The sequence below is a fragment of the Magnolia sinica genome, chromosome 7 (genome assembly GCF_029962835.1).
Source record: "Magnolia sinica isolate HGM2019 chromosome 7, MsV1, whole genome shotgun sequence".
Lineage (NCBI taxonomy): Eukaryota > Viridiplantae > Streptophyta > Magnoliopsida > Magnoliales > Magnoliaceae > Magnolia > Magnolia sinica.
The window spans coordinates 96,284,555-96,428,733 of NC_080579.1; the positions used below are offsets into that span (position 1 = coordinate 96,284,555).

The window sequence follows — 144,179 nt, forward strand, 5'->3', positions numbered from 1 at the left end:
TGGCTAGTGACCCGGACACCAAAAAGCTTGATGGTGTCAAAGCTCTGTGGGCATCACCAAGATGTACAGGATGTCCATCCATTTAGAGGAGGATCAAAAGCAAAAGTAGACCCCAACACATGAAATCGTTGGGATTGAAGGCCTACCGTTGTAAACATCTGGAGGGCTACTTGCATTGAGCTGATATTTGTGTTTTCCTTCCGTCAAAGTTTATTTGACTTTATGAACAGGTTGGGTGGCAAATAAACACTACGGTGGGCCATAAGAAGTTTTCAACGGCAAGCATTTAAACCCCGCTGTTTCCTGTGGTGTGATCCACTTGAGCTTTGGATCTACCTCATTTTTTTGGCTCATGTCCTAAAATGAGCTACCAAAATGGATGGACGGCATGGACAAAACACAAACATCATGGTGGGGCCACAGAGCTTTAGACATCAGCTAGGTGGCTGGTGTTGGGTCACCAGACGAACCGCGTCCATGGTCCCATCGGTTGGACTAGAGACTCCTCGTTCGAGCTCCTGTGCCCTTTTGTTGAGAGAGCTTTTTGTTCTTCCGTGCCCTTTTCTTGTGTGTGTGAGAGAGTGAGAGAGATGGGCGCGGTTTCGACGCTTTCTTCTGTCCTGTTATTTTCTCAAGCATCCGGGGATCATTGCAGAGCGTTGTCTTCCTCCTCAATCTACTTCTTCACTAATAACAGAGAGAGCAAGAGAAGATGGGCGACATTCGGCACCCTCCGCCTTTCTTATTCTTCTAGGGTGGGCGGTCTTGGCGGGAGAAGGGCTGTCGTCAGCAACTTGAGATCAGAGGGCTCTGGCGTTGACAGCATCGAAGGTGGTGATGGGGGTTTTGGCGGAGACGACGGCAGCAGCAACAACAACAACAACGATAATGATAGCGGAGATGGAGACGGGGAATCATCTAAGTCCGGGGGTATGTCAATGTCCCAGAAGCTGACCTTGGCTTATGCTGCCTTGGTTGGAGGTATGCATGTTTCTTGGGTCTCTCTCTCTCTCTCTCTCTCAGTGTGTGTGTTGAAACCAATTTTGCTAATGAAACAATTTTTCCGGATTCCTAAACGAATCACAGAAAGGCCATACAAGCTTCCATACGTGCAAATGGATGCTGAGTTGAATTGAATTGCAATAACTCAATCCAATGAAGAGTAAGTTGTAAATGAATTGCAGGTAAATGATTTGCAGGTGTAAATTGTTTACATCCTGTCATGTTTGGCTTTGAGCTGAAATCTTTTTACGGGTAAATAATTGTCAGAGTTTGGCTAACCTTTAAATTGTTTATAGCCTGTAATTGGGTATTCACTCCTGACAGACCTTGGAGAGGTCAATCCTCATAAAATCTTCAAAAAACATATAAGCTATGTTTGGATGCCTGTAAGTTTTTTAAATTACAAGTAAGTTACATTTAACTTACTTACAGGTGTAAGTTATAGATAATCAATTTTTGGATGTAAGCTGTAGCTTACTTACAAGTAACTTAGTTTATGTATTTGTGTAACATGTAACTTAGTTTTAAGTAGGAAGTTGTATATTCACACTAACTAGAGCTTTGAGTAGGGAATCATTTAAAAATCAAATTGACACATAAAAATGATTAAATAAAAACATGACATCTTATTGAGCCCATCTAAATGAATAGTTGGGTCAATTTTTAGACTAAACTAATCATCATTTGTGCCATAAGAGTGGGCCCACTTATGCAAAATACCTACATAAAAGTGGGCCATGTATTCATCAGCTAGAAATTGTGTTTTCCCTTCATTGAGGTCTATGTGACCAAATCAATAGGTTGGATGGGAAATAAACATGACAATGACCCCCAGAAAGTTTTTGTTAGTAAGCATTATATCACCGCTGTTTCTTGTTGTGTAGTCGACTTGAGAGTTGGATCCTTCTCATTTTTTGGGATGATACCCCAAAATAATAATCTTAAATAGATGGACAACATGGATAAAACACAAATCATGATGGGGCCCATAGAGAACGATCAAGTCGCAGTCGTGGTTTGGCTTTTGATGTTGTGGGTAGCTAGGTGCTACCGTCGGTGCTTCACGGGCCCCCCATTATGTATGTGTTTCATCCACGCTGTCCGTCCATTTTTTAAGATCATTTTATGGCATGGGCCCAAAAATAAGGTAGATCTAAATCTCAAGTGGACCACATCACATGAAATAGTGTTGGTCGAATGCCCACCATTGAAAACTTATTGGGGGCCACTAAAGTTTTGGATCAAGCTGATTTGTTTTCCCCCCTCATCTAGGTCCTTATGGCCTAATCAACAGGTTGGATGTGAAACAAACACTACAGTGGGCCTAGGAGATTTTTAATGTGGACATTCAATTACTATTGTTTTCCTGTGGTGTGGTCCACCTGAAGTTTAGATCTGCCTCATTTTTGGGATTAAGCACTAAATTGATATGAAAAAAATGGATGGACGGCGTGGATAAAACACATACAAGATGGTGAGCTGCACAGAGCACCAACCAGTAGGCACGTGGTTATAGCAGTGTCATAGCCAAACTAAAAAAATGATGAAGAGGAAAAGAAATCAAAAGAGACTTTTAAGGCACACCTATTTTGGAGCTGGATGAGAGAGAGAGAGAGAGAGAGAGAGAGAGAGAGAGAGAGAGAGAGAGAGAGAGCCACCAACCAGCTTCAATGCAGCTAAACCTATTGGCCGCCTCATCCTTTAAGAGCCTTCAATGGCCGCAGTGCACCTGCGATTCTCCTAAGAAATTTAAATTTCAAACCGTTGCCTGCAACTTGAAAAACAACCTTTCCCCTTGTGAGAATTTCAGATCCTTTTCTTGTAAGAAAGTTATAGGTTGAGAGAAAGTTACCTGTAACTTTTCTCCCCCAAACACCATTTGTAACTTACTTGTAACTTTGTTACATTTTACAGAAGTTACAAGCATCCAAACGGCCTCATAAGAGCTTCATTTAAGATGGATCATTCGGTTGAACGCATCTCAATAATGCTTAGGGTTGATCCTTATGTTAAACCAAACATTAGGTGAGCCACAGAAGTAGGCCCACTAATTCAAATGCCATTTTATTAGTGAAACTAATTGATTTGTTCACATTCAATCCTAACCTTTGGCTGTTCTATTTTAGTTGCGCCCAACTTTCTCAATGGGGTGACCTTGGTATAGGTTGGATGCCATACACATTGTGATGGCCTCATGCATAACCCTTATAAAAGTCCCTATAATTAATTTTGTTTTACAAGCTAAGATTAGGCCCCAATCAATTATCTGAACTGGGGCCCATTTGGTAAGATAATATATAATATGAACTGTCCATTTTCTTAATTATACCATAACCATTTTCTCATAATCAAACTTCAATTATAAACCTCTCAAAAAATGAGGTATTTTGAATATTTGTAACTGTTAATCAGTGATTCTAATCGTTTTTTGAGCCCATCTTGGATAAAACCCATATATCACGGTGGGCCCCACAAAGCTCTTGCCTGGACTGAGTTTGTCCAGGCAGGGGCCCGACGCAATCCGCACGTCCATAGTTGCCCCTATCGAAGAAAAACAAACGAGAGAGAGAGAGAGAGAGAGAGAGAGAGAGAGAGAGAGAGAGAGAGAGAGTTGCAAAGCTCCCATTGTAGCCGAATTTGAAATTCTAGCCATCAGGTTTAATTTAGTTTGCAGGTAAATGAAATCAAAGCTTTTTAGGGCTCATTTGTTCTACCAATTACATTAGGAAAGGAAATGAGTAATGATTATAAATTGCTTTACTTGCCTAGTGACATCAGTTGCATTTGGTTGCAATGGTGGCATTGCTTACGCTGTTTGTTTTATCCAAGTCAAATTGTAAATATGACAATTATACAATGTAAAATTTGAACGATTGTAGATTCCTTGTTTTCTATTATATTTGCATTTGACCATCAATTTATGTGCCATAATTCTTGCTTAAACAAACATTGTAAAATAATAATGAAGCTTATTTACTTTACCATGGAAATCGACAAAACAAACAGGCCCTCAGTGGGTTTTCATTTGCAGCTAACAGCTGTGAATGATTTACAAGCATTTTTCGGCATCCGAACACTGCCTGCAAATCATTTACCTGCAAGTCATTTACCACCTGCCCAATTTACAGGCATCTAAACGGCTCTTAAACAAACTCCTTTTGTTTTGATGGACTAGCCCTCCATTACTGCGGTCATTGCCATTTCCGGTTCACCTGAGAATCATTTTCTTCATCTGGACCAATTACTCAGTTCAGTCAGCACCAAAAACCACTACTTCAGAGGTTCTCAGGCCCGAGTCTCCCCCACTAGAAGGTTGCATGCACTACCATGTCAACTAATGGTCTGGATGCATCCTAATTGAATCTTGAAGTACAGCAACTCAAAATTAGGTGTCTGGTTGTCGTTAGGAATTAAGAAGGTTCTCTACCTTGGTCATTTTCTCTAATTATGGACTGAGTAAATTGTAGTACAGTGCAATTAAGTATCCAAACACCCCCTATATGTTAGGAACTTGGGAGAAAAGTGAAGGAACATAAGAGTTGCTTTTAATCTTGAAAATCGCAGATTTGATCATTCACAACTTTCATCCAATAAGATTTATTTGATGAGTTGAAGCTCTGTCGCATGTGTAAATCCAATTTATTAGAACTTTTACGTTGTAGGGGCGTGGAGAAAAGTGGAGGAGAGGATAACCTGTTGTCTTCTTCTATGTTAAGCCTTGAATCCTGAAGGAAAAGAACCCTCTTGATCTGGAATACTGATAAGAATTAATTGTATTCTCTATATGCAATTGGTATGGCTTATGTAAGCCTTGGACTCCTAATTCGACCTTACTTACCTGAAATGGTAAACATACTACAGATTGTAAACATGTCTGAAAAATAGCAAAGATGTCTAAACCTGAAATAGTAAATTTCCTATGGCAATGAGGATCGACAATCATAATTTTATTATTTTTTATTTTTTTATGAAATGGAGTCATGCATGCAAACCTCAAGATGAAGGAGGCACCGGCTGAAGGTCCTTGGAAATGACAAATGAAGCCCTTCTCGGTAAATGGCTATGGTGGTTCGGATTGGAGGTCTATTCTTTATGGAAAATATCATTGGGGGAAAATATGGGCTTCAAGTAGGGGGATGGTGGACTCCGGCTTCATCGCTTTATAAAGCTTCATACCTATGGAAATCTGTGGCTCGGCTAAAAAGCAAATTATTGGCGGGGACAGCTTTCTCATTGGTAAACGGCGAAAGTATTTGTTTTTGGGAGGACATCTGGTTGGGTGATAAACTGTTGCTGGAAGTTTTTCCAAGGTTGGTGCGAATCTCCTGTTCAGAAGAGATTCTTGTTGCACGAGGCTTCTCGATAGTAGGAGATGAGACAATATGGGCCCTTCCATGTCATAGGAACCTCTTGGATGAAGAAACTATAGATCTTGTAAATCACTTCAGGTTACTTTGTCAGGCAAAGCTTGCGGTTGAGGTCAATGATGCCATGATTTGGTTTAAGGAGATGTCCGGTTGATGCTCTGAGCAGTGTTTTAAATAGCTACGATATGTAGCATGTAGCTTATGCTACGTAGCGTCGCTTGGCCTTAACGCTACATAGTTCACGAAAATAGCTTAAGTCGCATGTAACCTACGCTACATGATAATTTGCATACGTTACATGCTATGTAGCTCTCATCACGAGTTATTTTTCACTACATTAAAATCAATTAATGTTTTTAATGATTGTTGTATTTTTCTATTTTCAATAAAAAATTAGTTAATCTTTTCATTGCTTTTAGTAAAAATGATATAAGTAACAATATTAAATCAGTTACGTTGCTCTTTTTTTTAACCTTTATACTTAATGATTACCTTTTCCAATTACTTTAGGTTGTGTTTAGTTGCACCAAATATTATGAAATTTTGTTAAACTTCATTATTAAGTAGTCTAATTTGGCAAATATCATGAAATTAGTGCAATCTTGATTAAAAATCTAGAAGTAGCATGTAGCTTACGCTATACGCTATGTAGCTTACGCCGCACACTTTAGAGGGGTGAACGCTACGCTACACGCTATTCGCTATTTAAAACACTGGCTCTGAGAAATCCTTATTCAAATTATTCAGTGGCCTCTCCTTGGAAAGCTCACTCCATCACACATCCCACATTTGGCACTATGGGGCTCCTCCCAAGTTTGCGTTGTTGGCTTGTGATGCAGGACAATTAACCACTTGCTCTAAAAGCTCGAATTGTTAGAGTATGGCGACTTAATCCCTTTGTCTCATAGCCCAGGCCTCACATCTAATAGGTTAGGACCTCGGCCGAACCTCCCTCGTGGGACCTCAAATCATATGGGTACCGCCTCACACGAGCTGCCCACTCCGAGTATGTCCCTGCATCCCACAGGCTACCCCACTCAAGCCTGGTGTGAAATGCGCATTAATCACCCCCGGTGAGGAATCTCGAACATGAGATCTCTCCCGTGGGCCTCGCCCACCCCGAGTGTGCCCCTGCATCTCACAAGCGACCCCACTCGAGCCCGGTGTGAAAATGCTCCTGCATTAATTACCCTCGATGAGGAGTCTTGAGTACAAAACCTCCCGCTCTGATACCAATTTGATGCAGGACAATTAACCACTTGCTTTAAAAGCTCGAACTATTAGAGTATGCCAAATTATTCCCTTTATCTCATAGCCCAGGCCCCACATCTCATGGGTTAGGACCTCGGCCGAACTCCCCTCGTGGGCCCCAAATCACATGGGTACCGCCTAACACGAGCCGCCCACCCCGAGTGTGTCCCTGCATCCCACAGGCTAACCCACTTGAGCCCGGTGTGAAATGTACATTAATCACCCCCGGTGAGGAGTATCGAACATGAGACCTCCCCTGTGGGCCCCGCCCACCCTGAGTGTGCCCCTGCATCCCACAGGCAACCCCACTCGAGCCCGGTGTGAAAATGCCCCTGCATTAGCTTGGTTAGTCGGTAGTAGCAAAATGCGAAGCGTCAATAATCTTCGACAAAGGAACTTGCCACTTACAAATGTGTGCATCATGCACATGAAAGCCTAGGAAACAGTGGACCATCTCTTTCTTCTCTGCTCATTTGTAAAAGAGTTGTGGGGCGGCTTCTTCTCCCTTTTCAGTATATCATGGGTGGTTCCTAGGTCAATGGAGCATTTTCCCCTGGCTTGGCAAAAAAGGTAAAGCTATTTGGAGGTTAGTTTTACTGGCGGGAATCTGGTCACTTTGGGAGGGAAGAAACAACCACTGTTTCAGAAATCGAAGTGGTCAGTTTTGGATTGTTTTATTAAGGCTAAGCAGTTAGTTCAGTGGTGGACTATCTGTAAATGTTGTAGATCTTAGCTTTTCCTTTCCAGATCTCGGTCAGCATTGTAAATTTCTATATATAGTTTTGTCATATTAATAAATGATTGCCTTTCCCAGTGTTTCCCAAAATCAGCGAAACATTACATGATACATCCGATATTTCCCATGCGATACACGATACATCCCAGTGTTTCTGTATCCAAAGGATGTGATTCATCCATTGATATTGATACGAAAAACATTGGTTACAAAGTATTCGACTTTTATACTTATTATTTCATCATTGTTCTTTAGATTTTCCATTGCATGATGAGGTGCATGTGGTGCTCTTTTTGAGAGGTGCCAAACAGTCTTAAGCATGAGCAATGCGTTAGCAATTACTATCTGTTATTACTGAAGCATTTGGTGTCAGGTTAAGTTTGATGTATGGCAGAAGCGTGCTGTAAGATTGGGTAGGGGAGTGCTGAGTGTGGTCATCTATAGATGCATTTAAGAAGGAAAAATCCACTCTGACACAGACTGAAAGGTTTTTGTTTATGATATATTAGTTATTTTGGATTGATGAAAAATGGGTTATATTGGTCTTGTGAAGTAGGCAGATACTCAAAGCTGGGGAGCACTTATGTGTCTGACATGGAAAACAAGAGAATTGGGAGTCTGGATTGTGAAATAGGATATACAATATTGTGTACAATATTTATTGTTTCTTGGGCTATCTGCCATTTATATATGGTTTTGATTGATGCCTATACAGTTGGAGGAGTAATGGGCTATGCAAAAAGTGGTAGCCAGAAGTCATTAGCTTCTGGGGGGTTATCAGCCTTGCTTCTGTTCTATGTGTTTAGTGAACTTCCCTCAAGACCAGCGTTTGCTTCATCACTGGGGCTTGGTAAGAGATTGCTTACATTATCATGTGTACCTTGAAAATTTCTTGTAATTCTATCTTAATTCAGTCTCTCTTTTTCTTTTTTTCTTTTTTTATCGGCATTGAAGGCCTATCTGCTGCACTTCTTGCTGTCATGGGTTCTCGCTTCATGAAGTCGAGGAAACTATTTCCAGCAGGCCTCGTATCTTTTACGTCTTTGATCATGGCTGCTGGCTACCTCCATGGAATTTTGCGCAGTCTGGGAGCATGATTTTGAGATTCAAGAGATAATGTGTTAAGTTCTGAAAACTTGTGCTTGCTGAATCTTTGAAGATGGAAATATCCAGTATTAATTGTCCTTTGCTTGACCTATGGTTGTGTTTTCTTTTCACCTCTTTTTATTTTATGTTGCAAGCTATAAAAGATTCTAGTTGGGTAGTGAAGGATTAACAATTGTGAAGCCATCCTCTAATTATCCAGCTCTTTTCTTCCCACAGGGTTGTACAACTTCCTTACAGAATGCTGCTTTAATCTCTTTCCTAATACCTGGCTGGCCTTATTATCCTTGGTTCACAGCTAAAACTGATGGCCCCCACATGCGACGGGGTTTGTTAACTCCCTTCAAATGGTTTGGTGGAACAGCTAGAATACCAGCTTAATCATTCATTGTCATGCTTGTTGATTGATGACTTCTTTAACTTTACAAGGCAATGTTTAGTGCTATTCCTTCTGGTATTGATTGTCATTTGCGTTTTGGTCGCATGTAATCATGATTCATCTTGACTTGTTTGGGCCCAAGATGAGTCATTACCAAACGAGTTGGGCACAACTCGGGGTGAGTGGATAATGTATATTCCGACACTCAGATCAGACAATGATCCTTGTCAAAGTTTGTACCAAAATTTCAGCCATTGTTATAGACAAGGATCTTTCTCCTTTGCTTCTCGCATTAGTGCCTTTTTCCCTACCCATAGCCTCTCAAGTCCAAACACTGCAACCTTTAAAATGTCTGCAACTTGCCTATTCTTCTTATCACATAATGATGCAAGGAGCATGGCCCAATCATGCACTTCACAGTGGCATGGATGCCTCCTTTTCCTGCCTTGACCCTCTCTGTCACTTTCTTGGCCACCTCCAAGACCCATTCTGCAAAATCTTCTGCTCTTGGTTTACTGTGCTCTCTACGACTTTCCACAAATCCCACATACTTTTTTCATTCAAGGCAATGATTCTGCAATCAGGGAAACTAGACCCAGTTTCTCATCATCAATGACTGCATCTACCAGACAATTCCATTGCCTCCAAAGGGTTCAAGTAATAGTCATGGTCATCACAAGCATGAAATAAAGGGGGATCAGTTCGGCCAACCCAGTCGGGCAATGACTTGCTGGGCTGTACCTGAGTCACCCCCAATATTTGAGACTCATTGTCCCATCTAACTCTGCCATTGCCACCATTATGAGATCAGTAGGCTGCTTCATTTTGCTTGGAGTTGTATACACAGTTTGTTTCCTTTTCTTTTCATTTTATAAACTGTATGAGGGCCATGGTTTGCCTTTTGGGTTTGCAGGCTGTGAGCCCCTGTGGCACATGAACTTGGTGGGTTGCAATGGTAGGGTTTGCATTGCATTAGCTGGAAAGATATGTGGCTCTTCCAGGAATTCAGTTGCCATTTACCTGATGGGATTTTGTTGGACTCTGTTGATCCTAGTGATCATTGTGGGCATTGATATGCCCAAGCCCAAGGATCTGATTACATGGTTATTCGAGAACATAGATGTACCCTGTCTGATTAATTGTGAATTTTGTTTATGGACTGTGTTGATCCTTGTGATCATTGTGGGCATTGATATACCCCAGCCCCATGATCCCATTACATGATAAGCATGGTTATTGGAGAACATACCTGTAGTCCACTATTGATCGTGGCTGTCGAAGCTTAAATACTTGGCGAAGACAATGAAGGAGCTCGTTGATATTGTATCTTCTTACTCGTGCTCTTACAGTCATAAAGAAATTGCAAGAGCTGAGCTAGGGAACGAGATATAGATAGGTGCTTGTTGATCTTGTGTCCTAATGAAATTGCAAGAGCCGAGCTAGGGAACAAGAGATATAGATCTTGCAAGAGTGGAAAAAACAAAGAAAAAAAAAGTGATCTATCTAGTAAATGTTTTAAGATATGGTTGGAATCAAATGTGACTCACCCGTATGCCAGGTGAGCCCCATCGTGATGTATGTAAAAATCTGCTCTGACCATCAGATATGTCAGCCCATGTTAGGGCCTAGGCAAAAAAATCACCCAATCGATTCAGGTGGATCATATGAGTGGAAACAGTGTGCATAGGGTGGACCCGCCAAACTCTTTAATTCTTTCCCTTGGCGTGGCCCACATAAATCACAAATGAGCCTAACCATGGCGGTGGCTCTAGGCCCACATAAATCACAAATGAGCCTAACGATGGTAGTGGCTCTAGGCAGCTGTTTTGTTGGAGTGAATTTTATATAATCATCATGGTGAGCCTGGCAGATGTCCATCTCCCAACTGTTTCCCTTAGTATGGCCCACAAAGATGGACAACTCAACTGATGGACAGAGTGGATTGTACATACACATCACAGTGGTCCCTATAAAAAATTCAGTAACAAGATCCAACTCTCAACTGTTTTCCTTGATGTGGCCCACCTGAATCACAAATCTGCCTCGCCTTTAAGCTTGCCTTAGGTCCGAACACACGTTAGATCGTCGGAGTGGATTTTGGAGCCAGGCAGACACCCCCTTTTCAACGGTAGGTGCTCAATCCAGGAAACGGATTGGCTACTCCCCCTGCCACCAAGCCCGTGGCTGATGGTCGGTGCTCTGTGGGCCCCACCATGATGTATGTGTTTCATCCATTCCCTTCATCCATTTTTACAGATAATTTTAGGTCTTTCTGCCAAAAATGATAGGAATATAAATCTTAGGTGGACCACACCACAGGAAAACAATAGTTATTGGATATCCACCATTTAAATCCTCCTAAGGCCCACTATACTGTTTATTTGACATCCAATCTATAGATGAAGGGAAAAAACAAAGATCAGATTGATCCAAAACTTTTATGGCCCCCAAAAGGTTTTTAATGGTCGACGCTCATTCAACACTGTTTCCTGTAATGTGGTCCACTTGAGATTGGGATATATCTCAATTTTGGTCTCATAAGTGATTTGGGAAAATAGATGGAGGGCATGGATGAAACACATACATCATAGTGGGGCCCACAGCACTGACCACCAGCCATTGGCTGGTGGCAGGGGGAATAGCCAATCCGTTTCCCTCAATCCATACTTTCTTGTGATGTGGCCCACTTGATCTTTGGATATGCTTCAATTTTGGGCTCATAGACCAAATGATTTAGCAAAACGAATGGATGGCATGCATAAAACACATACATCATAGTGGGCTCTACAGGATCCTGTCATCACCACCGTTGGTGGTGGCAGGGTCATCATGGCCTTCAATATCAGTACTATTCATCAATGAGGTTAACCAGAACTGGCATTAGGCAGTCATTTAACAAGGTTGTTTGAATTTAACCAACATTTGACAGACCCTATAGTTAAGTTTTTCAAACAATGTCCCAAAAAGACAAACATCAGAGTTACATAGCAGCAGATTTACCTGCCAAACTGGACCATTCATCAGACGGGATTTGTGTGAAGGCAGATTTAAGGAAAGATCTTCGACACAGGTGAGAGATTTGGACCATTAATCAGGCAGGGCCTTTGAAAGAGCATGCCCAAGCACAAAACCAAGCTGGCACCTAGAATCAACAGAGAAGCATTGCCCAACCTATATATTTGGACCAAAGCATTTTCAAAGCAATGGCCCAGGTCTCATTAGCATGTCTAAACTCTTCTCCTCCATCTGATCTAGATGTGTTAGCATTTCTTTTTGTTTCTTCACCTAAATATGGGTCCGAAGAGTGCATTGTCCAATGTGCATGCCTTTTTACTAGGTACAAAAGAATACATTTATTATATGCCCATAGTAATAGGGTATTCAAATGCCCCATGGAATAGAGGGCCATGCAGGCATGTGCACACGTATCTCAGATGTGATTTCCCTGTCTGTGCCTTCTATGATCTCTTTCCACACGATCAACCCGTCCTTCTTCCGCAATTTGGTGACTGCGGTGGTGGTAAGTTGCCACTGGAGGATGAGGATGCTGCTGGAAGTCATGTTGTTTGATTGGGCTTGCTGCTGCTCTGCGCTTGCGACTACTGGACTTTGGAGAATGGAGTTCCCGAGGAGGATCGAAGGACAACTCCCCTTCTTCTGCATTCTCCAGACCATCCGGCTCACTTCCATGGACCATTTCTTCCGATTCAACAGATGCTGACCTCACCCTACCGCCACCATCACTCCCTGATGACTGCTGTTTGATCGGAAGGAAATTTTTGTCTCCTCCACCAACATCACCGTGCACCTTCCCAAGATTAGGGGCAGCCTTCTCAGGTTCCAGCCTGTACAAAGGCTGTTGCTTATTATTAGACCAGCTCTGCCTCCTCTCCTGCCTTACTTTCTCATCCTCGGCTGCCAATTCCACACCACTTTCCAGCTCCCTCTCGATGATATCATACTCATCCATAAAGTCTGCCTTCCTGGTCACATCAGCTCGGAATTTCCTTCGCTTCTCTAGTGCTGCCTTAAACTTCTCCTTGTCAATCTTTCTGATGGCATCTGGTGGACAGTAACCTTTCAGCCCTTCACCGTATGAAGAACTCTGACCACCCATATTGCCAGAGGACTTGTGCGACAACCCTTCATCCTTCCATTCCCTCGTTTCCACAGTAGCCTCGTTTCTTTCTGAATCTGAACTAGTAACATTCTTGGATCTGTTTGAGGCTTCAGCAATGTTTTCCTGGCTGCTGCTACAGGGAAATTGATCTGGTTCATGATGTCGGCGGTCCCTACTTCCACCACTGCCATCTAACACCTTGTAGTCACTCCTGGTCTCTGTGCTTCCGTAATCATTACTTTGGTTTTGAATACTTCTTTGAGGCACACTTTGATGATTGTCTGTAGATGATTGGTCCGGCCCTGTTCGAACTGATGATACAATTGGGCCTCCTTGCTTGAGAGTGGCTGCTCCAACAGCCGGAGAATAGCTGTTTATTGAGACAGGGTCAACACCGGCTGGAGTCTTCACCATTGCTCCTCGATGATGATTAAACCCTTCACCTGAACTCCCGTTAGAAGGCGGTGGTGCTGTACGGTTTTGCTCATACAGTTCCAACATTTGATTGCTAACCTCTGCAGGGAATAATCCATGTCAGAACATGAACAGTAAAATCATCTAATCCAGCCCCCATTTGATTAAACGGGGAAAAATAACGACTGGAATATGAACCTTCCAACTGCCGTGGGGTAACATCAAATTCTTGCCACCAGACCTTCTCGCCATCAGATGGAAGCTTCACTTTCAGAAACTTAGCAGCAAGGAAGATGGCACCAGCTGCAATATGATGGGGCTTAAATTGCAGGCAGAGTGATGTCCGCAGCCTGCATTAGCCTCTCCAGTGTGTAAAAAATAGATTGAGAGAGAGAGAGAGAGAGAGAGAGAGAGAGAGAGAGAGAGAGAGCATACCCATCATTGACAAAATTCCATGCAACTTGAGCAAGGGCATTCTGCGCAACCTTGAATTTCTTTATTGCTTCAACAAGGGGTTTATAGGGGTGGTGCACATTAAGGTCGAAACCAAGAGTAGAAAGCACAACCCTCTCCCCAAGTAAAATAAGCTCCTTTTGTTGTTCGTATACTTCCTGCATATGATCATGCAGGGTAAGGCCATCACTGGCATATGAAATTATAAAATGAAAATTTTGAGCCATTAATAATCACAAATGAACAAAAAAGAAAAGAAAAAAAGAAACAGAATTTTGTAAGAATGGAAGAAATATAGAAAGCTGGAGCTTACAGTTATAATGACAGCAAATCTAGAAGAGAGAAATAAGTTCAAGAAAACAAAGAAGAGAACTATTAGGTTAACGTAAACATTAACTATGACACTGCTGGAATGGGCAAAAATAAAAGTATAAAGAACAGACAGCAGCACAGTACCTTCTGTTTGATTCTCTGGACAGCAGCAGGGTCCTTTTTATTGATCATCTCATAGGAAACGAGAATGACATCCTTCAGTGGCCTAGGAGTTTCTTCAACCTTCCCAGCAAGGAACATGCACACTGTCGCAATAATCTGCATGGTATATTGTTGAGTTTCTTAGCAGGATGATAGACAAAGCAGTAGGGGGGATTGCTCAGCAGATTCAAGAATGGTCAGGACAAGCATGTGGCTCATCTTCAGTATGCAGATGATAAAATATTGTTTTGTGAGGAAAACTAATCTTGTGGCTAATTTCAAGGTGTTAAGATGTTTTGGAGTTGAGTTGAGTTAGAAAATAAATATGTTTAAAAGTGTGATGATTGATTGCAGTTCGGCTAGGAGAGGAATCTTGGTCTTCCTATATGAACGGGCTGTTGGTATTGTGTGCCCTAAAAAGCCAATGATGGTGGTTATGGTCATGTACATAAATGACCCCATGTGTTTCCTTTTACCTAATGTGCCATAATTATGCATGGGAAACTTCGACCATCTATGATTTTAAGGGTTGAAGGAAAGCCTTGAATTGTAATAGGAGAATATGAGTCTGGACACAATGCCCAAGGCCAATGGAAAGTTATGTTTCATGGATCTCAGTACCCTAAATTCCATGACTATAATAGCAGGATTGGACAATCCGTGAAAGGTATATTGTTCATCCAGTGTGAGGAAATCAAGGACGAGCTGGGATGGAAGGCCTCCAGGCCCTCCACCATCAGGCTCAATGATGAGTTGGTGCCTATGCCCTACCCTACATAGAACTGTGAGGGTTCACGGATGTGGCTTCTCATGTCTTAGGACAAATTGAGCACTTACATTAAAGGATCAAATCAAGTCAAGGGTCTTGGAGGCCCATGATACCCGAATCGGATCAGCTGGATCATAGTCCTTATACAACATTGATGAGTTGGTGCCTATGCCCTACCCTACATAGAAGTGTGAGGGTTCACGGATGTGGATTCTCGTGTCTTAGGCCCAATTGAGCACTTACATTGAAGGATCAAATCAAGTCTTAGGGTCTTGGAGGCCCATGATGCCTGAACTGGATTAACTTGATCATGGTCCTTATACCACATGCTGAGATGAAAAAGACGGAATGGTGAAAAGAGTGACTATATATATATATATATATATATATATATATATATATATAGAGAGAGAGAGAGAGAGAGAGAGAGAGAGAGAGAGAGGGGCGGGGAGGGGGGGGGGGGCAATTGACCATTTAGTAGCTATAGGGATATAGGGTGAGGACAGGAAGGTGGCATCAGCAAAAGAGAAGATGAGGGAAGATGGGGCCGAGGGTGGATGGACTGTAGTTCGCAGCAAGAAAGACAAAGCCATGAAGAAAGGGGTGAGGGCATTGAAGGAGCTATCAGAATACCCGACTTTATTTGTGGTAGATTTCCTGGAATGATGGCTCCCGGTCAATTTCTCGAATCTTTGGAAGAGCTGGCAAGGTCATGGAAGTCGTCATCCCTCGGGCTCACAAATATTCCGCCTATCACGGCTTCGCCTTCATCTCGATGAGGCTGGAGTACGCGGACAGGGCTCTTGAAATCCTGCACGAAGAAACCTTTGGGGGTAAGAACTTGAGTTCAAAGAACTCAGTTTGGCCCAATCATCAATAAGATCTTGGCAAAAACTTTGGCATCTAGATTTCAAGCGGCTCTGAGAGAAGTGATATCAAGCCTTAAGGGGCTTTGTGGAAGGTAGGCAGATCATGGATAGCACGCTAGTAGCTCATGAATGCATTGATTTGTGTGGAATTTCAAGGAAAGAGAGGCGTTATTTCTAAACTTGATACTGAAATGACATAAGATTATGTGGATTGGGATTTTCTCAACTACATATTGAGGCATTTGAGATGTGGGGATCAGTGTTCACAATATCAATACTATCGGCCGATATTATCGGTATCGTCGTCCAACGATAAGAAACCTTCGGAAGAGACTAGAAAATTAAAAAGAAAAAGAAAAAGAAGTGATATCGACAATATTGTCATCCCGGGAGACTAGGGATAGCGTAAATATCCGAAAAAAAATAAAAATAAAAATAAAATAAAAAGAGAAAAACGTTCAACAAGATAGATTCGGTCCCTGTAGAAGAGGAAGCTTCATTTGGTGGGCCATTCAATCGAAGCGTTGCGTATGTGAGTGCAAACGGAATCTTCGAGTTCGTCTCGAGAAAACCCAATTGAAATGCAAGTGATGAAGGTATCACGCTTTGAAAAAATCCAGAGAAATTCGAAGAAATCTCGAGATTTGGGAGGGATTTTGGGGTTTTAGGGTTCCGGAAGTCTGGAACCCTCTATGGCTTTTGAAATCACTTTCCTAGCCCTTTTTACGGGCACAAATCGAGTTAGCTCGAGATGGTCAGTCCTGTCAAGGGCTCTGTAGGGCTCACCATGATGTATGTGTTTTATCCACACCGTCCATCCATTTTTATAAGTCATTTTTGTGCATGAGCCCAAAAATTAGGCAGATATAAGGCTCAAGTGGACCACACCACAGGAAGGCATGGTGGCAATGATGTACACCATTGAAGCTTTCCTTGGGCCCACCATGGTGTGGATTTGCCATCCAATCTGTTCATAAGGCCTGACTAACCTGGATGAAGGGTAAACATAAACATTAGCTTGATCCAAAAGTTCTGTAGTCCCCTCAAAATTTTAAATGGTGGTCATTTAATGACCATTGTTTCATGTGGTGTGGTCCACCTCAGATTTGGATTTGCCTCATTTTTCGGACAATTCCCTAAAATGATTTGTCAAAATGAATTGACAATGTAGATACATAGTATTACAACGAGGTGGCATCACGGTCATAGTCCCACCCAATTCACTGGTTGACCACATTTAGGAACGCGGATTGTGTACATGAGTAAACTCTTTGGGGGCCACCTCAATGTATTTACTGCATGTCCATGCCGTCTATCTGTTTGAACTAATTATTTTATAGCATGGTCCCAAAAATGAAGTAGATACAAGTTTCAAGTGGACCACACTAAAAGAAATAGTGGTCATTGATCTGTCAAAATGAATTGACAGTGTAGATACATCGTATTACAATGAGGTAGCATCACGGTCACAGTCCCACCCAATTCACTAGTTGACCACATTTAGGAACGCGGATTGTGTACATAAGTAAACTCCTTGGGGGCCACCTCGATGTATTTACTGCATGTCCATGCCGCTATCTGTTTGAACTAATTATTTTATAGCATGCTCCCAAAAATGAAGTAGATACAAGTTTCAAGTGGACCACACTAAAAGAAATAGTGGTCATTGATCTGTCAAAATGAATTGATAGTGTCGATACATCATATTACAATGAGGTGGCATCACGATCACAGTCCCACCCAATTCGTTGGTTGACCACATTTATGAACGCGGATTGTGTACATGAGTAAACTCTTTGGGGGCCACCTCGATGTATTTTCTACATGTCCATGCTGTCTATCTGTCTGAACTAATTATTTTATAGCATGGTCCCAAAAATAAAGTAGATACAAGTTTCTAGTGGACCACACTAAAAGAAATAGTGGTCATTGATCTGTCACACAAACTTCCTAGGGTTCACAGTAATGGTTATCGACCATCCAACCTGTTGATAAGTTCACACAAACTTGGATGAAAGGAAAAAACAAATATCACCTTGCTCCAAAAAAATTGTGGCCTAGAAAGGGGTTTTAATGGTCAATAACCACTGTTTCGTGTGGAGTGGTCCACGACCACTTGAAATTTGCATCTGCATCATTTTTTGGACAAACACCTAAAATCATATGGCAAAACAGATAAATGGTGTGGATATACTGTGCATGCATCTAGGTGGGCCCTACTGTCAGGGTCCCACCCACACGCTGGTTCAACGTCGCATGAGACCCGGACGTGGATTTCCTACCAAAGCTTTTCACAGGAAGTTCCTGTGCTGGGATGCTTGGTGGGGCCCACTGTAATGTTTGTGAGAAATCCACTCCGTCCATCCATTTTTCTAGATCATTTAAGACATGAGACCAAAAATAAGGTTGATGCAACCAAATGGCCACACGTGCCGATGGATCAAGATTCGAAGAAAAGGCCCACATCTCATGAGAGCACACTCCGCACGTGTGTACAAGAAAAGGACCACCTTCCTTTTTTAGCCATCATTACTTTTCATTTTTTCAAATTTCTAGATTAGGAAATCTGCTTTTTCTTTCATATCTTTATTTTTAGGCAGGGAATAATCTTAAATAATTTCTTATCTAATAATCTTCTTATTTTAGAAAGCTTTGTTACTTAGGTGCTTTCCTATTTCATAGATTCTTATTTTAAATATTTTCTTAAATATAGAAAGCTTTGTTACTTAGGTGTTACTTAGGTGTTTTCCTATTCCATAGATTTTTAGATTTCATATCTTTTATTACAGATTGTAAGGTTGATTATAAATAGGACTTCTGTCCAATGGAATAATACAACTTGATCAATATTCTCTTTATGAAATTTTCTTCATTTCTCAATGGTGGCTGTTGAAGGGAGGGAAAGTGATCTCTAGTTTTAGACTAGAGGACTGTTGAGCTTGCTCACAGTCTTGCATTGTGATCTCTAGCATCCGGCTAGAGGATTGTTGGATCTTTTCTACAATCTCTTTATTTTCTTATTGATTTATTTGCTTACCCTTTCGGGTTTGCATTAATTGGTATCAGAGCAAGTTCTACTCTTGGGAAACTGGGGAAAAAAAATGTCATGGATAGGAAGATGTTCTCACGTGTCGTGCAATTATCCCTATTCAGACTCCAATGCCTTTCCATATCCATCGTGCTATTCTTATCCGAGTTACTTCGATGATTAAGATCGCCATTCATATAATCTTGAGTCATACCCATTTTCATATGTGCCTTATGGTGATTTCTTTCAACACCCCTCCCCACGTGCTGGTTATCCAAAAGCATCCCATTGCACGAAAATGTCAGTGATGCCTACGAATATTCAAAAGATGTGGAAGGAGAACTTGCAGGAGGTCAAGAAGGAGCTTAAAGCATCCAAGGAAGATATTGCAAATGAATTCAAATAACTCAAGGAGTTCATGAGAGCTTGCTTTGAGCCCTTGATTGAACAGGAAAGGCTTTATGGGCTTCAATATGTTTTATCTGGCAGTCTAAGGAATGACGTGGTTATAGATGACGTGGCAACTCAAAAGGAATCCTCCTTTGGATTGGTTGATGGATCAATGCTTATATCGGAGGAAATTCAAGTAAAACCAAAAGATCAGCTGACGAATGATTCAATTGAAGAGACAAAAGATTTAATAGATATAGACGATCTGATGGTCAAAGAGATGGATAATGCTACACACATAGTAGCAAACTCCATAAAGGTCAACACAATAGTAGCATCTCAATATCAACTAAGGTATGCAAATCGAAAGACAATTGTGACCACGGGGTCACAATCAACACCTAGAATAAGGAAGACCAACAAGAAGCAAAAGAAAAGATGGTTTGTGTTTCAACACCATATCATGCACCAACTACCCGTTAGGTGTGTAGGTCTCCACCATCAACTACCAGTGAAGCCAAAGAAGACGTGCCACAAACGAGGATCTTGGCAGGAGATTATGACTACCAATTTAAACTCAAGGACGAGTTGTTTTCGAAGCCAGATGGAATTGATGTAACCAAATGGCCACACGTGCCGATGGATCAAGATTCGAAGAAAAGGCCCACATCTCATGAGAGTACACTCCGCATGTGTGTACAAGAAAAGGACCACCTTCCTTTTTTAGCCATCATCACTTTCCATTTTTTTCAAATTTCTAGATTAGGAAATCTGCTCTTTCTTTCATATCTTTATTTTTAGGCAGGAAATAATCTTAAATATTTTCTTATCTAAGCATCTTCTTATTTTAGAAAGCTTTGTTACTTAGGTGCTTTCCTATTTCATAGATTCTTATTTTAGATATTTTCTTAAATATAGAAAGCTTTGTTACCTAGGTGCTTTCCTATTTCATAGATTTTTAGATTTCATATCTTTTATTACAGATTGTAAGGTTGATTATAAGTAGGACTTTTGTCCTATGGAATAATACAACTTGATCAATATTCTCTTTATGAAATTTGCTTCTTTTCTCTATGGTGCCTGTTGAAGGGAGGGAAAGTCATCTCTAGTTCTAGACTAGAGGACTGTTGAGCTTGCTCACAGTCTTGCATTGTGTTCTCTAGCATCCGGCTAGAGGATTGTTGGATCTTTTCCACAATCTCTTTATTTTCTTATTGATTTATTTGCTATCCCTTTCGGGTTTGCATTAATAAGAATCTATGAAATAGGAAAGCACCCAAGTAACAAAGCTTTCTAAAATAAGAAGATGCTAAGATAAGAAAATATTTAAGATTATTATTTTTTTTTTTTTGTACACATGCATACACACCCCACACACTCACGCCTAAAAATAAAAATACGAAAGAAAGAACAGATTTCCTAATCTAGAAATTTGAAAAAATGGAAAGTGATGATGGCTAAAAAAGGAAGGTGGTCCTTTTCTTGTACACACGTGCGAAGCGTGCTCTCATGAGATGTGGGCCTTTTCATCGAATCTTGATCCATCGGAACGTGGCCATTTGGTTGCATCAAAGGTAGATCTAAAACTCAAGGCATCCATACGAATGGAAAAACTGGGGAAAGATTTGCTTACTATCGAAACCTTCATGGGCTCCACCTTGATGTCTATATGCCATCCAAACCACTTATAAGGTCATTCCAACTGGGATGAAGTGAAAACACAAAAAACTCAACCTGATACGAAACTTTTGTGGCCATACAAATGTTTCAATGGTGGTCACTTAATCCCCACCATTTCCTCTCGTATGGCCGCCTTGAGTTTTGGATCCACCTGATTTTTGGTCTCATGTCCTAAAATTATCAAGAAAAACGGATGAACGGAGTGGATTTCTCACAAACATAACGATGTGCCCCACCTAGCATCCCAGCGCTAGGATTTCTAGTGAATGACTTCCGTGGAGCCCACCTTGATGTGTGTCTTATGAATCCACGTTGTCCATCCATTTTTCTAGATCATTATTCCAAAAATGAAGCAGCTTCAATTATTAGGTGGACCATAAGAATAATTTGTGATTGACCGTTAATGGGCTACGCAAATTTTAGATCAAGCTGAAATTTGTTTTTCCCCTTCATCCAGGATCATGTGACCATATCAACAGATTGGATGATAAATAAACAATAAGGAAACATTAAGGTGCGCCCAAAGATGAACAAAAGAGCTTTCCTTAGGACAACCACCTTTTAGTTTCAAGGGAGCCACTATGATGTGTATTTGAGATCCACTCCGACCACAGATGTTTAATCCTAATTTAAGACCATGACCAAAAAATTAGGATGACTTGTGATTCAGATGGGCCACACCAAGGAAAAAAATTGGGAAAGAGACGTCCACAGGGTCCACAATGATGATTATATAAAATCCACTCCAACAATTAGATACCACATCAAAACTTAAAACTGTGGCCCACATATCAGGCCAATCCATTATTCAGGTGGGCCATACAAAGGGAAGAAGTTCGGAGGCTAAGTGTTGCCCTGTACAATCTCTAATTGTGTGGTCCGTCAGAAACACGGATGCGTCTGTTTTTCGGGGTCTTGGGCGTAAAATGGGGTGGCACACCTTTTGGTCAAGGAAGATTTCACATAAACACCATGGTGGGGCCCACTCGAGCTAGCAACCCCTTTTCATTAAAATAACTTTTGCCTCTCGCGAAACAAATAGGATGAAACTGTTTCAATTTTGAAATGTTGTTTCAAAGTCAAGTAGGTCGGGGCGGGCCGACGGGATTATGAACTTCATAGTCCAAGTTCACCTGATTTGGAAACAGGCTTAAAATTTTAGCCCGAGCCCAACCCTCGGGCCTGATATTCCAGCCCATGCCTGGCCCGACGCGGGCCAGGCCTAGAAGCCCGACAAACCAACCTAGACCATTGACACCCCTAACATCAAATCAACCCCAAATTCATGCAGTTTATGACATCCCATTAATACATATTTATTTGATATCATTCTCCCTAAGATATTTTATGAAAGAAATTAGAATTAAATTTAACCGATTAGAGGGGCCACTCGAGTGTCCCCAATTGGCTTGAAAGTCGTGCAATCTATGGCACTCTATCTCACTAATAAAATGGACTCCAAATTATATTTATTTCACTATTTGACTATCAGATTGGTGGACATTTATTGGACAGTGAAGAATTAAAAAACTGGCGGTCCTATTTCAAATCAACGGTTATGATTTTTTAAACAATCGGATTTTGGAATCGTGACTTAGCAACAGCGGGCCTCACATTTTAATGGTTTAGTTTGATTTAATAAATGGCACATGTATAAATTTCTACATGTACGAGTATCAAGCTCCAAATTATGTTTATTCATTTGAGTATCAAATTGGTGGACATTTATCAGATAGCGAAGAATTTTAAAAATCCGATGGTCCTATTTCAAATCAAAGGTTATGATCTTTCAAACAATCTGATTTTGGAATTGTGAAGCCTCACATTTTAATGAGTTTAGTTTGATTTAATACACACAAAATGTACAAATTTCTAAGTGTACATGTATCAAGTTTCATGCACCACTAGAGTATCTTTTAAGTTAAAAAGAGCTCTCAAATCAAACTGGTTGGACTAGAAGCCAATTGGTTAAGTGCGTGTGAAATCCAACCTTTCCAATCGATTGGCCACAAAATGTGAGCCACCTAGTGCAAAAATAATTCATAACTACTCATTAGTTGGGCCATACCATAAACAAAAATTTCTAGCCATTAATAAAAAAAGTCAAAAAAATAAAATAAAATTGTGGTCCACTTGATAAGTAGATATACTTGAATTTTGCAAAAGGTGACTCTCGTGATGGGGCACACCTATTGGATGGAGTGGATTTCTCTCACACACAAAAGGTTGTTGTTGGACCGTAACTTATAGTCCAACCATTTGGATTGATTTTTACTTTTTAAACACGGAAACAAAAAGCAGCCATTTGGATCCTTACTCTTGCTCGGGTGGTAGACACTCGGGAGTTTCAACACCCGGTCAGGGGTTCAAATATCCATAGGTGGTGAAATTCCACAACAGGCATGAGTGTGTGTGCGTGTTAAAAAAAAAAAAGAAAGCAGCCACATGTTCACTTGAGTTGAGATAGAGAGAAAAAAAGATGAGAGAGAGATGCACTTGCAGGGTTACAGCCGAGAGGAGAGAGAGAAAGGAGAAGAGGTAAGTATTTTTTTAATGGCACCATTACAACCTTTATGGGTTTGTAACGGACCATTACAGTGCTTTTTCAGGGCTAACCGATTTGACCCTGTATCAGGTAACTGGGTTGACCGATACCGTTACGTAATGGCCAATACAACCATTTTGGCATACTTCCTCTCTTTTCATATTCCTCACATGACTGCATAAGAGATCATCTTCCGAATAACCACAAATCCCCCAAAAAAAAAAAAAAGAAGGGTCACAAGCAACTTACAAATGGACTGCTTGGCAACCCTTAGAAAAGGTGAAATAATGATTCCGTGCTTCACTTGCTACTCTGCACTCGGCAGTGAAGGAAAAGATGAGCAACTAACTCTTCTTGAGTGATTAGGGCATTAAGGATCACATTTGAGGCTTAGGCTTGAACTGGAAAGCCTAGATGAATAATTTAACATGCCAAAGGTTCTTGAGAACCCATGGAATGACGAATTATTCCATTGCTAAATCTCAAATACCAACAAAACTAGCAGAGTCAGTTTTTAAGTCCTAGGGATAGAACGTGAGATTCAATGGTTCACAAGTTGTAAAACATTTCCTGAATTTCAAAGTATTGCCAAGTTATTGGGAAAGAGGAGGTTTTGCCTCTAGCACACCAGATAGGGAAGGGACATTCCTCGCACAATACCTAACATGTACAGGGTAGAGCTGTGAATACAAAGTACAAACACTCCATCTAGGGGACCATCACAGCCTAGGTTAAAAACACAAAAAAATTTACACTGTCATATTCATAAGAAACTATTGGCCATACGTTTGTGTGTGTGTGTGTGTTTCTAAATTGTGTGATTGGCCAGATGTGTTGAACAATGGTCAAATAGATAAAAAGGGGTTAGAAATGAAGTCGATGAAGGCCAAGGAGAGAGAAGACAATTGCACAATTGAGACAAATCTAGGTTCAAAAGGGAGTACCACTGCCATGATGTATGCACATACCCAATTTCCAAGAGGCGTAAGTAAAATTGTGCTCAAATATTCATTTGGTTTACCTATAGCTCTTTCTAAAGATCGTTCATGATGATATTTTTTTTTTTTTTTGAGAGTGAGATTATGACGACTTTATGAAGATGCTCGCCAGGAGCGAATGAAAAACAACAATGTGGAACAGACAAAATCAACAAGAACGGACGGCCGAAGTGGCCTCTACATAAATAACCCAACTCTCTAAAAGGATTAAGACATTTCGGATAACCTCCTCTGTCCCCACCCGGATGTTCCTAAAACAACACCCATTCCTAGCCCCCCCAAAACAAGATGATGATTATTTATACGGAGTTTTGCAAGATTTGATTGTTTTGCACATCGAAATCCACCCCAAAAACTAGTGCAAGTTTTAGAAGTTCACATTTGTATGCTTAAGTTTATGCATAATGAAATGGTTAATAACTTTTTTTAAGGTAAAGAACTTTTATTAAGAAACACCAAAAGGTGAAAACTAAAAAAACAGCCCAGCCATCATAGACCAATCAAAAAGGCCGGAGGCTTCAATACAATTGACCCAAGACACTTCGTCTAAGTGAGCCCTCCCTAATACAGCCACTTCTGAGCCACTCTCATCTCAGAAGGACCGATTGTTCCTTTTCCTCAAAACTCCCAAAAAACCGCCAAGAAAACTAACCTCCAAATATCTTTCCTTTACTCCCGACTCCTTCCCCATGCCATGTGAGGAAGAGCTCTTCGTTGGACTCCAACACCACCCAAGAGGTGTTAAAGAGGAGAAGAAACCTATCCCACACCTTACGGGTGAACGACGTAATGGATAAACAAGTGGTTCAGTGTTTCTGAGTACCTCATGCACGTGAGACAGCAGTTGGGAATAGCCATCGACATCTTTTGCAAATTGTCTATAGCAAGCACCCTTTTCCTCCCGCTAACCACGCAAAGGCCACAGCATCTTTGGGGGGGTTAGGACGAAACTTGAGATGTGAACTCACACCTCACTTCCGAAGAGTTGTCAAAGAGCGACCTAACGTTTGGGATAGGTTCTAGGTTTTTAACTAAGATTAAAATTTTGGTTTTGCTCCAAGGAGAAAGATGCTTTTCTTTCTTTCTTTCTTTCTTTTTTCCTGCTTGCCTCTCTAGTCTCCACTATGCACGTTCGTTAAAACATGTGTTTTTTCCTTTTGTCGAATCATCTCTCTGTTGTATCATGCATGAAAGCCATTTCAATTAGTTATTCAGTTAAGTAGGAGAAACTCCACCAGTGAGAAGTGGAAGGATTCTCCAAAAAAGTGAAAGAATGGTGGACTTCATTTTCAGTTCAGGGAGGGGCTGGTTTTAGCTTTATTTCAGAAATTAGAGCTGCTCAAGGGTAAGATAAACGTATGGAAAAAAGAAGTGTATGGGGCTCAAGAAGAGGAGTTATCAAAAATTCAGTTACAAATTCACTCTTGCAATAAAAGAAGAGGGAGGGGATCTTTTGGATGAAGAAAAGGCATGGAGAGAATTACACAGGGCTAAGTATAACGCGAGCATGGTGTGCCGTAAAGGCCGTTATGGGGCTGTAAAGGTAACGGTGGCAACCGTTACACGTTACGGGGTCGTAACAGCCGTAACAACCGTTATGAAAAAAAAATGACTCGTAATTACCGTTAATGGCACGTTACATCCCATATAAAGGCCATAATAGTCCCTTAATTGTCTATTACAGGACATATATAGGTTTTTCATACTTCTTAATCAACATTACAGGGCAGATACAAGTTTTTCGGGGATTTTTTCAATAAATAAAAAATAAAAAGAGAGACCGTAATGGCCGTTATGGGGCTGTAACAGCCGTTATGCCCTGTATCGTAAAGGTAACAGGGGTGGCCGTTACGGCCATTGTTGCCGTTACGGAACACCTTGAACGTGAGGCTTAGTGAAGAAGAAATAAGATGGAGGCAACAATCTAGGGCTCTTTGACTAAAGGTGGAGGATAAGAAACTGAAGTCTTTCATGCCATGGCTAGTGCTCATGCATGTGCAAACAAGATTAAGAGAGTGATGGTGGAGGGGAAAAGGGTAGAAGGTAAAGCGAAGGTCTGTGTGATGCAAGACAATTAACCATTTGCTCTAAAAGCTCGAACTGTTAGAGTATGACGAATTAATCCTTTTTATCTCATTGCCCAGGCCCCACATTGCATGAGTTAGGACCTTGGCCGAACCCTCCTCGTGGGCCCCAAATCATATGAGTACCGCCTCACATGGGCCACCCCGAGTGTGTCCCTGCATCCCACAAGCTATCCCACTCGAGCCCGGTGTGAAATGCGCATTAATCACCCCCTGCGAAGAGTCTCGAACACAAGACCTCCCCCATGGGCCCCGCCCACCCTAAGTGTGCCCCTGCATCCCACAGGCGACTCCACTCGAGCACAGTGTGAAAATGCCCCTGCATTAATGTACATCGATAGTTCTAAGAATGAACACAATGACCATCACTTGACAACCTGGCTTTCGATACTATTCCTAGAGAGGCCACAGATTCTCTAGAGGTACCTTTTTTGAAATCAGAAATAGTAAAAGCAATTTATCGATTTGGGTAGAGATAAAGCCCCAGGGCCGGATGGTTATCCAATAGCATTCTATCAAAAGTTTTGGGATCTTATAAAGTTAGACATAATTAGCTTTGCAAATGAGTTCTATGAGAAAGGTTATCTAGCGGCAGAGTTAGGAGCTACTTTTGTTGCTCTAATTTTGAAAAGAGAAAGATAGAAAGTTTGAAGGACTTACAAGCCAATTAGTCTCTTGGGGGGCCTTACAAAATAGTGGCAAAGTTACTAGCATCCAAATTTCAAGCAATATTGGAAGATGTGATTTCCAAGACGCAAGGGCTTTTGTAGATGGGAGGCAAATTGTGGATAGTGCATGAATGTATTGACTCCTATAATAGGAGAGGCTTGAAGGGGATTGTATGTAAACTAGATATTGAAAAAGCCTTCGATCATGTAGATTGGAGACTCCTCGACTATATGCTACATCGTATAGGTTGCGGGAAGAAATGGAGGTCATCAATTCGCACTTGTGTTAAATCAGCAAAATACTCAATCCTAGTCAAATTCAATGGATCTTCGAACAACTATTTCCAAGCAACTAGAGGGCTTCAACTAGGGGACCAACTTTCCCCATATTTGTTTATGGTGGTTATTGAGGCATTGAGCAAAATGTTGGCAAGAGGAGTCGAGAATCGAGATGGATCTACTGAAAGTCTTTAGAGTTGGCAATTCTCAATTCCAAATCTCACACTTACAATTTGCGGATGATACACTTCTTTTATATGAAGCCAACGAAGCAAAGGTAGACAATCTCTGGATATTACTAGTCTCTTTTGAGGTGGTCTTGAGGTTGAAAATAAATATGACTCAAGTGAATTACTTGGAGTTGACCTATCAAAGGAAGAGATAGGAATGTTTGCTACGATTGTCGTGCTTGAATGTAAGGAAGGCTCTTTCCCCTCCACATGCCTTGGGCAACCACTATGTATACAGAAGCTGGCTAAACACATCTGGGACAAAGTGATAGAGATGTTTGAAAGAAAGTTATCTAGTTGGAAAAGAAGATGCTTGTCTTTACATGGAAGGCTTACTCTAATCAAGGCAACTATGTCTAATCTTCTAGTTTACTTTATGTCATTATTCAAGTGTTCGAAAGCTATTTTAGATAAGCTAGAGAAAATCAGACAGGATTGGATGGAAGATAAATAGAAATTCCACTTACCGAAATGGGAGGAAGTGTGCAAGCCAATCGAGTTAATTTTGGGGGGGGCGGGTAGTTTACATTGGGTAACGGCGAAGGGATTAGATTTTGGGATGATAGTTGGATAGGGGATCAAAGGTTGAGTGAATCCTTCCCTGCCTAGCGGGGATCTTGGCAGTAGCTAATTTGAAGGTGGCTAGGTGTTTCTCTCCAAAAAGATAAAATCATTTGGGCCCCTCCTTGTAGGAGAAATCTTAATGAATCGGAGTCTAAGGACCTATTGATTTTGTTGGAATCGTTGAGAAAGGTTTGTCCTTTAATCTCGGAAAGGGACTCCTTGAGGTGGCTTAAAGATAAATCCCATACGTTTTCTGTTAAATCATTATATTGCTCCATTAGTGTCACGCAACTCATGTTTGGAAATATGGCGCTCCACCAAAGGTAGTTTGCTCTCATTTGGTTAGCGGGTAGGAACAAAGTGCTCAAGGTAGACAATTTGCATAAAAGGAATATGATTTTACCAAATGTGTGCCTACTATGTTATGAAGATGAGGAATCAGTAAAGCATCTCTTTATACATTGTGTATATACAAGAAAGATTTGCAAATGTGTCTTTCTCTTTTTTGGCATTCAGTGGGTCTTGCCAAGCAACATTGAATCTCTCCTATTGGCTTGGCACGGTGGGGGCAAAGGGAAGATGGGGAAGAAGATATTGTGCTTATGCTTGTTAGCAGGTGTTTGGTCACTATGGTCGGAAAGAAATCTTCTTTGCTTCAGAAATCAGAAAAGAGATACCATATTAGTCTGTAATCATGCCAAAGATCTTGTCAAGGATTGCACTGCAGTTATGCTTCCAGCCCCACTTCCTGATTCCTAGGGAGAGTTTTAATTATTTCCCTTTTCTTTTCTTTTTGTTTTGTTTTCTTTCTGTATTTCTTCGACTTTAGCCTTTCCGCAATAAAATCATCATTGCTTCAAAAAAATAGAAAATCCACCAGTGAGAGTTTTGCACTCTCGTTGCCAATACCAGGCACGGATGGAGGGTTGCATCAGGTTGGCAGCGGGTATCAAACTTCCACCACTACTTCTATCATGAATACTCTGTTTAAGACAACCCCAATTAGTAGGCTTCAAAGATGATGATGATTCAGTAAGGGATATTTAAAACTTTTCCCTTCAATTATGTTATTCTCACAGGAAACACCATTAGAGGGAGACATAATTTTCTTTGCTGATGAATGGATTTTACTACTAACAAAGTGCAATTTTTTAAAAAAGTGAAAATTATTGCTCATAGGTTTTAAGTTTCTCAATCCAAAAGTGACTGTGTCCAACTTCCAATCCTTTTCTTTCTTGTTTCCATCATTTGCATGGTTGCTACTGTCTAATGTAGAGTTTGGTGGTTTTAAGATTCTAGCCTTCTCCTATTTATTTTCTAGCAAGTTGTCTCCTTAAAAGTATATGCTTTTCGCCAGGATGGTTTATTTAAAACCAAATATGTTAATGAACGGTTCTAATTTTCATATAAGATAACAGTAAACATAAGTAATGATTTCGTAACATATTGTTAACATCAATTCCATATTAGAAAGATCTATGAAACCAAGTGCTCGTCAAACTAAAAAAACAGATTCTTCCAAAAAAAAAAAAAAGAGAGAGAGAGAGAGAAAAAAAGAAACAATGAATACTCACCCTCCTATCATTTTTGGCATGAGATTGGCGAAGGAAAAAACGATGACAAAATATTATTGCCGTAGCTATTGTTACCTGAGGCCTGCATTTCAAACCATTTGTTGTCACTTTCATGTGCACACAATTCTTTTAGGCAGAATTATGGATTATCATCATAAATGAGGACTTTTAAAGCTCAAGGAAATAGTTTCAACAGTGGAAAACTAAAAGAAAAACAATTTATTGGTGATAAATAATCATTAAAAAATAAAGTATGAGCTTCTATATTGAAATGGATAGCAACTACAAAACAAGACACACAAATATGAAGCAAGGTAACATACTAGCACAAAACAAGACCTGTGAATATGAAGGCAATATGCTTATCAACTGATTGAGTTGTGGGGCCACATCCAATCAAGTATCATCTTACAGTTTTTTATACAAACTGTAACCCTTAATTGATGTATTTGTACAACCGCACAGCTTGTAAAAGCTACACGGTTGGACAGGGCTGATTATTTAAGTTGTTATGGAATTTTGAAGTCATATTTAGTTGGATTCTAAGTTTGATAGTTCCAGTTAGTTAGTTTCCCTTTTATTAAAGCTTGCTGCAAGTGAAGTTAAATTAGCAAAACTTGAGAAAATTATATTTAAGTTGTTTGTTTGTTTTTAGCTGGAAATCTATGTGTGTGTGGACTGATCAGATTTTAAGCTTAAAAAGAGAATATAATCTCCATCAAGTGTCCAGATTTAATCTCCATCACTTATGTATGTATGCATGTGAATGTAAGAGGACACTTCTCCTATTTGTTAATAAAAATGTTGAGTTTCTTACCTATACATTCTGTTTCTGTACATGCTGTGGTTTGTCAGAATTCTCTCATTACAATAACATCTTTTTGTTTGGAATGGTTGACAGTGGTTTCCCTTATATCTATTTTCTTCATATTGACATAGAAATGGGGAAATTAGACTCGTCAAGAAGCTTCAAAACAAAATTCAACCAAAAAAACAAAAAATAAAAATAAAAATCAATAGTCTTTTAATTGACTGCTACAATAAGTTGTGGTTTGCTCTTTGTGAAACACACCTTCAACTCCCTAATAATAATTAATTGGTAAACAAACCAAACATTCAAAGCCAATTCAATAAGATCCAACTTTCTACTGAGTTTGTGGGAGTAGTTGATACCAATCAATGACAATTTTTAAAGAGCAAACTGATTGCATGTAAGGGAACAAATGAACATCTCAGAAATCAAATGGAAAAATCCCTACAAAATGAATGCGTAGTTGAACAAAAAAGTACTACAAGAGGGAACTCACACTTTAAGCCGCATGCCCAAATCCTGGAGAAAGGTGCAGTATGATTTACGAAAATATGTCTCTTTCTTCAAATCAATGCCATCTTTTCTAGATGGGGAGTTTTCTTCAATATCCTTCCGAGATAAATACCAATTAGAACTAGAATGATCAAGTTCCTCCAGCTTATCGTGAGAAAAATTGTATGGTCCACTTTCCACCATCCCATGATGTGAAGGGTCTCCTGGCAATAATCCAGCCATATCAATCTTGTACTTCAAAGTAGAATAATGCCAAAAGATGCCTCGTCTAGGTACATCATATCTTTATAATTGAAGAATCAGTTAAAATACATGAGTAACTTCCTGTCCACGAAACACACAGAAAGAAAAAGTAAGATGCCACACAAGCATAGGTGTTAATAAAAGTATTGATGTAGGACAATTAGCCACTTTCTCTAAAAGCTCGAACTGATAGAGCATGACGAACTAATCCCTTTATCTCATGAACCAGGCCCCACATTGCATGGGTTAGGACCTCGGCCGAACCCCGCTCGTGAGCCCCACTTCACATGGGTTCCGCTTCACACAGATGGGGCCCACCTCACATGGGTTGCCCACCCTGAGTGTGCCCCTGCATCCCACAGGCAACCCCACTTGAGCCTAATGTGAAAATGCCGCTGCATTAAGTATCACATGAAAAACACAGGTCTGCTAAGCCCACATGTGTATGGTTACAAGCCACCACATGTGAAATCGGCCCAGCATGGAAAATGGGTGAGAGATCCAAGCCGTCAATCAGGTGGATCCTAACATGTAGATCATCTTGCCCTTTTTTCTGAAAGATTTATCTGGCGGAAAAATAAAGCTAACTGACTTATCAAGTGAACCACTTATGTCCCATAGAGCTAGGGTGTTTTACGCTGCAGTGCACGCACATAAAACAGGCCAGATTGGTATGGAAGCCTGGGCATAAAGTGTGTTTGTGCACAAGGGAAAAGAAGGTCAAGGCCAAACTAGAGGCAAAGAGGATCAAATAAAGAACCCTTAACATGGACTTTGGATGATCATTTCCATAAAGAAGTTCTTATCAAAAGATGATGTAATGGGCATAGACATGACTCAAGTGGATAATTTCTAAGGTATGTCACAAATGTTTGATGAATGCAATGTATTTCAGTCAGATGAAGTTGTAGAGGATCCACTGTTAAATGGATGCTGTAGACCACTTATGCTAAAACGGCTAATGATTTGGACATTGACATCCAATTAACATTTTTTCTCCTGGAAGGCAAGCGAAATCTAAACAACATTACAAGGAAAATAGGTAAACAAATATCATCATCCAAAACTATGTTTTCGGGTAAAACAAGTTTTAAGGTGTTCCAATACATGACGCTCGTATCTTATCATTTTTCGGCCAGGCCAATATACCCCTAATATCAATATAAAAAACATGACTTGCGAACAAGTGACCACAAACGATTCAGGAAATATAAAACAAATCCATTAATCTCCTAGCCCTACGGGTATTTTTGTGTTTCAACAACATAGAATGGTGCCTACTAGTGGGTATGGCACGTGCAATGCTCATGACGAGAGAGAAGGAGAGAGGAGAGGGAAGGAGGAAGGGAGGGAGAAGTGTGCGACTATGCGCGGAGAGTGAGGGTGCTAGCTGCACACACACACACACATATGAAATGCTCATCTATGCACTAGTTCTCACGAGAATTCGTGAGAACTTTTTGAGAACTCATCTCACATGATATGAGCCCAAAATTTGAACGGTCCACGTGATGCAGCACCCCATGAAACCCCCAAGGCCCAACTTTTACCCTAATTGAAAATTTTGGTGGGCCATGGCAAAAGGAAACAATTTCCTCCCCTGATTTGCCTCTCTCTTTGCTACGTCCCCCCAAAGTTAGGCCTTAGGGGCTTCATGGAGTGCCACATCACATGGACCATTCAGATTTTGGGCCCATGATGCGTGTGCAAAGGTGAGCATATATATACATATATATATATAGAGAGAGAGAGAGAGAGGACATGGGGTATATATATGGTGTGTCGTAAAGGCCGTTATGGGGTCGTAACGGTCGTAACAGCCGTTAACTGCACGTTACGTCCCCTATAAAGGCCATAACAATCCCGTAATTGTCTGTTATGGGATAGTTCCATACTTTTTAATCAACATTACGGGGCAAATACAGGTTTTCAAGATATTTGTTTTTCAATAAAAAAAGAGATCGTAACAGCTGTTACGGGGGCCGTAATAGCCGTTACAACCCGTATCGTAAAGGTAACGGTGGTGGCCGTTACAGCCATCGTTACCATTACAAAACACCTTGGGTATATAGAGGGGGAGGAGATAAATCATACAAGCTACATTCATACGTGTTGCTCATATCTAAAATTTAAAATTGTATAAATGCCCCTAAGTGGGTAAAATGGGTACCACTCATTTGGAGGAGCAGGTGAAATCAATAGATATAAAAATGAAAAGATGTTCATAAATCAAGCTATACGCATCACCTAAATTCATAACAAAGTAATGGCATTTGCCAATTTAACCCTATCAATGTGACCTAATCTATGCTACGATCCTCAAAGTTGTAATAAGAGAATTTCATACTTCAACAATAAAAAATATTTTTCTTCGACTATAAGAAATATTACAAAGAGGAATGTTAAGAGATTTAGTAAAAGTACCTATTGAAATTGGACTTGTATTGTAGATTACAAAATTCATGTTAGACAAATCTCCCATTGCCCTATATAAAGTGCACAGAAACCATAAGATCGTGTGGAATAAAAAAAAGTATAAAAAAAAATCTAATATTAAGTATAAAAGCAAAAAAAATAAAAATCAAATGTTTATCGGAACAAAGGATTTACTTTGTACGTGCAACTTTTGTAAGAATTTAAAAAGAAATCAAGCAGACTCGACCATGTAGAATAAAATGGAATAGATTCCATCAAATTCTATTTGGTTGCTAGCCCATACTCAAAAAATCAAACTTCATTGGTCCAAATTTAAAAAGAAATTTCAAGAAAAAAAAAAAAAAAGAAGCTCAACAAACTTGTTGAGGATCCGAACCATTTGATGAAAGATGCATTTCGGGTTTAGGTTCAGCTCGCAATTCTAATGGAGTTCACGTCTCTAAAACAAAAGAGAAGACTCACTGAATATCTTTTATCTACATCCATTTTTAACAAAGTGGACCATCCATAATGTGCCCAACAAATGAGTTGTTCCGCTCATTGAAGGTGGACCAAACACTTTTGAGGGCAAGGTATTCTGTAACGGTGGCCATAACGGCCACCACCATTACCTTTACGATACGGGGTGAAATGGCTGTGACGAGGGCCGTAACAGCCATTACAGTCTCTCTATTTTTTAAAAAAAATTATTTAAAAAATAATAATCTGAAAAACATGTATCATCCCTGTAATGGACCGTTACGGGGCCTTTAAGGGGGGAAATAATGGGCCGTTACGGGGGTTGTAACGGCCTTTACGGGTCATTTTTTCTATAACAGCCGTTACAACCATTATGATCCTGTAACGTGTAACGGTTGCCACCATTACCTTTACGTAACGGCCTTTACAGCACACCATGTTTGAGGGTCATAAACGGTCAAAGAAATGGGGCAAAAAAAAAAAAGGAAAAAAAATAAAAACTACCACAACAATCTCAGTGACCTAGAAGTTTGATATGACATCCACGAAAATAAAAGAAAAAATACCAACCACATGTGGGCACACGTGCCAATATGGCAATGGTTGCAAGTGATAAAAAAGGAAAAAAAATTCAAATGAACCTGTCTGATGACTCTGATTAGTGGCCATAAAATGGATGCTTAATATGAAATGAGGCAATGGCCCAAATTCAACCAAAAAAATGACTCTTAATGAGAGATGTGGATCGTTAGGTTCTTCCATGCAATCTTATATTGGGGCTATTCTCCATCTACAGGGAAGCCCGTGATCTGGATAGTTTGGATGGAAGCACGCACAAGCCATGTGCACGATCGCTGTGTATATGAGTATGGATGGCTAGACTTTGCCAGAGTACCAATGGTTCTCTCTAACAAAAACATCTCTATATGCTCCCATAATTTCTTATGAAAGAGGCCATTGGCCATGTCAAGTGGATATGAATTATTGTCGAATCCATGCATAAGGGCTCGTTTGGGAGCTTGTAAATGGAGGTAAACGAATTGAGAGTAAATGACTTAATTGTGTTTGGATGGGAGTAAATGAAATGCATTTGAAATCCAAATACTGTTTGGATTGAGTAAATGGGAGGAATTGGAATGCATTGGAATTTTTTAATATATTCACAGGAACATATGTGCTTATTCCAAATCAGCTTTAATATCCCAAATTAGTGTACATATATGATATTTAACAGAATGATTGTAATAAGCCCATTGAAATGTATACTTTTGCAAAAAATTACAAACAAGCAACCTGTTGGGTGGGCCACAAATGTAACAATTACAAACAAGCAACTTGCCAAAGTTGTTTAGCCATCCATTTATATGACCAACCTTTGGAGGGTTTGGATCATTCTATTGGTGTGATTTTAGTGATGTAGCCAATAATTGGATTGTTTTTGTGAATTATCAACATACCACGAGTATGGCAGACATGTGCATAGCGGCACCTTTGTTTGCTTGTGCGACTCTCCAATGGAGCTCAAAAAGGCATTCCACCCCATTTACTTCCAAATCCTCTTTACATGCCCATTTACCTCCATTTCATTTCATTTCCATGCATTCACTCCCATCCAAATGGCTTAACAGAAAAGGAAAATACCATATGAGTGCCTCCTTGTATGGTGGACTACTCAAATGCAACGGAAATAGCTGAGATTGTATATGTGGGCCCCACTTGAAGGGCCAATTAAGGAGGGAGGTCGATCATTCAGCTAGAATATATTCTAAATATTGAAGATCTACCATCCTTGACTATGGCCAAACCTGATCTGTTATAAATGCATCATTGAATGCATTTGGAACACTGCCATATCTTCAACTGTCCGTTTAGAAACTCTTGATCGCATGGTTTAGATCACCTGATCAAGGAATGTTTAGACAATGCCCAATCCAATGAGAGGCCCAGCCGAAACTTCTTCTTTATTATGAATTCCAGTAAAATGTAAATGATTATTCCACACCGGAAATGGGGTAATTGACACCCCCAAGGGTTGCAAATATCAAATTTTGGAGGTGAAAGGACACAAAATCAATCCTCTGGAAGAGTGAGAAATCAACAGAAAAGTAGGGTCAACTGCTAGCAGATCCAGACCATTGATGGAACGTTTACCGAAATCAAAACCAAAAAAAAAATAAAAATACTTACCGTTTCTTCTTCTTCTTCTTCTCCTCCTCCTCCGAGAGCCCAAACAGCGGGTTCGATCGGGAGAGAGTCTGAGCGAGAGAGATGGAAAAGATACGAGAAACGGAGAGGTGGGAGAGAGAAGTTAGGGTTCAGGGGTCGCGTGGGTGCGGGCTGAACAGAGAGAGAGATATAGCGGGTAAAAATCTCAATGAAGCCTACTATAAGGGGAGAACGTGAATGAGATCTACCCCGTCCATCAGTTGCGTTGCCTCGTGTTCACCCGGAAACCCAAAATCAGGACGGTTAAAAGCGATAGTGGGCCACACCGTCTGAAATAATTGGGATGGGACACCCGCAAGTAGATAAATGGTAAGCAGATTCTGTATTAGCGTACTGAGTAAACTGTGGGGCCCACGTGACATACATGTCTCATAGTCCATCCCTTTACAGTGACGTATGGGTTCCTATCCATGCCGTCCATCCATTTTACCAGCTAATTTTAGGGCATCAGCCTAAAATTTAACCATATTCAAAGCTCAAGTGGGCCACACCACATGGGAATTGAACACTTACCGTTAAAAAGTTGTTGAAGGCTACAGAAGTTTTAGCTTAAGTTGATATCTGTGTTGACCCTTCGGCCATGTCTATTTCATGTCTATTTAACCTCATGAGTAAGTTAGAATGACGAATAAACGTCACTGCAGGCCTTAAAAAGGTTTCAGCGGTCGACGTCATTACCCAACTGTTCATGTGATATGGTCCACGTGAGCTTGGGATATGCTTCAATTTTAGGTCATGCCCTGAAATAACATGGACAGATAAAAGGAAATGATAAAACACATACATCCACCTTTACCCACATAATATACTCAGCGACTTTTCCGCCGATACCATTGTTGGATTGCTAGGCCAAGTGGATTTTAGGCATGATTTTACATTTTCCTCTGCTAAGTCCTATTGGAACTTGAGAATTCATAAGTGGTTTCATGTCCCTTAAAAAATATCAAGTCCATTCAAGGGAGATCGTACAGCGCCAGCAAAATTCATGATGGATGATGTAGACCGAACTTTTAGAAGGTGGATAGTCTCTAAATCCAATGACTCTAGTTTGAATTGAAAGATCATCTTTTCAATCAATCAAAAGTTATCCTTATTTAGTGTGCAAAAAGGAAGTTATGAACATTTTTATTAGATCGTGCAATGTTGAAAAATTAATGACCAACTTTATGAATTCACGATCAATGACTTTAATATTACTTTTAAAAGATCAAATGCTCTATGAATGAGATAATTCATTGTCTTGTTTAAAAGCTAGTTAAAGTATCTTTAAATGACCCTAAGATTGCCTTAATTTGACATATGAGGAGAGAGTTTTAGGCAATTTAGTGGGACCATGCGATGCCAATAAACTTCACGAGCAACTATAACCAAACTTTTAAAAGGTCAAATGGTCTCTAAATCGATGATTCTATTTTGAATTTAAGCATTTTCATTAGATCACATGATGTCGAAAAATTAACAATTGGCCTCTAAAATTCACGACTGATGACTTCAACCCACTTTTAAAAGGTCATTGTCTTCAAATCAGATAATTCATGTTCCATTGGAAGCTTGTCATATTATCTTTCCATGAGTTATAAATCGTTCTAATTTAACTATTGATGGATGAGTTATGAGCATTTTTGTTAGACTACATAGTGCTGAAAACTTTCAAGATCGGCGACTTTAACCCAACTTTTTAAAAGTCAAACAATCTTTAAATGCAACAATTCTAATATAGATTGAAAATTCATTAAATTATCTTTTCAACGAGCTTAAAATCGCCTTGATCCAACATGTAATGAGTGAATTAAAAGTGTTTTCATTAGATCACGTGATTCTGAAAATTAATAAACGACGACTTTCAACCCACCTTTAAAAGATCAAACGGTATCAAAATCACATGATTCTTCTCTTACTTGAAAGTCACATAAATTATATTTTTGATGAGTCAAAAATCACCCAATCTAACCTCTAATGAGGGAGTTTTGATTGTTTATGTGAGATGGTGAACTATAGTAAAATTTCAAGTTTAATGAATTTGACTCAATTTTGAAAGATCAAAGGATCTCTAAATGCAATGATTCTATTTGGAATTGAAAGATCATTGAATTATTTTTTTAATGCACCATAATCTCCTTAATATGAAATGTAATGACGGAATTATGAGCATTTTCATTGAATTACGCAATGTTGAAAAATTAACAATTAACCTTTAAAAATTATTGTCGATGACTTTTCAACCCACTTTTGAAGGCTAAACAATCTCCAAACTAGATGATTCTTGTCACATTTGAAAGTTAGTTAAATTATATTCTCAATGAGATAAAATTCGTTTTAATTCGACCTCTAGTGAGGGAGTTATGGGTGTTTTCGTGAGACCACATGGGGTTTTAAAAATTTAGGATTAACAATTTAAACCCAACTTTTGAAAGGCCGGGCTATCTTTAAATGTGACAGTTCTATCCTGGATTGAAATATTATTAAATTATTTTTTTGAAGAGCCCAAAATCGCCCTGATCCAAGATGTAACGAGGGAGTCATGAGTGTTTTCGTTGAATCAAGCGATGCCAAAAATTTAACGATTGACCTTTAAAATTCATGATCGACGAATTTCAACCCAATTTTAGGTCAAACGGTCTCTAAATTCAATTATTATTATCCCATTTGAAAGCTAGTAAAATTGTCCTTCTAATGAGCAAAAAATTGACACAATTTGACATCCTACAAGGTAGTTATGATCATTTTTATTGGACCACATGATGCTAGAAAAATTCAAGATTGACAAACTTCACCCAACTTTTAAAAGGTCAACAATCTCTAAATGTAATGATTCTAATCTGAATTGAAAGATAAATAAATTATCTTTTCCAATGAGCCTAAAATCAAGCCAGTCTAATATTAACAAGAGAGTTATGAGAGCTCTTATTGAATCACGCGGTGCCAACAAATTAATGATTGGCTTCGAAAATTCACAATCAGCAACTATCACCCACTTTTGAAAAGGTCAGATAATTTTTAAATCAAATAATTCCTGTCTTGTCTATAAGCTAGTCAAATTATCTTCCAATGAGTAAAAAATATCATAATCTGACTTTTAGTGAAGAAGTTCTGAGCTTTTTTTTTTTTGGTGTGAATTGCGCCATGCTGCAAAAATTCAGGCTTGGTGAATTTGACCCAACTTTTGAAAGATTAAACAATCACTAAATGTGATGACTCTAGCATAAAGTGAAGCTCATTAAATTATCTTTCCAACAAGCCCAATATTGCTCCAATCCTACATGTAACAAGAGAGTAATCGATGTTTTCATTGGATTACGTGATGTTGAAAAAGTAACAATCGACCTCCAAAATTCATGATCGACAACTTCCAACCCACTTTTGAAATGTCAAATGGTCTCCAAATAACATAACTCCTATTACATTTAAAATCTAGTCAAATTATCTTTCCAATGAGAAAAAAGCGTCCCAATCTGACCTCTTACAATAGAGTCATGAGCATTTTTATTAGACCATGTGATGTTAGAAAAATTCAAGATCAATAACTTTGACCCAACTTTTGAAAGGTCGAACGGTCTTTTAATGCGATAATTCTAGTTTAGATTGAAAGATAATCAAATTATCTTCCAAATGAGCGCATAACCGCCCCGATCTAGCATACAATGAGAAAGTTATGAACGTTTTCATTGGATCACGTAATTTTTATTTTATTTTTAAAAAAAAAACCTGAAAAATTCACGATTAACGACTTTCAATACACATTTGAAAGGTCAAATGGTTTCCAAATAAGATTATTCTTATATCATTTAAAAGCTAATTAAACTATCTTTCCAATAGGCTAAAAATAATCTCAATCTAAGCTCTGACAAGGAAGTGATAAGCGTTTTCATGGGACTTTGCGATACTGGAGAATTTCAAGGTTGTCCTCTAAATTTCATGCTCAATGATTTCAACCCACTATTAAAAGGATAAAACGGTTTCCAAATCAGATGGTTTTTATCCCATTTAGAGTATAATCATTTTTTTGAATAAGTTAAAAATTATCCCAGTCTGAACCTTGACAAGGTAGTTATGAGCATTTTTTTGGGATCGCATGATGTTGAAAAAAATCAAAATCAACGGCTTTGACCCAACTTTTGAAATGTCAAACAATCTCTAAATGCCATGATTTTAACCCAGATTGAAACATCATTGAATTATCTTTTCAATGAACCTAAATTCACCCCATTTTAATATGTAATGAGGAGTTTATAACATTTTTATTGGATTATACAATGTCGAAAAATTCATGATCGGCCTTGAAATTTCACGATCGACGACATTCAACCTACCTTTAAAAGGTTAAACGATTTTAAAATCAGATTATTCCTGTCCCAATTGAAAGCTAATCAAATTATCTTTCCAATGAGCCAAAACAATTCCCATCCAACCTCTAATGAGGAAGTTTTGATTGCTTTTGTGGGGACCGTGTAATGGGAAAAAGTTCAGGATCGAAGATTTTAACCCAAAATTTGAAATATCAAATGGTATCTAAATGTGACGATTCTAGTTCGGATTGAAAGATTATTAATTATCTTTATAATAAGCCTAAAATTTCTTGAATCTGACATTTTTGCATTTGTACACTTACACAACCAATATATTTTCATTGTAAGTGAAAGTAAACTATTCAAAAATAATATTACAAAAACCCAAAAGATATAAAAAGCAAAAACAAACAAAAAGAGATTAAGTTGTCTACTGACATCATTGGGCCTAAAAGCAGTTTGTGTTACTAGATGCCCTTAAAAGTCCATATCAATCACCCCTTGTAGTCACATTCTCAAATGATCACAGGCGGCCATGACTTTTCAAGAGCATGTGCTCTCACCCACATCGGCCCCTTAGCCCCGAACACATATACATGATGAAGACTCAGTTACCCCATCTATGGTCGACATGGCCCAAAGATCAAGAGATTAGAGGACTAATTTCTCCAGTGCGAGGCCACATCCCTTATTCAAAATGTGCACATGTAATCAATGTGCACTCCATCAACTAACCAATCTAGTACCTGCTCTCAGTCAATCTCCTAACCTCCCCTAACTGAGAGCCATCTCTAGCACCCCCCCCCCGATTAGGAGCCATATGGGTCTCGATGAATTAAACCATTATAAAGAAGAAGCATCCAAATCGCACCATAAGGGGAAGAAAACCATTATCCAGTCTCTTGGAGATTAAACAGCTCCAAGAACATTTAGGATAATAACTTTATGCAATGGAAAATAAGTTGCAAAAGCAACAAGAGACGGATCTCCCATCGATGAAATTTAAGGATTTTTGTCCCTTCTAAAACTTTCCAGTACTTATGATGGTAGCAATTATACCATGGGCTACCTTAAGGCCTTTTAGGTTGAACTTGATGATGTAGCAATACCAAAAAAACTTTGAGGTGCTCAAATTCAAGAGATATGATAATAATAATTGTCCTACGAGTCATCTTAATGCCTTCTGTGATGAGTTTGACGCGATCATTGACAATGGAGAGCCTACTAGATAGTAAGCAATGATGACAATTTGACTGAATTTGCTGGTAGAAATATAATTTTTGTTAACATGTGTTAATTAAATTCTCCCTTGATATTCAAAATAAGCCCCCCTCCTCCTCCCCCTCCACAAGGGGTAGAATGGTCAAATTTAAGGAACATGAGGAAAAGATGGAGAGCCAATGGGCTTTTGCGCATAAAATTTTGGGTGTTTCAGCTTTTAAAAAAAATCAATACACATGTGTAATAATAACCGGTTGTGACCTATTAAACTCCTAAAAGAATGCCACTGATTTGTCATTCAATAAACTCTAGCCTCAATAAATGGTTGCAATCATAAATATTCAAGCTTTTTTGGTACACCAATAGATCGGAAATTATTAGGCGATGTTTTTATAAATAAATATGGGTTGAATAAAACACCTCTTGAAAATTCCAGCTGTGATCTCAATGAGATCTTTTTATTTTATTTTTTATTTTTTAATAAATGTTGGTAAAAAAATTTAAAAAGTTAAAAGTAGTTAAAAGGAACTCCGAGGATGATTGGCCAATCACCATCCCAGATGGAGCCACTTTGAATAAAGTACTTTTTCAAGAAATTGTTTCAGAAAAATCCCTAGTGATTTAGTTTTAGAAATGAATTAGTATTCTAAGAATTTCCAGTGAACTTTGTGGAGCTTCCAAGCAATGAAGTATTTCCATAAAAGGAAAAAAATTTGTTTCCAAACTAATAGTGTACGATGTTTAAGGTATTAGAAAGTATTTTATATGAGCACCGACAGAACAATAAACTTGGATTTGGTTATCTTGAACTATTTGATTTTACCGGATTAGTATGTAATGAAAAAGTAGTCAGCTTGAATTTTTGAATGTTCGTTCGACCGAATTATTGTAAATGAAGTAATTAAAGCAGTACTCGATTTGCATTTTGGTCAAGTTAACTACATGTCGTTAGTGAAAAGGTCAATTGCAACTTAAGTGTTCAAATCAGAAGTTTGTGCATGTCATGCTCCAAATTCCAACACATGGATTGGCTAGACAATGCTCCCACATTGAGGAGCATGACTCGAATATAATACAAACTATGCTCTCATATTGAGGAGAGTGACTCGAATATAATACAAACATAAACCTAACTATAAACCATTTCATAAAACATATACTTTCTTAAGATTAATAAAATATCCAATCACTGCTATCTAAAATCTTAATCACTTTATCATTATAAATCTTTTTATAATGAATTCAACTTTAAAAAGAAAATTAAAACTAGATAAATATAAATAAAGGTTAGAACTTTACTCCACTTGCTTCCTAAGTAGACATTGTTCCTAAAATTTAATATCTACAATATAAAAAAAGTTTGATAACCCAATAAATATAATCTCAATACAAGTTTGAAAACATAATAGGTCCGAATAAAATATCTTTATCAAAATACAATAAATTTTAATACAAAGCTTTGAAATTCAATTACTAAAATAAACGAAGATTTTAATACAAATAGAACATATTCGACAAAACTTTATAAAATCTTGTTAAAAAATCAATGGTTGAAATATACAAAGTTTTCAATATTAATTTATATGTAACGCCCTGAAAATCGGGGGTGGAGCAGACGCTCAACTCCCAAGTTCCAACGCATCACTTATGCAATATAGATAATGATGATTAAATGTTGTCCCTATTAGTGCATTAAACATGAATGAGATTATACCAAAACAGCATATCATACTCAGATTACGCAAGCGAAAGATTGTGATAAGTATATAAAGCATATAAGTGATTGTAAGTCCCCAAAGTATGAATGTCACCAGGTTAAATAATTACATGTATAGTTCCAAAATGTACAAAAATGATAAAGTGTAATGTCTTCTAATCCATATCCCTGTAGCCCTTGTGACGCAACTCCAGGTCTACATAGACCCGCTAGAGAGTTGCAGGTAGGAGAACTCTTCCTCCTCCTCGTACAAGTCAAGCTCCGCCTCGTAAGCCTCAACATCACCTGAAACTACAACAGAGTCTGGTTGGTGTTTTAAAATACCGTCCCAGAGTGAGAGTGAGTGATCAACTCAATGGAGCTATAAGACAAAGGTTAACATGTTATCAATTCAGTCAAATAGTAATGATAAAGCAATACAACAAGCATTCTTAAATACTCTGGTTAATGCAAGGATGATATGTATTAATGATGTATGCCCTCGCATGCACTCCTTTACGACATCATCTCACGATCGTGGCATGCAACACTCCCGTTATGCTTCACTCAAATGCCAAAGGCACATGCAATGCGGTGCATGTATGTGATTAGCCAAGTTTTTAATTAAACCTATTCATACGGCAGGTTTGGAAAGCTAAAGCACCTCCCTTCATATCATTGACCCAAACGATGATCTATTTAAGGTTATCAATCCTAGTCAATCACATACGATGGTAGTTACAGGTCGCTACGGAGAAGCTCATCACCTCAGCGCAGGCCTAGTTTATACTCGAAGTCACTACGGAAAGGCTCGTCACCTTAGCATAGTCCTAGTGTATACTCAAGGTCACTACGAGAGGCTCGTTACCTGGTCGTAGGCCGATAGCTCTAATACAGTGTCCCATACCACCATATTCGGCTCACGAGTTTGATTTACTCACTGGTCACTACGGGGAGGCTCGCCATCCCAGCGTAGGCCGACAGCTCGACCACGGTGTCCCATACCCCCATACCCGGCTCATGAGTTTTAACAGATCGTGGTACCAAGGTTAAACGGGCTTTTCACTAGTAGGTTGGTACCTTAGATTTAAGTAGTAGCGTCTATACATGATGAACATACATTAGGTCAATCGAGTTACTTGACAAGCTCGACTGGTACGAGCGCACGTTGACTTAATCAACATGGAGCGCGTAAGCACTCTGTGTGGCCTAACCACTATCGATAAACAGCGTACGACTCGAATTCATCGAACGTGTCTTGTGTCGCAGAGCGACCTCGGCCACTGATTCAGGAATTATTACCAATTGCCTGGACTACATCGTAGCCGTAATCACATTCCAAAATAATAGCATTCACATGTGATAGTCCAAGACAACTTGCGATAACCAATTTAAATATAAATCTCATTTGAGCATTTCAACAAACATATAGTGCACATGTTATTATACATAAGCATTTCATCCATAAGACACATAGTAGTAAGATAGGTTATATGAAGGAAATTGTAACTATAGATAAGGGGATTGAGAATCATATCTCAACACCCTAATTAAATACATTTCAGCAAGCATTTTCTCATTCAAGCATTTCATCAAACACTTATACTAGACATATCAACATGCATGTAATAAAGTAGTTATAACAGGTATTATAGCAAATCCTTTCACAAAAGATTCGCCACACGTACAACAATCATGTATTTTCAATCGAACATCATGACAAGCACAAACCCTAATTCCATATTCATTCAAACATTTCAACAAATATATGGAATGCATTAAAATCCACATAGTTTACATATATGTGTAATATATGGAAACATCGTATCTAAGCACATGTGATAGCAATCAAGTCAATCATAAATCATTAACTGACATTGAAAGCCTTGAAAACCATAACCTAAATATTTATAGTCCGCACCTTCCGTCGGTAAACTTGTATTGAACTCAGTTCAAGCACTATGCCTTCGTCTACGGCACAACGGCTACCTGAATCACGAAATAGGTTAGCTATTTTGCCGATTCATCTACTTATACACCTAAAACAGATTAGGGTTTGGATTTCTTACCTAAAAATGGAATTGAAATCGCCGGTATAGCGATGCAGGTAGGATGATTCGGCATGTGGAGTGGTGGGATCGAATCTCGGCAGCAAACCCCAACTCTCTCTCACTTCTCCTTCTCTTTTTTCTCTTCTCTCTCTTAGGGTTTTGAAATTCGTTTAGAATGAGAGAGGGGTGGGTTAAGGCCCTTATATAGGCCCACAACTGATGCCAATGGCCTCAGGGCCATGGTATACTTAGGATATAGCCAAAGGGTGGCTGTTTCAGTCCAACGGAGTTCATCTGGAGGTCCATTTCCTGCATACAGTCCGGGAAAAGTTCCCTGACAATGGATTTAAGCCAAGTTAAGTTTTCGGTCCAATCGGGTTTGTAGATCGACCGCGGAGGACCAGTTTCAGTTCAACGGTCATAGTCTCTCGATCAGGGCCACAAGTACACTGACATGCGTAGGAAAATTTTTCCGATCCAAGGGTGTAGTTGGGTCAGAATCTGACGATCTGAAACCTTAAATTTGACTTGCAAGCGAACGGCCCAATTTACTTAAATTTGAGTCTGTTTTCTAAAGATATTCATATGTCTCACACACTTCGGTCCGGGCTCAAGTTGTGCGTTTCTGGATACTATTTGGACTTGATTCCCGAAATGGTTGTCAAGCCCAGTAAGGCGGTCATAATCGTATAGTTTCGCGGTAATCGGACTTTCGACGCGCGGTCCAGGTCCGATATGGAGTTTCGAGATGCTCCCGAGAGCAACTGAGTTTTGAGATTGATCCCAGGTTTTTAGGTAATGTAGAGTTAGCAATTTTGTTGGTTTTAGGTTTTGTAGTTCATATAGAAAGCAATTCAAGCTAATCTACTAATTAATTTAGTTTAGTACTTAATTAATTTTTGTCTAATTTCTAAAGGATTTGGTCCTTAGTGATTTCTGCCTGAGATGGTACTTGGGTCTTTGTACGGATTTTTTCCAAGACGTTACATTATATGAGGTAAAAAATGAATGAAAAGTTGCAAGTTATGTCTAAAGTAATACACAATAAGTACTATAGTTCGAGCTATAAAATTAATTGTACTAATTATCCATATATACCTTCCACATACGTGCACCTACCTATACAACTCTTCGCAAGTACATGACCCCGCACAAGTAAACTATCCCACATATATACCTACTTTAGCACATGTGCACTGCATGTGCACATACTCTCATACATATATAAATCCCTACACTTTGACCTTGACCATCGATTCATTGACATTAACTTTCAATGACCCCCACATGCCACATCTCGAATGAAAACAGTCATAGTTCGTCAAATCCGGGCTCGATCTTATGTAGGGCATGATGTAATTGTGCATTATACGAGCCTGGATCGAAGAAATTCATTAATGAAAGGGAAAATTTGTCGTTCAAAATGTAAACCATAAATCGATCATAATGCATGATTTGGGTATCGTTACGAAATGCAATACACATAAAATTTGATTGGAATTGGCCATTCGAGGTCAACCAACTTGCAAAAGTAGGTCATGTCATTTTATTTCATGAGAAAACGCTTCATTTCAATTCAGAATTGTAGTTTTAAGAAAAACCTACTATTTATAGTAAATTTTAGTTTCGACGTATCTAATTCATTTTTAGAGTTTTAGTATATGCGGTCTTCTTAGGATTTACTTTTAATTATGACAGAAATCATAAGACATCATTAAATTAAGACTTTCTATTTTTAGTGAATTTTACTATTTTAGGTAAATTTTTGTTTAATCGAATTAAGACTCTGTATTAGGGTTTTTCTTTTATTTTTTTATTTTTTTATTTTTTATTTTTTATATAAGTGATGTAATTGGGAAGTCTGAGCATTATTGATTAATAAATTTTCAAATTTCATTTTTTCCCCTGTGGATTAAAGAATAACCTTGTGAATTCAAGGTTTTGCACGTTTGAGGTAGACGGTGATATTCCTCATCACACCCTTCGTCACACCCCTACACTACTTTACATCCCACGGTCTTTGCTAACTTTTACTTGGTTCAAAATTTCAAATCAACAAAGAGGAAATCTCTACTAGGCCTGTCAATGAATCAGATTGACTCGACGATCTGATCAAATCTAATTTGATCAATTTATAACGAGTCTAGACCACTATATAGGTTCGATGGGGTGGGTATGAATCTTAAGATGTCGATTTGTTTATAATTGAATTGATTCTAGATCTACCTTGATCGGATCCGATTATTCCAATGAATGTTTTAATATCATTTGTTCTCTAAAAAATTTAAGCAAAAAATCCTAAGCTATTCCCTTCCCTCCCTCATTTCTCTCTCTCCATAGTCGGTAGCTCACTAAAAAAAAAAAACTATATTTCAATAAATGTTTCAATCTTTATCTATTATATCAATCTTCGTCTATTATATAAAAAACTCAAAAGTAACAAACCCTAAGTTATTCCCTTCTCTCCCTCATTTCTCTATTTCCACGCCCACACCCACCTCTTCTAATATCTAATATTAAAAATGTTTTCTTTCTCTTCTCACTTCTTCGTCCTCTCTTAACCTTTCGTTCTTTTCTTTTTGTTTTATTTCTCAATTTTCTTATTATTTATGCTGGATTTTCTTTAACAGATTGAGGATATCTTTCTTTTCAATTACATATATTTATCTAAAATTTTTGTTTCCTATAAAATCTATAATATACAACCCAAAAAGCATTGCATTATCTTTTATGAGTGCATGCTTTTCTCGATTTTAATGTTTTTTTTTTTTAATTACTGTGTTGCTTTGTATTAGCTTCTTTTATTTTACCATATCAGATTTTGATTTTTTCGTTTCATGATTTTTTATAGAAAGAATGTTGTTTTTTATGCCTGAAATTGTTATTGATTTTTTTTTTTTTTATTTGTTGTGCTTAACCTAAAAAATATAATGCATATTTTTCATTTACTTATTTTTTGTATTATTTCATTGATGTTGCATTAGGACTGCAAGTAATTTGTTAGATCGCTATATATGAACTCAGTCAACCTATTGATACGAATATTGTTGAGGTATCAAGCCAATATAGTTCTCCTAGATGATGAAAATTGACATTTAAAGTATGTAATTACTTCGATAAACATCGACCCCCAAGTGGTGTGGAAGTGGCTATTTGCAGGTATTGTAAAGGGGAGGTTTGTGAGGGTAGTAATAGTGGAACTAACCATTTGAATAAGCACTTGACAAGATGTCCAAGGAAGAAGTATATTGATATTTCTCAACAATCAATATCATTGAACAAGAATGTAGGCGAAACAACATTGTTTGAAGAACTTTAAATGATCAAGGACGAAGTCGTTTAGATCTTTGTTGTATGATAATTAAGCATGAGCACCCATTTAATGCGGTTGGACACAAGTATTTTGAAATATTTATGAACAATTTTTAAGCCATGTTTAAATTGGTTTCCGACAACACAATTAGGGTTGATGTGATGCATGTTTACAAGCAAAAGAAAATAAAAACTTTATAAGTACTTTGATAAGCTCTTTTTCTGAATTGGCCTTACTATTGACTTATGGAAATCAAACCAACAAAATATTGTATATTGTTATATAATTTCACATTTCATTGATGATGTATAAGAATTACAAAAGAGAATTTTTGCTTTTACAACAGTAAAAACTCCTCATGATGCAGAGACTCTATATAGAATTGTCTTGAATAGAGTCATAGAGTGGAATATTGATAACAAATTATTCACCATCACTGTATACAATGCTTCTACTAACGATGTCATAGTTAAAAGTACGAAGACTTGTCTTTTTTATCGAGGATTACTCGCATTATCTGGGGAGTTGTTTCGTGTCCGTTGTTTTGCTCGTATACTTAATTTAATTGTGCAAGATGGCTTACGGAAAATAGCATATGTATTCAAAAAAATATAAGAAAGTGTAAAACATATCAATTCATCACCATCAAGGAAGCAAAAGTTTCAATTTGCAGTGGCTCAAGTAAAATTTATAGGGAAAAAGAATGTACTTGTGGATGTTCTAAAAAGGTGGAACTCCACATATCTCATGCTTGAGGCTGCTTTGAATTCTAAAGAAGCATTTTCTTGATTGGAGCAATGTGATCATGACTTCAAGGTAAATCCATCTAATGAAGAATGAGAGATAGGAGAAGTTATTAGTAAAGTGTTTGAAGGTTTTTTATAAAGCTACCTATAACTTTTCAGGTTCCAAATATCCAACTATTAATATGTACTTTCCTGATGTTTGTGAAATTCATCTCAAATTAGTTGAATAGGGAAAAAGTGATTACGATTATATTATATCAATGAAAAATATAATGAAATCAAAGTTTAATAAGTGTTAGCATGAATGCAGTATAGTTGTGGCAGTTGCATTACTTCTTAATCCTCAGTTTAAAATAAAGGCGATGGAGCATTACTACTATAAAATCTATGATAGTGGTATTTATTTATACTTTAGTAAAATTCGGCATGCAATGGTTGATTTTTTCTCAGAGTATAAAGTTGTTAATTCGGATAAATCAATGACAACTTTTTCAACTATTCGTGAAAGCAATGGTAATAAAAGTTTATCATTGTCTAATGGTGTTTCTAATAATACTGAAGATAAATTTAAAGGGTTTGATAAGTGGTATTCTCATGCACATATTGACAGTCAAGCTTTCTTGCAAAAATCAGAACTATCTCAGTATTTAAAAGATCCACTATTTCCTAATAACTAAGAGTTTAACATATTAAGTTGGTGACAAATCAACAATCCAAAGTTCCCAACACTTTCAAGATGGCCCGTGACATTTTGATGATTCCAGCCTCTACTGTTGCATCGAAGTTAACATTTAGTACTGATGGTTGACTGCTTGATAAGATTCGTAGTCGCTTACTTTCAGAAGTTGTGGAGGCTTTAATATGTGAACATGATCAACTGTAACATCCAAAAAAGAGTAAGTGGATTTTAAATTTATTTAGTTTTAATTATTATTATGTATTTATACAAAATTTTCTAATTACCATTTTTATGTATATGTTAGGTGTTTCTTCTCATATCATATGTATGAATACGAGCACAAGTTAGAATTGCCATGATTAGTCTCTTCAATTTAGTAAGGAAAAGCATGAATGATATTTTCTTTGAGTCGATAGAGTTTTATAACTTTGTTTTCTTTTTAGTATTAGTTTACTTTTAGACTATTAGTTTGACTTGATGAAATTGATACTTGATAGATTTTCTTGGTATTCGAGATTAGTCCCGAGCTCGACACGAGTAAATGTCGATTCAACTCTAATCCATTAACATATCTGACGGGGCGAGTCTGGATCCACTATATAGGTCCGACGGGCAAGTCTGGATCTTAAGATGTTGATCCGTTTATAATTAGATCGGTTTTGGATCCACTCTAATCCAATCCGACTTTGACTTGTTGATAGGCCTAATCTCCCCATACACACACCCCCATGCTGCCCCTCTCACTCATATCTCCCATATCCTATTCCTCTCTCCTATGCTAACCCTCTCGCTCTTCCATACCCCTCACCACTCCCTTCTCTCATGTTGTATTTTGTTTCAAAATTTATATTAAAAATTAAAATTTCAAATATTTCGGTTTCCCTTCACATTTGAAATTTATGTTAATTTCGAGTTGTGGGTTTAGTTGATTTTTTTCTTGGGGCTTGACTCCCATTCAAGGGGCATGTGAATTTGGTTTTGTGGGGGGCTATGCCAATTGTTCTAATATTTGCTATTAACCACATACACGTGCCAAGCTTAGTCCGTGTCTACGTGCGCGACGTGATGGGACGGGCTGGGGCGGGCCGTGGGTGCAAGTATATTCACACTTGCGCCTTTTTGTTTTAAATTAGAGAGATGTGACCTGTCGGTTGGTCGCATCTATTGGGTTTAAACCCAACGGTTCAAACCCTTTTGAAAGGGTGCTTAATGCACCATTACATAGTCTATATAAGGACTTCCGTTCCATTTTCAAAACAACGAAAATCATTTTTATTCTTGTGAAAACTCTCTATTTTCTGGTTTATGAGTTTTGCTTGTTGAACTCATCACTGAGTTAACTCAATACTTTTGGGTTAAACTGCAAGTGGTTCGAGCCCGCGTACAATAAGTGCACCGCTGGGACTGGGTTATAGTCATTGTATCTTGGAAGTTGATTGCTCTGGAAACTTGTTACACTTTGGACATTGTCCAAGAGGAGAAAATTCGATTTCAAGCCGAGTGACTCACGTCACGCCTTGTCTCAACTCTATGAGTCTTCTATCTCAAATTTTATTTTCTTTTGGTTCTTGATTTGTAAATAGTCTATTTAATTCAACCAAATATTCCAACATTTCCTCCACCAAATCAATCTAGTTCTCTCCTCCTCTCTCCCTTTCATACTTCCATTCCTTAGTAAAAGAAAGAGAGAAAAGAAAAGAAATGAGAGAAGAGAGAAAGAAAGAAAAGAAAAGAGGAGAGGGAAGAAAAGAAAGAAAGAGAGAAGGGAGGACGAGTGGTGCCTTCCATTCCTTACCTAAGGTACGTCGTCTCGCACTGTTACTCGCCTTGCCAAGTTTTGATCAAGTTAAGGCCCACCATTGATGCCGATCCAAAGCTTTAATAGACCACTCCATGGGATTAGTAGTGATTGAATCCTCACCATTGAGGACCCCATGTGGAGCCCTCGTGGTGCATTTATGTTATATTCAGGCTGTCCATCCAGTGGGTGGAACCCACTGTGATGTATACGCCTTGCATGCACTGTCCATCTAGTGGGTGGATCCCACTGTCATGTTGGTGCCTTACACCCATGCTGTGCATCCAGTGGCGGGACCCAAAATACGCACGCACACACAAACGTTCCAACCCACTCTAACGTTTGTATCGTATCCATTGCGCAGGCCCACTGTGGTGCATGGGTTATATACACGTCGTTCACCCCAATTTTACAGGCTATTTCTGGGGTTGGCCCAGAAATCGGAGAGATCCAAGGGTTGCGTACTTGCGTCGAAGCCCACCTTGGTGTATGTATCTTATACACACCGTTCAGCATTTCTGCCAGCTCAGCCCAATGCACGAGCCCTGTAGTGGGCAGATCTGAAATTTAAGTGGACCCCATCACAGGAGTCAGCGGTGATTTAACCCTCACCGTTGCAGCCTCCCTGTGGTGATGGTTATCTGTCATCCCTCCTGTCCAGGGGAGCCGCGTGGACCCCGGATGTGGGCCAGACCCAAATGGGGGCGGATGTAAGGTTTGAGTGGGGTCACCACAGAAACAGCAGTGACGGAATGCCCACCGTTGAAGCTCTCATTGGGGCTACCATTGAGATGTTTTATTTGCATCCAACCTGCGGATTAAGGCCACGTGGGCCAGGGGCAATGTCCTCTCAAATATCAGCGTGATCCAACATTATGGTGGGCGCCACCGTTGATCGAATGATTATCGTTGAAACCTTCCCGGGACCTCTGTTGATTTATGTATTTTCTACACCATGGTCCAAAGCTGTTTGGAGTCCACGGTGAGGTATGAGTTTCATCGCAGCCGTCCATCCTTTGACAAATCATTTTGGAAGTGGGTTCACCAGGAGGCAAAATCCATCGCTCAAGGTGACAATGACACCCATGGCTGAACCATGCTGGGACCACCCTGATGTTTATTTGCCATTATTTAACCAGCTGGTGAGCCACACGACAGTGGCCTACTGGGAGTGGTGCCCACCATCTGGTGATTTTGTCATCTCACCTTTTCATATGGTCGCATAGACCTGGACAGAAGGGAAATCACAAATACCTCGTTGATCTAAAAGCTCAAGTGGGCCAACTGCCAGAAACAGAGGGGGTGAACTCCCTCTGTTGAAACCATCCGTATTACCCATTGGGATGTTTATCTGCCATCTGAGCCGCCCATAAGGTCAGGTAGACTCTGGGCGTGGGCCATACCAAAAGATGGGGCAGATTCGAATCTTAAGTGTATCCCACCATCCAAATAGTAACGATTCAATGCCTACCATTGAAATCTTCCATGGGGCCCGCTGTAATGCATGTCTTATCCATGCAGTCCATGGGCCCACTGCGATGTATGTGTCCTATTCGTGCTGCCCACTACAGGCCCACGAGATGTATGTGCTTTATTCATGCAGCATGTGCTCTGAGGGCCGCAATGCCACAAGGCCCACCAAATGTTTATGTGTGCCATGAGGCCCACCAGGCCGAGGAACCCCTGCTTTGTTTATTTGAGCCGTGAGGCCCACCGGGCAGAGGAGCCTACCTTGTTGTGCATGCATGTATTGTGGAACCCATCAAATCTTGCAACAAACTATAACGTTTATTTGCTATCCAACCAATTGTCAAGTTACACAGCCCTGATGATGATAAGAAAAACAAAAGTATTAGATTCATCAAAAGTTTTGTGGGGTCCATTATAGGCCCATCGATGAATGTGTTTAGTACATGCTACCCATTCGTGCAACCCACTTGAGGTATTTGTAATGTAATATTCTGAAAATTTTTGCGCGAATATTTATTTTCATATATATTATAATTTCAACATATACATTTCAGAGAATGACACTTGAGCTTGTGCTCACACACACACACACACACACACACACTTAAACCCCTGTGCAATTCATATCTGTCGGGCCTAACAATGGTGCTTAGTTAAGTCTTCTAAGGCCACAAAAGTGTAGGACAACCATCCATTTCGATGATCAGCCTCATACACGATCCTAAGATGACTAAATACGATGGGACATCACTTTCCTCAATCCAAGTGTATTAGTCAGATTCCCTTAAGGCCGCAAAACATAGAAGAATGTCACCAAAAATTCAAAATTATAGGCATTTCCAAAACAAATACAAGTCACAATGGGAAGGTAATATGATTAAATCCTGTAAAGCTGTGAAGCACTTAAGTTACCTTTTGTGGATGCCGGACTGACCATAATGGCAGGGTCCCTCCTAACCTTTACTAAAGAGGGAGAGCAATGCATCAATAGAAGCCCTAGCTAAAAACAAGGGTAACCAACCGCACCAGATTAGATCATGAAACCGTTAAACTTGAAACTCAAAAATCTAAAACCCAAGGCCCTAGCATCCATATAACCCGAAACCTGAAAAGCTTGGGATGGGAACTCGAAAACTGAAACTCCTAAAGTGTCCACCCCGAATTCCCTGAACCCAAGATCCCTCCTACACTTCTTGGACCCCAATATAAGGGTTGAAATGAAGGCAGTCGGAATCTAGTTTCCGCTACCCATGTTAATCCCTAGAAGGTTTATTTACACACCACACCTTACTGTTAGTCACAACCCACTTGCGAATCGATGCCAAGACCTTAGTGTTGAAATAAAATTACATTCACTCGGTCTACCACTTGAGCTATGGATTCATGTGTGAATCCTATAAGTCAATCCAAGTCATGTTTATGAAACCTAGGCTGAAATAGCTCGGATTACAATCACTAACAAAAAAAAGGAGGAAATTGGATTTTTCTAATGGTTGGCCAGCTATTTGTTCTTGGATTTCCGCTAAGTTACAAAATTTATCCTCCCAGCTGAAAACGAAAGTGTGTTACATGTCTCAAGGAGACCTATCAACCAATTATATTCCGCCACATTGAATTTTTCCCTCCAAACTGTGATTATTTACCAAAATATCATTGGGCCACATCTTTAATACCCCACTTCCTCTCATTTCTGTGGGGAGAGAGAGAGAGAGAGAGAGAGAGAGAGAGAGAGAGAGAGAGAGAGAGCTTGCATCCATCCCAAGCCATCCATCTCATCCATCTAAAGCCATCCAAGTCATTTAAGAGGTCCCTCTAAACCAAGCAAATCCAGCCCATCCAAAAGACACATGATGAATACAAGTCATCAAAGCAGTCTATATCTTATATCTTATGGAGTTGGGTCTCTTCTTCCGGTTTTCACATCTCACCCTTTGCAACTCTTTCCTATTACTTATTTTACTTTCTACTATGCCGCATATCTTCCTTCTCATACATGCCTTATTATGTGTTTGTATATTTCTTTCTTACTAATTCCATTTGATGTTTGCTTTGCCTTGCAGATCAATCAGATTATGAGACATTAGAAATCAATAATCGATTTGTCTTTTAGTTTTTAGAAAGAACCATCTCCCAAGGGACAAGCGTTGCCAGCCAACTGAAGGCAAAAAACACTTTGATTTTATGAACAAGGGCGAGAAGGAAGAGAAGAAGGATTAGTAGTTGCCCAGCCGAGGATTCGATTTCAGTCCTGGAGTTTGATGCCGCCACCTAAAACTAGTCTCGGTCATAGAGAGGCATTGATTTCTCCATGAAACAAACCTCATCTCTAGTTCCCTCCCACCTCAACAGCAGAGCTCGGTGCAGATACAGATCTAGATGCGAGATGATCCCGAACCGATTTCATAACCACACAAACTCATGGGAAGAGAAGGGTTCTAATCCCTTTATTACTGTGGCCCTCACTTGGAATTTCAGTTCTAATCCAATTGCAAGAGCTATTCAAATCAGGGACCCGTAGCTCATTGAGATTCTAAAGTGTCTAGCTAGTCGTAGATTCCAAGATATTTTGCTAGTAGCGACTCCAAGTCAAATCACATCATCTATAGGCCCATATCATCACCCTACAAGAATAAGCGACCCACTAATGCACGAAAGCCATGATTTTTCCGAAAATGGATTCCTATTTGAAGAGTGCATAACCTTATGGATAAGCTCATACCAGCCCATCAATTTGGGATCAAATTCGGGATTTTATTTTCCTTAAGAGGTATCAAAAAGGAATCAAAATATAATAATATCGATCTATACGGAAGAAAATGTTCTCTATTGATTCAAACATTATACCAATAGGATAGGGATAGAGGAAGAGCCAAAAAAGAAAAAAAAAAAAAAATCAAAGAATTCGCATAATACTTTTGATTGAAAAATCAATATGATTTATTTGAGTGGAGAATACCCCCTTCGCGTGCATATCTAGAGGAACCAATGATGAGTTAGGATGAAAAGCTTCCACCTTCAAGATAAATGTGCAATGGCCATGCACCATATAATAGTGTAAGCATTCATGAAATACAAGTTCTTATGTTTAGGCCTGACTTAACAATTGCACTGGAGCATTGCATCATCTCTAGTACGGAACATCCAACATCCTCATATCAAATCAAATTGATCATGCATTAGCTTTGACTAATGTTAGACCTAAGGTTGTATGGGGAGTACAAGCTCCTGGTGCTGTGGTTCACTGTGCAAAGTTACATTAGTGGTTGAGACAGGTGTTTTTGAGCATATGTATTAAAGATACACTCGTGGTCCATGTACTCTAGTATGGTTTCCCACTGGTTACCTCGAGAAACTTATTAGTGGCTTAGATCTTAGTGATCAGACTATCCATCAAGTAGCTTTCTAGCTAGGCCCTATATTTAAAAGATGTTAAATGTTTAGTCAAAGATTTTTAACTGTTAATATTTTATTTTAACTATCCCACTCTTAGACCGACATGTGATTTTGCTCACAATGGATACAAGTGGATAGTGGAAGGATTGTGTTACTTTGAGAATATGGAAAAGCAACTTTATAGACTTTTGATGGTGTAGGGCATACCAAAGCGTACAGAGGTGTGAAAGACGATAACAATGCACACTCTAAAACCTTGACTTCTTATAAATAGATTCTAACCCAAGGGGATAAAGCAAAAGAGAGCTCTTGGACATCCTCACCAGAGAGGCCAGCTGAACCAGCAGGAGCTGCTGGTGGAGAGATTGGTCTGGTTGGTATCGCTGGTGGTGCCAACTAGTCTGGCTAGTGCTACCAATGCTGCTGACCGGTGATAACTGGTGTTGCTAGAGGTGCCGGCTGGTCTGGTTGATGTTGCATTGCTGCCGGCGGGGAGGAAAGAGGAAGAAAAAGGGAAGAGAAGGGTAATAGAAAGTAATGTAAGAGCATTTTCACACCAGGCTCAAGTGGGGTTGCCTATGGGAGGGGCACACTCGGGGTGGGCGGCCCGTGTGAGGCGGTACCCATGTGATGTGGGGCCCATGAGGGGGGTTCGGCTGAGGTCCTAACCCATGGGATGTAGGGCCTGGGCTATGAGATAAAGGAATTGATTTGCTTCAGTTCGAGCTTTTAGAGCAAGTGACTAATTATTCTTCAGAAGGGAGGGAAAGAAAAAAAGGGAAGTCATGTCTTTTGGATTTGTTGATCGCCAAACCTATCTGATACCCTGTCGCCTTTCACATGATGGAGAAGAAAACTGTTGGTGAACAAGGGTTGTAGAGGGTGATTTCTTACACCCTAAAAGCCTTTTATTAAAACCCAACCAAATACAAAAGAATAATGATGCATGAGAGGAGCACAAAAGATAATGCACAATCACACAATACAAATCCCCTACATGCATAAATATAATCCAAGAAAATACACACACGCACACAATATAAATCAATCCCCTACATGCATAAATATAATCCAAGATAATACACACACACAATATAAATCCCCTACATGCATAAATATAATCCAAGACATACACATGCACATGCCAGCCCGCACACACACTACGTAAATATAGATGGATGGATAGATAAACATGCTCCAATGCTCTAAAAGCAATGTAAGTTGTGGTGCTCCTTGTTGCATCGGTTAACTTGGATAGTCCAACAGATTGATCTAAACTGTACAATAAGTCTAGAACACATTTTGTTAACCAGCCCAGCAGATAGATCTGAACTGTACAATAAGTCTAGAACGCATGTCAAGGGTTACAATGTAAAAACAAGAAATTGGATGATCAAATCCACACAGATTCTGCCTAACCTTTTGTAGCTGTCCTTTTTTCCAACTCATGGATGGGATAGTTACGATTGCCAAACAAAAGAGATTCTTCAGAATCATAAGCAATCCATGATGGGAGTTATCAAATAGATGAATCGGTTGGGCCTATTTCTATACATATAATCTTGACTGCCCATATTAGAGGTCGTTGATTAGATGGCTGAGATCAGCAGATTGGTGTGGTATTAGCATGGTAGTCCATGAAATTTGTGTTGGACCTAATGGATAGTCCAGATCAATCGATTGGGCCGTTTACAAAAAAAGAGAGATTCCCATTTTGCAGCCAGAATTCAGACTCCAGCATCAAAAGATGTTCTATGTATTCCAAGTCATTGTTGTCAATTTATATAGTTCAGGGAATAGAAGTAATAGTACAGTACTGTTTTGTATGCTTATTCACATGTGTTTTTTTGCTTGACCTATGGTACAATTTTCTTCACCGAGTAAGAGAACCTTTAGGTACAATGTATCTTCTGGGCAGCCACTCAATAATTTAAAGCATGAAAAGCTCAACGACAATGTCCCCCAGTGGAACCACCAAAAATAACATAAAGAATATAATGTAATGAAGCAATTCATTTGATAGAGGATGTGGCAGGCATAATAAATCTCATCTCTTTGAATGGGGGGGGGTGCGCTGCTCAACTGCACACATCTCTCTCCTTCAGTCCGACTTCTTCCTTATGAGACTCAAGAGAACTCCACAACTTATACTAGTGGCAACAAAACCCAGAGAAGCCTCAGTTGATACATGGTAGCCTGCAGGAACATGTGAGATATTCTAAATATTCTTTCTTACATGTGGAGGAGCTAAATATCACAACCAAGTGGACCCTTAGGATCCTCTGGCAAGAGCAATAATGATCCTAGAGAATCATTCAAAGGCAGAAGGAAAAAAAAAGTAGAAGGAAAGAGTGGCAGTAATCATGGATCAATATTTGTAGAGGTGGGAAGAAGATACCCACCAAAGAAATCCAATATCATCTTACACCCAATGAAACCCAGAACAACACCAATGGAAGGCTGCACAAGGAGAAAAAGTCTTAGCATACGTCCAAACCATGCACGCAGTTGCTACAAGAATAGAATTACCAGGAAAAGGTTCACAAACTTTACAGTGAGTTCTTAGCATCCATCACATTACGTTTCGAAAGCTATCTCAGTTCAATGCTTCACACACACGCACACACACATCTGAACTCCAAAACATGTCCACTAAATTAGCAACAACAATAAAACATCAAAATTGAACTAGATCTATCAGTGAATATATGTGTATGTGTGTGCGTGTGCTGTTGGTTAGCAATCTTCTAAAGAGACATTTTTATTTTTGATGGCAGTGAAAATGTTTCAAAAGGAATTACAAAAAGGGTAAAGGGGAAGAGGGATGATGAGGAGCCAACCCACTTCACCTGCAATGAAAGAAATACAGTGGTCCGCCAAATGCCCAATGTATCTTCCCATTTAAAATCTTTAAATAAACTGTGAATTTCCTAATGCCCAAAGGATCACCCACTCTTAGCCCTCTAACAGACCGCTTTGACACTCTGATTTGTTGTTGAAGATTCTATTGTTCCACTCTCTCCAGAGGGACAACCAACCGGAAAGCATATATAAGTGCCATAAGATTTTCTCTTTTTAACTTGAAATCCCCAATTTCCACCTAGTGAAATGGCCACAACTGAACAGGGAATGACTATGTTAAAAGGATCATAAAGCGCCTTCAAAGATAGGAGGCAACTTTGCAATAAATAAAATAGGTGGTTCATTGATTCCACATCCTTGAGGCACAGAGAACAAATGTTTTTAAGGATCATGTTCCTTCTCCTGAGATGAATTGATTTGGCACTTTTGTCTTTTTTTGTAACCAACCAACCAACCAAATGCAACCACTATCAGTGGGAAATGGAAGCAAAATAAATAAGTTGAGAGGGCAAATGAGTATCCTCCCTGCCAGATGTAAGTAATCAGTAACAGGATTTCACTGTTGGCTGAGCTAGAATCCATCTGTCTTTGGAGCCACATATGATTGACCATTAGCCAATGCATAGCTATCATATGAGACTAAAGGAGCCACTATGTGTGTCGAACAATCTGCAGTGGCCTTTGACTGATAGACAGTGCTGTGTCGATAGCCGAATCTTCAATAGTAACTTTAGGAGAAGCAGAAATGGGGAGACCTTATTGAAAAACTTGGATAATCCCTTGGATAGCACAAAAAATGTATTTGGAAGGTTTGACAATCGAATAAACTGCTGTTTAAAATTCTTCTCAGTTCCATATTCAGAAATCTCTGCAACCAAATTAACAACATTTTCTTACTCACTGCAACCTCAAGCGTCCATGAGTTAAAATATGTGAAGGACGCTTATGACTCTGCAGAAATAAAAAGACCAGCAAAGTATACTTGGAGAACAACTTATTTCACAAAGTCAAAAGCAGGCTCTTTCCTGTCTTCAACATAACTTCAGTTGGAAAAGAGTGGAATATGGCTGTATCACCATCAAATTCGCTGATTCACATAACTGCATGCCAATGTATAGGAGACTCGCAGAAAAAAAAAAACAAAAAACTTATGATCTTCTACTGTTACTGACCATGAAATGGCACTTCCCACTGGCAATAAAAAAGCAATATAGCAATATCAACATTTTCTTCTGATCCTACTCTTGTTGACATCAGCTTAGTTTCCACATCGGTATGGATCTGGATAAATCTTTTGCAAAACCAATGTTTTCTCCTGATTTTTACTCTTGTTACTGTCAGCTTAAATTCTATCAGTATGCATTTAGATATATCTTTTGCTGAATCCGTGCTCCAATAGGCAGAGGAACAGCTAGGGCTGGAGGTTATCTGTGACTAATACCATGGGTAGTGGCACATGTGTTGGGGTTGAGGAATGGCCCTAAATTATAATAATTGCTTATGCATACATCTGGTGTATTAGTAGTCAATACCATCGGGCAGGCAGCACTATGGAAAACAATGAAAAATGGACCAGAAACCTACAAATTCGGATGATGGGCCCCATCAGACCATTGGATTGGGCTGGTATTGGTGGGATGCACTTGATGCACGGGTTAATTGTTATACATACACAGACCATGGTGGGCCCTACACCAATGAGAAAACGATGAAAAATGCTGATGCATACATACACTCAAGAGGGTGGAGCCCACCTCGAGATCAGATTGGGCTGCTTTTTTTTTTTTTCCTAAAGCATCATGGCGGGGTGGACTTGATACATGGGTTGGATAGCATACACACACTTGGTCGGCCCTGCAGAAGCTGGTGATTTTTCCGTTGTGGCCATCCCCTTGCATTGTTCCCCATAGTGTCGCCGGCCTAATGATTGGATCAGCTTGATTTCTAGGGCCCTGCGCAAGCATACAGTAATTGGACGCACATGATGGACGGGTTGGACATCATGCACACACAGTTTCTATACTAGCAATCATGCCTACAGTCTTTACTCATAATGAGGTTAAGATATATTCATTAGAAAAAAAATCCAAAATTTACATGCATACATGTGGTTAACAGAAAAGATAACAACTCTAAATTGAAATAAATCAAAAGCAATCGTGGGTCGAAAGAATTTGCCTGTATGTACTCCAAATCCGACATGCTTTCACTAATTAGTGTGTATAGCGACCTTAAACCTGCATTGGATAGCCAACGCTCGATAAAGTTAGCCAACTACCTGTCCAAATGGAAGAGATCAATATGCTTGAGTTGCAATGCAGGGTGGCATTGTTAAAAATCTACTTTCGATCATTCTGTCAGCGTTCAACGAAGGATAGGTAAAATTCTAAGGTTGCAGAATGCCAGGCCAGTCCAATTCAAAGAACTGTGATAACTAAAACAAATCCCAATTCACTCTAAACCTAAAGAAATGTCACATTTCTAGTGTCCAAGTAGAAAAAAGAAAAAAAGAAAAAAAAAAATTAACTTGCCTTTAGATGAAAGAGAAACTAAAGATCAATACTAAAATGGAAAATTTATAAAAATGACAACGGAAAATCAAACTGAATGCCTCCTTTCTTTGTTTTTGTGGTTTGTTGTAAATATTTTGTTGTTTGTTTTCAAATAAATTCATCACTGTTGAAAAAAAAGAATTAACAAAATGCCCAAGTACAACATAACAAAGAAAAAGGAGAAAAAATATGTTATAGTTGAAATGGGTTGAGGTGATTTTACATTTTTCCAATGCCATTTTAGACCCAAGTTCTGCATTTTAAGCCAATTTAGAAGATCATTGAGAACTGTGTTATGATCCCTCACTGACATATCATCATCATCTAAGCCTTAGCCCAACCATCTCCGCTTCTAGCACTCAAATTGGTTATATCTTAATTTGGACTATGCTGCATGATTCCAAGGAAAAATAGGGGACATGTGAAGAGTGAATCCCACTGGCAGAAGAATGAGAAATTCTAGTGGAGAGAATTTGAATATTTCATTCATATTTCTCAATGAGAAGAGAACATCTGAAATAAGACAGATTGCTTAGCCTAAACAAGAGAAGAACAAGTATAGTGAGATATTGCACATTTGCACTGCTTATTTTTAACTTTTACAAGATAAGAACAAATATAGTGAGATATACAACAAGAAAATACATAGGCATGGTCCACAAATATGTAAATGAGTACAAAAACATGCTCCAGAGGAGTATGCACGAGGTGAACTACTTTAACACTCTCCCTCAAGCTGGAGCAAACATATTGATCATGCCCAGCTTGGTTGTAATTGTGGTAAGTTGAGACTTGGCAAGAGATTTGGTTAACACATCACTATTCCTTGGATTGAACATATGGAATGACGATCTCTTGTGCTGCAATCTTCTCATGAATGAAGTAACAATCAGTTTTAATGTGTTTCGTTTGCTCATGGAGGGCTAGATTCGTACAGATGTGGATAGCAGCTTGAATATGACATCTCCAAAAGGTCTTGAACTGAAAACCCCAAGTCAGCAACTTTTTTAGCTAGAGTAACACAAGCCGTGTGGGCCATACCTCAATATTAAGCCTCAACACTGGACCTAACCACCAGGGTTTCTGTTTTTTCTTTTCCAGGTGATTACGTTCCCTCAGCAAATGTACAGTATCCAAAAGTTGATCTTCTATCATCAGGACTTTCTGCCCAATCTGCATCCGAGTAACCTAATATTATTCTTATGTGTCCATGCTGTGAGTATAGAATGCCTCCTAGGTCCACTGTTGAGGGTCAAATATTGCATATTGGACCCCATTTATTACTTGGTTTCATGCACATGATAATGCTTAATGTTCTATTTTTATCATGTTTGTGTTGCAAGATGAATTCAAGAAGCTTGGTTTGAAAAGGATGCTAAAAGCATGGGTTTAACGCTCAAGAATCATCAAAGCCAGTAGACGGATCGACCGTTGATAGCTTGGGGCCACCTGATCTCTGGATATGCCTCAATTTTGGATTCGACCCCTTAAATTAGATAAATGAATGAATGGACGGTGTAGATCTTTCATACAAAGATCATAGTGGACCCCACACAAGAGCTGCGTGTACACCACCATGGTGCTACCGCAATGCACCTAACCAGAGAAGTCGGTCAGCGTGCGTTGACCCGACTCCTACACGAATTCAAATTCTTGCTGCTGCGAAAACGGAAACAGGGAGTTGCGTTCCTTCTCTGTGGGCCATCATCATCATCCAAGTCGATGATCCAAATCGTTCGTTGAAATCAGGAGGTCAAACCGACCGTACCTTGATCTACTGCTCAATTGCCTCAAAAATTACATATACATGGAGATTTAAGCGCAAGATAGATGATGCCAAGAGAAATTTTGTGGGCCACACCGAATCTGAACGGAACCACACCATCTCCAACCGAAATTTTGAGGCGAAACTAATGGACGGGGTGGATTTCTCAGACATTGGAGTATGTGGACCCCACTGATACCACCGACTCTAACAACGTAAGACGTGCTAATCAATTTCGGCAGCGCACATAGCAACGGTTCCGACGGGAATTGTTGTGGCCCACCTCGACGATCTGGACGGATGATCCAGATTGTCTATCCTGTCTGGAAGATGAATTCGACCCCAACCCAGTTGAATTCGCACGTAAACAATGGCCAACACAAACGACACTTTTGCGTTTGGTTCCATTGTGAATTACGATGCGAAAACAAGGTTGATTCCCAGACTCCAGCCAACCTACGGACAACACTCTTATAAAAAGGAGAGAGAGAGAGAGAGAGAGAGAGAGAGAGAGAGAGAGAGGATCGTCGGCCGTTCCTAGTCGGACACACGAAGACAGCATGGAGAAGCCATCAGCGGGAGTTTTTCTCCCCTTTTCTTAGTTAGTTTTGTTGTTCTTAAGAGATTCTGGTTCAATCATGTCTATGGTTGGCTAAACTTTTTAGCTAGGGCTAAGAGGTGAAGCTTATAGCGTGATGGGATGTTTCCTATTGCTTTGATTCATGTTCATATTGAACTCTCTTTGATTCTAGTTTGATTATAAGGAATACTTTAAGTTTTTAATGATTTGTTGTGACTTAAATTACAATAGATCTGCGATAGCTTTGAGTATGTTCTTTTCATTATTGAGATTGTGAATTTAGGAAATCCTGTTGTTCACCATCGTCCCCTGGGCATGGTTGGATGATGGAATTCTCCCTAACTCTCACAATTCTCTCAGACTGGTTATGGATTGGTAAATTCTGTTGTTTGCTTTGTCTCATGGGCATAGTTTTGTGATGGAATCAATTCTAGTTCTCATACCTCTCATCCATTGAGAACTAGATCAAAGGAAGTTCAGATTTGATTTTTAATGAGATATTTTCCAATTGGATGAAGATAGAACTCTAATTCCAGTTGTGTTCATGAATCAAGCATAGATCACCCTGATCTCTACAAGTGGATCCTTGGAAACCCTAGCTTCTCACTTTTGAATTTCACAAGTTTTTTTTTTTTAATTATTTAGTTTATCACAATTATTCTCTAACATATTCTAGATTAGGTTTTTATCTTCTTCTAGTTCTAGTTGCTTCTAGAAAACACACGAGATTAGTCCCTGTGGTCTTACCGAGATTATTACTACATCGCAACCCTACACTTGGGGTTGTGAACATGCACCCATTGTTTGTACTCTAGAAATATGTTCTTGTGTATGTTTTTGTGTATGTGAAGTACTTTTTTGGGACACCTTATTTATAAGGTGTGTTGGTCAATCTGACTAAGTAATTCAGCCATAATGCATCCCCCTTTTCTTCTCCTCCTTTGCTTTCTTTTCTACTGTGTATTAGAGCTCTTCTTCTACATTGATTGGAGGTTATGGAAGTGGGAGCACTGCTGCTGTTATCAGTCCATATCGGTACTGTCAGCAGCGGATGGACAGACGGCTCCATGAAGGAACATTTTACAGTACCAAGTAGAGAATGATTTCAGAAGTTTTTATTTTTATGACTTCTCCATGCTCTCTCTCTTCATTTTTCAGTTTCTGATTGTGTGGTTTTTCTGGGAGTTTTTTGAGGTGATTCTCTTCATGGGTTGGCTGACAAATTGCAAGAACTGAAAGTGTGGTGATCGCTTTTTCGTGAAATAGAGTTGTCGTGCAACCCTGTTTTTTGTTTTGTTTTGTTTTGTTTATTTTCCTGATAATTCCGATCGATTCCTAGACCTGAAGGAGTGAACCTGTGGGGAATGTGTATATCCTCATCTGCAAACATGTTCTGGTGTAGCTTGGTGCTTGTTAGTGTTATTGGTGATTTCTCTCTTGTGAAACGTGGGTATGATCTCCATTAACGATATTTGCAGCAGCAACAACCCGTTAGATGTTTCTAGTGTGGATGCACTATTATGTACAATGGTTGAACTAGTCCAACCTATTGAGTATGATAATTTCGTGGTACACTCTGTGCGCGTGCGTGTGCGTGTGTACGCGTACATGCATGCATGTGTGTGATAGCTCGATGGGCAGAACGGTTGACATTGGTGAGAGAAATTATTGCTGACAACAAGGCATCCTTAAAGGCAGTGGGAAAGATGGCAATAGTGAAGACGCATCATCTATTTTGGACGACTTGTCCAACCTACTGCATCGAGCTCATTCTTGAGGACATAGGAAGAAAGAATGTAGGTTGGTTGAGCAACCTAAGTTGATCATGACATATTTATAATCATAATGGGAAAATTGCCCAAAAAAAAGTTCACCAATCAGCGAGAGTTATCGAAACTAGGGGGGACAGATTAGTTACAAATTATAGAGCCATTGAGAGTTTAAATACTAACAGACGGGCAATTAGAGAGAATTGCATTGAGGCAGTGGGAGAGCCATTGAGAGAAATTATTGCCGACAACAAGGCATCCTTAAAGGCAGTGGGAAAGATGGCAATAGTGAAGACGCATCATCTATTTTGGACAACTTGTCCAACCTACTGCATCGAGCTCATTCTTGAGGACCTTGGAAGAAAGAATGAAGGTTGGTTGAGCAACTTAAGTTGATCGTGACATTTTTATAATCACAATGGGAAAATTGCCCAAAAAAAGTTCACCAATCAGCGAGAGTTATCGAAACTAGGGGTGACAGATTAGTTACAAATTATAGAGCCATTGAGAGTTTATATACTAACAGATGGGCAATTAGCGAGAATTGCATTGAGGCAGTGGAAAGACTCTAGGTATGGAAAGATGATGAGTGGCACGCCCATAGAAATGTGCGTAGTTATAAGAGACAAAGATGTATTAAAAGAAAGATCTCAAATTTATTAAAGCGATGTAACCTTTGATTTATGTTCTTCAGCTTGTAGAAATTGACAAGAGGTGGTGATGTAATTTCTTTATGAAGCAATAGATACTAAAAAAAAATTATTCAATGCGAATGTAAAAACTATGAGGATTACTCGAAGTTGATAGACAGGTGTTGGAACAATCAGCTTCACCACAAACTCCATGCAGCAGGTTAAAAAAAAAGATATAGCTTTTTAGTTACTTAGCAATCTTGCTTACTATTATAAGTTATTTATGGGTCTCTATATAGCTTTCTGATAAATCATATCTTCAATGATGGTAGGCTACTTCGAAAACCATCTATTCCACGCACCAATATTTTAAGGATCATGAAATCCGTATGGAGCTAAATAATGTTAAAAAGAGATTAGAGCTAGTGATTTGAAGGAGTTTGAGTTTTTATGGAGATTGATCCTTATTTGGGCCTGATCAATTGAGTTTCAATGGTTTTTTTTTTTTTTTGGAGATATAAACCATGCGATCTGTATATTTCCCTGCATTAGAACTATCTGATCTCCTTTAGTCCTAATTGATGCACTGTTGAGTACAATTGCATCATTTTTCTACTATATTGATTGTATGTTGGGTTAGGGTTCACATATTTGGTGTTGTGGGGCTCTTTTGAAGTGGAAGGACATACATCGTAACTGTGGTGTATGAGCATACCATGAGTAGTCTGCTTTGGGCTCCTACAGTGTTCTTGTGGACTGATTTTTTATTCCAGCAGTGTTTTGCATGATTGGCCTTTAAGTCTGGGTGCTAATATGGAAGACAAATTCTCTTCAGGAGCTATTATGGGGTCTTCTGATTCACATACAATTTTATTTATTTAGTTATTTTTTATATCATAACTATGAAATTGAATGGCAACAATTACTTGCAAGGCTCAATAGTCAAGTTGTCTTTGGAAGGTAGAGGAAGGCTCACCTGCACTTTGGATGAAGCTCATGGCCAGTGAATGAGAAGTTCAAGATTTGGACTAGCGAGAATTATCAAGTTACGACCTAGTTGCTCAACAATAAGGAGCCTTCTGCGAGCAACTCGGTCATGTTTCTAACATCAACCAAGAAGATACGGGATGCTATTCGTGACATGTATTCAAAGGCTCATAACATAACCCCTGTATAAGTTGATTTCAGATATTTATAGATTCTAACAAGATTCTAGAAGCCTAAAGGAATATTTCACTGCACTACAGGGTATGTAGGATGAGTTAGACCTTTATCAACCTTTTCCATCTTATTACACCAAGGCTTATGATTTCATCTGGTAGCAGCAGCAAGAAACTCAGATTATGCATTTTCTCTCCAATCTTAATTTTGAGTATCAGTGTGTTTGTGATCAGATTATTGTTGTGGAGCTCTTCTTATCTCTTGTTGTTGTCTATGCTCTTGATCAAAAGGTTGCTACTTCATCTTATGCTTCTCCTATAGCTTTGGATAGATTTACTCACATGGCTGGGGATCAACCTCATTATAGTTTTGGCACTACAAACCCGCAATTGGGGGACTCATGGTAGTGGCCATGATTCTGGTCATGGTGGTCGAGGTAGGGGCTGTGATACTGATAGAGGCAGTTGTGGCAATGATTTCCGTGGTGGACGTGGCTGTGATAGTTCTATGTGTGTCTGTACTCATTGTGGTGACACGAATCATATTGTTGACTAGTGTTGGGATATTATTGGGCGCTCTTCATGGGCAGGAGCCTATCAGATTAGTGCTACTCATAACTTTGAGACTTCTCGTCCAACTCAGGCCATTTCTGCAGTGCCCTAGGTGTTACCTATTGTCAGAAAGTCTTCACCGCCTACGACCGGTCGTAAGGGTCGTCTCGAGCGGTCGTAGCCCACTCGACTCAAAGTCCAGGGAGCTCTCTTCTTTGGTGTCCGGGATTCACGACCGGTCGTAGGGATTGCTCAACCGGTCGTAGGGGTCCTACGACCAGTCGTAGCCTCGGCTCGACTAGTCGTAGTTACGTAGATTCGTTTCCGAATCTGATGCGGAATGCAGAAATTTGAGTCGGTCTTTCGCAAGGTGCGAAAGAAAGTTACCTAAATTATAAATAGGGGTCCCTAGGGTTTTTCCTAGAGGGGATGAGAAATTATTCTAAAGCTTTCTAAAGGGGTTTTAGGGTTATCAAAGGGTGTAGCAAGGGTAAGATTCAAGGTTGTTTGAATCAGGTAAGTCATCTCTCTTGTAACTTTCTTTTCATAGTGGATTTCTGTCGCTTTGTGCCATGGTTTTTTCCCGCAAGGGTTTTCCACGTTAAAACTTTGTGTTCTTCTATGATTGCTTGTTACTATTGAATTGCTATCCTAGATCTAGATCTGTGTGATTCCGCAGAGCAAATCCCCAACAAGTGGAATCAGAGCAATCGTTGGGGCACAGATCTGAATCTGCAGGATTAGTAATAATGGGAAACGGCAAGTTTGATATTGAGAAGTACTCGGGCAAAAATAATTTTGAGTTATGGAAGGTTAAGATGATTAGCCTGTTGACCAAGCAAGGCGAGATTAAGGCTCTTGAGGAGCAGAAATTTATCATGAAAGATGATGAATGGGAAAACCTTGATAGTAATGCTTTAGCCTCTATCCGTTTATGTCTCATGGATGAGGTTCTCTATAATGTTTTGAGGGAGAAAACTGCGGCTGGTTTGTGGGCGAAGTTAGAGAACATCTATGCAAAGAAGTCCTCTGAAAATCACCTACACTTGAAGCTACAGTGTTATTCCTTCAAGATGGCAGAGGGTGGGGATCTAGAAACCCATATCAGCAACTTTAATAAATTGATCTGCTGCATATGGAGGAAGTGGTCAAAGACGAGGAACATGCATGTATATTGTTGAATTCTCTTCCTGCATCATATGAGTCTTTCAGAGACACGATGTGCACAACAAATAAAACCCTAAGTGTTGACACCGTTATCTCAGCCCTTCAAGGGAAGGCTATGAGAAAGTTAAACGATGACATGGGGGCATCTTCCGATGCACTGATTACGAGGGGTAGAGATTCTGAGTGAGGTACAGGGTCCTCAAGACCTAGATCCAAATCTAAGGGCAAGGGCAAAGGAAAATTAAAGTGTTGGAATTGTGGGTTGTTTGGACACATGAAGAAGGATTGTAGAAATCCTAAAACGAAGAAAGAAAATTCAACGGCTTCTTCCAAGGAGGCCAATGTGGTCACATCTGATGAAGAATCAAGTGGTGGTGATGTTCTGTCTGTTTTCATGATTGGTCACTTACATGACAATCATAAAGACGAGTGGATACTTGACACAGGAGCATCTTATCACATGACTCCTCATCGGAGTTGGTTCGCCAGTTACAAGGAATGCGATGGTGGACAGGTTTTTATAGGCAATGACAATGCCTGTAATGTTGTGGCTATTGGCACAGTGAGTATCAAGATGTTTGATGGGATGGAGCGTACCTTGACTGACGTCAGACACGTTCCTGATATGAAGAAAAGTCTGATTTCTCTCGGTGCACTCGAGGCTATAGGGTGCAAGTTCACTGGTATTGATGGTGTCCTTAAAGTTTCAAAAGGGGCACTCGTGGTTATGAGAGCGCAGAGGCATGGAAACCTTTACAGGTTGATTGGGAGCACTTCGGCAGGTGGAGCGGCAGCAGCTATTGCAGACTCCACGTCTCTACGTATGTGGCATGCTCGTCTAGGCCACATGAGCGAGCAAGGCATGAAGGTACTTTCTGATCGATGTTTGATTCCAGCTTTTAAAAATTCTGATTTAGATATATGCGAGCATTGTATATATGGTAAACAATCTAGACTATCTTTTAAATCTAAAAAACATAGTTGTAAGGGAGTCTTGATTATGTGCACTTTGACGTATGGGGGCCATCGCCAGAAGTTTCCATTGGGGGGTCGTCATGGTTTGTTTCATTCATTGACGACTACTCCAAGAAAGTTTGGGTTTACTTCATGAAACGTAAATCCGAAGTTTTCACCATATTCAAGCAATGGAAGGCAATGGTGGAAAAACAGTCAGGGCGAAAAATAAAGGTTTTAAGGACTGACAATGGTGGAGAATTTACTTCCACTGAGTTTAATGATTATTGCAAGGATGAAGGGATCATCGGGCACAACACGGTGCGCCACACGCCCGAGCAAAACGGTGTGACTAAGCGAATGAATCGAACTCTCCTGGAGAGGGCTAGATGCATGTTAAGTAAGGCTGCGTTGGACAAGGACCTATGGACTGAGGCCGTTAACACAGCTTGCTATTTGGTGAACCGGTTTGCTTCAACGGCAATTGAATGTAAAATCCCAAAGGAAGTATGGAGTAGTCAGAAAATCGACTACTCAGGTCTACGCATATTTGGTTGTGAGGCTTACTCTCATATACCGTTAGTTGAGAGAGATAAGCTAGACCATATAGCTAAAAAGTATATCTTTGTTGGTTATGGCATTGGTGTGAAAGGTTACAGGTTATTCGATAAGTTCACACGCAAGGTCATCACTAGCCGTGACGTCAGATTCGATGAAAGCTCTCTATTTTGCAAGAATGATCAAAAGGAGCAAGAGGAACCAGAAAGGGTGATCGTAGACGTCCAGATTGATACAGATGATACACAGGCAGAGACAAATGCGAAGACAGAGGTACAGGGTCAGGTGGAGTAGCCACCTGTGAGAAGGAACCCACCGCGTGATCGCAGGTTACCGGCAAGATACATGGACGACTCTAATATTGTATATGCCCTCATTACAGATGAGGGGACCCGTCTACTATACATGGACGACTCTAATATTGTATATGCCCTCATTACAGATGAGGGGGACCCGTCTACTATTCAGGAGGCTCTTGATGAGCCTGATGCAGAAAAGTGGAAGGCGGCGATGGATGATGAGATGGACTCGTTGCACAAAAATCACACATGGGAGCTGGTGGAGCTTCCTGTGGGCCGAAAAGCGATCGGATGCAAGTGGTTATTCAAAAGAAAACATGATAGATACAAAGCAAGGTTGGTAGCGAAAGGTTATGCTCAGAGAGGACTCGACTTCACAGAGATATTCGCGCTGGTAGTTAAGCAGGTATCTATCAGATTCGTGTTGGCGCTGGTTGCCCAATACGATCTCGAGCTAGAACAGATGGATGTGAAGACTGCATTCCTGCATGGGGAATTGGAAGAGCAGATCTACATGAAGCAACCAGAGGGCTACGAAGTTAAAGGGGCAGAGAAAAAGGTTTGCAGGTTAATGAGGTCGTTGTACGGCCTGAAACAGTCGCCTAGGTAGTGGTATAAAAAATTTGATTCTTTCATGGTGAGTCAAAAATTTACTCGGAGTGAATACGATCACTGTGTCTATTACAAGACACTAAGTGATGGAAAATTCATCATCCTAGTACTATATGTTGATGATATGTTGATCGCCTATCATGATATGTCTGAAATCAACATACTGAAGACTCAGTTATCAAGGACATTCGAGATGAAAGATCTGGGGGCTGCAAAGAGGGTTCTCGGCATAGATATTCATAGAGACAGGAAGAGGAGCAGGCTTTGGTTATCACAGGCAGAATACCTTGAAAAGGTATTGATCAAGTATGGGATGGATCAGGCAAAGTCGGTAAGCGTTCCCCACGCGGCTCACTTCAAGCTTTCCTCAGAACAATGTCCTAAATCCAATGAGGAAAAGCAGGTTATGTCTCATGTGCCTTATTCGAATGCGGTTGACAGTTTAATGTATGTCATGGTCTGTACGAGACCGGATATTTCACAGGCAGTCGGTGTTGTGAGCAGATACATGTCAAACCCCGCAAGCAACATTGGGAAGCGGTGAAATGGCTACTTCGATATATTCAAGGTACGAAAGACTACGTCTTAACTTTTGAGAAAACAGGGACAAAGTTGGTAGGGTATGTGGATTCTGACTACGCAGGCAGTATAGATTCCAGGAAGTCTACTTCAGGATACTCGTTTGTATTATCGGGTGGAGCAATTAGTTGGATGTCGAAACTTCAGTCCGTGGTGGCTCTTTCCACGACCGAAGCAGAATATATGGCAGTGACGGAAGCTTTTAAAGAAGGTGTTTGGCTCAGAGGCATGATAAATCAGTTGGGACTTCAGCAGGAGGCCGTGCCGGTTAACTGTGATAGTGAGAGCGCTATCAATTTGGCTAAAAATTCTGTTTATCACTCACGTACTAAACACATTGATGTTCGTCACCACTTTATCCGACAGGTGCTTGAGGAAGGAGGCGTCACATTGAAAAAGATTCACACCAGCGTGAATCCAACAGACATGCTCACCAAGGTCGTTCCTACAGAGAAGTTCAAGTTCTGTGCAACTTCTCTGGGCTTGGCGATGGCGTAAAAGAAGGACGGAGTGTGCACGAGAAGCGTTGATTGAAGCTATGATGCGATGAAGAGATAAGAGGAGAGGTCAAGGTGCTACACGGTTGAAGGTTGAAGACTTGGTGGAGATTGTTGTCAGAAAGTCTTCACTGCCTACTAGGGGTCGTCTCGACCGGTCGTAGCCCGCTCGACTCAAAGTCCAGGGAGCTCTCTTCTTTGGTGTCCGGGATTCACGACCGGTCGTAAGGATTTCTCGACTGGTCATAGGGGTCCTACGACCAGTCGTAGCCTCGGCTCGACTAGTCGTAGTTACGCAGATTCGTTTCCGAATCTGATGCAGACTGCGGAAATTTGAGTTAGTCTTTCACAAGGTGCGAAAGGAAGTTGCCTAAACTATAAATAGGGGTCCCCAGGGTTTTTTCTAGAGGGGATGAGAAATTATTCTAAAGCTTTCTAAAGGGGTTCTAGGGTTATCAAAGGGTGTAGCAAGGGTAAGATTCAAGGTTGTTTGAATCGGGTAAGTCATCTCTCTTGTAACTTTCTTTTCATAGTGGATTTCTGTCGCTTTGTGTCGTGGTTTTTTCCCGCAAGGGTTTTCCACGTTAAAACTTTGTGTTCTTCTGTGATTGCTTGTTACTATTGAATTGCTATCCTAGATCTAGATCTGTGTGATTCCGCAGAGCAAATCCCCAACATTACCTACCTCATGTGATTCCATTACTATATTCCAAGAAACATATGCTGCCTTGATGCAACTTCATGTTCGAGATGCAATTTCTACTTCATGAGTCCTCTTGTCCGTCCTCCTGGGTCATTAACTCCGGAGCCACTTCTCATATGACTGGTAAGTTTCATCTTTTCAATTCTTATCAGTTTTCCTCCCAATCGCGTTTTGTTATTGTAGGTGATGGTAACCAATCTCTCAATTCTGGAACTGGTTTCATCACCCTTTCATCCACTATGCACACATCTTCTGTACTACATTCACCTAACTTTCCACTTAATCCATTGTTTTTTAGCGCTCTTACAAAGTCCCTAAATTGTTTTATAACATTTCCCCCTTCTCACTATGTATTTCAAGACCTCTAGATGAAGTGGACGATTGGTGGGGGGGAATGAGCTTTGTGGGATTTACTTTCTAGATGGTGCCATTATAGGGGCTATCCATGTTGTCTTTAAATAGGGAGTTTGTGTCCATATGGCATTGTCGTTTAAGACATCCATCATTGTCTAGGTTAAAGAATTATAATTCATTCTACTTTGCTACTAAGCTGTTACATTGTGATACTAGTGAGTTTTCTAGAGGAAATTCAAGCCTTTTAAGTTAGTTCACATTGATGTTTGGGATCTTACACTTGTGAATTCTATTCTAGCTATGAACATTTTGTTTCTTTTATTAATGATCATTCTAGGATGACATAGATGTATCTTATGAAATTTAAGAATGAGGTTTTTGATATGTTCAAGGCTTTTCATAATGAAGTCACCACTTAATTCCAATGTTCCATTAAAGTTCTCCGTCCCGATAATGGTGGTGAATATATGTTGAAAGCCTTCTTGCTCTTTTTGCAGGACAATGGTATTTTGTCTTAGATTACATGTAATGCAGGGGCATTTTCACACCAGGCTCGAGTGGGGTTGCCCGTGGAAACACTTGGAGTGGGCAGCCTGTGTGAGGTGGTACCCATGTGATGTGGGGCCCATGAAGGGGGTTCGGCCGAGGTCCTAACCCACGAGATGTGGGGCTTGGGCTATGAGATAAATGGATTAATTCGCCATGCTCTATCAATTCGAGCTTTTAGAGCAACTGGTTAATTGTCCTGCATCAAAGTGGTATCATAGCGGGAGGTCTCGTGTTTGAAACTCCTCACCGAGGGTAATTAATGCAAGGGCATTTTCACACCTGGCTCGAGTGAGGTTGCTTGTGGAATGTAGGGGCACACTAGGGGTGGGCGGCCCGTGTGAGACGGGTGGCTCGTGTGAGGTGATACCCATATGATGTGGGGCCCGCAAGGGGGGTTCGGCCGAGGTCCTAACACACGGGATGTGTGGCCTGGGCTATGAGATAAAGGGATTAATTCACCATGCTCTATCTGTTCGAGCTTTTACAGCAAATGGTTAATTGTCCTGCATTAACATGTCCAAGGAACCCCTAACAATGGTGTTGTTGAAAGGAAAAATTGTCATCTCCGTGAGGTCAGTCGCACTCCTCTTCTTGGTATAACTGTTCCCTGATGTTTTTGGGGTGATGCAATGTTAACTACTATCATTCTCATTAATGTAATACCATATAGAATATTACTGAATAAGTCCTCATTTGAAATCTTACATCCTTATGACAAAGCTTTTTCCTCACCTCCTAAGGTCTTTGGGTGTACATGTTTTGTTCATATTCTTGATGGTAATAGTGATAAGTTGAGTCCAAGGTCAATATGTATTCGTTGATGTCACCTTCTTTGGGATATCTCTTATTTCTCTCTAGAAGAGCACTCACTGTATGACCATCTTACTAGTTAGGGGGAACTTCCACTATGTGACTCTATACCCCTCCCAATTCATTTCTTTGATGAGACTCCCACTCTTGAGTCTACCAAGCCACTTCGTGTGTGCCAATGTTGGAAGAAATCCTCCATTGATTAGCCTTCCATCCTTCCATATGCTTCCACCAATGGTTTCGGTAAAACCTCTCTTAATGATTTTCATATTGTTTTGCGTAAGCCCACACGTTCCGATACTTAGCATCCTACAACTAATTTTGTTTCCTTTTAGCATCTTCTCCATATTTCAAGTCCCTTGCAACCTCCATATCCTCATTTATCCCTCATCGTGTGAAAGAGGCTTTGAGTAATTCGATCTAAAAACAGGTTATGATGGAAGAGATGCAAGCTCTTAAGAAAAATAATATCCGGGAGTTAGCTCTTTTACCTAAGGGAAACCAAACTATTGGATATTGTTGGATAAGGATTGCACCATCAAAATCAACTAGATGGTTCTATTGATTGATATAACGCTCAGTTAATAGCCAAGGGCTACACACAAACATACGATGTGGATTAATTTGAGACTTTTTCCCACTGACCAAGCTTAATTCTATTTGTGCGGTCACTTCCTTGACTGCAAATTTGTCTTGGCCATGATTTTAGTTGGATGTGAAGAATGCATTTTTACATGGCAATCTTGCAGAGGTATATATGGATTAATCATTAGGGTTTCCTTTGACTAGTAGCTCACATCTTGTGTGTAGCTTGAAAAGTCCATCTATGGTCTTAACCGGTCTCTTCGGGCCTAGTTTGACAAGTTTAGCTGAGCTTTTCTAGATTTTAGATTTGTTCGTAGTCATAACAATCATTCTATTTTTTCACTATCATCACTCCACTAGTGTCATGATTTTGATTGTCCTCTCTCAGTGAAAATATGCTCTTAACCTATTATTAGATACTAGGATGCTTGGGTGTAGACCTGTGTTGATACACCTATGGATGCTAATTAGAAGATCGGTATTAATGATGACGATCTTCCTTTTTATTTTTATTTTTATTTTTAATCCTAGTATGTATTGCAATTGGGTTGGCCATCTTATCTATTTGACTATAACGCGGCCTAATATATTATATGCTATGGGAATCATTAGCCAATTTATGCATGCTCCTCATGTTGCCCATCTTATTGCAATTTATTGAATTCTTTGCTATATGAAATTGGTTCCTAGTAGAGGTTTTCTTTATTTATTTTAGAGGCATGGTCACCTTCACATTTTCAGTTAATCTAATGCTGATGGTGTTGGTAGCCTTCTTGATCACCGGTGTACGTCTAGTTATTGTACGTTTGAGGTGTCAATCTTGTGATTAAGAAAAGTGGTCATTTGTTGCTCGGTCCATTACAGAGGATGAGTATCAGATGATGGCTCTTGCGACTTGTGAGCTCATTTGGCTTCGGACACTACTACAAGAACTTGGCTATCCTTCTTCTAGTCTCATTCCATTACATTGTGACAATCAAGCTACCATAAACATTTGCTAGTAATCCTAGTTTTCATGAGCGCACTAAGAATATTGGGGTTGATTGTCATTTTATATGGAAAAAGGTAGCTAATAAGGAGATTGAGACATCTTTGTTGGCTCAGGGGTGTAGTTGGTTGATTGATGTCTTCACTAAATCTCTTGGTCGTGACTTTCCTCATCATATTATTGACAAGTTGGGAATGATAGAATATCTATGCTCCAGCTTGAGGGGGAGTATAAAAAGATTTCTTTACTTATATTGTATGGGGGGTGTTTTAGTCTTCTTACCCCCCGTGGCATTATTGTAATTTCCTTCTTCTTATTAATATAAATATATTAGTCTGTCGCAATGATAGACTAATCCAATCTCTCCCCACGTTTCCTCTCTTCTCCTCTCACTTCTCCTTCTCTTTTTAATCTTTCCTTATTTTCTCCTATTTTTTGTTTCTTGAATACCAATTGTGATAATAGTGGAGATGATCATGGTGGTTGTGGTGGTGAGAAAATAGTGCCTAGCACCTATCCTGTATCTGCATGATGACACCAGCGCACCGCACCCACACCATGCCAATTAATATCACAGAAAGAGCCTAGTTGTGGTGATCGACCATGGAGATGATGGTAATGATGATGATGAGGTGCCTTGGACTGGTGTATAATTTATATATTTTAGTTTTGTAAACCTTAGTAATAGTAGATGGTAGCATTCATTCCTATAATCTATGCCTAATTATGTACTCTTTAGATTTTACCTTATGCATCATGAATTGACGAAGATGACAGTTAAATAGTTGATATACAAGCATAATATCTTATATGAGATAACTTCATAATAGACAAGCTCAAGGACTCAACATCAGAGCTCCATTAGACAACATTCTTACCAAAGAATGGTATGATACACTAACTTATGTTCAAAACACTAAGAAAAAAAAAAAAAAAAAACATAAATACTTAGGTATCTTGTCTCTACCCTTTCTAGATATTTTCTATAATTTTTTGAATTAATTTTTTTAAAACTTAATATGGTGTAATACAAGCCTATATAGGGCTGATACTGAAATGTGATGCCCATATCATATGATTTTTCACCCATGCCTACATGGCTACCAATATCAATATTCAAACCAACAGGTGCACCCTTTATGAATTGAATGATTCATTTAGTAGCCTTGTAAGGGAGATTGATTTCCTACAAAACAATTCTTTGAAACACATGACACTCAGGAAGAAGACCGCCATCTTCTAAATGAATTCTACAATTGGGGATAAGAGAGGTATTAATAGGTTTATAGCGTAGATTTCTTGTCTTGGAACAAGTTGAGAGCACACTTCTGCTAGAAAGAACAATCCCTTTCTTTATTGAGACACTTTGGTACAAAGAAAATACTTCAAAGGACCAAGGACTTTGACGTCAAAACATTGTTGTAGGTGTTATTTTAATGCATTGATGGCGGCTTTGTCATTGCCTAAAAGAACAATATTGTTGATATAGACGATCAATAAGTTGTGTAATCACATTTTGCTTGGCAAACATTAAATGATCAGCACTATATAAAGAAAAACAAAAGTTGGTATGTGTGGTGCTGAATTTATCAAATGGGGCCTGCAGTGATTGGTTCAAGTCTTCGATAGCCTCTTTAAGGCAACAAAGGAGGTGGGTCTCCCCCTTGTGAGTAAAGCTTGGTGGAGGAATCATGTAGACCTCTTCAATGAAATTAGGGTTGTACATGAGCCAAGCTAGCTCAAAAAGCTCGCTCGATCTAGCTCGACTTGACTCGACTCGAACAATGACTCGAGGCGAGCCAAGCTTCATATGATCCGGCTTGTTTTGAAAACAAGCCAAGTTCAAACATAGTAGAGCTTGACTCGACTTGACTCGAACCCGGCACGGTTCAAAGCTCGAGCTCGCCTTGACTCGAATATATTTCATATTATATATATATTATTATTATATTTAAAAATTAAAAAATAAAACATAAACCATACCATACCCGTCCGTCCCTGTCTCACCATTTCCCTTCCTTACCTAACTCGCTGCACTTGAGTCCTCTCTCTCTCTCTCTCTCTCTCTCTCTCTCTCGCTTGACTCAGCGTTTTCCTGACTTATCTCAGCCATACGGCCTGCACTTGAAATCATCTTAGATACATGCATTCTTGACATCAAGCTGGTATAGAGGGTAATTTAAATTTGCAACAAGAGAGATGAGAACTTGGATGGATTTGACATTGGCAACTAAAGCATACATTCCCAAGTAGTCAATGTCATAAGTCCCGGTGTATCCTTCGACCACCAGCCTTGCTTCGTAGCAAGCGATGTAGTCTTTGGTACACCAACAAGTACCATATCACACTTGGCTTTGAAGATACCAATGGTCACTTTGGGCCCCTTCCCATTCAATGCTCCTCCCTCTCCCACCCACTTCATTTAATCTCCCTCCCTCTCTTTATAAATACAGTTTTGAAAGTGAGTCCCCTTTTACTTGTGAGATCTCTTGATCATTGAAAGTGAGTGAGTCCTCTTGTATTTGGGTGAGTGAATCCTCAGGCCATATATAGTGCATTGCCATCTTCATTTCCAATCAAAGCAATCAATCTTACTTTTTCTCTCCATTTCTTTCCTATATACATTTTTTTCCTTTTTGTGTGTTGGATCGGCATCAATTGGTATCAAAGCAAGTTCGGTTCTTGAATCAGGTTTGATTTCTTATGACAAGAGGAAAAGGAAATTGGGCAAAACGGACGGCTTCAATTCAAGATGCCCACCCTCATGAAGAACTTGAAGAATTGAGGCATGCCAACAACAATCTACAACGCATGATGGAGGAGGTTTTGCAAAGATTTTCGACACAAGCCTCCACTAGTATTCTGATTTATGATGAAGAAGTCCATGAAGTGTTTGATTAAACGATCGGACCAAATGAAGGTAACGAAGACCACATAGAATTTGATGATGATAAGCTGATATATGACAAATATAGTATTCTGATTTATGATGAAGACGTCCATGAAGTGTTTGATAAAAGGATCGGACCAAATGAAGGTAATGAAGACCACATAGAATTTGATGATGATGAGTTGCTTTATGACGAAGATACATAGAATTTGATGATGATGAGCCGATTTACGACAAAGATACCTATGAAGTGTTTGATGAAATGTTCGGACAAAATGAAGGTTAAGTAAATAAAAACCATATATGGAATTTGATGATGACGAGCCAATTTATGACGAAGATGCCGGTAAAGTGTTTGATGAAATGAACAAAGACCACATGGAGTTTAATGATGACAAGCCGACTTATGACAAAGATACTCATGACATACTTGATGAAATGATTGAACCGAATGAAGGTGGAAGTCTTGTTATTTGTAAAGTTTTGGCTGCTCATCGAGCACCCGAAGACCATTGGCTATGTATTCTGCATGAAGAGAAGGTATATGTTAATCTCAAGAAATACTCATTCACTGTTGACAATATAGTCTTTTTGGGCTTTGTCGTCTCATCCCAAGGTATGAAAGTAGATGAAAAGAAGATCAAAGCAAGCGTGGAGTGGCCAACCCCAAAATTGATTAACGAAATATGATGCTTTCATGGCCTAATAACATTCTACTAACGGTCCAAAGTAAAAGGCAAGGTACTTGCACTAAATATCTTGTTCGGTGGAAGAACAAGCCTTGATACGAAGAGACGTGGATCAAAGATGAGGAATTACGAGATCTCAACAAAAGATGTGGGAAAGAATTACAAAAAATTAATCATCAAATCAACCATATTTTGGTAGATTTGCGATCGATTTAGTGATATTTTTTAATAATTTATTTTTTATTTTTAAAAAATTGTTGTTTTTCACTTAAAAATACCCAACAATCGCAAATTTTTTTATGTTGACTGTGGATGGTTCCAATTGATGTAGGATGAGTAGATGTACTTATCCATGTTTCGATTTTGAATTATTAATACTATTTTCTTTCTTTTAATTTTCTTATTTTTAGATGTATAGTGACTTTTTAAGAAAAATGAGTAAAAATAAATAAAATTTTAATTGATGTTGGTCGTAAGTAATGTAGGATGAGTAGATGAACAAATGCATATGTTGATTTTGGATTATTGATAGCATTTGCTATTCTTTTATTTTTCTTATTTTTCAATGAATAATGACTTTTTTTCTTAAAAAGGTCAATATATATATATATATATATATATATATATATATATATATATATATATATATATTCTATTTAATGTTTGTGTGTGTGTGTTATATTGAAGATTGAGGATAATTATGTGTGTGCGTGTGTGTGTTGATTTTGGAGTATTGAAAGCATTTGCTATTTTCTTTTCAGACGAAGAGTGACTTTTTCTGAAAAATAGTGAAAAAATATATGTTAATTCATGTTGAGTGTGGATGGTTTCATGAGATGTAGTATGAGTGTATGTACATATCCATGTGTTTATCTTGTATTATTAGCAACAATTTACTATTTTTTTATTTTTCTTCATTTCGAATGAATAGTGACTTTTTGTTTAAAAAATGGTAAAAATATTTTATACGAATATGTTATAATTGATATTGAGTGTGGATGGTTTCATTTGATGTAGTATGAGTCTATGTACATATCCATGTTTGTTCCTTGGATCATTAATAGCATTTGCTTTTTCTTTTTTTTTTTCGGATGAATATTGAATTTTTCTAAAAAATGGTAAAAAATAAAAAATAAAAATTTAATTGATGTTAAGCGTAGATGGTTTCAAGTGTAGTACATGTATATATCCATGTGTTTATCATGGATGATCAATAGCATTTGCTATTTAATTTCATATGATAGTGATTTTTAATTAAAAATCATTAAAAAAAATATTTTTTTAATTAATGTTGAGAATGGATAGTTCCACTTCATGTAGGATAAGTAGATGTACATATCTGTGCTTGTTTTGGATTATGAATAGCATTTGCTTTTTTTTTTTCTTTTTTTTCTTTTTTTGTTTAATTACAAATGAATTTTGGATGAATCGTGATTGTATGTTTATATTTTGGGTAGGCAAGGAGCTTGATTCGTTCTCGTTTAGGGTTTACCTAAGAATTTAGTTGAGCAGTATACACTTTCATTTAAACTTTACTTTGACTTTTGTTTAGACTTTATTTTAGACTTTAGTAGTAAGAATATGGCTACCCAACCTCTAGTGAAAATATTGGATGGCAACATTGTGAGAGGGTGGGTGGCACTAGGCACGTAATGAAATACAACTATTAGGGTATCATGATAACTAGTAGAATCACGCGACTCAAACAATATACGGCACATTAAAAAGGCCAAATTGTGGGGCACAACATCGTGGTAAGAGAGAATGAACATGACGCAACAAATTTGGGAGAGTTAAAGGGGAAAAAGTCATCATGCCAAAAAAAAAAAAAAAAAGGCAGAAGAAGAAGAGGCAAGATGCTCTTAAAGTGGCCCAACGGGAGGTGTTGATCCTGATTATGTGGGCGTTGGTGATGAGGAGAATATTTACTTTGATTAAGATTCAGATCAGGAGGTGACAATGGCTAAGACAGAGAGCGCAATATTCGTGCAAAAAAAGACTGTTGATGCATGTTTGGGGGGAGGGGATCCATATGTGATGTAGGCGGAGCGGTGAATGTGAGAGTGGGAGTGCGATTGTAAGTGGGGTAGATTTAGTGGATTACAATGTCTTCAATGGCCGATGGGAGACTTCTTCATGTGTTCCCCCCATGGCTAATGATGTGGATGTGGTGGAGCCCGAGAGACCTTCATGTGATCACATTCCGTTTAGAAAGGAGATGACAAAACAAAATATTGATCAAACAAATGCGGACTAGAACTATGATTGAGAAGCTTGGTAGGGCAGTAGCCAAGTTATTCATATATGACAACGTACCCCCCAAAATATTGCCAATCCCCTATATTGGCAAGTGGTAATTAATGCTGCGATAGAAATAGGCGAAGGAGTTAAGGCACCCACGACTGAGGATATTAGGGGGAAATTGATAGAAATGGAGTATTAAGATGTGAAGGCATACGTGGCTACCTTTAGACCCTGATGCACGATTATGTGAGATGGTTGGACTAGCCAAACCTGACATAGCATGATCAACTTTATGGTATACAGCCACTTGGAAACAATGTTCCACAAATCAATTGATGCATTGGATGCAACGAAAAAATGCAGACTATGTTTTTGCCCTAATAGATAAGATGATGCATGAGGTTGGAGAGAAGAATGTGGTGCAGACTGTGACTGACAACAAAACAACATGTAAGTTTGCGAGAAGAATGATGAAGGAAAAGAGACCACATATATTCTGGTCATGTGTGATGCACAAGTAGAAAAAGATTTGATGAGGATAATGTGAAGAAGAGATGAGAATATTGAGAGAGAAGGAGGAGGAGAGTTTGGGAGAGATGATATGTGTTAGGCTTGCATGCCCTAACACATAATATTTTATTATGAAAAAGCATATAGTACACTGCAGGGGAATAGGGAAGTGTGCACATGCACTTACACTAAAAGGACACACTATAAATATAATACACTAGCATTCTCTATACTCCCCCTCAAGTTGGAGCATAGATGTTGATCATGCCCAACTTGTCACGAACACGATGAAGAGCATCTCGACTCAAGGATTTTGTAAGAACATCAGCAAGTTGATCCCCAGATCGAACAAAAGGAGTGACAATTTCCTTAGAAGCAACTTTCTCCCGAATAAAGTGACAGTCAACCTCAATATGCTTGGTTCGCTCGTGGAAAACTGGGTTACGAGCAATATGGATAGCCGCTTGATTGTCACAGTGAAGAGGAATAGGACCCGAAGGAGGATAGCCAAGTTCTTCAAGAAGATTGCGAAGCCACACAAGTTCACATGTCGCATAAGCCATAGCACGATAGTCAGCTTCGGCTGAGGATCGGGCAACAACTGGCTGCTTTTTGCTCTTCCAGGTTATAAGATTGCTACCTAGGAAGGTACAGAAGCCGGATGTAGAGCGGCGATCAAAAGTACTACCTGCACAATCAGCATCGGAATAGCCAGAAAGATGAAGATGACCATGCAACTGAAAGTTGAGGCCAAGACCCGGGGCTGATTTTAAATACCGAAGTATGCGGTAGACAGCCGTGAGATGAGAAGTACAGGGAGCTTGCATGAATTGGCTAACAACCCCCACTGCAAATGAGAGATCTGGGCATGTAATAGTCAGGTAAATAAGCCGGCCTACAAGTCGTCGATACATCTCGGGATCAGTAAGGAGAGGACCATCATCTGGTCGAAGCTTCTGTGAAGTATCCATGGGAGTGGTAGCAGGCTTGTACCCTAACATGCCGGTCTCCATGAGAAGATCGAGCGCATATTTTCGTTGTGACAAGACCAATTTGGATGATGAGCGAGCAACTTCAATTCCAAGGAAGTAACGAAGAGGACCAAGATCCTTGATTTCAAACTTGGTCTTCAAAAAACCTTTGACCTCCCTCATTCCAGCAGAATCACAACCGGACAAAACAATATCATCCACATAGACAATGAGAACCATGATGCCCGTCGATCGACGACATATAAAGAGAGAATGATCAGCATGACTACGAACAAAGCCAAACTCCAAGAGAGCCTGACTAAGTTTTTCGAACCATGCACTTGGAGATTGTTTGAATCCATAAAGAGCCTTCTTCAACAGACATACAAGTGCAGGGTTGTGAGAAGCAACAAAGCCAGGAGGTTGATGCATGTAAACTTCCTCTGTAAGATCCCCATGGAGAAATGCATTCTTAACATCAAGCTGAAACAAGGGCCATGATAAATTAACGGCCAAGGAGAGCACAACGCGAATTGAATTAAGCTTAGCCACCGGAGAGAATGTCTCGAAGTAATCCACACCATGAGTCTGTGTGTAACCTTTAGCAACAAGACGGGCTTTATAGCGATCAATTGAGCCATCTGGAAGAAACTTGATTGTATAAACCCATCGACAGCCAACAGGCTTATGGCCTACAGGAAGTGGCACAAGATCCCAAGTATGATTCTTCTCAAGAGCAGACATTTCTTCCATCATCGCCTTTGTCCAATCAGGACTCTGAAGAGCATGTGAGAGAGATCTAGGAATAGTCTGTGATGAAAGGGAAGCTGCAAACGACTGAAAAGACGGTGAAAGATGATCATATGAAACGAAATTACTAATGGGGTGTTGAGTACAAGATCGTGACCCTTTGCGCAAGGCAATAGGAAGATCTAAACTCGAGTTAGGAGAGTCACCTGAACCAACATCCAAAGAAAGCGGAAGGGTAGATGACTGAGCTTGTGAAGATTTATCTCGACGCTGATACACCCGCAGAGGCTTAGGCTCAACCATATCACCAACAGGATGCTGAATAGAGGGGAGAGGAGTTTTCCCATGATCATTAGTGGAAAGAGGATAACAGTTATACTCCCCCTGACGCGCAAGAGGATCACAGAGGGATCTGCCTGGAGAGGAGAAAAAAGAAAGATCCTCAAAGAAGGTGACATCGGCAGAGATATATTTCTTGCGAGTCAATGGGTCAAAGCATTTATAACCTTTCTGACTCCGAGTATACCCTATAAAGACACATTTAATCGCCCTGGGACTAAGTTTATCATTACTCCCATCCAAAATTTGAACAAAACATGTACAACCAAAAACTTTAGGTGGTAGAGGAAATGGGTTATCATGAGGATACAAAATAGTAAATGAAGATTTATAAAACAGAATACGTGAGGGTATACGATTAATAAGAAAAGCAGCAGTTAAAAGAGCATCACCCCAAAAATGTTTGGGTAGATGCATACCAAGTAGAAGGGTGCGAGCAACGTCAAGAAGATGACGATTCTTTCGTTCTGTAATACCATTTTGTTGAGGAGTGCGAGCACATGACGTCCTAGATAAAATACCACGTTCCTGCAAGAAGGACAGAAAGGCAGTAGACATGTATTCTCCCCTATTATCAGAATGGAGGGATTTGATGGAACAATGAAATTGAGTGCACACTTCATGATAAAACACTTTAAACGCATCAAATACTTCACTTTTAGATTTCAAAAGATAAATCCAAGTCATGCGGGAATAATCATCAATAAAGGTAACAAAATATCTAAATCCAAAAGTCGAGGTAACCGAAGCTGGTCCCCAAACATCCGAGTGAACCAGAAGAAAAGGTTAAGATTTCCTCCCAGAAGAGCTAGGAGGAAACATAGCACGATGATGTTTAGACAATTCATAAATATCACAGCATAATGGTTTAGTGACAGGTAAGGAGGGAAATAAAAGTCTCAATCTAGCAATGGATGGGTGGCCTAAGCGGCAATGCCACCGAGTCATGGACTCTTGATCTAGAGAAAGGGTACTAGAAGCGGCAACAGGTGTATCATCGAGAAGATAAACGCCTCCTCGCTCATGCCCCCCACCAATCACTCTCTTCGTCTGTAGGTCCTGAAACAAACAATAAGAAGGAAAGAAGGTGATGGAACAATTGAGTGATTTAGTAAGAGAGCTAACAGACAATAAGTTTAATGGAAAATGAGGCACATGCAATACGGAGGACAAAGATAAGGAAGAAGAGAGAGGGATGGAACCAATCCCAGAGATGGGAGATTGGGTTCCATCTGCGACTGTGACATACTGAGTGGGAGAAGAAGAAGAAGAATAAGAAGAAAAGAATTGCAACTTACCAGTCATATGGGAGGAAGCTCCAGAGTCAATGACCCAGGAGGTAGGAGAGGATGACGCAAGAAGGGCGGTACCTGACTGGGCCGAAGCTGCGTGAGAAGGCTCAGGAATATCCCGAATGTGAAGCCGCATAAGGGCATCATATGCCGCCCGAGAAATAATAAGAGACTCCCCTGAAGTAGACTGCTCAGCTGTCGGGGTGGAAGACTGTGTCTCAGAAGCAACAGAAGCAGCGGCATACGTAGGACGACCATGTAGCTGCCAGCAATAATCAATAGTGTGATTAGTTCCACCGCAATGTGAACAAATGCGGGAACCATCACGTCCTCGTCCACGTCCACCACGACCACGAAGACTACGGCCGCCGCGACTGCGATCTAGATCACAGCCTCTACCACGACCACCAAAACTATAAATGCGCCCTGAGCTCAAGGATGGTACCCTATGACCAAGGGAGTACTGATCGCCAACAAGATGTGCCGAACGCTCGGGTGGCACAAATGAATGAGAAGGAAGAGTAGAGATCATAGCACGCTGACACATGGCATAGACTGTCGTCAATGGGGAAAGAGGATCCTGCATAACAACCTGATCGCGAACATGAAGATAATCAAAACTCAACCCAGCGAGGAACTGCATGATACGAGTATCATCCCGTTGCTTATGAGCATGTTCATGATCCTCTTTACATTTGGAAGGAAGAGGCTGATACATATCCAACTCATCCCACATACCCCGAAGCATCGAATAGTAGTCTTTTAAGGATCTGGAGTTTTGTTGAAACCGACCAATTTCTTGAATAAGCTGGAATACCCGTAAAAAATTCTGAGATTCCGAGAACATATCATGAAGCGTATCCCAAATGCCTTTAGCCGAGGATAAAAACATCACTGAGTGGCTAATCGAGGAATCCATGCTATTCAACAACCATGCAATAACTTGATAATTCTCCTTTGTCCAAGACTTGTAGGTAACATCTGTAGAGCTTGGGGAATCATCCAAAATATACGACAACTTGTCACGGGCTCCTAAAAATACTTTTACAGATTGTGCCCATTGAAGATAGTTGTCACCATTCAACTTAATGGAGGTAATCTGCAAGGGGTTAGATTCAAGAGACCCTATGCCAAGAGATGAGGGCCCTTTGTCAGCCATAGTAGAGTCCAAGAGAAATAAACCTATGCCAAGAGACCCCCTATGCCAAGAAAGATTGATTCAAACAACTCTATCTCACTCAATCCTTCAACATAACAAGAGATAAACCTCAAACAAATATCAATCATCCAAAATACCATGAAACGCAGTCAAATAGGGCCTGACCGAGTGAAAAACGGCCCAGCCGCACGCCCATTTGAGGTTAAAAACCTCTCAAACATTGATCTTAAGTAAAAAATCTACCATGGATAGCTTGGGAGGAAGATTTCGGTCCATCTTGAGCAAAGAAACCAAAGAAAAGCTTACCGATTTGAGGTAGATCGAAGAAAAACGGAATCTGGAACCGATTTTCGAATTTCTCTATTTCGCCCAAAATACCATGAAATGAGGTCCAATAAATTCTGAAAAAATCATGACAAATCTTCTAAAATCAAGATCTGTCAAACCCCTAAACTTTTAGCTCAAACAGAGCCCATGCGTCCGTACAACACTGACGTCAGCCGTACGGCTGCTGACGTCAGCAAGGTGACGTGTCGCCTCTCAACCCGTTGGATGCGGAATGCCTTGAACTTGCTCTGATACCAAGTAGAAAAAGATTTGATGAGGATAATGTGAAGAAGAGATGAGAATATTGAGAGAGGAGGAGGAGAGTTTGGGAGAGATGATATGTGTTAGGCTTGCATGCCCTAACACATAATATTTTATTATGAAAAAGCATATAGTACACTGCAGGGGAATAGGGAAGTGTGCACATGCACTTACACTAAAAGGACACACTATAAATATAATACACTAGCATTCTCTATAGCACATTGCATTGATCTCATATTAGAACATATTAAAAAGAAGAATAGTGCCGCAACATTAATTGAAAGAGGAAAACAAGTGACAACATTCATTTACAACCATAATCAACTAGTCATTACAATGAGGAGGTTCACAAAGGGGAGCAAGATACTTAGGCCTCTAGTGACTAGATTTGTGATAAACTTTATAACTCTTGAGAGTTTTTACTAGCATCAGGAAGAATTGAGTGAGATATTTACTTCCTGGGAGTGGCTTCAAACAAAACCTAGGTAAAAGATATTGGGGACAGTGGTTGAGGTTAACAAGTTATAACAACTATCCGGGACAACAAATATTTTTTTAAAAAACTAAAAGGTAGCAAATATCCTCAAGGTGATGGAACTATTAATGAGGGTATTCCGTTTTATTGGATCTGATGAGACACTTGCCATGGGCTACTTCTACAATGTCATGGATAAAGTGAAGCTAGCCATTTGTCGAGATTGTAAACATTACGTAGATTACTGGAAAATGATTGACAAGCACTGGACAAAACAACTTCACCACGATCTTCATGTGGCAAGCAAAACTCTCTGTTAATATGCATTTGTTATCCTTAGTTTGGTTATTATTGTAATGTTGGTTACTATCTAAATCTGAGATTCAAATATGCCAAATCATTTGTTGAGAATGATAAGATTCGTGTCGAACTAAAGAACGGGATAAAGAGCTTAAAGCCCGATTGAGATTAAGCAGATAAAGGCATTGAACGAAGTACATGTCTTAAATTAGTTCTCTAATTTTCTTATTTCAGTGTTTAAAACAATATTAACGTTTTGATGTATTGTCTAAAGTTGAAAATATATGCACTTTGTCAAGGCAACTTCGGAGATGCTCTTACGCAATAGGTACTAACTCAAATGCCTCCTGGTAAGAAACTGATATTTTATTACTATTATCATAGAATTATTTTATCAGTAATGTCATATTAAGTTATCAACATAAGCCTTTTTCCTATGCAGTTCATTACTGGATGCATTTTGGAGAGTGTAAGGGTCGCAAAACAATTTTGATCAAAGTTTCAAGCCAGACAACTGCATCTAGCTGAGGAAGGAATTGCAACTGTTTTGCACTTAACCATTTGAAGAATAAGAATAGATTGCGAACTAGGATGTTGGATCCGCTCATCTATATGCACTACAATGTGAAGCTAAGATTATGGAATGCAAGTACATGGTGAATCTGCTCGACAAAGATGACTTCTGTCCAATAAACTTGAACAACATTTGCAATGAGGACCCACTTCAGCCTTTGTTGGAACAAAGGGAGATATGGGTAAAAGAGGACAGAAAAAAAGTCAAGTTGGATGATCCAGTCATACACGCAACGCAACAAGAGGTCATACAGCTGTCTTGGACACATGGGGTAGATTTGACTCAACAGAATAGTGCGAGCAGCAGCAGCAAAACCAAGATAGTGATCACGGCGGTAATGATGATGATGCACTTGCTGGTCCCAATTCTGGTGTTTCTTATTACATTGTGCATCGTTCATAAATAGCAAGTTAAGAGCATCAACAAGGTACATGAGGAGAGACTTATGTATCGGTGGATTGGAGGAGATGGAGGATTAGGAGCAAGGTATTCAAAATCGGTTACGTAACTGTAACGGTCATAATCGTTACACATTACGGGGTTGAAACGGCCGTTACAGAAAAAATAGGTCGTAAAAGCCCTGTAACGGCATTATAACGGACCGTAACGGTCCTGTAACAGTTTTTTCAAAAAATAAAAAATGGTTGTAATGGCTATATCATAACGGTAACGATGGTGACTATTACAACCACCATTACCGTTTTGAAACACCTTGGTTAGGAGGTCTGCAAGTACATCAAACAGCTTACGTAGAACATGGATATGATTATATGAATATGGATACAACACTGGGCTGATAAGGAACCTCTTGGGCCATTGATGCAGGACACATGATTTAATGCTAGCATGCAACGTGGAGATTATGAAAGATTTCATAAAGTAATTCAATTACCAAAAGATGCTAACCTACCAAGCAATTAAGAGTAAATAATAGGAAATAAAATCTTATTTAACCTAAATCACATGCCCGCATGCTAAGAAATCACATATATCAATTAAAACTAGGACTGATGGAGGGATAGAACTTCCAATTTAGTATAGGCACGTTCCACACTAAATGGACATATTTGTAGGTTTTATGATTAGGGTTAGGAAGGGGAAAATCTGAAATATGGAGAATTAGGGTTTATGGGAAATGAGGATTTTGGAATTAGGGTTTTTAGAAATTGGGGAAAATAGAAAATTGAAGATCTAGGGTTTAAAAGGTTGTAATGGAAGGGAAAAGAGGAAGATATTAGAAAAAGAGAATACCTTTCGAAGAAGAAGAAGAGGAAGGATGTACTTTGGAATCCACCACCAAACAAGCTTTTACCCTTCCACAATTTAATTAGGAGGGGTTTTTTAAAATTTTTTTTTTTTTTTAAACCCTAGAAAATAAGGAGGAAAATTCCTTCACACAAGAGAGCTCTGCTCTTCTTTTTTCCTTCTCAATAACACTACTAGGGTTGGAACTCCACCCCTCCTGTGCTTTTATAATAAAAAAATTCCGAATTAAAATCCAGCATAATTACAACTATGTCACTCACTTAAGTAAAGTGACCCATTATCCAAAATAAGAAAACTAAAACATATATTATCAATCTCAACCATCAAATAACTCCTAAAAATAACAAAAACATAAAGAAAGCAAAATCAGAGTCAAGGGGCCCAAATCTAAAAGATCTGGTGACCTGGTTGCTTGATCGGCAAGATCCAACGGTCAAATCGACACGAAATAGAAATACTATGACTAAAATGATCTCCTAAGCAGCCCACATGCATCATCCCAAGGTGGGGTCTTCTTGATGCACGTCCAATGCATGTGGGGTCTTCAAAATGGCCTAACGGGCCCCATCTGGAGCCCATCACCTATCCACAAAGAAAGTTGTGCTGATATAAGTGGTTGTCTCCGTTTCTAGTACATCCGAGTAAGTCCTCTGATGTCCTCATCAATTCCCCTCGGCTGAAGAGATTTCGCCTTTGGCGAAATAAAGCTGCAGTGATGCTCGAGGATATTCGGGTCTCGTCGCTGAAGCTTTGCCTCTATGATCCACGTACTGTTTGATTTTGGTTTGCCCTTCCACTCAACAAGGTACTCCTGATAACTGCCATGTCATGTGGAAACCACTTCTTCATCTAAGATATCCTTCATCTCCTCTCTTCTCATAGGTATGGATGGTACGGATGGTAAAGGTTGAGAAGAGGGGTCAGGTAATGGTTATGGATTTTGGAACAGGTCAGGGGCATCATCATCAAAGTTCATGTGAGGGTTAGGGGAATGCCCATGAAACGATACAAGATCTTCTACATTAAATGTGGAACTGATACCCATGTTAGGTGGAAGATCTGTCAAGTAAGCATTCAAACCCAGTCTTTTCAAGATTTTATATGGTCTAGTGCTACGGGCTTGTAATTTTTTTATGGTTCTTTGTGGAAACCTTTTTGGACATATTTTAATCATGACTTCATCACTCATAACAAACTCTTTAAACCTATGGTGTGAGTCAGCAATCATTTTGTATGTTTCATTACTTATATTGATTTTTCCTAATCTCCACATGCAAGTCATGCGCATGTTGTGTAGATGCATATGCAAACTTTGAAGGCGTGGCATCTCCATAATAATCTTAGGTGTGACCTCACTTGTCACGTGTGCATACAACGCCAAATCAGTTTTATTCTCTCTTTCAGACTCTTTGGCATTAACTATAGGAAGAGACTCAAGCTGGAGTTTCGTCATATATTCAGGACCACATGTCTTGACGTCCTCCATTTTAGGGATGCTTTTGGGTGGGAGAGACTTTAAGACAAGCCTTTTGCCTCCATAAAGAAACAAACACGTATTCGAGCGACCGAATAGTGTTGCGTCCATGTCATACAACCAAGGCTTGACCAAAATGATGTTGCCTATATCCATAAGCAAAACATCACACCACAACGTGTTCGTATAGGAACAAACCTGGATGGGAATAGGACAACGCTGAGAAACTAAAATTGAAGATGCATCAAAATCGGGCTGAGGGTGAGGAACGACTAGCATACCTAAGCGTTCCACAATGCGACCAGATACCACATTAATGCAACTACCCCTATCAATGATCACCTTGTAGTGTTTGCCACCACACTAGGCATAAGTGTGGAAAATTGAATCTCTGCGCCAATCATCACTTCTACAATTTGGCTTAAGGCACGACTAATAATTTGATGCAGGACAATTAACCACTTCCTCTAAAAGCTCGAACTATTAGAGTATGGCGAATTAATCCCTTTAACTCATAGCCCAAGCCCCACATCACATGGGTTAAGACCTCGGCCGAACCTCCTTGGTAGGCCCCAAATCACATGGGCCGCTCACCTCGAGTGTCCCCACATCCCACGGGCTACCCCACTTGAGCCCGGTGTGAAATGCGCATTAATCACCCCGATGAGGAGTCTCGAACACGAGACCTCCCTCGTGAGCCCCAAATCACATGGGTCACCCACTTCGAATGTGTCCCTACATCCCACAGGCAATCCCACTCGAGCTCGGTGTGAAAATGCCCTTGCATTAATCACCCCCGGTGAGGAGTCTCGAACACGAGACCTCCCGCTCTGATACCAATTTGATGCAGGACAATTAACAACTTGCTCTAAAAGCTCGAACTGTTAGAGTATGGTGAATTAATCCATTTATCTCATAGCCCAAGCCCCACATCGCATGGGTTAGAACCTCGGCCAAACCCCTTCGTGGGCCCCAAATCATATGGGTCGCCCACCGCGAGTGTCCCTACATCCCACAGGCGACCCTACTCGAGCCTGGTGTGAAAATGCCCTTGCATTATAATTGCAAGTGGCATAGTCTCAACTTGATCCTTGACTTGTGATTGGACATCTTCCCGAGTGTCGGGGTTTGCCTTAAGGGAGGCTTCAAGCCAATTAACAAGCGCATTGATCATCATCAATTGAGTTGTGGTGGTCCTATTGTGCGCTTCAATAGCCGTCAAACGGTTGTTGATAGCGTTAAGGGCCTCGTCAATTTGCTCTAGATTCATAGTGGGATGTAGACCAAAGCCACATCCTAAATGAGTGGGCATACACGAGGATACTCTAAAGGAAACCCTAGGTCCTAGGACAATGTGATGACAATGAAAGTACTAACCTAGAGATCATTCTAGACACACTAACCAGAAAATTCAGCAAGTCGCTATCCTCAAAACTTATGTTGAAAATTCTGCAAGATAGTAATCCGAGGGTACCAAACTGAAAATTCAGCATGGGTGTAATATGAAAATTACAAGCTGAAAATTCGCAATGTGACAATCTGAAATTATTATGCTGAAATTTCAGCAATGGTATAAGTGGGGCCGCGAACTGAAAATTCAGCAATAAGATAACTCCAACAAAAATTCAGGAATATGATCCTATATGCAATTCATACTCTACTAACCCTAGATGTGACTCTAACCTAGATGCAACACAAAAATCCTATGCTAAACCTATGCTTTGATACCAAATTTGATGCAGGACATGTGATTTAATGCTAGCATGCAATGTGGAGATTATGAAAGAGTCCATAAAGTAATTCAATTAACAAAATATGCTAACCTACCAAGTAATTAAGAGTAAATAATAGGAAATAAAATCTTATTTAACCTAAATCACATGCCCGCATGTTAAGAAATCACATATATCAATTAAAACTAAGACCAATGAAAGGATAAAAGTTCCAATTTAGCATAAGCACGTTTCACACCAAATGGACAGATTTGTAGGTTTTATGATTGGGGTTAGGAAGGGAAAAATCTGAAATATGGAGAATTAGGATTTATGGGAATTGAGGATTTTGGAATTAGGGTTTTTAGAAATTGGGGAAAATAAAAAATTGAAGATCTAGGGTTTAGAAGGTTGTAATGGAAGGGAAAAGAGGAAGATATTAGATGGAGAGAATAGCTTTCAAAGAAGAAGAAGAGGAAGGATGTACCTTGGAATCTACCACCAAACAAGCTTCTACCATTCCACAATTTAATTGGAAGGCAGGATTTTTTTTTTTAATAAAAAAAACCCTAGAAAATAAGGAGGAAAATTCCTTCACACAAGAGAGCTCCACTTTTCTTTTTTTCTTCTTAATAACACCACTAGGGTTAGAACTCCACCCCCCTGTGCTTTTATAATAAAAAATTCAGAATTAAAATCCAACATAATTACAACTATGCCACTCACTTAAGTAAAGTGGCCCATTATCCAAAATAAGAAAACTAAAACATATATTATCAATCTCAACTATCAAATAACTCCTAAAAATAACAAAAAACATAAAGAAAGCAAGATCAGAGTCCAAGGGGCCCACATCTAAAAGATCTGGTGGCTCGATAGCCTGATCGGCAAGATCCAACGGTCGGATCAACATGAAATAGAAATCATATGACTAAAATGATTTCCTAAGTAGCCCACATGCATCATCCCAAGGTAGGGTCTTCCTGATGCATGTCCAATGCATGTGAGGTCTTCAAAATGGCCCGGTGGGCCTCATCTGGAGCTTGTCACCTATCCACAACGAAAGCTACGCTGATGTAAGTGGTCGTCTGTCTCTGATACATCCGAGTAGGTCCTCCGATGTCCCCATCAGCCATTTTCATGTTGGCCTAGCCCTAGTCAAAATATTCCATATGGATACACATCCATATCCAAATACGAGTTATTTGTCATCGTAGTCTCATTCTCAGCAATATGGGGAGTGACGATGCAACAATACAAATAGGGTGGGCTTGGTAGCTATGACCACAACCATGGGTCTTCATCTAGTGTTGGTGGATACTTACTTAAGGTTGGGGTTGACCCAATAGATGGCCAGTGAGGATCAATCATCCTCAAGTTTTGTTAACCTTGGCTTTCCCTTCGGCTCTTGTTATTATTGATTTGCAACACCTGTTCCACAGCCGAAGCCAAATGATGGCGAGGACGTGAAGGTCGAGTAACCACGAGTAGTAAGATTTTCATTATAGTAGTGATTGATTGGTGGGTGACTAGGGAGTTTTTACTAAGGTAAGTATTTCTACACGCATTCATATATTCACACAAGTCAACTCTTCTTCACCCACAAATACTGCTCACCAACCACACACTACAAAACTTGAGCATAATATAACTCCCCTAACTAACCATCAAGGTAGGTATAATCAAGTTGCGGGGGAGTTAATTAAATAATATTATTTCTTTCTTTTCTTGAGGATGACAGGAGTCACAGCACATGATGAAAGTCTAAACTAATTTAACTTGATGTATGCGAGATAGGTAATACCATAAATAATAATACACTACAAATGTGAGATATTTTGGAATTACATTCATGCTAATTATGATATTAGATAGTTAGAAAATTAAATATAGGAATTTTGCAATCACTCCAAGGTCATTAGGTTCATAAATTCATCAAACTGGCCGAGACAACATTCTCACCAAAGAGTGGATCGTTCCACCATCATAAACATCGTCAAAACAAAAAACAAAAGAATCCATATTTGGAATTCTCTTAATATCTGGGTTTTATCCCATCTTTTTCTAAATTTTTTTACTAGGAGCAATGGCCGTGACAGGTAATAGTTACGGCGACCTCCTTGATATTAAGCATCATTGCATATACAAATGAATGGTACTTCGAAGTTTAAATAGTGTATCCTAGTCTTTAAACAGATATGGATAGAGAATTACCTAAGATAGCAAAGAGATTTGAGGAGAAAACTACGAAAGGATCTCGTGTGACTCCAAAAACTGCTGGTATCGAGTCAACCTATCAAAACAAATGATTAACCTGAATTCTCATCTTGACTTACAACCAAAAATTGCAACAACTGAACAAAGTCACCATTTAATTTTAAAAAATGAAAAAAAAAGAAAAGAAAGAAAGATTAAAAAAAGGGAAGTGATGAGAAACTACTGCAAATGCAATATCACTGAGTTCAATGACAGCCACGGTGAGGAGTAATGGCGTGGCCTGCAAAAAAAGGTATAAATTATGTTGAAATTCATGAATTAACATAACTAGAGTAAAATTACATTCGCACATCTGTAACTTGAACACATGGGTACTGCATATATGAGTTCATGCCACCTTAAATCCTGCAAACAGCCAGCTACAGTAGATAATTGACTTTTGATAACACTACGAGAAAGAAGAAAAAGACTACAACTGAAAGAGGGATTCACCAAAACTTACTTGCCATGCTCCATCCTGAATTTTAAAGAACCGATCACCATCATAATTGGCTGTCACATGACGAAAGGACATAATGAGAAGAATTAGTAATTCAAATTATGGATCATAAAGATCAAGTAAATATGAAGCAAAGTATCCAAAAGGTTTCAACAAACACCTCTCAGCAAAAATTTAGAGAGGATTTTCAGAGCTAAATTCCTCAAGAATTTAAATTTTACCAAACAATGTGTTGACTTATTGGGAGCATCAGAGCATGTTTTTTGGTGAGTAGAACTGACTAAAATGTCCTCGTCTACTTTTTTTTTTCCCTAAAGAAGTGGTAGAGTTGAGCATTGGGATGGTGTCTTTATGACATCCAATCCGTCCGACAACTGCATCCAACCAAGATGACGATATGAACCAAAAACCAGGCTAATCCAATCATCAGGCAGTCCACGTGAATTTGGAGGCATCAGGCACTCCACATATGAATTTGGAGGATTTTCAGTGGCATACATTGTATTTTATGGTGTGGCCCCGCTGATTATTTGATCCGCCTGATTTTGGATTGTATAACCATCTCAGAGGGATGCACCAGTTCCACAAGTTTGATATCATAAAGACGCATGTAACTGTCTTACCTTCCCCGCCCCTCGTTCAACTTCCCTTCTCTTACTCTTCTACCATCAAAAATAAAAACATGTGCATGTGTACCTCTCACGCACACGCACACGCACAAGCACACGTGTCGTGTGTATGCACGCACATGCATGCATGCATGCATATATATATCTGTGCGTATGTATATATGTATGTGTTTTGTGTGTGTGTGCGCGCGCGCGTGCGTGCATGCACATGCATGTATTGGAACCATCAGGACCATGCTAAAGCTGTGTTGTTGCCAAAAGGCCCCTCAAAAAAACACACTAAATCCAATTTGTTGCCAACAAGTCTGACCCTCACCTCAATGAAATTATTACTATCGTATGTATTTCCTTAGAAAAAGAAAAAAAGATCCCTTAAAATGTACAATCAAGCATCCATGAACATAGAGACATCATTGAAAAACATATATGCAAAGTCCACATATCGACACTTTTCCTGACCACTTGGAAGAAATAAGGGTCTTCTTTATGTTGGCCTTCAACAACTTCCAATCCCACACCATCCATAGGTGTGGCTATTTCCAAACATGTTTCTTAAAGGAGATGTAGCACAAACAGTATGTATGCATCCTCCTGGTTTTTGGTGACCAAGAAAAGATGGACTGCATGCAAAAACAATGTCATTGCGCATGGTTTGGCAAATTCAGTGGACCCATGTTGGAATTTATCTTTGGTCATAGTAATGTTGATCCCTCCTTATTTGTTAAATGAATAACAAAGGTGCAATATATAGTAGAATCTAGCACTAGATTTTGGCCATGAAGACTTTCTTAAAACATAGATTTGAGACTACGTATCATAGGGACCTCCGATTGTTTCTTCGGATCTCAAGTAGCACACTCCAGAGCTAGGTTGTTCTCTATTAATTGAAACATGTTACTAACATATTGAAGGAAACTAGGGTGCCAGGTTGTAAGCCATTTGATTATGTTACGGATCCCAATTAGAAATTGAGCATTAATGATGGAGATTATCTGGAATACCTGAAGCCTATAGAAGACTGGTGGGAAAGCCTATTGATGAGGACATCCGCACATCACCCGTCCAAGTGTACACGAGGAGGGCAACAGTATCTCTTTGGCTAGACGACCCGTACATGGGGCCCACCGGGCCCGGATCATCATGAACTACGTTTTGAGGAGTATTGGATCGTTGATCTTCATTGACACATCGTTTCAACCGTTGGACACGATCAAGGACCATTATCACCATTGGATTGAGATCTTGACCACCGGCCGGCCCGATGGATGACATATAGGCCATTTGATGGCATAGATTTGTTTTAAGGTATATTTGTTAGTTTATTTCACATTTTTGGCCTTTTTATGAGCTTTATGTCACTTTTTTAAAGGGGTGATTTGGTAAAATGACAATAACTAAGGGCATAATTGTAACTGTATTTTTTATTATTTGAGAATATAAAGGGGGCGCTTGAAGATTGCTTCCCGGTAATTTGGATAGTAGGTTTGGTGTGAAGTCATTCATTCCTCTTCGACGGAGGTGCGAGGCTTCCTTTTACTTTCCATCTTTTTTCTCTGTCCAAAGAGGTATTCTTCACAAACTTTCATCTCTTTCATCTTCCCTTTTGATCTATACCCACCCGAATCACTTCCTTCTTCTTTTCATCATCCACATTAACCCAAATCTATGAAATCACCAAACGCTAGCCAAAACAGTCCACATGTCTGACCGTACGGCCACACGTGTGAGCCATCATAGCTAGCCGTATGGCCAGTCCTACATCTCCCTTGATTCCTCTTTGCTTGCCCATAAAAAACCCTTGAACCCCATACCTTAACCCTATCCTAAATCCCAAATTCCCCAAACCATCTAAACCCTAGATTTCTATTTACCCTAATTGGCTCTAATTTCCAAACACCCAACCCTCGAATTCTACAATTCCCATCAATTAGGACTTGAAAATCCCAAATCCTTTAACTAATCAAGCAACTTAAGCCCTAATTTCAGTTTTCCCCTAAATCCCATGAACCCTAGGTTAACCTAAACCCTAATTGAGCAAACCCTAATTAGTATTAGCTTCCCTTTGAAATTAAATTAGTTTCTGTGCTAATTGGATGTTTCTACATACATAAGATCCTATTAGTTAGTGTTTTAATGGTCATGCAATGCGTAGTTATTACACATGGCCTGGAATTCTCATAGTCAAGTGCTCGATTCTCGATATGTATGAAGCTTTAGCATAGTTTGTAAATTTAAATTATTTAGATTAAGTCATTGATTAATCTCACTTGATTATTTAGCCACATGCATGCGTCCTGCATCACCTATGTTAGGCATGCTTAACATCTACACAACAACTTGAGAAGGGGGAGGGACAGTTTTATTTTTTTCCGTTTAACCTTGGTTTCCTTTGTTTTTAGGTTAGCAAGGGCAGTGTGCTCATTTTCTCAGCCCAATTATAATAAAAAGGATTAGTAGATCACAGAGGCTGCCTCCCTCCCTCTCAGCAATTAGTTGATCAAAGGATGCCAATTTCACATTAGTTAGGAAGTTTAACAACCCTTACCCATGTGGACTTCTTCTTTTTTTTTTGGGGGTGGGTTGGGGGGGGGTTACTCTCTTTTTAGTAGGCATCAACTAGCCATTTGACCAGATACATTACTCTCTTTTTAGTAGGCATCAACTAGCCATTTGACCTCTCCATAAGTAAAATGCATCTCAGATGTCTGAGTCCCCCAAAGCATGATTGTAACTCCAAGTGAACAGTGAATGCAGACCGCTAGTCATGATTTATCCAACCATCCATTTTAATTAAACATGCCCACCAAATGAGTAGACAAGTCTTAAGTTTCAGACCAGATCATATTCGCTACAGCCCCCAACATAATGAGAGGCCAGATCACCCTGATACTTCTCTATCATTTTATGAGTATTTTGCAGCTCAAAACCCACAATCAATTATAATATAACTTAGAGAACCGTTTTTCTATATAAAGAGTAATTAACAAAGGAGAAGTAAACATGCATGCCGACAACAAAAATAAACTGATTAATTGCTACATTATATAAATCATTATCTCAAACATGTAATTGTATAGGACCTGAATGGTCCATGTATTTCAACAACTACATCTATTGTGTTTCGATCCTTACAAAACCAAACATAATAAAGGTGATGACCAGCCCAGTCAAACTACAATCACTTCTCTCATATGAGCAGCAACCAAATAGAAAAGGGAAAAAAACAAACAAGATTCTCGAAATGCTAATCGACACTTCAGGCAGGTAGTAAGTAATGTTAAATGAGAGATATCTTTAACCAAAAAGCTCACCAATGATATGGTAAATCACCACATACATACATACAATATAAAATATAAAGAAAGGATTGGTATAGCAACACAACCATAGTACAAGAAAGTCTTGGATTATTCAAGTGAACCTTTTAGTACTGACTGACGGGAGTGGATTGGGTACTACCCCACCAGGACCTAGCTGTAGACAGATGGTCCTGACAGGGACTCTGTGGGGCCCACTGTGATGTATGTGTTTTATCCACGCCATCCGTCCATTTTGACAAATCATTTTAGGGCAAAGTCCCAAAAAGGAGGCAGATTGAAGGTTCAAGTGGACCACACGACAGAAAGCAATGACTTTTGTGGCCCCCAAGAAGTTATCAATGGTAGGCATTCAATCCCCACTGCTTCCTGTGGTGTGGTCCACTTGAGCCTTCGATCTGCCTCCTTTTTGGGATCTTGCCCTAAAACGATTTGTCAAAATGGATGGATGGCGTGGATAAAACACATACATCACGATGGGCCCTACAGAGCCCCTATCAGGACCGTCCATGTCCAGCTAGATCCTGCTAGGGATGGTACCCAATCTGTGTCCCTGACTGACTAGGTAGTAATGCATAATCTCAACTCATTAAAACTATATATGTACATAATAGAAACTACAATTCATGCATAACAAACAATATCGTCCAAAAATTCCTATCAAAAGTGTGCACATTTCAAAGTGTTCAGTTGCACTTCATATGTTCACATTGATGCAGAGCATATAAACAAGCTAGATGCGAAGTCCAGGAAGTACACGTTTATATGCTACGGACAGCATGATTTTAGCTACCGTTTTTGGGATATAGAGAACAGAAAAATCATCAGAAGCAAAGACGTAGTCTTCAATGAAAAAGTGATGCGTAAGGATAGTGTGCAGCAAAATAAGGCCGATGAGTAAGAATTCATAGAGTTGGAAGAGTTACCGGATACGGGTGTTATAGTGCCACAGGATGAGCATGCACAGGAGCATAATGAGGCAGAACCGCAGACATCGACTGTGAGGAGATCTACTTGGGAGAGGAGACCCAAGGTCCGATATTCACCCTCCTTACATTATCTACTGCTGACAGATAGTGGTGAACCAGAGTGTTTTGAAGAGGCATTACAGTTAGATACATAGGTTAAGTGGGAGCAGGCCATGGATGATAAGATGGACTCTCTTGAGTCCAATCGCACGTGGGAGCTAGTCACTCTACCAAAGGGTAAGAAAGCTCTTCATAACAAGTGGGTTTACAGACTAAAGGGGGAGCATGATGGTTCGAAACGGTACAAGGTCAGATTGGTTGTGAAAGGGTTCCAACAAAAGGCAAGTATCAACTTCACTGAAATATTTTCACCAATGGTGAAAATGTCTATGATTCGCATAATCTTAAGTATAGTGGCTACATAGGACTTACATCTAGAGCAGCTAGATATTAAGACAGCCTTTCTTCATGGAGACCTTGAAGAAAAGATATACATGCATCAACCGACAGGATACGTGGCACCAGGAAAGGAGAACAAGGTGTGTAGACTGAAGAAGAGTCTATATGGCCTGAAGCAAGCCCCGAGGCAGTGGTACAAAAAGTTCGACAGTTTCATGTAGGGAAACAGTTTTAGGAGATGTCATGCAGACCACTGTTGCTATTTGAAGAAGTTTGATACGTTGTACATCATCCTTCTTCTGTATGTTGATGATATACTTGTGGCCGGATCAAGCATGAAAGACATCTCAGATCTCAAAAGACAACTGTCTAGAGAATTTGCCATGAAGGATTTAGGAGCTGCAAAATAAATTCTAGGCATGAGGATAAAGTATGACAGGGAAAACAAGAAACTAGTTTTGTCACAGGCAGAGTAAAAAACCAAGGTACTTGATCGATTCAGTATGGGAGGTGCTAAGCCGGTTAGCACTTCATTAGCTAACCACTTCAAGCTTTCTAAGGAGCAAGGTGCGAAGATGCAGGAGGAACGTGACTACATGGCTAAAGTCCCATACGCGTCAGCTATTGGGAGTCTCATGTATACTATGATGAGCACGAGGCCAGATCTTGCTCCAGTAGTGAGAGTTGTTAGCATGTTCATGAACAACCCCAAGAAGAAACATTGGGAAGCTGTGAAGTGGATCCTTAGATACCTGGTAGGTACTGTGGATGTAGGGCTGTGTTATGGAGGATCAGAAATCAAGCTATAAGGCTACGTAGATTTAGATTTGGTAGGAGATATGGATAGCAGAAGAAGCACTATAGGGTATGTCTTTACTCTGTTAGTGCTGCAGTCAGTTGGGTCTCTCAATTACAGAAGATAGTATCTATCAATACAACGGAAGCAAAATATGTTGCAGCTACAGAAGCGTGCAAGTATTCTAACCAAAAAGTCAATGGAAATAGTAAGAACTAAGAAACGACAAAAGAGCAAGAAATAGGAAGGTACAAGTGACAGGAATAAATTTCTGGCATGTTTTCACAATGAAGTTGTTCGACAGGTCAGTCTCTTCTTCTTCTCCAGCAAACATCTGTTAAAATTAAAATATGAAAGGGATCACTAATTCAGGATCAATGCTTTAACTTTCTTTCACTACAACTTTTTCCACCCACGTAAAGCCAGCATTTGCTTTTTTATGCAAAACACAAAAAATATATCGAGTGATAAGCTGCAGAAACCTAATAAAATATATTGTGAGGTTAAGAAGAATGAATCAATGATAGCTGCAGCAAACATGGATCTATGACTTTAGAACATGAAGAAAATTAATTATGGTCAAAATCATAGGAGCTTCTAATAAGGAAACAAACTACAATACAGTTATTAAGAAACAGAGTCCCATCTAGGTCTATTTCAAATAGAGAACTGATTAACTACGACTAATTGTACACTGCCAACTTTCTTTTCCCCTCAGAATTTCTGTTTTCACTTTGGACCATTAAACTGCAGTTATTATGAAGGGAAAGATGCTTGTGAAAATGAATCATATGTTAAGTTCACCTATTCCAGACACACGTGATCCATTAATATACCCCATGCTGATGTTCTATTTTTATTAAGACACACATTGCTTAGAGTTTTCTATTTTTCCATTTGAGCACCTCTGGACAATCATTTCCATTGTCATTCACTTTCCTATTGCTTGAATATCCTCTTCAATACATGACCATGCATCATCCAACATTATTTTAGGAGGCACATCTTATTTTTGAGGATTGGTAATGATTTTCCCACTACCATTGCAGCCCATTAGGATATTTCCCTATTATCCCTCCTATTAGGTAAGGGATGCAGTTTCTACCTACTCCTTTTCTTCTAGAAGCTATTTCCTTTGTGTTGCTTCCCTATCTAATTCTAGGATTGAGATTCTTTGTTTTTAGCCTCCTTTCTCAAAGCATGCTGGGGTATCATTTCAGAAGCTGGAGGGAAGGATATTGCAAGTTCTTTTTTGTCTTCCATTTCTCTTGGTTTAATGAGGCTTATTGAAGTTAATATTCAGGTGTTCAAGTTGAGGTGGCCAGCCTGGATTTGAATAAGATCATTTTGGCTCCTTTGGATTCCCCTGCGAAGTTGTGTTTGAATGCAAGAGTTGCAAGCAGTCTCCTACCTAGAGCTCAAGCTTCTATCTCTTTGATTGCCTCTTCACACAAGAAGGCCATGGAGAAGCATACCCGTATCTCTTATAGCGGCCATCATGCACAATTTTTGTCTTTAGCCAATTCCCCTATTTTCCCATAGGTTTTCTCACCCTAGCCCAGGGTGTGCACGAATTTTGTTCCTGTCTCGGGGTGTGGGCTTTCCTTGAACTGGGGTGTGGGTTTTCTTCCCCTGGCCCAAGGTGTGGGTGTGTTTCCTTCCTCCTCCTCCTCCTCTTCTTCTTTTCTTTTATTTTCTATTGAGGTTCTTCCTCCTCTTTCTTTGTATTGACTTCTGCCCTTGGTTGGTAATAAGAGAGTTTCCTTTCTTACTTGCCAAAAGAAAAAAGATTCATAGCTTCACTAAAAATGGCAATGCCCTTCTAAATTTCTCATTTGCCTATTAAAACCCTCTCACTTCAATGGCACTGATGATTTATAAAATTTAAATGTGGGTTATTGCTTTTAATTTGGATTTTTTAGAGGGACCTAAGGAAAAGGAACATGGCCATAAAAAATTTGTGCATCCTATGCATGGCAAAAGGAGGAGGCGGTGGATCATTTATTCTTACATTGCAAGTTTTCTAGAACCATGTGGGGAAATGTCTTCACCCTATTTAGGATTGATTAGATGATGCCCAATCTTTACAATGGTTATGGACAAGTTAACGTAGCATTTGCAAGAAGAGATCCCATGGTGTATGTTGTTTGCATATGACATAGTTTTGATTAACAAGACAAAGGAGGGTGTAAACACAAAGCTAGATTTATGAAGGGATGCATTAGAATCATCTTCTTCATCATCATCTAAGACTTATCCAAATTACTTGGGGCTGGCTACGAGAATCTTGTTCTGCCATTCCACTCTATCAAGGGCCATACCTTCAGTTAGGAATAAGTTATCAAGCCCTTTCTCACCACCTCTATCCACAACCTTCTAGGCCTTCACCTTGCCCTTTTAAAGCCTTCAACTTGTACCAACTCCTGACTGGTGCAGTTCTTGGTTGCCATGCACCTGACCAAACCATCTAAAGTCTGTCATCCCTTATCTCATTACCTATTCGTACTACTCCTAAGTTCCCTCAAATGCATTCCATTTATAGTTCTATCATTTCTCGTCTTGCCACTCATCCACCTCAATATCCTCATTTAAGCTACGCTCATCCTATGGACATGTTTTTCCTCTACTTCCCAACATTCTATCCCACGAAGCATGACTGGTCTTATAGCTGTCCTGTAAAATTTCCCTTTCAGTTTTAGTAGTACATGACGATCGCCTAAAACTCCAGCGGCACATCTCCATTTCTTCCACCCAGCTTTAGTTCTCCGGCAACATCCTTTTAAACCTCTCCACTCCCAATTTCAAGCTGGGTGGAAGAAACACAGATGTGCCTCTAGAGTTTTGTGTAATCTTTGTGTACCAATTAAACTGAGGGGGAAATTTTGTAGACTATAAGACTAGATATGCTTTATGGGACAATGTTAGGTAGCTAAGGAACAGCATGTTCACAGGATGTGTAGCTGAAATGAGGATGTTGAGATGGATGAGTGCCAAGACGAGGTAGGATAGAACTAGAAATGACCGCATTCGAGGTAACTTAGGAGTGGCATTGATAGGTAAAAAGATGAGGGGCAGACTTAGATGGTTTGTTCAAGTGCAATGAAGACCAAGAATTGTGCTGCTTAGGAGTGAGTTCGTGGTGCAAGTTGAAGGCTCTAAAAGCTAAAGGGGAAAGCCCAAAGGGCAGGTTGAGGTAGTAAAAAAAGACATAATGAACTACATTCTAACTGACTTCATGGTCCTTGATAGAGTGGAATTGCAGAACAGGATTTGTGTAGTCAACCCCAATTAGTTGGGATAAGGCATAGATGCTGACGTCAGGTGATGCCCAATCTGGAACCTTTGGTGTCTGCATCTGCTTGCAGGCCTCTGCTCGTGTTGGAAGGAATGCAACTACAGAACTTTCCATATCAAGTCCAAGTCAAGAGAGGCAGTTTCCAAAAGAGTTAAGAGGCAGGGTTCTTAGTTGGGCCTTGGGGACCTTTTTGCCCCTACAGTTATCATTATATTTGTATGTTAATACAGATCAGTAGAGAGCAGTACATGTTCTCTCTGGCAGTACTTTAGATAATTGTACTATGATATTAGTTTTCCAACCTCTGATATTAAAGTCAATTGAATGATAACATTGAACATGTTCAACAATAAAAGGGCAACATGTTTTCTAATAAGAGAAAACTCTAAGCTGGGAAAAATAATGGGTACCTTGTATGATGAGAAGAGAAGCACTGAGGCCAGAAGTAAGTTCACCACCTCAAACCTCTAAAAACAACAAAGCAGCAGCATTTTACCAGAGGATCCAATAACAAGAAACATATAAAGATCAGGGCCACAATGATTGAAAATGTAAAGGATTACACATCAAATTAGAAATCAGCAACCTGAAGGGTGGCAGTTCCAAGCAGTATCATTGATGCACGGAAGATTATTGCACCAGCAATACCATATGAAAGCACCCGGCTCTAGAATTCAATATAATCAAAATTCCAACACCAATAAGATTCATACAATGAGTATGTTAATGAGAAAATAATGATATAGTTTGATGCAAAGCAGTTTGCAGCCTCAAGGGTGCAAACATTACAAACCACTCAACTTCATCCACAAGAAAATATTGAGGAAATGCCACAATAGTACCTGATATATAATTGGTACTTTGAAGTACCTGAAGATCAAAACAAAGACGAAAAGATTGTCCACTGATAAACTTTGTTCCAATAAATACCTGAAAATTAAGCAGAATGTTCCTCTTCATACTGATATTCAGGGACCCTTGAAGCAAACACAAACAATAAATCAAAAGAAACAGCAATGATCAAACTTATTCAACACAAACAAACAATAAATACATGGGAATAGGACAAGCAACAAGCTGAAGTCAAAAGAAAATTTTCAACAGCAATGATCAAACTTGGAAAAACTCTGTTCTGAATGAGAGACAACTTATGCTACATGATTTCAACTGAAACAGAAAAGTGGTAAAACTTTCTGAAAACAGATAAATATACACAGACAGAAAATTTATAAGAGATGAACGATGCTTCTTCAAATTTTATTCTGATTTGAAGAATATCCCTGACATTTGACTATCTTATACATTTGATTGCAAATTTTAGAATTAGAAAGACCACAAAGCTCGTTTTAAAAAAATGCAAGAAGAAACTTCTTAGGAAAAGACACAATCTCAAATTGTAAGAACCACTGCACTTTAATAATCTTTCAAAGTAGACAAACATTTTATCATTTGGTTTCCTTGAAATTGTTGTGGAGAATTACGGGTCATAGCACTTAGACAACATTCCAGACTAATAGCCTACAAAATTGGCAAACACCCACTGGTAGTCTGAGAAATATCGGATCTTACTTATGTTAGGCAAGGTTCTGTTTCAAGAACAACTATGGCAGGCCTCTTGTGAAAAAATGACCAGACTACAACCCTTCAGAAGACCAAAGAGCCACACAAGGGAAATGATGTTCTGCCCCTATGCATAATTGTGGCTAGGTAATTTGTCAAGAAGGGATTAGAGACATAACATGCAGTAGAAAAGATGACTTCGAATGAATTCAAGGGAACATGCAATTCATACTATCCAGTGTCACTTGCAACACCATCTTAAAATACTTAATTTATCTATTCACAGTAACTTCTTAACGGATATTTTAGTTAAAGAATTAGACTAACCACCCGTATGAGATTGATTTATTACTGACACATCAAATGGGCCATCCTCTTTCTGTGATTTCTTTCATCGACAATTCTCCTGGTGTTCAAGACTTGAGATTTTGTTGCAGTCGTTCTGCTTATCGGCTTGTAAGATCTCTTGTCATCTGCTTTTTCTTTCATACCGTATCTGCAAATGCAGATGACTTTTCCTGCTTTATTTATCCAAATTTTCAGATCTCTTTACTGTTGTTCTACTTCTGTTTGTTTAGATCATTTTTGCACATTTAGTTCATGTAAAAAATACTTACAGATTACAAAACATGTAAACTTCTAAAACATAAAAGTAATTTATCATAGCCCAACAGCAACAAAATAGTATTTGCATTTATCTGAATTGGCATGTTAAAAAGGTGTGCTTGACACGTGTTAACAGATGTGAATGTGGACTGTACCACTGTATGGCCCACTAGTTTTGTATCCCAATATAAAAGGAGAGAGGGGAGATGGCCCACCCAGTGTTTTCAGTTTCTTGTGATATCACAGATATATCTCATGATATATCTGTTATCTCAGTTGGGTGGATACAAAACCCAGCTTTAATATCCATTTTTTCATGGTGTTGTGCAATATATTGCACAATGTCACAATATATCGTGGGTATCGCAATATCGTATGATATATCTACACTCCCCCTTTACACATTCTTAATGTATTGTGCGATATATCGATTTCAAACGCAATATTGGATAAAACGAAACTAGTGTTGTTTTGTCTAAAAAATCACAAAAAACCTTTTTTTAGGGGGGCGATGGACTTCATGGTACCTTTGTAAGGTAATTTCAACCAGTCGACTCTAGTTTGTTAGAAGAAAATCTTTGAAATTTATCCGGAATTGTGATAGAAAGATTCTTGGGGTCAGATTCTAATAGGTGTGTATTTTTTAGTTTTGATGCGTGTGTGCGTGCGTGCGTGTTGCAAATAGTGTCAAATGGTATAAAATTCATGATTCTTCATGTTTTGCATGAAAAATTATACATTTGGAGCTTTGATTTGAATATTTGTAAGAGATGGGCCGAGTTGCAGAAAATTTGAGACAAATCAAAATTTCACCAATTTTTCCCAAATCAATTACACTCTTAGGTGTCCAAACTCAAAATCAAACATATATATAACCTGATTTACACATTCTTGGCAATTTGGGATTTTTTAGAAAAAATAATTTTTAATTAAAATGATTAAAAAATGTTAAAAAATATTCTTTAAAAAGAATAATTATAAATTCACAAGTATATTTCTAGTTTTCTACCTCTTCTTTTGCTTTTGAATGTAATACTTATGTTTTTATCTTCTTACATTTAAAAATTTTATAAATTGACTTTGGATATGATTGCATTAGTTTAGTCAGACAACACATAGTTTAGAACCGTATACAAAGGAAACCTACTATCCGCACTTGTTTTTTGTGATTTTTTATTTTTTATTTTTTAAGTGTGTATTGGTGTTTTGGTGAGGACATCATGTCACGTACACCCTTGCGTACGAATTAGAGGAGGCGGGCCGCACCGATTTCCCTTTGGGTAGGCTAGTATCCGTGATCATGTTGAAGACCTCATGTGCATGTGCGAGCATTTGGAAGACACCATATTGGGAAGATACACATGGGTTGCTTTATAGAGTGATCCAAATCATTGGATTGAATAGACGTGACGATCGGGCCATTAATCGTGGAGCGTCCACAATAGTTTTTCTTAGATTTTATCAGCTTATAGAATTTAGTTTTGTTTATGTTATGTTTAGACACCATTATGAGTGTTTTTAGTTGAGTTTAATTAGATTAAGGCTATTTTCATCAAAATTCACAAAACTTGGTGTTTATTGTAATTTTCGAACTTTCTTGAAGCTATAAAAGAGGGTGGGCATGTGAACCCCTCCCTCATTGGATTTTGTGATTTTTGTTTTAAAAAAAGAGAGAGAAAAAGATCTTGCTTTCTTCTTCCATCTTCATGCGATTTGGAATGAAGATTGATGTGAGGTTAATCTTCATCAACAGATGTGCGAGGTCTCCATCTATCCCCACACCATCTTCTCTCTTCCCCTCCATCAAGGTATTTTCTTCGACTTCTTCGAATCTCCCATCTTAAGCCTTCATCCTTTCATAAATTCATCTTTCCTTTACCTTTCAACAATCCCAAGCCCTAACCGACCTAACACATCCATCCCACGCCACACGTGTGTCCGTACGGCCACACGTGTGAATCCTTCGAGTTGGTTGTACGACCACACATTGCCCCGTTTGGCTTTCCATCATCCTTATATCAAAACGCCTTTCTTCCATTCCCAAAACCTTAACCCTAAACCTAAAATCCATAATTTTCCTACTTTTCCAATTTACCCAAATCCTAATTTTTACCATAGGTTGTATTAGGTTTTCTATTTTAGAATAGACTATACTTTATGCTAATTGGATGTCCCTACATCCATTAGATCCTAGTTTCTTTTTATTTAATGATTTTACGTGACGATGTTGGTAACTTAGGCTAGGATCATGCATGATGTTCACTTGATTTTCATGGGATTCGTGGTGATTATAGCAATGCTTCTTTTTTTTCTTTTTTTTTTGTTAATTGTCTTAATTTTGCTACTTGATCTCAGATGTTAATTAATTCATGCATCCGTCCTACATCATGTTTTTTTTAACAATCCCTAAAGTTTCATTGAAAAATTTGACCAATTTCCCAATATTTCCCCATGTTTCCCAATAGCAGTGATAAATTATGCAATACAACCAATATATCCCGTGCGATAGCCAAAATGTATTTGTATCCCAAGGTTGTGATACATTACGCAATAATGATATGGAAACATTGAGCCCACCTAGTTTTTATCCCAATATAAAAGGAGAGAGGGGATGTCCAACCTTAATTCTCTCTCTCTCTCTCTATAAAAACTACATGGTATCAAAGCATCCTTATTTTTTACCTAATCCATCTTTCTCCCTTCTATCCTATAATTATTTTTTCCTTCTTTTCTTCTTGGTCTCCTAGGGATTCTTTTCTTTTTGTTGTGTCAAGCCTTTCGTAAAAAGGGAATGAAGAGTTCGTGATCATCACCTCTCGTGTGTGGATGTATGGACATGTCGGCTGATTACGTTCATCAGATGCCATGTTCATGATCATTGACCCTCATGCTTGGTTGGAACATGTGGGCGTGTGAGCTGGTTATTCTCTTAAAGTTTGATGTACATAACATGTGAAGCATACAAGCTGGGTATTAATTATGTTGCGAAAGGTTAGCCTATTTTTCTATAAACTTGAGGAATATATTCTAGTCCCTTGTCTCGGATGGAAGTGAAAAGTTATTCAAGAACCAGATTCATAAATTCATCTGATATTTTTAAGGGTCCAAATAGCCTTTATTAAATTAAATGGAACGAATTATCTTCAGTGGTCCAAGTATTTTTAACTACCAAGGCCAAATTAAAATATTTGACCACTGAGAAGCCTAATGAGAGTGCTAGTATGTATAATCAATGGATCCAGGAGAATGCTAAAATTATAACATGGTCGTAAAATAATATGGAGACGTCCATCGGTGCGAATGTAATATTTTTGGATACTGGCAAGGAAGTGTACAATGCATTAAGAGAGATGTGTTCTTCTGACAAAAACATCTCTCGTGCGTACCAGCTGTTTGAAGAGACATTCAGATTTCAATAAGGAGTTAAATCCTAGGTGAATATTTTTCAAAACTTAAAGGAATGTGGGAGGAACTGAAAGTGTATCAACCCCTCGCTATTGATTTGAAAAAGCAATATTAGCAACGTGAGAAGTTTCAGGTGGCTAAGTTTTTATCTAGCTTAAAACTCGAGTATGAGCCGGTTCGTACATAGATTTTTGGTGGCAAGGATGTGTCATCTATGAACAAAGTATATGCACACCTCCAATATGTATCCTTGGGTTCTACAACTGTGGCCAATGATTGCTTTGCTCTTGCATCTTTTACTAGATGTAAAGGAAGTGTTCGCGGTGGCGTAGGTAATTAAGGCAATCGTGGTGAAGTGGGAGGAGGTCATGATAGAAGTTGTTGACCTAAGAAGTGCACCGATTGTGGTCTTACGAATCATTCGGTTGAAAATCGTTGGACCTTCATTGAAAGCCAACATGGGCTAATTAAGCATCTCACATTGGAGAGCATATTGGGTCTCATCAAGTTAGTTCTACTTCTACAAAGGAATAGCCATGTATACCTAGAGAGATGGTCACCCTTACTCAAGCGGAATATTCCAAGTTGCTAAAAAAATCTGCAGAATTAGTTTGTTCCTGCTAGTTCTGCTCATACGGCTATTTCCTGACCTCAGATATGGCCAGTCTAGGATCCAAGTTCCTTGCTCCATGGGACATTTGACTTTGGAGCATTTGACAAATGACAGCTGAGTCCAGTACATTTTTGTCTATTAATACATTTTTAATGGGTTCATATGTCACTTCGGCAGATGGTGAAATGGGCACTGCTCATGCAAGTACTTCCCTTTTATTGTCATATGCTCTTTATGTCCCTAAATTTTCTTTAAGCCTTTTGTGTGTTAATAAGTTCACCAAACTCTTAACTACTCGATGACTTTTTATCGTTTACATTGTGTTTTCTACGATCTAAAGACAGAAGAATATTGGCGTAGGACATAAACATGATGGGTTATACTATCTTAACCGTTAAGTAGCTAGCAAAGTAACTTAGAAAAACATCTCCCTATCAGCAGTACTACAATCTCGACCTTCCATCCATGAAAATCCTTAAAGGCGTTATTCCTTCCTTGTTGTTTGTGTCAGTTCTATACTGTGAAACGTGTGAGTTGAATAAACATCATTGTGTTACTTTTCCGTCACGTGTGGAAAAGTGTAGTTTAATTCCTATTTCTTTAGTCTATTCAAATGTTTGGGACCGCTTAAAATTCTCAGTAGGTCAAGATATACGTATTTTGTCACATTTATTAACGATTTTTCGCAAATGACTTGGATCTATTTAATGAAAGATGGATCTAAATTATTCTCTATTTTACGGCTTTTCACATGGAAGTGTAAAACCAATTTAAATCAAAAGTGCATGTTTTTCGTCCAAATAATACTAAGGAATATATGTTCCAATCCTTTAGTCTATATTCTTCTAAAACGGTTATATTGCACCAAAAATCGTGTGCCTATACCCCGGAACAAAACAGTGTTGCAAAACGAAAAAATCGTCACCTACTTGAGGTGACTCATGCGTTATTAATTTAGATAAATATTTTCAAAAGTTTTTGGAGTGATTCAGTACTCACAATGTGTGTGTGTGTGTGTGTGTGTGTGTGTGTGTGTGTGTGTGTATAATCAAATGCCTTCAACTGTGTTAATGGGTAAATCACCTTAAGAATTTTTACTCCTAGATACTCCTTTGTTTTAAAAATAAAAATAAAAAAATAAAAAAAATTTGTGCCTCCTAGAGTCTTAGGATGTGTATGCGTTGTTTATCAATTGGAGTCGGGCCATGATAAATTAGATCCTAGAGCCAATGTTATTTTTCCCCTTTTACTCCCCAACACAAAGACGTAATCATTGTTACAATCCTTCACTTTGAAGAAAATTGTATCTGCAGATGTTAGATTCTTCCACTCCCTACTTTTCAAAAGACAATAAATCTCTTAATGTGGAAATTGTCCTTGTACTTATTGCGGTTGAAGAAAACATAATCTAATCTCCTCCCTCCACTAACTCCACCATTCCCACTCTGCCTCAACACAAAGTCTACTCAAGACGAAACGGAAAGATAGTGCGCCCACTCATGACATGCCATCCACTATATCTTCTTTCGAGCTGATTGATCCCGTGACTTCTCCAAATAGGTTCAACGTTCTTATTGCCTTAAGGAAAGGTAAGCATGAATGTATCGATTACGCCATCTCCAAATATGTCTCCTTTCAATACTTATCTCCCAATTTTCATAGATTTGCCCTATCATTGTCCTCTCATTCTATTCCTAAGTCATACCACAAATAATTGGTAACATACGGAGTGAAAATGGGCAATGGAAGAGGAAATGGTTGCCCTTTATCAAAATAACACTTGTAAGCTCACTAGTCTATTATCGGTAAACGTGTTGTTGGTTGCGAGTGTATACCATTAAGTTTCACCCTAATGGTACAATTGAACGGTTGAATACTCACTTCATAGCTAAGGAATATACTCAGACCCTTGGTGTTGACTATACTAAAACCTTTTTTACTACTAACAAGTTGAACTCTATTACCGTTATCCTTTACGTGGTCATTAATCATGGCTGGTCCCTTTTACAATTGGATGTTATAAATGCCTTTTTTGGTACTAAGCCAGTTGATACACCAATGGATTCGAATCACAAACTTGTTGATGATCAAGAAGATGTATTTGAAGACTTAGGGAGGTATAGAAGATTGTTTGGGAAACTCATTTATTTAACTACCACTCAGCCAGATATATCTTATGTTGTGAGTCTGGTGAGCCGATTTATGAGCTCTCTGATAGCATCCACATGATATAGTTGTTCGAATTTTGTGGTTTCTTAAAGGAGCATCAGGTCAAGGAATTTTGTACATACGAAACAATAATCTTCAAATCATTGGGTAGTCTGATGCAGATTGGGTAGGTTCTTTAACATATAGGTGGTTAACTACATTTGTAGGGGAAAATCTAGTCGCACAAAAGAGTCAAAAGCAGTGTTGTAGCCCGATCAAGTGTTGAAGCATAATATAGAGCAATTGCTTGTAGTACTTGTGAGTTGATGTGGATCAAGAAGTTATTGCAGGAATTATTTTATGATAATCAAGCAGCAGTCAGCACCCCATGTTGCAAGCAATCTAGTCAATCATGAGACAACTAAACATATTGAAGATGACTGTCATTGCATAAGAGAGGTCTCTAGTGTTGAAATCTCCACACCATATGTTCAGTCTCAGGATCAACTTGCTAATGTGCTCACCAAGGCCTTAGTCACAGTCAATCTACACACATATACTCCAAGCTTGGCATCAACAACATCTACGCTCCAGCTTGAGGGGGAATGTTAATGGATGTGATACAGCTTGAGGGGGAATGTTAATCAGTTGTTATACTGGTTTAGGACTTAGTGGGGATTTTTCTTTTGTTACTTAAGGATATTTTTGTCGTATACTTTTTATTGAATAATATAGAGGATAGGGGGGGCGTCCACCCCCCCTTCTCTCTCTCTCCAAAAACTACAACATGCAACTTTTTAAGTAATGAAATGATATAATAATGCATAAGCAACTATGTTTTGTACAGTATAATAATAAACCCAGCCTTTCTCTATTCATGAGGACTTGTGAAAATATTGTATATGAGATATGAGAAACATATTGTGTATATCTTAGCTCCATCATACCCTGCAAAAAACTCAGAAGCCTTGCCAACTCCATCCTTCATACCTAGAATGACACCAAAGGCCACGGCAGCACAAACCTGTAAAATGAAGGTTAATACTTTGGAGAACAATGCTCAGCTTCAATCAGAAACGGAAAAAGAATCAATATAGAAAATCGTCTTATGCTCTTTGCATGCTATCGCTAGAAAATTATTATCTACAAGGACTCACACATAATGCAACAGTTCTACCAGAAGAGTACTTATCATTCCCAAGCCCTGGAGTGATTGCATTCGGATTACCAACAGACGTGAGATTATGAGTAGTACTATCACCGTCCTTGATGTCATCACATGATTGAGAACTGGCCCTTCTTTTTGTTTCTTCTGCAGATTCAGTTCATCGACACATTATTTTCAAACAAACTATTAGCAATCCAGAGGAGTAGGAAATGTTTTGTGGAGGGCTCTAACAAGTATTAAATACTTAAAATTAGAACTATAGAAATCTTGTTAATAGTAAGAAACACAAAGGATTGGTTGCACCTTTATGTAGGACGCAAATATCAATACAAAATACAATTTTCTAGGCATATTCTATCAGCTTATACGGATGCCTTCAATTCATAATACCTATGGTACAATTTGCATGAATTTCCTGAGCCAATGTAGCTCAGTAATCCAAGAAAAATGATAATCACCGCTATTAGCCCCACTCAGAAAAACCAAAGAAAAATCTTCAATTACAAAAAAATAAAAATAAATAAATAAATAATATTGCCCATGCATGATAACATTATTCAAAGAAGAATTTGGAGCACCTAATGAAGTGTTGATAATGGTGCTTCAAAGTTACTGCCACATGAGTTTGGTGCAACTCCACTTTCTTATTGTATTTATTTATTATTATTATTTTTTTATAGAGATAACACAAAATTTTATTAAACCGTTACCACCAGAAGAAGGCAGCAAAAAAATACAACGCAGCCGCAACTAAGAATTGTAAATAAGAACATAAAAATACAAGGAAAAACTTACATAAAAATAGTTGAGATACCTCATTCGTCATTTATGGATGTCAAAGGTGCATTTGTGAGTCCAAATGAAATTACAAGGAACTCATAATGCACCTCATGTGTTCAAAAAGTTGTTTGGGGAATGTTAGCATGACATACTCGAATCTAATGATATCCAAATCTTAAATCAAGCCATGAGCCATTTAATTCATAAAGTAGCTCTTTAATGATTAGGATGGGAAATCTGTTCTTAACAGTTAGTTTGGAGAACGATAGTCAACACACATGCGCTATCCCATCCTACTTACACACCAAGGCATCAACATGAGTAGGGGAACTGACTCTGACAAATAACCCTCACATCCAACATACTCTTCACAACTTTCCCAATTTCATTCTTTTGAAGACGTGGATAATGGTAGGGTCAAACAATTGGAGGTTGGCCTTCGAAAGTTAAAGGTATCCTATGACCATGTGACCATGGTGGAGATAACTCCTTTGCCTTGAAGAAGATACTAGCAAAATGCACCAGAATTAGGTGGAGCTTATGGTGTTCTGGCTTAGTGTCCACATGCCTCTCAACCAGAGTTATTCTGTAACTCAAAAGTTTTCTTAAGGATCAACTTTTCCATGCAATGGTTATTGATAGTTTTACTGGTACCGGTGTCTAGTCTCTTCAACTATGTTATTTCCCCATGGAAGAGAATTGCAAAACAACTCCCAAAAGTCACATAAGATGAATCCTAAACCATGTGAGTGATCATCTCCCAGAAGTAAGAGAGGGAGTCTTGATTTCGTAGCCTGCCAATGAACATTCAAGTCTTGCTTCGGGAACTTCATTCCCTCGAATCAATAGCGATCACTCCTTCCATGCACCTTCTCCGTGAACCAAGTTTCCTCAACTCAACGGAGAGGATCCTACAAGCTGTGTGTCACCTGGTGGAACAATTCTTCTCTTTCCATTAATTGCCAAATCTCAAAACGTCCATCTTTCCTCTATTTACTTGAACATGAAATTATACAATGGCATCAATGGCTAAAGAAAATTAATGGAACCCTGTCTTGGGCGAAATTTATCGAGGCACCGCACCACACGTGCTTCAGCACAAGTCAATTTGAGGATTCACCAGGACAGTCACCAAGCTACATCAGATGTCCACAATTTGTGAGTATTGAACTCGAAAAATTAACCAACAAAACTACAGTTCTTGCTGACTCCTTGGCCAACTGTCTCATCAACGGACTAAAGGAGACATCTGTCATGATGTGCAGATGTGCAAGCCCAATACTCTCCCGAGTGCTATTTTCTTGGCTTGCCTGCAAGTAGCCAAGCATTGGTGCATTGGCATGATAGAAAACTTGCACCAACAGGAATGGGTGCACCAATAAATCCTAGACCAGCCCCTTTTGCTGATAGAATGTTGGCAGCAATGGAGATGAAAGAACGCAGAGGTAGGGGGTTAATGTTATAAATTCTGTTGAGAAATGTAGTTCTGGACATCACTGTAAGACTCAACAGTTGTTCCTTCTTGATGGGGTTTTCCTGATTCCACCAAAGACATTGGAGGTTTTTTTTTTTTTTAAGCGGATAAGTGTGTATGATTGGGGGAAGAAGATAATGATCCCCGTACAAACATTGAATGTCTGTGATTATTCCAGGGGCATAGCTCCTGCCATTGACTCACATGCTTATGAGCCCACAGCAGCGCACTACAGATGAATGTCTGTGATTATTAATAAGAAAATCAAAGGAAGAAAAGACTCACTCACCAGCAGAGCCGGGGTTTACAGAGGCCGTAATCCTGATGCCGCTTTTGCTTTGACTGGAAAGGAATCCGGACCGTTTATTGGTAAACTTAGTAACAAAGGGAATCGGGGAGGCGGGTCTGAATAAGGGAGTGTGTTGCTGGGAAACAAGAGCAAACGGAAGCGAAGCAGCCATCGCCGCCATAATAATGAGATTTTTACCGGAGGGAGGACACGACGGGCCTTCTCTATCTACCTCTCTCACCCTCTCTATCAAGAATGAGGTTTTTGCGGTCCATGCAGCGAGCGCGGGATATCAAATGCAACGGGTAGCAGCTCTCTCAGAACAAAATCGTATGCCCCTCAGGCGACGCCCAACTATGGGAAGCGGATTGCGTCCTGCCTCCTCTTGGACTCTAATACGTCCAGGCAGGCCCACCGTAATGTATGGGTTTTATCCACGCCGTCCGCCCATTTATCCAGATCATCTTAGAGCAGAATTAAAAAATTGATCCATATCAAAGGTTCAAGTGGACCACACAATGGAGATTGAATGTCCACCGTTAAGGGTCTGTTTGGGCGGTGGGATTAGAAGGGATTAAGTGGGATGGGATTCAAAAAACATAATTGTTACCCATGGCAGGGATTGTCCCTGTTGCCATAGGATATGATTAATGCCCTGCTTTGTTAATAATACGGTGGTACATTGAGTGGATATACCCACCATCATTTGAAATTATTGAGAATAACACACGTGTTATATCTAAACTGTTCATTTGTTTTGTAAGCTCATTTTATGGCATGGGCCTAAAAATGAGGTAGATTCAAAACTTATGTGGCCCTAAAGAAGTTTTCAACGGTAAGTATTCAATCCCCGTTGCTTTCTATGGTGGGGTCCACTTGAGCATTAGATTTACCTGATTTTTTGGCTTGTGCTCTAAAATAATCTAGATAAATGGGTGGACGGTGTGGATATAACCCACACATCATGGTGGGACCTACAACAACTTGCTAACATTGAGTGAAATTGGCACGGGACCCAACGCAATTCTATTTAATGTAATTCCAAGCTTTTCCACACTCCCCAAACATGGAGTGGAATTGGCACCGGACCAGATGAATCCCATCCCACCTAATCCCTTCTAATCCCACCGCCCAAACAGACCCTAAAAGAGCGCGGATCGTCTCTGGTGAAGGCACAGGAATTCTCATTGGTCTACGCCATTTCCAATGACTCCGACACAACTCACAGGATACGCTGGATTTCTCTCTCCCAACCATGAGGATTAACTAGTGGTAACGGGACGGAAAACAATATAGTTATTTATAAACAGCACAAGTATGGTCCACTCGATGACTGGATATGGCTGATTTTTGCACTAGATGATTGATGTGATTGGGCAACCTCTTTGCCACCTCTTGGACGGATTGGATGTCTTACACGTAAAAGTTTGAAAGTTATCATTTGGGTATACCATCAATGGAGGTTGGACAAGTCACAGCTATACCCAGCGAATAACTTCCAACTTCTCATGTGTGCTCGACGGCTAAATCGTCAAAGAGGTTAGCCCTATCTTAAGGATACATTGTGCAATAGTTTCTCTCTTTCATTATTTTATGAGTCATTATAATATAAGCCTTATCCCAACTAGTTGCATGTGATCGTTACATAAATCATATTCCATCATTCTACTCTATCAAGAATTAGAACTTTAGTTAATATATTAGGAAAGTTATTACCTTTGTCCTATTAGGCCTTTCCTATACACTTTTAAATCCTTCGATTGTACCAAAAATATATAGTCTGCAATAAATTGAAATAACAGAGTAGGATTGTAAATCTTAGGTTAATTGAGATAATATTCAGATTGTACCAAAAATAAATAGTCTACAATAAATTGAAATAACGGAGTAGGATTGTAAATCTTAGGTTAATGGAGATAATATTCAAATGATGATGTTGAAATGCATACATATTAGGCCTTCTCTTTTTGGATAGAGTAGGCTTATGATACTTGAGAGAGATTTAGCTCATGCTCCCTATATGATTGGTGAGGCATCATCCTTTTTGTGATGCCCGCCCATTTATCCAGATCATCTTAGAGCAGAATAAAAAAATGATCCATATCAAAGGTTCAAGTGGACCACACAATGGAGATTGAATGTCCACCATTAAGGGTCTGTTTGGGCGGTGGGATTAGAAGGGATTAAGTGGGATGAGATTCAAAAAACATAATTATTACCCATGGCAGGGATTGTCCCCGTTGCCATGGGATATGATTAATGCCCTGCTTTGTTAATAATACGGTGGTACATTGAGTGGATATACCCACCATCATTTGAAATTATTGATAATAACATACATGTGTTATATCTAAATTGTTCATTTGTTTTGTAAGCTCATTTTATGGCATGGGCTTAAAAATGAGGAAGATCCAAAACTTATGTGGCCTCAAAGAAGTTTTCAATGGTAAGTATTCAATCCTCGTTGCTTTCTATGGTGGGGTCCACTTGAGCATTAGATTTACATGATTTTTTGGCCTATGCTCTAAAATAATCTAGATAAATGGGTGGACGGTGTGGATATAACCCACACATCATGGTGGGACCTACAACAACTTGCTAACATTGAGTGAAATTAGCACGGGACCCAACGCAATTCTATTTAATGTAATTCCAAGCTTTTCCACACTCCCCAAACATGGAGTGGAATTGGAACCGGACCAGATGAATCCCATCCCACCTAATCCCTTCTAATCCCACCGCCCAAACAGACCCTAAAAGAGTGCGGATCGTCCATGGTGAAGGCACAGGAATTCTCATTGGTCTACGCCATTTCCAATGACTCCGACACAACTCACAGGATACGCTGGATTTCTCTCTCCCAACCATGAGGATTAACTAACTAGTGGTAACGGGACGGAAAACAATATAGTTATTTATAAACAGCACAAGTATGGTCCACTCGATGACTGGATATGGCTGATTTTTGCACTAGATGATTGGTGTGATTGGGCAACCTCTTGGCCACCTCTTGGACGGATTGGATGTCTTACAAGTAAAAGTTTGAAAGTTATCTTTTGGGTAGACCATCAATGGAGGTTGGACAAGTCACGGTTATACCTAGCGAATAACTTCCAACTTCTCATGTGTGCTCGACGGCTAAATCGTCAAAGAGGTTGGCCACATCTTAAGGACACATTGTACAATAGTTTTTCTCTTTCATTATTTTATGAGTCATTATAATCTAAGCCTTATCCCAACTAATTGCATTTGATCGTTACATAAATCATATTCCATCATTCTACTCTATCAAGAGTCAGAACTTTAGTTAATATATTAGGAAAGTTATTACCTTTGTCCTATTAGGCCTTTCCTATACTCTTTTAAATCCTTCGATTGTACCAAAAATATATAGTCTGCAATAAATTGAAATAACGGAGTAGGATTGTAAATCTTAGGTTAATTGAGATAATATTCAGATTGTACCAAAAATATATATAGTCTACAATAAATTGAAATAACGGAGTAGGATTGTAAATCTTAGGTTAATTGAGATAATATTCAGATGATGATGTTGATATGCATGCATATTAGGCCTTCTCTTTTTGGATAGAGTAGGCCTATGATACTGAGAGAAATTTAGCTCATGCTCCCTATATGATAGGTGAGGCATCATCCTTTTTGTGATGCCTGCCCGAAGGCCCTGTAAATTCCTCTTTTGTGAAATACAATCATCTTTATAAAAAAAAATAATAATTAGCCTCATCAATCATCATTAACATCATCATCAAAGCATTGTCCCAATTGATTGGGGTCAACTCCATCAATCTTGTTATGCCACTACCCCCTGTCACAAACCATATTCTCAATTAAACTAAAGCTTGTAAGTTATTTATTACTATAACCAGCACTGCCCTTTTGAGCATTAGACATTTTAGAGATTTTCAACTACAACCGACCAACTCCTTTTGAGATTTAAACACATGCAATAAATTAGAATAATGGAATAGAATTGTAAAATTTATATTAGTAGGAATAATGTTTAGATGACGACGATGACATACATACATCATCATCCTCATCGTTAATCTCATAATTGATTGGGTTTAAGTCAGCGCACTTAAGTCACAATCTCAGCTTTAAGCTTCTTTTCAACTGGGCCTCATGAGATCTCAATTCTGTCTTTCATAAGTTGTTTCTTATGTGATATCACTTGGGTCTTTCAGGAGTTGTTTCTTGACAACAAGATTCTATCTTCAACAATATGTAGTTGATTGTCAAACAGGATTCTATCTTCAATAATATGTAGTTCTTTGTCAAACGGGTGCTCCTGGAACAATAATTCTTTTAGCTTGTATCAAAGTTAATCAACCATGTCCCCTCTCTCTCAAATCAAGTAAATGATTTTTTTTTATTAGTTTTTTTTTTTTTTTCGAGTTTGCTAGATTTTATATTAGGGATTTTGATTGTAACGCTCTAAAAATCGGGGGTCGAGCATAGGCCCATCTCCCGAGTTCCAACACATCACTTATGCAACATAGATAATGATGATTAAATGTTGTCTGTATTAGTGCATTAAACATAAACGGGATTATACTAAAACAACATATCATACTCCAGAGACAAGTGAGTTTTGCAAGCGGAAGACTATAATACATGTATAAGACTTATATATGAACTGTAGTAAGTCTCCGAAGTGTAATCATGTTACCAGGTTAAATATATACATGTATACTCCCAAAATGATCAAAATGAATATACAAGTGTGTCCCAAAATACAAAACAACAGTGGAAGAGCATCTAGTTAGTGTTCCTGTAGTCCTGGATATCAGGACACGGCTCACATGAACCCTCCTGATAACTACATGTAGGAGAATACCTCCTCGTCATCCTCAAAGTATGGCTCCGCCTCGTAGGCATCGCCACCACCTACAGCTAAGAAAGAGTCTGGTTAGTGTGCACAACACCGTCCCAAAACGTGGGAGTGAGTGATCAACCCAGTGGAGCTATAAAGCAAAGGTTAACATGTTATCAATTTAGTCAAGCATTAATGATAAAACAATACAATAAGCATTTCTAAGTACTCTAGTTAATGCAAGGATGTTATGTATTAATGATATATGCCCTCGCCTGCACTCCCTTTGCGAACTTCATCTCACGATCGCTGCATGCATCCCTTCTACAGTGCTCAACTCCAACGCCAAAGGCACATGTAATGCGGTGCATGAACATGATTACCGAGTTCTTATTAGACCTTTTCATATAACAAGATTGAGAAGCTAAGGTACCTCCCTTATATCAATTCTCAAATAATGATCCATTCTAGGGTCGTCAGTCCTAGTAAATCTCATACGAAGTTGCGGTTCTAGGTCACTACAAAGGGCTCGTCACCTGATCAGTGTAGGCCTAGTTTATACTCTAGTTGCTACGGAAAGGCTCGTCCCCTCAACGCAGTCTCAGAGTATGCTCGAGGTCACTACAAAGGGCTCGTCACCTGATCAGTGTAGGTCGATAGCTCGAATACAGTGTCTCATATCACCGTATTCGGCTCACGAGGCGGTGTTACTCACTGGTCACTACGGGGAGGCTCGTTGCCCCAATGTAGGCCGACAGCTCGACCACGGTGTCCCATACCACCATGTCTGGCTAATGAGTCTTAGCGGATCGAGGTACTAAGGTTAACGGAGTTTCCACTAGTGAGTTTGGTATCTTAGGTTCAAGCAGTGGCGTCCATACATGGTGAACATACATCGGGTCAATCGGGTTACTTGACGAGCTCGACTAGTACAAGCGTATGTCGAGCCGATCGACATGGGGTGCGTAAGCACTCCGTGTGGCCTAACCACTGTTGACAACCTAAGTACGACTCGAATTTATCGAACATGTCCGGTGTGGCGAAACAACCTCAGCCACCAATCCAGGACCTGTTACCGATTGCCTGGACTATATCATAGTCCCAAATATACTCCAAAATAATTTATTTCGCATGTGATAGTTAAGAACAATATATGATAATCAATCCAAATAGAGATCTTATTTGAGCATTTTAACAAACACATAGTGTACATGTCAACATACATAGGCAGTTCATCACAAATCACATGATAACAAGGTAGGTCACATAAATGACGACATGATATGAAAATCCCACAACAAAACATCGGGAAGTTGCAACAAGTATTGTTGATATGCCAGATATATCGCGGTATTGATAACATATGGAAAAATATCTTCTTGATGACTTTATAAAATTCTATTGTATCATCAATACATGTAATGCGTGTTGACGATGTGATATGGAAATCCCAGGAAATAGGTGGAATTTTTTATTTTTTGTGTGGACAATATTATAGCGATATAATGCATTGTATTGGCATATATCAATACAATGTGGTACACTCAATATATAAAGTTGTACACTGTGTATTGCTAGGGACTCAAAAAATTGTAATTTTTTAATCAAATTTTCCACTTTTAATCCATTCTTGATGTGAATCTGACAAACCCTATTCGATTATTTAGAGAAAAATCTTCTTCTTTTCTTTTTCTTTTTCTCTTTTTTTTTTTTTCCGCCTTTTTCCTCCCTTTTCTTCTTCTTCTTCTTCTTCTTCTTTTTCTTTCTTTTTAAAAAAAAAAAAAAAAAAAAAATTTAATTTGTGGAAATCAAGATCGTAATTATCAATGTATAAAAAAAAAACCAAAAACCAAAAAAAAAAAAAAAAAACAAAACAAAACGATAACACCATCATCATCACTTGGGGCATGTAGCTGTGGGGATTTTAGCTAGAAGTTAAATTTAATTCTCACATGGCACACTGAGATCCAACAGATCCAACCATTGATTTAGTACGCAGTTTTTGGCAGATCACTCTTGGGAACCAAAACCAGCATGATCTGCCCTGACTTGTCCATTTCAGGTGGTTTCAGTTACTTTCGGATTGAAATCAGTCTAATAATGTAACAATCCATTTTTATTTTTATTTTTTTATTTTAATAATTATTATTTATTTAATGGTAGGTATTCCAAAAAAAAAAAAAAAAACGCTAGTGCACATCACCGCGCGACCTAACCTCCCTCCCGGTCCTTCTCTCCCATTCTCCTCCTTCGGTTGCAGTTTGCACCGATAGCCGCATGCCTTGACCCATCAACCTTGCCCCATCCATCAAGGTAGGACCCATCGACCTGATCCGTACACAACTCCATATGTGACCCACTTTGAATCTCCTATCAAGTCACAAATTGAGCTCTTAAACCATCTCGACCCTACAAAACTTATAGACGGATTTGATTCCTCTATACTAGCTTGTTCTACCCTGCAAAAATCTTCGTACATCCATTTCTCTATTCATTTACGGCCTGGACCAAAAATATGCAGCCTTTCATACGTCCATTTTCCCATTCATTCATTTAGGGCATGGACTAAAAAAAATGCAGCAGATCCAACCCTCAAATAAACCATAACATACAAAAAAGCGTACTGAATGCCTACCATTAATAATTTCTTGGGGCCACAAGACTGATCTATCTGATTTTTGTTTTTTGTTTTTTGTTTTTCCGTTCATCCATTTCTTACCTTAAGTGCTTGTGAAATCCCAATCCTCCATAAGTTGCCCCATCATGAGTCTCACCTATCCACTAAAGTGACCATCACTATAGAAAAACAGTGTATGGCCCCCAACAGGTTCAGTAGTATGCATTCAATCTCTACTGTTTTATGTGGGCGTGGTCCTCTTGGGCATTTAATCTCTGCCTCTAATGCTTTAAAATTGGATGAATGAACCGATGAACAGTATAGATTTAAAACATACATCACAGTGGGCCCCATGGGCTTAAAAATAAATTCAATCCATAACTTAGGTGGGCCACACCACATACATCAGTTGAGAGGGGTTACCCTCCCATTAAAACATTCATAATCATTTATTGGGCTGTGGTTCACAAATCTAGCTCATCCATTGTGTGTGTCCCACTTGGATGAGGAGTCAAACAAAGTTTCAGCCACATTCAAAACTTAGGTGAGCCCCATTGATTTTATATGTTTTTTTCATGTCTTCTCATAGTTTTAAGTGGTATGGCCCACCTGAGTTCCATATACGGTTGATTTTTGGCATATCCAATAACCTAAAATAGACCCATCAAATGCATGGTGTTGATGTTTGATACACATCATGGTGGGGCCCACACGGCTCAACCTCATGAGAAGTTCCCACACACACACACACACACACACACACACACACACACACTTCCTCCATGTCTATGTAACCTTATGAGCAAGTTGGATAGCAAATAAACATATCATATCATGGTCGATCCTAAGAAGGTGAAGGTATCAATTCCCGAGTGGGGTTGGCTAACAGTGAAGTGTGATTTGATAGTGGGGTGTGTACTAACAAGCTAACCCAAAAAAAAAAAAAAAAAAAAAAGAGCTTTGCTTGGACCACAAACTAATTTATATGGATTATTTTTTGCTTGGGCCACAAACTAATTATTATAGATTATTTTTTATTTTTTGCTAATATAAATTTTTCTTAGATCTACAAAAGTGCCAATTCTCTTTCTTAAAATGGTAGTGACGCATCATCGCATATTGGGAGATCCAAACCATCTGTATTATGGGCTGAGTTGCCAAGAATCAAGTGGATTAGAGAATCTAATCCATCTGAGCAATTCATTGGATGATTATAATTACCTAGTTGGTGACATAGAAATGGACAGCTGAAAAAAAGATTGGTTTAAGTCCAGTATTGAATGATAGAAGGTCTACTGACGCAATAAGTAGAATTTTTCTGAATAGTTTCATATGTATGCCCACCATGCAAGTATGTTTTGTGGTATTTAAGAGGTTTTAGAGTAGGTTTCCAGAATGTTTAAAAGACTTCTAGACTTATGAGTCTTTTATTGGTATGGGAATTGGATCGATGCTTTAATTTGGATTTGCTAACTGTATTGGGTCAGTTGAACTAATGAACTTCAATGGTTAGCATGAAAAAGGAAAAAGAAAAAAAAAAGTTCTTCTATGATTGTTATTTACTAACTAATGTATGCATTTGCAGTGTTTCTGGAGGTGAAACTTGTGTTAGCATGGAGTATGAAGCATCAACAATGTTCGACATATGAAATGCCGTCATCACAATACTTCTGCCTGCACTTATAGAGCCAACTAATGGAGGAGAGTACTTCCAATGCATTATAATTTCATTATTTATCAACAAAGAAAGATGCAATGCCCAAATAAAGCCTTAGGACAAATTTTAGCTTATTATGCAGCCAAGGTTCCAAATTGGCCCAGATTGATCTAATGGAAGATCAAAACGTCACTTGCTCTCTTGATAAATGTTTTAGACAATATCAAGGGTCCAATCGGACTGTAGGACATCTAATCGGGCCCACAAATCCAATCAAATGGCCCTGATCGTGCGACAAAGCAGCTCAACTGTGGGGCCCGCTAGCACGCAAACGTGTATGCGTGCGTACTATCTACGCGCGCGCACGTATACGCCCGCGCGCAAAGCAACAGTTTTACTAGTAATTTGTATCCCGTATGGAGCCATGTCGCAGTATAACTACTATCTGGAGTCCCACCTACCCGGTTTCTTCGGCAAGATGTCAAGGACAACGGACCCCCTCCGGGGGGAGGGCGGGTTACCAGCTCTGTTTACCTCCGGGATACTAGGAAAATAGTTGCTTTACGCGTGTACGCATGCACGAAACAGCATATGGGTTGAGTTACAACCTCCTCCATAGCCTTGCATAAACTCCCGCCATGAGCTATTGGTCAATCGTCTAGAGTTTGAAGACACTGTAGCTACAGCACGGAAACAAAAAGTGAAATAACTAGCTGACTACAGCGGGGAAGAGCACAGGATGTTCCCCCTTTCTCGATAGTTAGCTGGAATTGGCTAAGAAGTCAATGGTAATTAGAGAGGATGTGTCTCCGTTGCTAAGAGAGGCGTAGCTGGACCGCTTCGAACTCAGCATTTTATCTCCAACTCGGCGTACCAACGGATAGCATGCACTGGTACTGCATTGCCACGACGGCCGCAGGCATGGGAATCTTCGAAACCCTGCCGTGTACGAAAGGTTGAGCTGACCTCACCCTTGTCCAGTAACTATTCTGAGTAGGGTAAGAGTAGCATGAGATAATCAGATCATCAAACTTCGTGTAGGGACTTTTCAAGGGGCTATCGTGGGATAGGTCGAACCCCTGGAACAAATTCTGATCACACACGGACTTTTTGCACGAAACTGCTGTCTAGAGTCTTTAAAAATTTTTATTTGTTTTGTTATTTGTCGACAAAAAGTCATAACCCATGCAAAAAGCAACAGTTTTACTAGTAATTTGTATCCCGTATGGAGTCACGTCACAGTATAACTGCTGTATGGAGTCCCACCTACCCGGTTTCTTCGGCAAGATGGTAAACCCCAGACGACTAGGTATTCTCCTTAGCTTTAGGAATTGCGCTAGCCAATCATAGCTGTTTTGTACAAAAAGCTCTTCGTGTGTGATCGGAATTTGTTCCAAGGGTTTGACCTATCCTGGGGTAGTCCCCTTGAAAAAGTGTAGGAACGGTTCAGAACCGTTTTGGGTACCGTTTCAAATGTTAGAGACGGAGTTTTAGGAACGGTTTTAGACCGTTTCTAAATAATGTTTTTGTTTATTTTTCCACCACCGCTCCTATTCAGAAGGAAATAGTCAACCACCTCTTCTTGCACTGTCCTTTTGCTTTTTAATAGATTCTTGTTACCTTTCGAATAAAATTAAATAAAGAACAAACTTAAAATTCTAACGACCAAGCTGGAGAGCAAAAACAGTAGTAACAATTTTATTAATAAAACAAAAATCTGATGCAATGAAACTTTTGAAAGGATCTATGCCATCTGAGACTTACATGCATCTTTCTTCAACCTGTAATCAAGGTACTTTTTCAATTTGTCGTCAACATTTGGGTTACATGTTACGTGGAAGTTTAACTAGCTGCAGAAAAGGATTCTGACATTAATACATGCATCAAGCAGTAAGACAACTTATGAACCATAAGAAAATTATGATCTATCATTAAACTCTAAATGGAAGTGAAAAAAGATTACGACAAGATCAGATCAGATATAAAAGTGCGTTAAGCTTTCAACGACATTTCAATGAAATATAAAAGCAAAACATTTTAAGATACAAGAAAAATCTATGACATAGATAAGAATAAAAGACGAAGAGACCCAAAAGAGGAACTGATTCAAAGTAGTCATTTATTCTGTTAAATCTATTACGCCAAAAATCTTCCCTATTCCACTCTTGTTAAATCTAATAAATACAAACTTAGCATCCTTGTCACAGTGGCACTACATTAGTGTGCATCAAACAGCACAACCACAGAGTTCAGCAAGAAGAAAAGGCATAGTTTCACACATGAACAGAGATAAGGATCTCAAAAAACTATTGTAGAGTACTTGGAAATGTAAAAATGACAGGGCCCTAGAAGTAGACTAGTGGAAGATTGTGACTGATGACTTTCACTACAAGAAATGAAAGCAATCAAACTAGCATCAGTCACATATCAGAACAATCAAATATATAGAGCATAAAATCAAGTGTATCTAACAAAAATAGTTGTTCTTACAATTAAAAAAATTGGACCAAAGGGTAAAAAAGCAAGTAATCAAAGAATGCGAGTAAATGGTTGACCTTGGTCTTACAATTTCTTTGAGAAACCTACCACTTCAATTTGGTGTTGCAGAGCTTCAACCAACAACTTTTTATTTGACAGTTAAACCCTAAAAAGTTAAGCAAAAAGGATACATATAAGTTATACCATATTGAAAATTAAAAGAGAAATTCTAGCGGTAAAGAGTCGACCCTTGAAAATGGAAAATTAAACTTTTCCTAATTGAGATAAAAAGGAGCTAAAGATTATCAAGTTCTGGATACTAGGGAAGTTAAAAAGAAGAAGAAGAAGAAGATAATGCAAGTTCTGGAGAATATATAATGAGATGCCCATCCATTCAGTTGCTGGAGGAGGTTCTACAGTCATGGAATATATAGAGAATAAAATCAAGTGTATCTAACAAAAATAGTTGTTCTTACAATTAAAAAAATTGGACCAAAGGGTAAAAAAGCAAGTAATCAAAGAATGCGAGTAAATGGCTGACCTTGGTCTTACAATTTCTTTGAGAAACCTACCACTTCAATTTGGTGTTGCAGAGCTTCAACCAACAACTTTTTATGAGACAGTTAAACCCTAACAACTTAAGCAAAAAGGATACATATAAGTTATACCATATTGAAAATTAAAAGAGAAATTCTAGCGGTAAAGAGTCGACCCTTGAAAATGGAAAACTAAACTTTTACTAATTGAGATAAAAAGGAGCTAAAGATTATCAAGTTCTGGATACTAGGGAAGTTAAAAAGAAGAAGAAGAAGAAGAAGATAATGCAAGTTCTGGAGAATATATAATGAGATGCCCATCCATTCAGTTGCTGGAGGAGGTTCTACAGTCATGGATCAACCTTCTAAAGTCATGGCATATCATGTCACAATATGAGGAAAAGAATGCAAACCAAATAGCAGGCGTCAAAAAATAAAAAGATAAAAAAATTAAAAAGAAGATGGCAAAGCGAATATTCCATAATTCCATTAATTTTTCGAAGTGCTCTGAGGCATTGTGAAAAACAAGGAACTGCAACAAAAAGAAAAAAAGAAAAAGAGGAAGGTACGGAAAATCATATTGACCCCAGCTAGCATAATTCCTGACACAACCTTCAAACCATAATCACCTATAACATCAAAAGATCAAGTATTTTGAAACAATTCCAAGATTAACTTTTCGTTTCTTTGATGCAACAAAAAGGAATGGTTACCATATGGATACCTTGAAATATGTATGTATCTTAGAGCTGAGCAAGCTACGAACGTGGAATAGTCTGAAAAAGAAAAGAAAAGAAGATGACACTACATTAACATGTAAAACATCTATCTTTTTTCCTCCAATAGTCCAGCGAGCATAATTCATAGTTTCTTCCAGAATAAAGCCAAGGAACCCAGATTCAAATGACAAAAGCCCAAATGGTAAACTTCAGCATGCTTGCAGTTACATACAGTCATACACTATTTAATTGAAATCAAGTCATGGGATGTGAAGTGCCCCACATGCATGAATATGCATGCTGTGAATGAGTCATGTGACAGAAGCATTGTCAGCAGACAATTGAGGAAACACATGCCTGGATCATATTCATCCTAACCATCCAACCAGAGAAATAGATTGTTAATTAGGTGGTCCACAATTGTATGAAAATTGTATGGTTAAAGAAAGGATAACCAATGGTCCACATCCAATGTACATATGTGGCCCACTTGGTAAGAGAAGTATCACTTACTTCGGAGCCGGATAACAAGAATAAAAGAAACCTTTATTATCGTGAGTCCAGCTAATAGACGAGAACTTGACCTGTAACAAGTAACTTATACAGACATGAGAGACTTGAAGCAACAGAAGTACAGCTATTTTTCATTTGTTAAGAAGTACATGAAGCAATTCTTCAAGTTCAAATGGGATAAATATCATGAAAGCATTTTCCTCAAGGACAAGATACACAAACATGAAAGCATACACACAAGATTTCTGGTATGATACAAGATCTAAATATATAAGAATAAGTAACTGTTCGCTATTGCTGTTAATTCTTATCTTCAATCATTGATTATGATATTCTCAACATTAAGCGTTAATGATGGTGATGTCCCACAGCTCATGTCTTGCAAAGGGAGCATGAGTTACTACTGTCTAGATGCTTACCTTTTATTATCGGTTCTATCCATATGCTTGTCTTCAGCCTTTAACAAGCATTTATATGCCATTCACTGTTTTTATTTTAATTTTTTATAAGATAACAAATTTTTTTTTTTTTTTTTTTTATGCATAGCAATCTATAAACACTTTCTTTTTCTTTCTTTTTTCACTAGTAACAGTTATGTAGTGATGATCAGCCTGTCTTTGGTCAATATTGGACCCAGATGGCATTCAGGGCAATAAATTTGAATCATATTTAAAAAAGAATGCATTGATTCCTTTGAATATTAGAATCTACAAACTAAAATAATTGTCAGGAATCAATACAAATGATGGGAAGTTCATTGTGTTAAGTACTAATCTATTGAACACCTCATTAGATTCAAAGAGCAACATACATCAAAAAGAAATAAATGCTTGGAACAGTATCTGACCTGGAATTGTTATTTGTAATATTTTAGCGTTGCCAAATGCTTCAAGAACTGGATTTGACTGCAGTCATATCAATCAATACAATATCAAATTTCACTAAGAAGAGATGGTTTCAATGTATTCTAATTGAAAATAAAGGAAGAAAATCCATATAAAAGGATAGACGAAATAAAATGGCTTCCATTTTGGTAAATCAGATCAGTGAGTATGAATGATTGCAGGAGACAGTTGCTTCCTTTAGGCTTTAACATAGTCCACCCAAACTATAAAAGTAAAATTTTTTTTTTTTTTTTTCCTTGAAATTTCTAATTTTAGTTTATCACTTTTTTATTGAAGAAATAGGAACTCAACTAAATAAACAACACTTTCGAAATATAAATAAAAAAAATTTAGTTATTGAGGTAGACAGTACTGACCAAATCCAACCACTTGTAAGGCCATCATTTTTAATTTTATTGTTTTACATATTTCAAATTTCAACTATAAGCCCTATCTAGACTTCCAAAATTCTCTTACTGGAATGTGGATTGCCACTCTACTTTTTGAGAACCACTTCTCTAATCCTATCAAGCTTACATGGACTATGGGTCACTCCAAGGGAAACCATAGCCTCACCTGAAATTGCTAACTCAAAACATTGCGACTACATTCCTAGCATATAAATCAGGTGACACATTTAATTAAATTAGAGTATGGTTGACATTCTCAATTCACTAACCCTATTATTGGCATGGCATGGTCAAAACTTCTCGTAAAAGAAATTCAGCATTTCTATCTGACAATTTTAAAATAGCCATATCACAGCATTGTCTAGCATGTATGTGAATCATTTTTGTATCACATAATTTAAAAAAAAAAAAAAAATGGCATCTGCAGATATTTTTTTATTTGGTTTGCTATAACAAAGGAAACCATAGCCTCACCTGATGAATCCACCAATAGTCCACATAAAACATGATAACAACATAAAACAAAGGAGATCCAAGCCAACCATTGGGTGGGTCTCATGGGCCGAATTTTTTTGGCTAAGGCCGGTTAGTTCATCATAGGGACCAATCTGTAAACATTGTGCATCCTACACGTGTGCATTAACCACAAGATGGCCTTTATGGTTCAAACTTGAAGTGATGATGCATGGTGTCCACTTATGTTACCTTACCCAATCTATTCAACTACCATTGTTCCCAAACTGATGTGTTTAAAATCACTAGACTGAAAATCACTCAACAATATCATGTTTCCCTTCTTTCACAAAGTAGGTGAAGTACATGATCTAGGGATATAAAGGCGTGTTCACTTACGAAGGAAATGGCCTTAGATATGATTGATTGGAAAATCAGGATTTGTAAAGTCAGCCCCAAATAGTCAAGACAACTAACAAGGTTATAATGACAGTGGACATAAAGATCAGTTACCAAGTAAAGGGCCTTAGATATGATTTATTGCAAAACAAGATTTGTAAAGCTGGCCCAAAATAGTTGGGACATGTGCTGAAATACATGAACCACGTCAATAAAAGCTTAGAAGATTTTAGAATGATGGAAGAATTATTACACCAAAGTGCTTTTGCTGCTATTGAAATGCAATGCCAATACTTGCAGCAAAAATAAAATAAAATAGGGATATCAAAGAAAATGAATTTGGCAAACATATCATGATGACTATTGAGAGAGATTTCCCAACAAGCCAATGAAAGATGGATCCATCAAAGCTCCCGCTCACAAAATATTCCTCATGGAACGGGTGCCAAGCCAAGGCTAGCAAAACAATAAGCCACACATGCAACACAGTGAGTATCCAAACTTCATCACAGATGGAAAGCATTAAGATAGATAATGTAACTACAGGAACATTGGGACCTGCACTGATGTCAGAAAGTGTTCTACAAAAACAATGAAACATGTTGCAAAGAATCCATACTTCATGATCTCATAAAACTGAACCTGACTTGCCCAACCCGAGTTTGGGTCATATTGGACATTTTCTTTGGAAGATCGGATCAAGTCTCCTAACCAAGAGGCTCATCATAAAATAATAATGCATTTCAAATGGGAGGTCTTGAAGCAACAATAGTACTAAAAGTATGATTTTAGATTAGTGAAAATTTCCTAGTAATAAGAATCTCAGATGCAGAAATATCCATAAGAACGAAACAATTTGGTAAAATAAAGTTCTAGCTAACAAAATTTATGGATAATGCCAACATAAATCCTATAAAAAAATCCACAGAACGGTTGGTTACAAGAACTATAAAATATAGTTCCCTTAAAAGAAAAGAATGAGAAAAAACATGATTTGGAAAGGATGAAAAGATGGGGAAAAAAACCTTAAGCAAGGTAGCAACAAATAATGGCTTTAGTAGTGGCAGTAACATAAACCTTAATGATTTGATCCTTAGAGGCAGTTAGCACCCAGTTACCATTTTGATTCCACTTGACACAAAGCACAGTATTTTTGTGACCATGGCTACAAAAGATATGCAAGAACAACCTTGAAGTATCCAATTACCAACTGAAAATAAAATAAATAAAATTGGCATGGCAACGTGGACAAGGTACTCAAAACGAACAAAGCTCTCTCCCTGTTTTCGCGTCCCAGAGTTTTACAAGGTTGTCTTTCCCACCTATTGCAAAACACATCCAAATAGCACCAAAGTATGGTATGGACAAAGTACCCATTAGAAGAAGATGCAATCAAGAATTACACAGTATGGATAGAAACACACACCTGAAACCCGTAAAGACTTTCAACAATGCAGAGTCCGGAAAAACCAAATGATGATTGAAGGCATGGCCAGAAAATCTTACGGAGGACAACTCTATACTTCTCTTTGAAGTACTCAATGACAAGTGGTACGCCCCTGGTCATCAATGGGAAACCTAAAAGGCACCAACAATGCTCATCATTCACAATGTAAAAAATGAACCCAATATGCAACAACAAACAGTAGTCAGGTATACATCAAATGAGAACAACTTTATCAAGAGATAAGCACCGATGCAAATACATGTAGCTAGACGAATTTCAAGCAAACATATGGTGAAGAACCATTCTTGGTTGGAGTCTCAAAATTGAGGGAATTATTGAATTACTAATTGAAGATACCTTGCAGCTTCCTCTTTGAAAATCTTCATAAGCTGTTTGTCAAGCAAAGCAAATAGCTCACCACCTGGGCAAAAATCTGTTATCAAACAGACGTGTAGAAGTCTGTGGAGTAAAAGAAAATTGTTAGTATATAGGATAGCATGAAACAGCAGACCTTCGCCGGCACGAGCCAAAACCGGGCACCGGCAAAGGGGCCCTATAAGAACCAAAAAAAAAAAAAAAACCTACCCCTTATAGCTATAAAACAATTCTATTTGACTCAACCATGCTGTGCTAGCAGCTGTATATTTGAGATATTGCTTGCTCTCTGTTTGTGTGGATCCTGCTGGCTAGATGGAAGGTCCCCTCTTAGGCAGTGATAGCATCACGCCCTTCATAAGGCAATTCCATTCAATTTGAAGCATTTTAGCTTGAAAATCTAGCCACTCAACCAAGACCCCATTTCGTCGTCTTTTCTACTGTTCTTGAACTTATCATGATAAAACTAGGCTACTGAATCTGGAATGTTGTTGGTTATATCATTTGGGATACATACTTAGGCCATACTCTAGAAACCCTCATGATTGGGAAATCTTGAGTGGTCAGTGTGGGTTTTTGACCGCTGCATATAAAGGTTCGAATCTTTGATCCAACCCACAAACAAACCCAAGTGTGGGGCCCACGGTTCGGCAAATCCAACCCACTATATGGAGGGCCCGAATGTAGAAAGCAGACTCTTGAGAAACGAGAATCAGCCAGATTGGAAGATCTTGAACCTCTGACAAATGGCCTTTGAATGGATTGTGAAGCACAAAGTACAGCAAAACAGTCCACATCCAACAGAAAACATTACAACGGTTAAAAGGTCAGGATCTTCCAATCCAAGAGCTTTCTAGGCATCCCCATCCAAGAGTGTGGCCCATCGGATAAATGGCATGGATCACCGAGCTGGATCCACTGTTACCAAAAACCATTCAGTCACAAACGCAAGTTTATTGAAAAATCAGATCAAGGGGATAGAATTGTAGGAATCTAGCAAGTGAAACCAAAATCCAAAGCAACATCATCGAATCTCGTTGGGAAGTCGGGATCTGGGAAGAAATTTCGAGAAATAGGAGTAGAAATCTAGGGTTTTGAAAGGAGCGAGTGAGTTGGAAAAGGGCATTGCCTGAAATCGGAGATGGAAGAGTGTGAAATGAGATCCGGATCTGTCTTTTTACTCTCTCAGCTCATGAGAGGAGAAAGTACTGAAAAATACACAAGAAATCCATAGATGAAAAATGGAAAAAGAAAAAGCATCTTCTCACTTCAATTTTCTGAAATCCAAACCCTAGTTCTAGATCTAGTAAATCCCCACCATAACCAGTCAAAAAACCTCGCAAAGTGTAGAAAATAGATCCAAAACCCTAGGAAATAAGAGAGTAGCAGATCTAGATGCCTGATGGGTTATCAGGTTGTTGCAGCTGGAGAGATCCCAAAGTAGCCGTGAGAGAGAAAGGGGGGAGAGAGAGAGAGAGACGGCTGCGGGGAAAGGGAAAGGTGAGCAGTGGTAAGTTACTAGGAGTGTGGTAGGTAGTTAGAAGATCACGAAGACAGTAGGGTTTGGTGTGTGTAGGTAGAGATTGTATGGTCCGTACCACAATATAAAGAGAAAAGCTCTAGGCCTGTTCATCACAAGCTGGTTCTCAAAGTCCTTTCTTCTTCGCCTGCGTGCCCCTCGGAGAAGACCCGTGGGTCCCGCACCGACTCAAGCAGAAGCCCTCCACCGCCACGTCCGATACTGTCAGGATGATGTTGATGGCATTCTTCTGCGGCCCTTTCGCTGTGAGCTGCACGATCTGGCTGGATCTGAGGGATTTTCCGAGGGAGCAGCTCTCGCCGAGGATCTGTTTCCCCAAATAAAGAGACAGTGTTTTGGCGTTTGATTGGGAGTAGCATTTCTCGGTGGTCTTCCACCACGATGCAACGGAAGGATGATTTTGGGATTTGGAAGGGGGCGAAGAAGTCGGTTATGATGGCCCGCTGTGATGGTTTGAACTTGCCGTACCAGATGAGATTAAGGGAGATGGGACTAAAGAGAAGTTGGCCATGGGGGTATTGGAAGAGGAGGCTGATCTTGGACCAAGGACGCGAGCTTCCTTACAGCATTGGACGAATGGAAGAGAGAGATTAGAGATAGGAGCTGCAAGGCAAGGAAAACAAGGCGTTTTGACCTGATTGCTGATGCCATTGAATTGAAGAGGAGATGCTTTTAGAGAGATTGAGAGGGAGGAAGTGATGGAGTGGCGAAGTGAGGGAGAGAGATCGAGAGGGAGGGTTAGGAACGGGGAACCGGAGAGAGGGAGAGATCGCGCGAGAGGGCCGAGAGGGTCGGGAGTGATGGGATTGGGGCTGGGGTTAGGGATGTGGGCTAGAATCAGGGATTTGTAAGTGTAAAACATCTGATAGGGCTTTAAGCTATTTCAGAACCAAAGAAGTATCCGTTTCTAAATGGCTTTTTTGGTGTAGTGCCACAAGTCCAACTGATTGATTTCTATTTTATTATATTTTTTATTTTTCTACAAACCATATGAGATAGAAAAGGTTAACTTGTACAATCATATAACTTCAATAGTCCCATACGATTGTGTATATTGGTGATTTTATTGTATGTTTTGGACTCTTGAAATGGTTTCTAATGTTTGCTTGTTTCTTTTTTAACCATATGACTTAAACCTGGTTAAGATGAGGTAATGTGGCTGATCGAAGATCCCAATTGCCTAGTATCCATTAGGTATTCACTGATTTGTGATTCATGTGGGTGACACCAAAGGAAAAGGTTGGGAGAGGGGACGCCCACCCTTGATTTTTTATAGGGCCCACCATGATGATTACCTGAAATGCACTCCAACCAATACCATGAGCTACCTCATGAAAATTTAAGCTTGGCCCAGAAACTAGGCATATCCATGATTTATGTGGGCCCCACCAAGGGAAATAGTTTGGAAGGGTGGGCTCCCCCTGTACATTTTTTTTAAAAAAAAAAGTTGTGTGGTCCACTTGAATAATAGATCTGGCTAATTTTTGGGTTTTAGGGCCTAACATGAGCTGAAGCATCTAATGGTCGGAGTGGATTTCCATTTATTGGACCTCTTAAAAAATCAGGTTTAAGTACCCGAGTTAGTGTTGGGTCACATTGATAGACCCACTTAAATTCTAGTTAGTCTAGTTGGATAGATAATAGTAAAAAACCATCATGATTATTGGATTCTTGGGTAAACATGAGCCAACTTACTTGATGGATGGGGTGGATCTCATGAAAGTTAGACCGATGTGGTGCTTGGTCATCTGATTGGTGATTGTCAAATGGACTCTAAAATGAAAATTAAAGAATGAAGCAAATTCAAAGAATAAATTTCCATTAGTCAGAGGTTAAAACTTACAACTTCCCAAACAATCTGAATTTGAGGCCCTGCCCCGTCTAAAGATGGCCCCATGATTTGAGTTTGGATCAATACATGTATGCCACATGTCACGCATATGGATCATCATTCGCTATCCTCTTCCAAAGTATCAATGAATTTGACTCTTCACCATATGGACCAAACTAGTTTACTTTAAATGGAAGAAAATATCTTGAAAAAATAAAGAACCATTATAGTCTCATCATGAAGGTTTTTTTAGCAAGCACATATCCAACAATTTTATTTTTATTTTTTGTTTTTTGTTTTGTTTTATTTTTTTTTGGTAGTTCTGCCTTTCCTATCCGAGGTTGCTCCTTCAATTTGGAGATCCTATTCCGAATATGTGAGACAGCTCCCTAGCATATCAATGTGTTTGCAACATCATCAAGCCTCAGTAGATACTCTTCTTTTGTCAACGGAAAGGATCATTATAAAACAATGCTCATCCATGAATGCATATTCCTTCAACTAGAAAATATGAAGAGAAACATTGGAAGATCAAACAATTGCAATCATGAAAATTGGACTTTAGAATAATCTTATATTTCTTTTAGCCAGCATGGTAATCTTTCAACATATTTGAAAGTTTTGACGAAAATCAGGTAATGTCCGTTTTAATATCCTCTTGCATACAAAGCATACTTCACAAACCTAAAAACTTGACTTAATTCAATGTTCAATAGGGTTGTACTTTCTTCACATCAATCAAGCAAGCAATCAAAAGAATCTTTTAAATTTCATATATATAATAAAATGAAATAGAAAGGGGGGCTTGCTTGTCTTCTCTACAAAGTGAAAGGATCAATGGATATACAAAGGTCATTGGTGTGGCGGGTCAGGTCATTCTAGCGCAACCTATTTACTTGTTACCTATTTTCGAATCGGATCAATGATTTATAAAAGGAAAGGGAAGGTGATGAGGAGAAATTGGAGAGACCAAAGCATGGTTTGGCCTGGGAGCTTGTTTGGTGGGTGTCTGAAAGAGGCAACAACAACCCTCTACCTAAAACGAAGGAGGCCATGCAACTCTTCTCCTCCGTCCTCCGTCTTCAACTGAGTGTGAGACGGGAGGAGAAATGGAGAGCAAATCATGTGTCACCCGGGTAACACTACCGTAATGGGTGTTACCCTGACCGTGGGGCCCACCTTGATTTGTGTTCTATATCGACGCCTTCCATTAGTTTTTCCAGCTCATTTTAGGTATGATCTAAAAAATGAAGCAGATCTAAATCTCAAGTGGACCACACCATCGGAAACAAAAACTTCCTGTGGGCCACCAAAATTTTAGATCAAGCTAATATTTGTGTCTTCCCTTCATCTAGGTCTTTGTTGTCAAAGGAAATATCAATCTACATAGCAGATTTACAGCTTTACAGATTTACAAATTTACAGCTTTGCAGATTTACAGATTTATTCCTTCCTTAATTAGGATATATTAGCTGTACAGTATATTTAGATAGATGTATATATGGTAGGGGCTGAAGATCAGCTTGTATTTCTTCCCTAAATAGCTTGTAATCTACCTATATAATAGGCAATTGTCAATGAAGAAAGGCAGACTTTTTCAAAAGGACTCTAAACTGTCATGATATCAGAGCTATAGCTCTAAATTTCCATTTATCTCGTGCTCTCAAGTTTCTTAGTCTCGGTTATTCTAAACTGATGGATGGCATGGATATACAATACATACATCAAGGTAGGCCCCACAGTCAGGGAAACACCCACTATAGTGTTTCCTTTTCAAAATCTCAGTAGTTTTCAATTTGATGTAATTCTACCTCTATATTAGTGCAAACTTCATTTAAAATTTCAAATCGTTCATTATGTTCATACATACATAATTAATTAATATTATGATTATTCTATTTTCAGTGAGTTTTTTAAGATAATATCTCAAGAAAAAAAAACTTCCCCAGTTACACCATCACAGGTTTGACCCAATCACAGGTATCGAGTCGAGTCGAGTTAGCACTACATCAGGTTGGGCGTAGTGGGTCTCCAGATGTGGGGATTATAAAAAAAATAAAAACTTCCCCAGTTACACCATGTGCATCGAGTAATCCATGGGGAGAGGAATCGAACTCCTGTCTATGAGGAGCAAACCCACGACCAAAGTCGTTCGCCCAAACTCATAACTGGTAATCCACAGGGAGGGGAATCAAACTCGTGTCTATAAGGAGCAAACCCACGACCAAAGTCGTTTGCTCCAACTTGTGAAAGGGAATCCACGGGGAGGGGAATCACACTCGTGTCTGTGGGGAGCAAACCCATGATCAAAATCATTCACCCAAACTCGTGATGGGTTTTGGGAAGTTTTTTTTTTTAATTTTTTAATTTTTATAACTTTAGGGTGTCCCCATCCCTTTAAGGCGAGACCATTCCCTGCAGATGCATGCAATCACCTGCAAACCATGTGCATCAGAAAATCCGCAAGGGGGGAATTGAACTCAGTCGTTAAACATCATGTGCATACGCCTATAGGAGCATGATCAAGCTCGAAAGGAATGGACAGGCGTAAGCTTACTAGTGAACACTGAAATTGAGGGTTAAAATTTCAGGAATATCGAGATGCGAGGATTAAAAACAAAAACTTTCCCTGATATATAGCGTGTTGAACAAACCAACTTATAGGCAATCAGAGTCGGTCAACCAACACCCGATGATAAGCCCCTCCGGGGATTCGGGCTATTAGCCCTTGATAGATCCACTTTGAAGAAAAATGAGATCTATATATTGAAGTTCGGGCCAAAGGCTTTGACTAGAAATGCCATGCCGTTCATGTAATTCTGTTGGTCTAGGAGTAGCTTCCTTGCTTCGGGAGTCGCCACCACAAAATATGATGACCTAATCAAGAGAGCTAGAAGCTAGGGCCGCTCAGAGTGAGCTATAGTGCGCCCTACTAGATTGGGGCTCTGTTTTTCAACAGATATGACGTCTCTCTATTAGTGACAACATGCATCGGTACTCATTAATAGGAAATGAGAGAAAAACAAAGTAATGCCAACAACGGAGTCAATCCATTATTCATCGACAGACGAAGCTCTCATTCATTCGTTAAACATCACTAGCTTATGCCTATAAGGGCGGTATGAAGTTTGAAAGGAATGGACGTGCATAAGCTTAATAGTGAACGCAGAATTGAGGGTTTAAGGAGTCTCCATATGTGAGGATTTAAAAAAAAAATAAAAAAAATTCCCTTATTACACCACGTGCATCGAGTAATCCGCGGGGAGGGGAATCGAACTCATGTCGGTGGGGAGCAAACCCAAAGTCGTTCGACGGGTAATCCACGGGAAAGGGAATCGAACTTGTGTCTGTGGGGAACAAACCCACGACCAAAGCCATTCTCCCGAACTCGTGTCCATAGGGAGCAAACACATGACCAAAGTCGTTCTCCCAAACTCGTGACCGGTAACCTATGGAGAGGGGAAACAAACTCGTGTCTATGGGGAGTAAATCCAAGACTTCCAAGCCATTCGCCCAAACTCATGACGGGCTTTGGGATTTTTTTATTTTTATTTTTTTTTAAGACAGGGTGTAACCGTCCCTTTAAGGTGAGACCATTCCTTACAAATGCACGCAATCACCCGCCAACCACGTGCATCGAAAAATCCATGGGGAGGAAATCGAACTCAGTTGTTAAGCGTCATGAGCATACGCCTATAGGGGCAGGATCAAGCTTGAAAGGAATGGACAGGTGTAGGCTTAATACTGAACACTGAAATTGATGGTTAAAATTTCAAGAATATCCAAATGTGAGGATTAAAAACAAAAACTTTTCCTGATAAATAGGGTGAAGAACAGGGCAACGAGTCGAGTCGGACTAAGTTAGGGCTGAAGGGCTGACCCAACTCGCCCAACTTGGTACCAAGTCTAGCATACCTGACCAGATCTGAGTCCAGGTCTGGCATGGACTAATCCAGACTGAGTCTGACCCAGTCACAGGTATCGAGTCGAGTCAAGTTTGCACTGCGTTGGGTCGGGTGTAGTGGGTCTGCAGATGTGGGGATTATAATAATAAAAAACTTCCTAGTTACACCACGTGTATTGAGTAATCCACGGGGAGGGGAATCAAACTCTTATCTGTGAGGAGCAAACCCACGACCAAAGTCGTTCGCCCAAACTCATAACAGGTAATCCACGAGGAGGGGAATCAAACTGGTGTTTGTGAGGAGCAAACCCACGACCAAAGTCGTTTGCCCCAACTC

The 144,179-nt window shown here is 39.1% G+C and overlaps 3 protein-coding genes across 9 annotated transcripts; 1 reads left to right on the top strand and 2 right to left on the bottom strand.

Annotated features, from left to right (window-relative positions):
* The first annotated feature begins 575 nt into the window (after positions 1-575).
* LOC131251845 (protein FATTY ACID EXPORT 2, chloroplastic-like) lies at positions 576-8,552 on the top strand. The gene is made up of 3 exons (XM_058252833.1): positions 576-981; positions 8,072-8,206; positions 8,311-8,552. Exons 1-3 carry the CDS (start codon positions 591-593, stop codon positions 8,451-8,453), a joined length of 669 nt encoding a protein of 222 aa, XP_058108816.1. The 5' UTR covers positions 576-590; the 3' UTR covers positions 8,454-8,552.
* Positions 8,553-11,987: 3,435 nt separating this feature from the next.
* On the bottom strand, positions 11,988-36,903 carry LOC131251846 (cyclin-T1-3-like). Of its 5 annotated transcripts, none has more exons than XM_058252834.1 (8): positions 36,628-36,903; positions 33,970-34,031; positions 31,286-31,505; positions 29,979-30,060; positions 14,283-14,417; positions 13,809-13,984; positions 13,572-13,723; positions 11,988-13,474 (listed from the first exon to the last, which is right to left on the bottom strand). In XM_058252834.1, exons 2-8 carry the CDS (start codon positions 34,025-34,027, stop codon positions 12,270-12,272), a joined length of 2,028 nt encoding a protein of 675 aa, XP_058108817.1. In that variant the 5' UTR covers positions 34,028-34,031; positions 36,628-36,903; the 3' UTR covers positions 11,988-12,269. The 5 variants fall into 5 exon arrangements, with proteins under 5 accessions (XP_058108817.1, XP_058108820.1, XP_058108821.1 ...); XM_058252837.1 differs by having other exon boundaries at positions 31,286-31,626; XM_058252838.1 differs by lacking the exon at positions 33,970-34,031.
* A 22,150-nt stretch (positions 36,904-59,053) lies between these two features.
* On the bottom strand, positions 59,054-119,613 carry LOC131251847 (thylakoid membrane protein TERC, chloroplastic). Of its 3 annotated transcripts, XM_058252840.1 has the most exons (13): positions 119,246-119,612; positions 116,692-116,846; positions 116,482-116,558; positions 108,045-108,132; positions 107,789-107,869; positions 107,613-107,669; positions 104,160-104,241; positions 97,802-97,851; positions 97,523-97,579; positions 97,297-97,375; positions 62,360-62,418; positions 59,722-59,779; positions 59,054-59,515 (listed from the first exon to the last, which is right to left on the bottom strand). In XM_058252840.1, the coding sequence occupies exons 1-13, from the start codon at positions 119,424-119,426 to the stop codon at positions 59,421-59,423; spliced, it is 1,119 nt and encodes a 372-aa protein (XP_058108823.1). In that variant the 5' UTR covers positions 119,427-119,612; the 3' UTR covers positions 59,054-59,420. The 3 variants fall into 3 exon arrangements, with proteins under 3 accessions (XP_058108823.1, XP_058108824.1, XP_058108825.1); XM_058252841.1 differs by lacking the exon at positions 107,789-107,869 and having other exon boundaries at positions 119,246-119,613; XM_058252842.1 differs by lacking the exon at positions 62,360-62,418.
* Positions 119,614-144,179: the final 24,566 nt, after the last annotated feature.

What these genes read in the sequence shown, in the direction of transcription:
- LOC131251845 (XM_058252833.1), top strand. Translation starts at nt 591, where the DNA reads ATGGGCGCGGTTTCGACGCTTTCTTCTGTCCTGTTATTTTCTCAAGCA. An exon ending in TTATGCTGCCTTGGTTGGAG is followed by an intron (nt 982 to 8,071) that starts GTATGCATGTTT and finishes ATGCCTATACAG; the next exon opens with TTGGAGGAGTAATGGGCTAT. An exon ending in TGCTTCATCACTGGGGCTTG is followed by an intron (nt 8,207 to 8,310) that starts GTAAGAGATTGC and finishes TCGGCATTGAAG; the next exon opens with GCCTATCTGCTGCACTTCTT.
- LOC131251846 (XM_058252834.1), bottom strand. Translation starts at nt 34,027, where the DNA reads ATGGGAGATTTGTCTAACATGAATTTTGTAATCTACAATACAAGTCCA. An exon ending in TTGGGCATGCGGCTTAAAGT is followed by an intron (nt 30,061 to 31,285) that starts GTGAGTTCCCTC and finishes TTTGAAATGCAG; the next exon opens with GCCTCAGGTAACAATAGCTA. An exon ending in TACCCCACGGCAGTTGGAAG is followed by an intron (nt 13,475 to 13,571) that starts GTTCATATTCCA and finishes TATTCCCTGCAG; the next exon opens with AGGTTAGCAATCAAATGTTG.
- LOC131251847 (XM_058252840.1), bottom strand. Translation starts at nt 119,426, where the DNA reads ATGGCGGCGATGGCTGCTTCGCTTCCGTTTGCTCTTGTTTCCCAGCAA. An exon ending in AAGTACCAATTATATATCAG is followed by an intron (nt 107,870 to 108,044) that starts GTACTATTGTGG and finishes ATTGAATTCTAG; the next exon opens with AGCCGGGTGCTTTCATATGG. An exon ending in GATGATATTGGATTTCTTTG is followed by an intron (nt 59,516 to 59,721) that starts GTGGGTATCTTC and finishes ATGTTCCTGCAG; the next exon opens with GCTACCATGTATCAACTGAG.